Source organism: Pyxicephalus adspersus, chromosome 2, assembly GCF_032062135.1.
Source record: "Pyxicephalus adspersus chromosome 2, UCB_Pads_2.0, whole genome shotgun sequence".
In the NCBI taxonomy this organism is placed as follows: Eukaryota; Metazoa; Chordata; class Amphibia; order Anura; family Pyxicephalidae; genus Pyxicephalus; species Pyxicephalus adspersus.
The window spans coordinates 12,459,363-12,603,541 of record NC_092859.1 but is presented as its reverse complement, the minus strand read 5'-3'; the positions used below and the strand labels follow the sequence as shown (position 1 = coordinate 12,603,541).

Genomic DNA, 144,179 nt, shown 5'->3' with positions numbered 1-144,179 from the left:
ATGCACTAATAAGCACTGTAGATACAACGCCGTTCTGCTCTATAGAGTGATGAGGGGGAAGAACAAGTGAGTGGCACTCCATTGCACTCTCTCCCCTTCATTTGTATTGCAGTCATTCGTAGTTTGTCAATCATGGATCCATGAACGACGTCAGACGAGTGCTGTACAACTCAGATTATCATTGATACCAGTTCCTAAGTGATAATGGAACGAGAATCATCTGACGTGCGTACGTAGCCTTTATCTTTTCATCCAAGCACAATTTTCTTACATATGTGTTTGGATAGGCCAGTATAAGGGGAAAAGCAGTATTGTCTCTTTATCTCAGAAATCTGGGAGGTATGGTTTTAGGAATGCTAACTATCTGACCACAGCGCATTTCATATATTTATTTTTGTGATCTTTTGCTCTGTGATTTACAGGCCGCAAGCTTCTACTGGTTTCTGGCTGGACTCTGAAATTGCTAAGAAATTCCATAATAATATGTATTACAGACCTAAACTGGCTTACTGTGATTACTGGTGAAAAGCCGAGGATTACCTTTAATTATGAAACTGAGATGATTGGCTGTATTCCATGCTACCAACTCTAAATAACATCTGAAGCATACCATAGCATTCTAGGGGTCATCGAAAATATAAAGATGGCTTTGCAGAAAAGGGCAGTCTCATTAAAACACAATTTTAGAGGGGCAGATTCTTAAAGCAGAACTCCAGCCTCACATTGGGTCTTGCACAATTGTACTGGCTCCTCTCCTGTACTGTAGTTGTTTACTCTGATTTCACTGCACACTGTAAGGTTCTCTTCTGGTCCCTTCTAGCAGCCATTATCAGGTTGCAATTGATGACAAAGCACAGTGACCTGGTGGATAAATTAAAATGTGTAAATACATATTGTAATAACAAAAGAGTTTAATTTAATAGTGTTATTAGCATAATATCCCTCTGTGTCCCTGTGGCAGGAGGCAAAGATATGAAGAAAAGTGCTTATCATAGGAAAAGGAAGGCAAGACCGTGTGAAACTTTCTAAGGGTAAATAAAGGCGTAATTAAGGTTAAATAATATTTGTTAATAAAGGGTTGAATAAGAACTATGTTTGTCAGGTTTCTACACATCATCATCAGTCTGAAGCTCATCTCTTAAGCATCTGGAAGTGAATGGAACAAAGTAGATAGAAAAGTAACAATATTGTTACTTTGTATCTCTCAATCTCACCTCTGAATAGTATATCAGATGTTTGTTTTAGAATGGTTACTCGAATATCTGCTGTACTCACACAACAACTCCTACCTATAATTTTAATTAGAAGGAATTGCCAGCACATGTAAGACAAGCAGCAATGGGGCAAAAGGACTGCACATGTTACTAATGTGAACTAAACTTTTTTTTTGGACATCTGAAGTACTTCCAGTGTTTTCAACTGCTTATATACCAATTGTTGGTTTCTAATAGGAATTTATCTCATATTTCTCATATCCTACTAGATTGTAAGCTCTTTGGGGCAGGGTCCTCTCCTCCTGTATCACTGTCTGTATTCGTCTGTCATTTATAACCCCTATTTAATGTACAGCGCTGCGTAATATGTTGGCGCTATATAAATCCTGTTTATTATTATTAATAATAATAATAATAATATAAAATAATAAAAATATGTCAGTAAATTGTCCATGGTTTCTTGGTTAAAAACATGGGGTTGGTAAACTTGGTGTAGCCTATATACAAGTGGAAAAGATAAATTCCCAAGCAGTGCAGCATTTCTACCACCCCATCACAGAAAGCTCCATTAGGTGGATATTACTTACAGACCAAAAGGGTATTTGTTGGAATAGGCAGGGAGGATTGGTTCTGGACAGTCGGGGTTTTGGACAGGGGGTCAGGGTTACACTGAGCCTAAATACACAAATATATATATGTAATCTTCCTAATGGCCTCAGAACTTTAAAAATGAAGCGGACTGCGCAATGTTTATTATGGTATTTGAAATATAAAACATATACAAGGGAATTCTATGAAATAGAATAGGACTGTAATCATGGAATACATGGGAAAGTGTTTGTTTATTCTGTTACCTGCCTGAGGATTTGGAAAGATGTACAGCCATCCTTGTAACATATACTTCTTTGTCAGTCAGAGATAATGCTTTCTGGTTTAGCACTATGGGTCCGCTCACTGAACAGAGGTGATGGGGCTGATTTAATGTCCAGTGAGCAGTGAAATGTTGAACAAGGAAGGTAAGCTCTTCGGGTCAGGTTCATCTCCTCCTGTGTAACTGTCTGTATTCATCTGTCATGTGCAACCCCTATTTAATGTACAGTGCTGCGTAATATGTTGGGCGCTATAAAAATCCTGTTTATTATTACTAATAATAATAATAATTGGGACCCATGCTTCACACTTGTGGCTACACAGAGATATAAATAGTTTGCATGACTTGTCTTAGTTCCACTTTTAGGAATCCACAATTGAGGCACGTTGTTATTACAGGGGATAGGTGATGCTGAAGATCCTCTACAGAAAAAGAAAAAGGAAAAGATGGTGGTGACAAGTAACATGGGTTTAGTTTTAGAAGCGGAGGCTTTCCCAGATTATTTCGGGGGGCATGGTGTAGACACTGGGGCTAGCTGATGGATCACATCAAAACAAAAAAATACAGTAATCCATAGTTGTACCCAAGGTGTATGTTTGACATGAAACAACTGAATAATAACAAATGGACAGGAAGAAAAGGGTTATGGGGAGCACAAAGTGCCATTGGGGGAATCAGTCTGGTTACAATGCACTACATATTGGATGTGATTTGAAGAGGTGTGAATAAAAAGAGTCTGAGCCTGCTCACAGTATACACTAATAGATATACCGCTGTTCTTGTCCCCACAAAATACTCTGTAATTACATACCTATAAATCGGCAATGTGAGAGTTAAGATACCACTACCTCTGCTAGTCTTAGCAGGTTTGCAGTGAGATTTGGTGATGCCAGGACTGTGCTTCTCATTGTTCTATATCACCAAGCCTTGTGAGATGAGAAAGAACAACACCCTTCAGCACAACCTATGCAGGCACAGAACACAAGACTGCCCAGCCCTAAGTAATGGGGCTGGCATGCAAAAACTATTGGTTAGAGGATACCTGGTAAATTTTGGATAAAGGTTCTTGTTCAGGCACTTTCTGATATTCGGTGACAACACCTGGTCATTGTCTCCCATTTGTGCTCCAGCGCTGTCGTTTCCTCGTGGAAGCTGAAAATGGTAATGAGAAGATATTGTCCATCGTTGCCCTGAAAAATTTTATCAAGCCATTAGCCAGAGACAGTTCCTGATAGATTAGTACTGAGATGCAAGAAGGTTAAAATATATGAAAAGTCAGAAGCTTAAACCATGTCAGTTGTATATTGTACACAAAAGTTGGGATCAATACCACTTCTATTGTTGCTCATCACTCCTCAGGTGATCACAGCCTAAAGCTGATCAAATGGTAATTTTATTTTTCGTGGAGATTTTAAAATCCCACTGTAAATAAAAAGTTTTGAAACACAGCATTCAAAATGCAAAATGAATATTTATAGCACAATCAAGAAAGCATTCTCTGATGGGTCACATGGGACAATAACTTTACATTGCTGTGTTATAATGATGTAAGAGTCGGTATCTCAGCCAAACACGGCCAGCGATTACCTAAATGTCATCATATTATTTTCACAGTTGTCTGCATAGTCAGTCAATGACCTTCGGGGCAAGGCTGCAGCATCATTCTAAAGGTTGGTTCACATGTGGAATATGGCCATGCCCTTGGCGGGGAGGCCTCTTTGTTCAGAAAATTAACTGGAATATCACAAGAGAGAAAAAAACAGTACAGCTAGAGTGAATGTGGGCCTATAACTCAGAAGCACAGAACCAGGTAAATAGCTGGACAAATATATAACCATGGCAGGTATGTCACCTGATCTTGCGCTTGTGCAGAAGCAGAAAGAAACAAATGGCAGAGCCTGGTGCTTTCTCTGGGAAGAAGGAGGATTCCAAAACGGAGCAGGACAGCGCTGGAGGGATCAAGGGACCTGTGGAAGTAATGGTAAGTGGGATTTTTTTATTTTAGGTTTAGTTCCACTTTAAGTAACACTTACAAGTCTCCCTCTTCAACCTCAGCACCCGGTAGAAAAAACCTGTATACAGCAAAGACTGATGGAGAGACAGAGGACATTACTGGAAGCACCATGATGTTGGCATCTGCAATAGGCTGCAGGAACAAATACAAGTTTATATTGTTGATTAAAAGTGCAACTATTTTTTTTTAAATTGACTTTTCATTCTGCAAACACTAACTCCTGACATGTCACCCTACACAACAACAGAATATAAAGACAACCTTTAACATTGTACTGCAGCCCAGGGTCTGACAAGGCTGGGATGGCCCTTTCAGTCTGTTGCAGGCAGCATTTCCTCAGTCTTCTCTCCTAGAAATTATGGAATTACACATTATTTAACATACATGCACATAACCGGATACACATAGCTGATCCTAGGTGCACCATAAAGGAACCTCCTACTAAAGCAGAAAGACTGCATACATGGGGCCTTATAGTATGTTTACAATCAAAGCCAAAACGAAAAAGTTGTCCCCATCCTACACCTGCGGCACTTGCAAGGGTAACATCCCTTCTTGGAACATCTATGGAGAATAGGAACAGTCAAAGCTTGCAAGCAGGTGCCCTTGCAATGGAATGGAGCGTCTTGTGAAATTTCCTCTGCTTTGTGTTCACAGGAATCTTCCCAGAAGAGAAGTGATGGAAGGTCAGCTTTAAAGTGGAACTAAAGTCTCACGGGCAATCAGGCAGGTTTTTATAGCAGAAAGGGACAGGTGATGTTCCTTTCTACAACAACTCCTCTTACCTGCCTGATTGCCACCCAGCTGTCACATTTTGTTGAGCTGCACATGCTCAGCTAAGTAATGGTTGCCAGGGAAACCCAGCAATCATGGCTTCCCTTGCGCATGCCGGGAATGTATGGACACCTGTGCAGGAAGTACGTCATCCCAGCTTGACCAATCAATATGGCGGAGATCTTTTTCTGAAAGGCAAGGATGATGAAGATGGTGGTGCCCTGAGATGGAACAGAATAGTATCGCAGGTTTAGTTCTGTCTGTAAAGAGATGTGCAATTATCTTTTAAGTTTTGTTTTGACACCAAATTCTTTCTCTGCTGTCTAAAAGTCTCATAATAAAGGCCCCAAAACTGGGAAAGTGGAATGGAATGTTGGAGGGTGCAGCAGTAAATCTTTGTTGGATAGGCGGAGAGCAGGCATGATAAGGTCGGCTAAGCGTTCCCGAATTTTTTCCTAGAAAACACACGGAGAGATGTATTTAGAATCCCGAGTGCTTGACACCGTGTTGTACATTCTGGGGGAAGCCTGGCTTTTTTGGCTCACAAATGAAATTCCTCCAAACACACTCCTTCCTTTGTCTTTCAAACATGAAGGAGTGTAGAGAATGTGCTGCAATTGGCCAAAAAGTTCTCAAAACATGACCCAACATTTGTTTTCAATAAAATGCTTTTCCCCGTTTGTCCCCTACTGTTCCCCTCCCACACCTTGCCCACTGCCCATACAAAATTGTACAAATATCAGCTGTACAACTGTATTGTTTTCCCCTGTGGTCGGTGAAAAACAACAAACGTGTCACCAATTAGTGGTTTCCTATACTCAAAATCATTAAAGAGAACCTGTCATAACTGGGCTAATCTGAATTTGAATATTTGATTCTAATTGTGCAGCAGATTAAACACTTAAATTAATTATTTTCAGTTTGCTAAAGCACTTTGCTAGTGCAAAACATTTGCAATTGTTTACCACTTGTTTTTTATTTTCTCTCTACAGGATCCTCTTTTAGCCATTTCTTTTCTACACTTGCTTCGGTTTTAGCTGTTCATCACTGTTCTGCACTAGCTTGCTGAAAGTGACAATGGTGGAAATGTGTCTGCACAGATTTAACACTATACTGCAGCCATTCTTAACCAGGGTTTGCTGTGACCCCAAAGTTCCTTCAGAGGTTGCCCGGGGGTTCCTTGACTTGTGGCTGCATGACCTTCCATTGATGATATCTGGGGCCAACGCCACTTGGTAGAGCCAACTGAATGACTCTTATGATGTTTTTAGGTGTCCATAAAGGTGGTAATATAGCCACCACTATAGGAGGGGGCTTTTTTCATTGGCCACTAATTTTAGAGGCTTTTTTTGCCATTGACACCCCAAAAAATTAGTATGGGTTCCTCAAGACCTGAAAGTTATTAAAGGTTGAGAAAGGCTGCTATACCAGAAGCATACAGTATGTAACAATGCAGATTCAAATATGGAGTCACTGCACCAGAGAAATTCAGTCTGGGAAGTGTACACATGTGCATTGTTATCATGGTACTAGGGTCCCGGGATCATGTAGAGCAGCCATGTGACCATTATGTGCCGTCATAGGGCAAGCTGCCCTATCGGACCATTAGGGATGCAGCATTGACGCAAAAGGAGCAATTCAGCAATGTTATCTCCTAGATTGTAAGCTCTTCTGGGCAGGATCCTCTCCTCCTGTGTCATTGTCTGCCATTGGCAACCTCTATTTAATGTAATATGGTTTCCACCAGACCAATGATTCGCAAACTTTTTACCATGGGGGACTCATGTACATGTGCTCACCGTATATTAGTGTGGTGGTAAATGGAAAGAATGCCTCTAATATGGCTGAACATTGGGAAGAATGTCACCCCTATAGATAGCGAAAAAGATGATTGGTGTCAGTTAAACTAATCTGAGAGGAACAAACTGCTCATTGCTCAAAGAACTCCTAGCAACCTCTGGAGGATCCCTAGCTGAAAAACATTGCTGCAGAGGTTGCTAGGGGTTCCTGAAACTATGGCTGACTTACCTCCTATCTGATGATGCCGGCATAGCTCCAGGTCCAACACCATTGCTAGAGCAATCTGCATGACTTTTTAGGTGTCTGTAAAGATGATATTCTAGCACCGTTGTCAGGGGATATTCTCTCCACTGGCCAACAAAGGCAACAACAAGGCTTTTTTTTCCCACTGAATATCAATCAATTGATTTAGCAAGGGTTCTCCGAAGCTTAAATATTATTTGAAGGGTTCTTCAAGGGTAAAAAGGTTAGGAAATGCTGATGTGAACAAAAAAGATTTAATGGTACTTATCTACTCAAAAAAATCATTGCTGATTGGACAATAATTATGTCTGTAGGTGTGTTTATGCTTTTTATGATATTGTAAGCCTAGAGAATATATCTTACAATATATATATATATATATATATATATATACACACACACAATCATATATGTTAACACTTGGCCAATCCCGTGTTTTGTTGACACATGCAAATAGGACTTCTACCAAACAAGTCTAGATGTCAAATTCCTCCAGCTTTCTGTTTGCAAACAGAGCAGCGGCATCAGATAAATACCTATGTGTGTCAAGTTCAAGTTCACATATATAGACTGGCCTTGTAGCTCCGCGTGTTATATTTTGTTTTCCCTTTACTAGTTGCTATCTCCAGCTTTCTTCTTTATCTTATCATTACAGGATACCTGTATTACTTTAACTTTGTTTATCACCTTTGTTTATGTGCCTCTAGTGTTGTTGGAAATACCTTCAAAGTGTGATAAATAGTAATAGTGTTTATTTTGTTTAGGTCCATGTTTCACTGATTGTAAACATTAACCATGGCTGTTGTTAGCATGGGAAAAGTGGATAAAAACCACAGCTACAGCACATACGACTGTCATATTTGTACCATCGGCTATGTATGTACTTGCTGAGCTGCAGTGGATTCATTGCTTTGCAGGCCCTGGGCTGTTTGTAATTCATGGCACCCACCTAATAGGCATTAGGGTCAGTTAATTTCACAGCCTTATTTCTGATGATTCCTGATGAATATTTAGTAATCAGGACAACTGCGCAGACACCAGATTTGGGCATGAGATGATTACCAACATACGTCTAGATCAGTGTTTCTCAGGGTTGAATGGAACCCTAGGGTTCCTCCAAGAGTTGTTAGGGGTTCCTTGAGCAATGAGCAGTTTTTGTGTCTCCGTTCAGATTAGCTGATATAAATGGTCTTTTTGGCTATCTGTAAGGGTGACATTCTTCACATGGGTCAGCAATATAGGAGACATTCCTCTGACCACCACTTGTATTATGAGGTGTGGGCTATGGATATAGTAATTATAGAAGGGGTTCCTTGTATAATTATGTAAGGGTTCCCTAAGATCTAAAAGGGTTTCCCCAAGTTGGTTCTCTCGTCTATGTCCAGGATCTGTGTGTATTAGTGGGCAGCAATAGAGAACAAAAAAAAAGATTTTGTTTCACACCCATAAACTTGTCCCTTAAAATTAACAGCTCAAGCAATTATTTCCTGTAAATGTCGGATTAATTTAAATGAACTGATACCAGGTTACAGGGATATTATCTTACCTGCTTAAAAGCTTAAATTGCATTCTCACTCTCATCAGTTATGTAATAGGTTGTAGAATGTAATAGAAATTCTTTGCGTGGCTGCACCCATAGTTTAGCATGCCTCATCTTAGATTTTCATTTATATTAGATCTAATCAAGCCTCTTACCAAATTAGCACAAAGTTTGCCACTGAAACGGAGGAGTCAGAGAGGGGCAGCAGTGATTATAGCAAATCGTCTCCTATAAAGGAATATCAGTAAAATGTGGGGACCTAAGGGCAGTTTGAAATGTACTACGCTTGACATGGTGCTGAAAAAAATGTATGTGGTTGTTAGAAAGGTGAGTGGTTATGACGTGGTCATGGTTTATCAGTGGGGGATATTTTGGCAACAATAACCCCCTACCATACCCACAAAAAGAATTAGGGCCAGCAATAACCCCCAGCTTTTATCAATAAATCCCAGCCCAGACCATAACCCCGTGATTTGTTTTCTTTAACTAGAATTTATAACTTTACCCTCCATGGTGTCTCTACCAGTCGCAGCATCCTTTCTTTCCAGCAGGTACGTCTCCTTACGTCTGTTGCAGCCTAGCTTCTGCCACACTTGCCCACCCAGCTGACGCCTTGCATAAAATTGTGGATCAGGGGTGAAGCCTAATTCCTGGCAGCTATTGACCCTCTTTCCTACAGTTCCTTCCTTTTATTGGAGCATTTTTGTGGAAGAAGCTCTCACTGCTGGGTTGCTGACCTTGCATGGGCTTAGAAGGGGTCACAGACAGCAGCCTCTGGGAAATGAGAAGTGATTTTGTTCTGTGCCAGTCATAGTAATACCTGGTTCTCGGGTACAAACGTTCACTGTAGGTGAAAAAAAAAAGATGGACCCCAAGCAAACAACTTTTTATCTTTTTAACTTTTTAAAAATCATAGCGTTAAATGGTTTTATCTGTGACAGGATTTGTATTTCTTTCAATGCATTTACTTGGCCCTGCCACACAGCACAGAACATTTTCTCTTACACTGTAGAAGAAATACAGTGACGTTCTCTCTCCATCTGCAGCCTTTCTTAGTCGACATTGAGGAACAACAGGAAGTTAATAAGATCATCTCTCTGCTCATATCTCTTAGATTGTAAGCTGTTTGTGGCAGGGTCCTCTCCTCTTCCCGTGTCACTGTCTGTATCTGTCTGTCATTTGCAACCCCTATTTAATGTACAGCGCTGCATAATATGTTGGCACCATATAAATCCTGTTTATTATTAATGATAATAATAATATTAATAAGTGCAACCATACTTTAAGATAAGTGCACTTTAAGGGGCAGAACATATATGTTGGTTTATGTGAAGCAGAAGGACGGTGTTACTTGTATCATAAGTCAGAGATTCATTATCATTTAAAGTGATGAAATCTGATTGGGTGATGTGGACACCACTTTGCTTTTCATTATTAGTGCCACATTTCCTATACGATTCTTTATTTATAGAATTTCTAATGGCATTTGTGGCTCCTGTGTTGACAAACGATATTAAACCTCTGTATGTATAAAGGTTTCAGATCTCAAAGTCCTATTTTGTGTTTGAAAACAGTCCAGCGATCAGATAAAAGGGGTCATCGCTCAGATACAGCCACTCCGAGTTATGAAATCGCTCAACGTCAGCGTAGAAAACTTTCCATATCGCTATAGATGGCGGGAGGAGGCAGTGTGTGAGGAAGGCCTGGAGCACTATATTGATCACATGGGGTTACTATTCTGTAATATTAATAAAGATGTAGATATGATAAATTAGGTTACTGAGTAAACAGAGTAAAAATAGAGCCATGTGACACCGCTGATACAATGTGCCATGGCTGGAAAGGATGACACAATCATCACAAGAAAAGGCCAAGGTACTGTATGTCTTCTGGTGTCATAGATAAAAAATGGTTATGTATATGGAAACTGCTATTCCTGACTTCTCTTTCTGAAAATGATAGCTGCTTGGTTGTCGGTTTCATTTTTGTGGATGATAATGATGAGATACCGGTACTTACCTTACCTTAAAGAGTTGAAGGGCTGACTTTACTTGACACATGCTTGTTCCAGGTCCGTGACACACAAAGTATGAAAACTACACAGCAATGGAAGGCTCTACACAGCAATGGAAAATACATTTTTACAAGGTCAGCTATGGCAGCCTCCATATTTATTCTAGTACAGGTTTCCAGGCCTGTGCCAGAATGAGCATCCAGCATTCATCATACAGGTGAAAAGGATCTGTTCTAATCTGGCCGTATGTAATACAATCACAATGTAGAACACCCAGGGTGCTGAAGTAGGCAACTCTGGAGTCTGTTCAGTGCCATTACAGTACTGACAGGTTTATGTTAAACTTAACGTTAACACTTAGCATGAGCCATGAAACTTGCCAGTCCATTGCAACTGTAAAATACCAGCCGTCCATTGCTGTTGGAGCCTACAGGAAGCGATGATATTACCTCCTCTATGATGTGACTGTGTTCTGGGCTAGCAATGAACTGGTAGCCTCATACAAACCTTAATGCAATGTTTCTCAACCAGGGTTCCTCCAGAGGTTGCTTGGGGCTCCTTGAGCATTGAGCAGTTTGTGTCTCCCAGGTCAGTTACCACTGACACCAATTAGCTTTTTGGCATTCTGTAAGGGTCCTAATGGCCTGAAATGTAAGAGGCATTCTTCCCAATGATCACCATACTAATATAGTGTGAGTTGTGGATAAAGTAACTATAGCAGGTGTTCCCTGAAGACCTGAAACTTATTGCAAGGGCTCCCATGTTAAAAACTTTGAGAAAGGCTTAGTTAATGGATGGGTGCTCATGAGAAAACACAAAGTATTTACAATAAGGAACACTGAGAAGGTGAGTATAACTGGGTTGGGTTTTAAGGTTAGCGAGGTGACAGGGTCTCTTTATTGTTCGTCACATGAGAATATTATACTTATCTCCCTCGCTGCTCAATTGGGCTGCCAAGAATTAAAATACCTGGTAGTTCTGAGTATGAAGGGGGATGCGTGACTCACCATCACACGCAGGTGGGCAGTTTGCTCCAAATTACCTATACACAGGGATTCCTTTCCATATTCCTGGAGCAGGAACAGATTTACATGGGGGTAGGTAGGTAAGTAGGAAGGAACTATTGTGGCCATCATTTTCATGGGCATAGCACAGACTCACTTTATAGCAAACCTTGCTCTTTATAATGCCCCGTTGCTTCTATACTATAGGTGGTGACAACACCCTCCTTCTAACAACAAAACCCTGGGAAATGTTGATGAGCACCTCATATAATCTTGTGAGATGATTCTACCGCACGGGGCAGTAGTATCATCCTAGAAGATTTGAGCTACTCAGCAATTTTCTAGGGTGGTGACCCCTCAAAGGGGTGGTAACATCACCCATGCCTAGGCACTGAGAGCAAAAGCAGAGGTAATATTATTATTATTATGTATTTATAAAACACCAACATATGCAATGCTGTACATTAAATAGGGGAGAGGGGGACCCTGTCCAAAAGAGCTTACACCCTAAAAGGAATATAATTATCATTTTTCTTTCACAAGTTTTGTTTAGCATTTGGAGAGAACACCATGTGCAAATAAAAGAACCAAGTTTAGTCCACCTTTTTAAATTCTCTGCATAACCCCTGACCTTCTCTACTTACTTGCTGCATGTTGGATATATTGGTCTGTGCTGCTTCAAGTTTTGCTGGGATCTTCTATACTCAGCTACCTGCACCGTCCAGTGCCTTGATAAAAATGAAAAAGACTATTTTATAACATTGTATTAAAATGACAATTGTAACATGAATTTATTTCTATGGCTTGCAGTGCACACATATAAAATATGTATATATATATAGCAGAGGAGAGTTGTTTCCCCATATTCATATCTCATATACATTATTATTCCTATACCCTCACACAGGGTACACAGGCATTTGTGGTATGTATGTAGGAGTTGCCTATAGGAAATGACTCAGCCCTAGGGTGTGTGTCTCTGCTCCATTGCCCAGCATAGGAGTGCACTGACTATGTCATATCATGTGTTGCAGACTCCTCCTTGTTGGGTAGTAACAATACCATCTTTAAAAAATCACACCACTTTCTGGCCCCACCTCCTCCAATAGAGTGCAGAAAAAAAAAATGAATTGAAATTGGTGACTACCCTAAACACAGTGCAATCTGAATCATTTGTGTGTAGACAGCTTGCAGCCCCTTTGCTGCTTTCAAGGGGAAGCTATAAATTGCAATAGGAGAGCTGCCATTTATTTTATAGATAGAGATAAGGGTTACTAATCCCATTTTTATTAATATGGAACTTTACAGGTCCTGTTTGGTACTGATGCTGCTTTTCATACATCTGATATCTGCTAATTCAGGTAAGCATGGGATATCCAGAGATCTGGGTGTGCCTTGGGGGGCATTTAAATGTCTCCTGTCTTCCTATAACAAGCTGTGGTTGTAGATTTGCATTGGCTGACAAGGAATAGCTGCACACCGTTATATGATGACCTGGGGGCAATAGACAGGTGCAGATCTACCTGTGCATTGCATTGCATGGACTCTGACAGTGCTGCCCTATGGGGGGCTAAAGGAACCCCACTAATGACTGGGGACTGTCAGGCCATGCTGGGACTTGTAGTTCTACCTGAGGATAACGCAGCTGCTGCTTGACATTGATTTCTATGTATTATAACTAAATTGTTACAATGTAACTGTTTTATTATCAGTTCTAGAATAATATAGAAGCCCAGTGCTTGATGGGACTTGTAGTCCCACCTGAGGACAGTTTTATATTGTCTTCTCTGTGTTATAGGTTGGGCTCTGGAATGCTAAAGAAGCCCAGAGCATGCTGGGATTTGTAGTCCTACCTGAGGACATCTCAGCTGCTGCTGTACATTGATCTCTATGTAATATAATTGTTACAATGTAACTGTTTTATCTTGAATTCTAAAATGCTATGGTAGCTCAGAGCTTGCTGGGACTTGTAGTTCTACCTGGGGACAGTTTTATATTGTCTTCTCTGTGTTATAGGTTGGGTTGTAGAATGCTATGGAAGCTCAGAGCTTGCTGGGACTTGTAGTTCTACCTGGGGACAGTTTTATATTGTCTTCTCTGTGTTATAGGTTGGGTTGTAGAATGCTATGGAAGCTCAGAGCTTGCTGGGACTTGTAGTTCTACCTGGGGACAGTTTTATATTGTCTTCTCTGTGTTAAAAGTTGGGTTGTAGAATGCTATGGAAGCTCAGAGATTTCTGGGACTTGTAGTTCTACCTGAGGACAGTTTTATATTGTCTTCTCTGTGTTATAGGTTGGGTTGTTGAATACTATGGAAGCTCAGAGCTTGCTGGGACTTGTAGTCCTACCTGGGGATAGTTTATATTGTCTTCTCTGTGTTATAGGTTGGGTTGAGGAATGCTATGGAAGCTTAGAGCTTGCTGGGACTTGTAGTCCTACCTGAGGACATCCCAGCTGCTGCTGTACATTGATCTCTATGTATTATAAATAAATTGTTACTGCTTTATCATGAGTTCTAGAAGGCAATGGAAGCCCAGGGCTTGCTGGGATTTGTAGTTCTACCTGAGGACAGCACAGTTGCCCATTTTTTATATTGTCTTCTATGTGTTGGATTGGGTTCTAGAATTCTATAGGTGCTCAGGGATTGCTGGGACTTGTAGTCCTACCTATTGTTTTCTATGTGTTACAGTTGAACTGCAACAATGTGTTTTATCATGAGGTCTAGAATGTTATAAATGCTCTGGGACTGCTGGGACTTGTAGTCCTACCTGAGGACAGTGTTATATTGTCTCCTATGTGTTCTATTATTATAGGTTGGGTTGTAGAATGCTAAAGAAGCCCAGTGCATGCTGAGACTTGTAGTCCACCTTGAGGACCGTTGCCTTTATATTGTCTTCTCTGGGTTATATTATAGGTAGGGTTGTAGAATGTTATAGAAGCCCAGTGCATGCTGGGACTTATAGTCCTACCTGAGGGCAGGTATTGTTCCCAGAAAGAGCTCTAGAATGCTATAGAAAGCCCAAGGCTGGCTGGGATTTGTAGTTCTGTCTTTTTCTATATGTTCTGTATTAGTATTGGCATTATTACATCCCAGGGGTGGGAGCTGGGAACCAAATCTGTTAGGAAGGCAATGCTGGGACTTGTGGTTCTGCCTGAAGCTGTAGTGCAGTAAGGGTATGTTCTCTGATGAGACTTGTAGTCCTACAAATGTGCTGTTCTTGCAGACATTGGCTTGGCTTCTTGTCAGCCATTATTGGGGGTCCCCTGGTGGGTGTGGGAGGAGCAGCTTATCCTCAGATAACCGCAGATGTGAGGTGGAGGGGAGGAGGAGGGAGTGCACGTTTTATGGCTGTTCTAAAACCTAACTGATTAGCTCCCGGGTGAATGTCATTATCAGGTGAATCGGCCTGAGGTAATTTACAGCGCTCATGTCACTGACAGTTACAACCCGGCTTTCACACATGGGCGTTCCCTTCCCAGCCAAACCCTACGCCACAGGTTGAATGGGCTACCGCTCCCCTCTTCTGATTGGATATCGTAATATCTGCCGATGATGAGGCCCGCCCCTAGCACTAGTAAAGGGCGTGGCTTCCATGGGCGTTTGGAACTCAGCCTTCTATGAGGTGGATTTCCCGCCCTGGGTCTTAAAGGGACCGTGTCAGTAAACATGACATATAGGAGGGAAATGAGGAGAGAGGGTTTTTGCTTTTTTGACAGCTGTATGACCTGCTGGCCTGGGCTGCAGTGGAGCTGCTGCTTTGTGTTCAGCCTTCAGGACAGTTTGTAGTGTGACACATGCGCTAGAGCGAAGCGCCAACAAATGTTCCATTTCTAAAAAAAAAATTACTCTGTTTAGAATGTGCAAAACAAAATTCTCACTCTGCTCATTGCAAGTCTTAGGTCTTAATAATATATAATAATAAGGTGGTGACAGGTCCTCTTTAGGTGCCGCTTTCCTCAGTGTGTCCTTTCAATAAAATTTGTCACTTTCCTCCATTGCAATAAAAAGGAAATGTGCAACAGGGCCTGTTTAATAAATGCGTCATTCTCCTCACGGAATATGTCATCACTTCAGCAAGGGCGTGGTGGGGCCGATAAGAGTTACCAAACGTGCTCCGGCCTGGGCGTGATTGCTCCATAACTTTATAGTTTCTGAGAACATTTGTAGGTCGGTCGCAGATAAGTGGAGAAGCTGGCTGAATTTCACCTCCAAGACTGTTTGTCATCAGCCAAACTACAACTTTCACTGCAGCCTGCCAAGAAAGTGTAAAAAAGACGAGTAAAACCTATTCCTCGACGACGTTCCTTTCTAAAAACTGCTGCAAAATCGGTCCTGATTCCCCATAGCAACCACGAGGAGTTGCGTTGCTATGCAATTGGGCTCCTGTTTTGCTTTGTAAACACTTTGTATGCACCTAAAATGCATAGAAAATACAACGCCGTTTGCTTTTGTGTCAGGCTGGCACATTTTCTCTGTCATTATCTTTAAAATATATGGCAGCTGCATCTATATTTCTCATAGAGAGATGTTAGAAAATGGTGGGTGCGTTATCTCTGCGCTCTTGTATTACAGGGATGTCTTCATGGAACCCCTTGCTGAGTTCAGGCCAGGTTAGCAACATTGCTCGGCTTTTTTGTGGACATTGCCAGCTACCTTCTGACACCCGTTGGTTTCCAGGTGTGGATAGGTGTCATGGTTCAATGACATGAGCAGCGTTAATGAGTACCCGTGGTTGTACTTTCTTTCCTTTAGGAACTTTCTCATACCTCTAAAACCCTTGGGGAACTTTCTTTGCCCCTCTGAAAACCCACTGACCTGACATCTGGCTTTGGACTGCCTCCTCTTAGGTGCCATTTTTTCTTGCACTTATGAAACCCCCCAATGCAAGCACTGAACAGAATTTTCTGGCCGTCCGCTTTGGCCCACCACCTCTTAGGGGCCATCCACTTTGCACCTATGGAACCCTCACTTTATCTCCGGCTTCGACCCATCTTCTCTCAGGCCTTTTTGCACCTCTGAAATCCGCAATTTATTCACTTACCAGAATTCTGGTCGCCTGCCCCAGCCCACCACCTCTTACGGGGAATCCAACAAAGACCTCTGAAACCTTGAGTGCAAGCACTGATCTGACATAAGTGCTCCAATTAGAAGCCATTTTTCTTGCACTTATGAAACCCTAATGCAAGCACTGACCAGATATCTGGCTTTGTCCTGACTCCTCTTAGGCCCATTCAGCTCACATTATCCAAAGCCTCAATGCAAGCACTGACTAGAGTTCTGGTCAACAGCCGTGGTCTCCTTGGGGCTATCCATCTTTCATCTCTGAAACGCTGAATGCAAGCACTTGATCGCTGGCTTCAAATCGTCTCCTCTCAGGGTCCGTTCTTCTTCCATGTTTGAATTTCTCAATGTAAGCGCTGACCTGAATTCAGGTCACCAGCTACCCCCATCCACTTTTAGGGGCTATCCATCTTGCACCTCCAAAACATTCATTGCAAGCCTTTGGTCACTTTCAATGTCTGACTCTTCTCAAAGGACATTTTTATCGCACCTCTGAAACCCTTGACGTCAACAATTACCAGAATTCTGCTTCTTAGGGCGCCATCCCATGCAGCGATAGGCAGCAATAGTTTCTGATTCTTGCAATGATGGACATGATTGAATTTCTGGAGAGCCTCAACTTACTCATAGTAAAAATACGTAGAAAAAGAGGTCCTGAAACTTGCAAATCTAAATAGCAAAAATACTCAAAGAGAACACGTACAATGTAATCTATAAGATTGTAAACACGTTTGCAAAGCAAATGAAAAGTTCAAGGTCGGAGCACAAGTAGAAGGCTTTACATTGAGTGCTAGACTAAATATATAATAAAAGCAATGGCTGGGAATAGAAAGTAGTATACATTGGCACATAGAAAACATTGGCCTGTAGGATGATCCTCTAAGTCCATTGCTTCTTTTCATTTAAAGGATTTGATGTAAAGAAATCAAATCACAATATAAAAACTAAAAGGTTAAGTAAATTTTGCACAGCTGATTGTACTTTCTGTTCATATAGGAAATTCCGTCATTCACAGGATGGCATTAATGCTGCGGCATTGTGCCAAAATCCAATCCTTTTTCCATTGGCCCGGTTTATTCTCAGAGATGGCTCATGTTTAATGCCTTCATCTTTGTCTTTAAATAACTAGACAGCCCCTGTGTATTTTTGCCTTTGTGACTTGAATATGTCATGTTACTAGGCTAGAAATATGTTTAATATTCAGACAGGTCACTCAAACATCACATTGTGGCAGTGAAAGGAACAATTCAGACATGAGGACTTTTAAATTACAGAGCGGGCATTGGCCCTGCAAAGCAAAGCAAATTCCCTGTATTGTAAGCCCGTGTGAACGAGGCCTCGGGGTGGTTATATATACTGGCAAATCAAAGTTTCGAGATTTTGAGTCTTGACTTGCCAGTGTGAAGATTTTGGAAATGCTTGGATTAAGCAATTGGCGAAAAAATGCTTGCAATGCTGAGGTCAGGATCAGTTTCATTGTCTGTGTTCTGTAATTCAGAACAGTTGTGGCATCTGTGATCATTTCTATGAGTGTCACCCAGGACCCTCCTTCCCCATCGCTTCCATGAGGGCCACACCCTGCATTGCTGGAGCTCCCAGATTTACTTATAGATAGATATATATATATATATATATATATATATATATATATAATAAATAAATATATATATATATATATATATATATATAAAAACATTATTGTTGCATCAACACATCAGACTTGCGGTAACCATCTGGTGTAGTTATTTCCTGGAATTTTTTGGCTTCCTACAAAACCCAGAACAGAAACCTTGCTTGCAAAATCTTCTCTGAACTGTACAAGTATTTTTGCTTCTTCGTTAAATGATCAAGAATCCCATACACATGACCAAACAAGGAATTTTTTTTTGTTAGTGGTGTGTTTTTTTGTTTTGAGCTTTTTATTATCACACTGGATTTAATTTTGGAGGCTGATAAAATTGCTAAATTTTGATTGGTCTTTTCAGATGCCAGGGCTGTGTGTGCATAGATGTCTGTATGCCCATATTTATTCTAACTTTTTCTGGCTTTTACCATTTTATAAGGCCACATGTTTTTTTATCGTCCTCAGTTTGACAAAAGAAATAATACATTGAAAGTGTGGATGCATTAAACACATAAATAGCTGCCCATTTGTACGCAAATAAGTTGCCAGTTTTTGGACAATTGTTAAACAACCAAACTCAACATATTGAATTGGTGCTACCATGGAAAGCTTTTTTACCGTTGGGGTTTATACATTTGCCAGCTTTTTACCTGTATACGATATCTCTCTATTAGTGGATATAAAATCAGGGTAAAGTTCAGATGTGGGCGTTTAACGTACCACGCTGTTAATGTGTAAGCCAAATGTTACTTTCCAAGTACACGCTGCCGAGTAGGCAGTGAAATTTTATACCGTGACTTAAAAAAAAATAAAAATGGCTCCATGTGCCATTTATAAGCTGGAACGATCGAGTTATATTTGCTGACAGATCAGAATTATGAAAAAAGAAAAAAGCTGCTGAATTTGTAATTGCCAGCATGGTTAGGTTGGTTCTTGGGTGCTGTGACGTATGTGCCATTTCGTATTTGAAATTTTAAAGCCTTGAGAAGTGTAACCACACCCGTAGGAGCGTGAAGAAAATGCTTGTAGTGAGATAGCAATGCATGGAGAGCACGAACACGGCTGTTCTGTCACTCATCCACAGAAGTCATTGCCAAGTTTCCATTTTCCTGCTCTCCATAAATCGAGGACTATCCTCTTTTCGTGTTTCTTAGCTTTATGTTGTATTTTAGCATGTTTTATGCTTTTGTGTGGGTAGGCTTCAATATTTAATATATAAAAATTTAAAAAGAATACAAGGGCTCAGTATAACATGCAATACACAGTGATATAGTGATGTTATGTTGAAATATCACACCTAAGGGTCCCTCGCCCACGTGTTGCCATCATGTTCATTAAAATGTGCATGTGTTTAGTGTTGCTGTGCTGTAGTTTGTAACATTCTACAATGCACAACTTTGTGTTGCATTTAGATGAAAAAAAAAATTTGCAAGAACATTTTTTAGGGACTATAACGACCTTAATTCAAACCACACCCTCTCCACACCTAATTATTATTATTACACAGTATTTTAATAGTGCTGACATATTATACAACACTTTACAAAGTCCATAGTCATGTCAGTAACTGTCCTCAAAGGAGCTCACAATCTAATGTCCCTACCATAGTCATTTGTCTCTAATAGAGTCTAGGGTCAATTCTGGGGAGAAGCCATATAACCTAACTGCATGTTTTTGGAATGTGGGAGAAAACCGAAGTACCCAGAGGGGTACGCAAACACAGGGAAAAACTGCAAACTCCATTCAGATAGTGTCCTGACCAAGATCCAAACCTGGGACCTTGTGTGCCACAAAGACCAAAGTGCTAACCACTGAGCCACCGTGCTAGCGGCAGAAACTTGCACAGTTTGCGTTAGAGATTGAGTTTCAGTTGTGCAGCATTTCCCATAACTCTACCTATACAGCAGATATAAATGAGATGTCTTTGTATACTGTGGACGTCTTTTGGCCAAATCCAAGCCACTTCGGACTAAGACTTCATCCCAGATGTTGTATTCCCCTTTCAAATTTACTATACTTATATTACTTTACCTCAACAGTGTGAAAAGGCCCTAAAAGATCAATCCATCCAGATTAGACCACCAAAGTGTTTCTGGTACTTCTTGAGAACTTTGCTGGTGGCCAACAAGGTGGACATAGACAAAACCATCCGAATTCCGATAGTTTATCTCTTTTGTTCTGTAGCTCTTGGAACTCTTTTTATTAAACATCTTTTATTTAAAGCACAACAAAACTAAATTGATCCACCCCCAAAATGTCAGAAAAACAACCTAACCATTTAGTGGGAGATGACACTGTAGGGACATTTTATGAGTAAGCCTGTTGTTAGAAGATAAATGCTGTGTGTGAATTTTCAGATACAATTACAAACTTTTCACAGGGCCCGTAAACCCCTGAACGCTAAAAGAAGAGGTGGGTGTAGGAACACTTTCTGTTTTTGCTCGGCTCCAGAAAAGCTGGCATGTTTAAGCATCTCAGATTTCTATCCCCTTACCGCATAAAAAATGCTGCAATGCATGAGTGACTGGAATAGATCAAGATGAATCTAGATATTGGTATGTGATATCTTCCCGCCTTTAAAATACTCACGGTGTTCCCAGCGCACTCCCATAAAAGTATATCATTCTGTATATTCTGTCTGCCTATTTCTGTCGTGGTTGGGGAAGAATCGGTTATTTTTAAGAAAAACTAAATTTGGTAACACTTGACCACCACACCTACTTGAGCTTGTTGGACTTCTCATTGCAAAAGCATGAACATTAATATGAATCCACCTCTCTCCCTGGAGCTTTACAGCTCTGGGATGGATTTCCAGAAGCATTTGAAGTGTACCAACTGGAATTAGTGTCCATTTAGCCAAATTAGCATTTGTGAAGTCAGGTTTTGAAAAAGACCTCGGCTTTGGAGCCCAAGGATTAAGTTCAAGGCTCTTCAGCAGTTGCTTGAGTTCTGCATCATCAAACCCTAAATAGAATGCACATAAATTCTGGAACATGAAAGGCACACATGGAGGCACACACTGAGCCTGATTTATTAAAGCTCTCCAAGACTAGGGAAGACTATCATGGATGAACCTGGGTGATCCAACAAACCTGGAATAAATCAAGCCCAATGGTGATATTAACATTTGCAGGATCATTCACTTATTTTTTTCTTTAGACTGTATAGGGCACTTAAAATTGGGGGGTTGTTCTGTTTGTATTTTTGTTCTCTAAAATATATGTTATTTTGGGTAAAAAGTGCAGCGTATTTCACAAAATAAGTAACACCTGTTCTTCACTGTACGGGAATAAGACCTAACTACACCCTGCAGGCAGTGTCATGTTCAGGAAATATATTCTACAGATAACGCCCTGACATGAAATATAATTCATCGACCTGCTGAGCATCAGATGTGTCTACTCCGTTTATGTATTTAGGTGTCATGTGTTTTATAAATGAGACCAGAAAGACCGAACAGAGACCTGTAGGTGAAACTTTCTTTTCCTCCTGCATTACGAGGAATGGTTGTTTGCTAGGACAGGTCCTTGTTGGACTTTCCCTGGTAATCAGAAACAGTTTGTATCTATGATATTCAGCACCAATGACTTCCTGGTAGTTGTGTTTCTGCTTTTTTAGATAGGTGCTGGTATTTCCCACATTGTTCAGCTTTTTAACTTCCTTGTAGGAAAGATTGCTGTGGATGAAAACTAACACACTACGTACAATAAATGAATGTAAAGATAAAAGATCACCCAATGTAAAACTGATACTAAGTGGACTGATATTTCTGTCTTGGGTAGATGGTGTCATTTTGAATCCCCTGTCATCTAATTTTGTATTACAGGGGTGGAGTAGAATTAGCAGAGCTTTGTAGTTGTGATGACGGATTAGTAATAGCATCTGGTAGATTTGGTTTTTATCCATAAATCAGCCCTGCATTTCTAAACCTTTTCTTTTTTTTATTCCATTTTAGGGGTTTCAAATTGTGACAGAAACGAGTTCCAGTGCGGAGATGGCAAATGCATTCCATACAACTGGGTGTGTGATGGCTATGAGGAGTGCAGGGACGGATCTGATGAGTTCGCTGAGACATGTCGTAAGTTCTGGGGCAATATGGAGGAGGGTGGGTTTAGGCTATAGAGAAAGATATTGGTTATTTTTTCATAATAATTGTGAGACTTATAATACCATGGGTTATTTTTCAGGAATTGTAACTTGTGGCCCTCAACAATTCAGCTGTGGTGGGAGGACGAATCGATGTATCCCTCTGGCATGGAAATGCGATCATCAGGAAGACTGTGAGAATGGCTCAGATGAGAAGGACTGTGGTATGCATCTCTTGTGATCGATTAGTATAGCTAGGCCATAATGCAGAAGATTTTATGTAACCTTTAAAACTGAACTCTAAAAGGACAGTTAAAATACCCAGGGCTGCCATCAGTAGAGGACAAGGGGGAGCATCTGTAGCAGGTCCCTATCAAAAGAACTTGACTTTTGCAATGCTGGAATTTTTAAGAATGAAGGAGGAGGGTCCAGGAAGTTTACCTAGAAATTACTGATAGTGGTCCTGGAAATATCCATATGCACCTTTACAAATGATTTGTGTTTGTGCCTATCTAGTCCTGAGATTTATGCAGCTCTGCCACACAGTAAGAGACCTGATTCTTCTCCTTGAAAGGAGAAGCAGCAAACTGATGAGCTTCTATGATTAGCACTTTCATTGTTCGTATATGAGCACGATTAGATGCTTGCATTACTTCTCCCAATCTGTCACCTTTACTTCTTTCATTACAAAAAAAGTTAATTGATGTATTAATAAATACAAAACTGAATTATTTTTTGCCTTTTATACACTGAATATGTTATTGCAATAAACCTCAGGGGTGCGGATGTATTGATGGTTTAGTATATTTAATCTTAATATATTTAATTAAGATGCAGTATATTTAATCTGGCTTTCTCATTTACTGTAGCTCCCAAGCCCTGTGCCTCAGATGAACAGTTTCAGTGCAAGAGTGGAATGTGCATCTCCCTGGAATATGTTTGTGACAATGACCATGACTGTGATGATGGCAGTGATGAAGAATCTTGCCCAGCCCCAACCTGCAATCCAAACTTCTTCAACTGCAAGAACTCCACAATGTGCATCCCTAAGCTGTGGACTTGTGATGGAGATCCAGACTGTGATGATGGCTCTGATGAAGAAAACTGTGAAGGGAAAGAGCCTATTAAGACCGACAAACCCTGCTCCAACCTGGAGTTCCACTGCGGCAGCGGAGAATGCATACACATGAGGTGGAAGTGCGATGGAGGGTTCGACTGCAAAGACAAGTCAGATGAAAAGGACTGTGGTAAGTGCAGGAGGTCACTAGGAACACTACCACCTTCTTGCTAATATGTAACAAAAAAAGATATAAGGCTTACTACATTCATTTTGTGTTTTTATAGAAAAACCAACCTGCAGCCCAGATCAGTTTCAATGCAATGATGGCAAGTGTATTCATGGCAGCCTGCAGTGCAACCGAGAACATGACTGTGATGATCTTAGCGACGAGATCGGATGCATAAATGGTAAATACTCAATATGTTTTATTTTTTTTACAGTACCAGCATATTCCACGGCTTTATATAGATGTCCTACCATTAGTGTAAATATTAATAAGTCCTAATCCCTGAATATTCTGATGGTATAGTGTTCCTACCACAATAATACAAACACACACTGGTGCCAGTAGTGGTTGTGGGATAATTCAACCAACGGTATGGTTTGGGATTGGGAAGAAACACTGGCATATACATAAGACATAGACAAATGTCATACCAATGGTATCTCTGATTGGACCAGGACCTGAATGCAACCATCATGCTTTCCTGTTTTTGTACCTGCATATGTTATATTGCTATAACCTGGTTTTATTTATCTTTTAAGTGACAAAATGTGAAGGGCCAAACAAATTCAAGTGTAACAGTGGAGAATGTATCAACATTGACCAAGTGTGTAATAATGTTCGAGACTGCAGAGACTGGAGTGATGAGCCTCTAAAGGAATGTGGTAAGTTTCCCATTTGTACACTGCATCAGTGTCATTACATTTTCCTTCTATGAACTCTCTTTATATCAACAAATACAAATATGTCTATTTCTTCTTGAAGGTGAAAACGAGTGTCTGAAAAACAATGGTGGATGTTCTAATACCTGCAAAGACCTTAAGATCGGTTATGAGTGTTTATGTCCGGAGGGCTATCAGCTTGTGGATGGAAGGAAATGTGAAGGTAAATGGGGCTTTATATGACCATTTATTGTTAGTAAACAGTTAGAGATATAACAGAAAAAGCAGCTTTTCTTGCTGAACCTTAAGGACCATAGCTTGTTAAAGTAGAGCTCTGCCTACTGGATTATTTAGATAACTCATTTCCGAATGGGGAACCGATAAATTCAGCTACATTATTATTACTGTATCCTTAAGGGTGTGACAGGGTGCCTTTGAGATAGGAAGGGATGGGTTATGTGGCATTTCAATACCAGACTGAATTTAGACATTAATTGTGTGCATTATTAAAATATTATTCTGCTGTTTTTCATTCAGATATCAATGAATGTACACAACCTGACATTTGCAGTCAGATTTGCACTAACCTTGAAGGAGGTTACAAATGCGAATGCAAGGAAGGCTACCAAATGGATCCAGCAACTGGCTCCTGCAAGGGCATTGGTGAGTACCAGTTATGCCCCCCATTTATTGGTGTCATATTGGTGAATACACATAAATGACCCTGTGAAGACTTCTTTCTGAGGATGTCATATTGTTCTCTTAATAGGGACCATTGCATACCTATTCTTTACCAACCGTCATGAAGTGAGGAAAATGACAATAGACAGGAGCGAATACACCAGTTTCATCCCTCGCTTGAAGAATGTGGTGGCTTTGGATATGGAGATTGCCAACAAGAGAATCTACTGGTCCGACCTATCACAGAGGAAAATTTACAGGTAAGAGGGATTGATATTATATAGAAAAATGTTTAACCAAAAAAGAACTGAGCATCAGAAATGAAAATCTCTATCTGTATCTACGCAGTGCCTTCATGGACAAAGCTCATAACTTTTCTCACCATGAGACTGTGATTGGAAACGAGATCCTAGCACCAGATGGTATTGCTGTGGACTGGATCCATTCCAACATCTACTGGACTGACTCTGCCTATGGCTCCATCTCTGTGGCCAACACACTTGGAACCAAACGTAAAACTCTTCACAATGAAGGCCTGGCTAAGCCACGTGACATTGTGGTGGATCCCACCAAAGGGTGAGGGACATTTACCTACTCTTTTATTCAAAAAATGACTTTCTTTTATTTTTTTAACATCTATTGGTAAAAGTTTGAGTAGTTGCAGTAGTGTACTCTTCTATATAGGGAATAAGGGATGAAAAGAATTTAGTGCTGTCACATGGGAGTAGGGAAGGGTTCCAAAACCCTGCAGGTCTGACTAGTGGGTTTAAAGCTTTTGTACGTCAATTTCTTTACTGATCCTTGGAACAGAATGGGAAAAAGTTAGGAAATGATTAGCTGGGAGGGATTAAGTGACCTTTTTACTTTTGGAAAGTGTCAACTTTCAGTTCTAATACATGTTATGTAGTACTTACACACACCACCACCATGAAATCATTCCTGTATATCTGTATTGCAGCTTCATGTACTGGACTGACTGGGGTTTTCCTGCCAAGATTGAAAAAGGAGGCCTGAATGGTGCTGCTAGACAAACCCTTGTAAGTGACAACATTGAGTGGCCCAATGGAATTACTCTGGGTGAGTGAATTATGAGCCTGTTGTTTAATGTCTTTCTATGTTTATTGGGTGCTTTCTGGCTCCCTGTCTTTTAAACATTTGTTAATATTTTTGCTTACCTTTTTAGATCTGATCAATCAGCGCTTGTACTGGGTGGATTCAAAGCTGCATACTCTTTCTAGCATAGATGCTGCTGGTGGAAACAGGAGGATAGTCATTTCCGATGAAAAACACTTAGCTCACCCTTTCGGCCTTACTGTCTTTGAGGTAAGTTTAAATCCCTGGTAATATGCTTCTGATCAAATCCAGCCATTTTATTTTCTCTCTTTACGATCTGGATAGTTGGGAACAGACAAAAGCCAAAAAGCTATTGCTTCTGTTTGGACACGGTAAAAGGGTTAAAACCTTATGTACTGTCTCACCACCTATCTGGGCCAGTGATGTCTATTTTATTTGTCTATCATCATTGGCGCCATACCAGGAAATTTAGATGGCATGATAACTGTGCAGTTTTAGACGGACAGTTCTACAGGTGTATCAGAAGCATACCCCTATTTACAAAAAGAGACTCGCACATTGAAGTCTTATCTCAGTAGTGACCAGTTGAAAAAAATCCAAAAACAATTCAGCATTTTTCTGTCTCTGTCAATATTTGCATGTTTGTCTGTCTGATATCACCTTGGTCACTGATTACACTGTTCTCGCTAGCTTTGCTAATTTACCTTGGTCCCATTTATAAGTTACTTTATTTTTTTTATTGTTGATAGGATCTTGTGTTCTGGACTGATATTGACAATGAAGCCATATTCAGTGCCAACAGACTGACAGGAAACCAAATCACAAAAGTAGCTGAAGACCTTCAATCTCCAGAAGACATTGTCCTGTACCACAACCGAGGACAGCCTGAAGGTAAAAAGAATTTCTGGGCTGTGACAGTAGGGTAACGTGTCACCAAAACCATTTAATGTTTCAGTACCTAATACTGAAACGCTGGAGGAAAAAAAAAAACTTGCAGTGCAGAGGGGAACTTGCTTGTTTTGCCCAGGGGATGACGATCTTTCCATTGATGCTTGGCAAGTTGCAGCTCTCCAATATCATTCTTTTGTTCTCGAATTTTGGGATTCTCATCCCATTATGAGTCCAGAAAAGGACAAATAGTTGAAGTGAACCTCCTTAGCAGGGACACAGACAGCAGTGATGGCCCAATGGGGGTTTTTACTTTTGATAACCTTTTCTGACACTCCAAAAACAGTAATAATTAAAAAAAAATCTATGCAGCTTTGTTAATTTTGTTTCTATCTTCTGGGATCTTTAGGTGATAATTGGTGTGCTTCTCACCACCTCGGGAATGGAGGCTGTGAATACTTGTGCCTGCCTGCTCCACAAATCGGCACACACCCACCTAAGTACACATGTGCTTGCCCTGATGGAGAACACCTCGGGCCAGATATGAGGAGCTGTGTAAAAGGTAAAATATGAATATGCATTATAATGTGAATGTGTGCCTTAGCAAATGTCCTCTCTGTAACACTCTAACCAATGTATCGCTTGTCTTTTTAGAACCTGTTACACCAGATGCCACTAAGCCTACTTCCTCTCCAGTCACGACAACACCTTCCCCAGTCACCACTCCCAGAAGTACTATCCTTGCCAAGATTACATCCACACCAAGAAGGTCCACTACTGTCAAGCCCCAACAACCAACAACAAAGCCAATACCCACTGCTTCATCCACTACAAGCCGAACAGTCGTTAGAACTGAAAAGCCTCAGACTGAGAAACCCAATCCTGAAATCTCTACCCCAGAACTTGCTACGGTGTCACATCCAGGTACAAAGCTCTTCTTGGATCCCTTGTGGTGGAAACCATAAAATCTTCCTTTAGTATCATTCCAGGTCCATAGGTGCTCATCCATCTAAAATCAAAGACTTTCAATAGTCAGGGTGTAATATCAAATTTCATATAGGTTTTTTTTATGGAACCTCTGACTATAACATAGAATATTGAGCAATATCACATAGATTTGCCAAACTCTTAGTGTGGCAGTCTGTTCCATCTGAGTTGCCTCCAGATTTGTTGGGTGGCGAGAGTTGGATAGCCAAAATACCAACATGGGGATAGGGCATCAACCATGCTTTCTTCTAATAGGAGCTTGAAATAATATTTCATGCATGTGGCTAGCAATTTTATGGGTCACAACAGTTCTGAATGTTTCATAAGGAAACACTTGAATGTCACTTTTTTTTAGGATGGGCTGGAAAGCTCCTGTGTTAAGTGCTGAATAAGTGCCTGTTATTTCAGCTAGGAACCATCCATTGATAGTGAATTTTGAAGACAAATTTTGCAAACAGGATATCTTTTCAAAGTCTCAAGATATGAAGCATTGTAGACAATAGGCAGCACACCTCTACAGACACATTAACAACATTTTATTGACCTCCACCATGTTTTTTACTTGCAGTTGCGAACAACATTGATGTTAGAATGGAGACAACAGATTACCATCCCCATTCCAATGCTATCTACGTCGTCATTCCTGTCGGTAAGTTTACTTTCTCCTTCTGTGCACAATCTACTCTTGTAGCAGCACAAGTCTTATTTGTATTGGTGGAGCTGTTTATTGAACTGACGTGTAACACACGCCATCATTGAAAAGCTAATCAGCCCTGCCTATTGTATGCTCATTATTCATCCATGTACACAAGTAAAAGTCTTTGGTCTTTTCTGTTACTTGTATTGTAGCTTAGCAGTTGTAGTGGTAAAAATAATAAATATATGCTAAGCCAAATTTTGATCATTGTCAGGATTGGGCTGGTTTGCAATGATCTGGCAGTGAGCAATGACAATTATTTTTCAATTTTTGGATATGGAACAATTCAGACTAAAAATTGGGTTCCCTAAACAGTCTGAAAGTTTGTTCTGAGCATCAAACATCCACATATGTCAAATTGTGTATATCTACACTGGAGCTTAGACTAGGTGTTCATTAGCCCCAGTTAATTTAAAACAATCCCAGCATGTCGTTTTATAAATATTCTTACTTATGGTAACACACTTTTTTTTATATTTGTTGATGTGATAATCTAAGGGTGTCACCCCCTTGGAATATTTCCTAGATAGTGCAGTTAATTGATATTTTACACTTCTTGCAGTCTGTAACAAGCTAACTTCTCTTTTTCTTAATTTCCAGTCATACTCTGTCTACTCGCCTTTGGAGGCTTCTTGTTGTGGCGAAACTGGAGGTTAAAGAACACCAACACTATTCACTTTGACAATCCTGTGTATCAGAAAACCACAGAAGACGATGAAATCCACATATGCAGAAGTCAGGATGGATACACCTACCCATCGGTAATATTTTGGGTTATAGTTTCCAATGATTTTAGAATGTTCTGTAGGTAATACACTAAGCCCAAAGCACAACATATCTGTAATGGGGCCACAAGGGAAAACATTATGTTACAGGTGGTTTATAAAGCCTGGCACTGAACTGTATAACATTATATTGTGTAGGTGTAGGTGTAGATGAGCTACATGCAGATCCTGCAGTACTTGATCAGATTATATTAGGGAAGGAAAGATGAGCTAGATACAGATCCTGATTATTGACACAATTGTAGTTCTAATGTATTTTGGAAGTTGGAGTTTACTTCATTTTCTTGTTGCCTGGTAAGGTTTTGGTAGTAACATGTAATTCAACTCTATCTCTTTTGTCTTTTCAGAGGCAGATGCTGAGTTTGGAAGACGACGCTGCTTGAACAACCTTTGACCACTGTGCCTAATGCAAAAACTCTGCTGCTTAACTATATCAGGGGCAATGACTGCTAAGCAACCAAAAGATACCCGTCCAAACCACTGTGCCAGCTGGCACAACCCAGAGATTTTCCAGAATCTTTTTCTTACAAACCAAACGATCCACTATGTACATAGATCTAAGTTACATATTTTTGGGCTATTTATGAAGACATTTTTTGAAAGGCGTGCCAACCTTGTCCCACCCTGGTGCCTCTTTTTGCGATGTGAATTGTTCTTCGCTCTATGAAGGAAAAAACTGACAAGGTGTCCAAGGTGGATGTGAAGAGACTGGAAGTTACAGTTAAGAAATAATAATAAAAGCACTGGAGACTATGAAGGATTGAATGTGATGTACCTGCTGGGGTTTATTTTCTTGTTTGTTTTGTTTTAAAAGCACAAAACCGTTCTAAAAAAAAACACTAAAAATATTCAAACTGGAGGGAAAAGGAGGAATAGTGCACAAAGCTTTGTAGAGAATAGTAGATATTGAGATCTCCTCAGGGCGTCAATGTGTTTACTGCCTTGAGGTTCAACTCTCGGGGTCGGAGTAAAGCCATTTTGATCCGGGCTCAGCATTCCCGCTACAATGTAGCAAGCCGCAACAGGCCGCAAATAACCCAAAAGTGCCTCGTCTACCACCACCCTTTGCTTTTGATCCCATTTCTCTAAAAATCCACGTACCTCCTCTTGCACTTTCTTTGTTCTTCGTCTCAAGTGTTCTGTTTATTATTTTGAAACATTTTTTTATTTTATATTGTGGCTTTTATTTGCACAGTTTTGGATTGTTCAACGTCATGCTTGGCCAACTGCCTGTATCCGACAGGGTATGACGGCAGAGGAAAAAACAAGAAAAAGTTTTGAACTATGGAACCTGGAAAAGTTTGGCTGTTTCTTAAGCTTTATTAATATTTTTTTATCGATTACGTGAAAATAGAACCTTTGGTGCTACCTGTGAACTGTGAATCAAGACGTTCAGCCTTTTCTTTGCCTTAATTTGCAACTGGCTTAGAAAATCTTTTTCTTCTATACTTGAAATCGCTTTCATGGCTGCACACGATCTCCACCACACCAAGGCCTTATCCTAATTGTCACTGACCTCTCTCTATCTTTCTGTATCTGTAGAAATTAGCCAACCTTTTATTACAGTATTGAAATCGAAACAACCTGCCTGAACCTGTAGAGATTTATGTTTTGTTTTGTGAAGGGTGTAAATATTAATTTCTGTACAGTTAATGAATACGGTTTTGCTGTATATACATGTATTTGATGTCACAACTGGGAAAAGAAATGTTTAATATATAATTTATTTATTTGTTCAAATCCTTTTGAGTCTTGTGTTTTTTTATTTTATGAATAGGGGTGTAATCCCTGAAATGCATCAAATGATAAATACACTTCATGGCCAAAAGTTAATGGACACCTGACCATCACTTCCATATGTTGGACATCCCATTCCAAAACTATGAGCTTCAATATGAATTTGTAACAGATATAGCATCCTCTACTCATATTGGAAAGTTTTTATGTCATTTTGGAGTATGCCTGTGTGAATTTACCCTCATCCAGCAAGAAGAGCATTTGTGAGGTCAGGTACTAATGTCTGATGAGCAGACACCACATTCACATTTTCCACACCAAACTCATTACACCATGTCCTTATGGAGCCGATTTGTACACAGAACAGAAAATAGTTTTCCCTAAACTGTTTGCACAAAGTTGGAATCCTACAATTGTCTAACAATATAGCGCTTGCTATATCATTATCAATAACTATCACTTGAATCACCCAAACTGAAAAAAATGTGAGTGGTGTCCACATACTTTTGCATGCATAGTCTAAAATCAGAAAAAAAAAGTTCAGCTATTGCAGTTCAATGCATTTTTTTTTTATATTTCACATTCCTTAAGCTTAGGTGACAGTGGTGGAAATTGGGACAAATTCCAGCAAACCTTGAATGGATTTCTTTAAATTAATTTGCTATCTGCTAATATGTGTTTTGAATCCTGGACCACATCCATTCCAGGTTTGCTGGATCACCCATGTTCACTGATGAAAGTGTATCCTCCCCAGCCTTGGAGCACTTTAATAAATCAGGCCCATTGATTCTGTCATTCAGCACACATTCTTTGGCACAGGATATTCCAGGTCCATGTGTTTTCAATGGCTGTGATTGATCCTCCACTAGAGAATGTTGCTGAATGTCAGATTCACTGCTTTATAAATAGACCTCATGGTTCAGTGATCCAGAGCCCCTGGCTCTAATCAGATTTCTCTCAACCCTTTCTATTGTCACTTTTGCTGAATGCATGCAAATATGAATACATTTGAAAGATGAAGGAGTTTGTAAACTGAATTCCATCACTCCATACAGTTTTAAGAATATTATATTACTTATGATAGTGATCATTTTTTAAAGGACATTTTATGACGTCCTAGCTTGTGTATGACATGCAGCTGATTACTGTATACCAGGTACAGATTTGTAGTGTGTGTGTATCTATTTAATGTCATTGACTTAGCTAAATGGAGGTATAAAATGCAATTTAATTTTTACTTTTGTAGCAGTCAGTGCCGGCCTTAGGTTCTGTGATACCTGTGAAAATTATAAATGTGATCGCTCCCATAAAAGCTAATTTGTCCGCCACCAAAGAACTCACTGGAAAAAGTTTCCTTGCCATGAAAGCATGTTAGGTAGTGGTAGCACAAAGCCCTTCAGCACCCAAAAAGACCACCATGCTTCTTCCATCCAGCTATAAACAGCAGCATAGGTAGCCGTCTCATCCTTTTTTTGCCTTTCTCCTGCCTAAGGCGGAGAGATAAGCTTTAGCAGAGGATTTTCTACAGTCAAATTCCCGACTTGCAGGGTGAAGCAAACATAAAACACAATAGCCTCAATTCGCCAAAGGATAACACATGAGGTATTTAAATTCCATGCTTGATTTGCCTATGATTAATGTTGTTTAAAGCAGAATTGTACCTTTAGTGAATTTGTCCTTTAAATAACTTCTCCACCCACCAAAGTGCACCCCACCTTGTAAAATACTTGTCTTTTAAAAATGTTCACTGTGCAGTCCTGATTTCTGCATAGGAAAGGCCTCATAAGGATGAGCCATACACCAAGTGGCTGGGCCACCATAGGCAGATATCAAGGTAGAGGAGGAAGGTAAGTATTATACAAACAGCACTCCATTCAAAAGAATTGGGGTTACTATTAAGGACAACTTCACTTTTAGTAAAATTGTCTGTTACAAGTTTACCTTGAGCCTAAACTTTGAACCCTGACCAGTTATCAGTTTTCAGTCTCCCCAGAACAAAGAGAGCAACCCTTATTATGCTAATTGTGCCTTTATCCATACATACATAGGTACATCATTTTATCTTTAGTTAAGAACCTTTTTTTCTAGACACTGGTTTTGCTCTTCTGAGGGTACCTATTGAGAAAAACAAAAAAGAAAGCCATTTTTTAATTTAACATAACAAGGCCTGGTGTACACAAGCAGATTCATTGCCAGTGTTGCATTTGACCTTCAGATTCTCCTAATAGTCCAATCGGCCCCAAAACACAGCACAAATGTTTGATATTCTACCCTTCTGATTGTAGCATAGGGATGGGGGAAAATACAGAATATCAATCTCAACTAGATTTGCTTGATTGATAGTACATACGACTTGTGTCATATCAATATTGACCAATTGTGAGACCCAAAAATCCGATGCTTAAGATCAATGAATAATTTTTGATTCTTTTCAGATCCAATCATTTTATCAGATCGATGAACTAACCTGGGGCTCCCCTACTGAACTGACTCCAGGGGCCCCCGTTGGCTGAGGAGATTCTGGGGCGTTCGTGTAGGGGGACACTTTGCACCTCCCTATGTCCACCCAGAGCCCTAGGGCTTTGATTTGTTGGATTTCTATTTCTCGCAGAAAAATATTGATTCTGCAGTGCAATGCTTATTTTTGTGAATTGAATAGTGAGCATCAAATACATCTCTTATGTATACCTGTGGATTGAGGCTAATGTGTGCAGGTTTGTGTTCCTTTCTAATTTACAATTGGCAATAGTACATCAGAAGCTGGCTATGTCCAGAACACATTGCACTTTGCAGTACCTAGCACCTGCAATGTTATATAAAGGTGGAATGTCCAGAGATAGCGGTGCCCTGTTTTATATTTCCCATTGCAATTTCACAGGTTGTTCACAAGGTCAGCAATGGTTGCAAATTAGGACAAAATTGGGTGAAACAATGCACCATTACTATTGTAGCACAGCTAGGAGTTCCCTGGTTTGCAATTGCTTGGCATGAGAACAGACTTTTAGCTGCTGAAGGAGAAGTGTTTGACAAAGGGGTTGGAAGCAGTACAGAATTTACAGTCATCTGAGGACAAGCCACGTTTATAGAGTATCAGTGGGATACCTGAAGTCTGATCCATGCTTTTACACAAATAATCCTCGTCTGATTACAAATTCATTTCGACACTATACTAAATCCTTAGTACATTTGCAAGGATTTGGTCTGATTGCATTCCTTCCCATTATTAAAGAGCAGATCAATGTGTTTTCTATAACCAAATTAAATTCACACAAGTCTTTTATTGTGGTTTAATACAAAAAAAAAGCTTTTTAATTCTCTTAAACTCAATGCAAACATTTGACTTTGTTAATGAGCTGCTAATGTTCATGAAACTACCAGGGATGTTTGGAAAATGACATTTGGACAGTTTTGTATCTTTGCTATATTGTTATTGTGTTAAATGTTATTTTAAGGTAATGGAGGTTGGTAGTTGGAAGTTGTAGTGTTATATGGAAATCATGGAGAGGAATTCAGATGTGTTAGGAAATGTCTATACAACTTTTGTTTAAAGCTGCACTGTAGACAAGCCTGGGATATACAGGTGAAATGATTAAGCTATGTACACACGTTATATAAGGCTATGTACACACGTCAGATGATTCTCACCTGGTAACGGTTGGACTAACGTGTTGGGAGAGAATCTGACGTGTACAGAGCTCGCCCAACACATCAACGACCTCTGTGCTTTCCTATGGGGTACAGCCTAACATCATAGAACAGAACGGCATTGTGTGTACAGCACTCATTGTTCATCTGTCACTGGAAACAATCACAAAAGATTGTTTCCAGCAACAGTCACCTGATGTCTGTACAGGGTTTTACGTTTCAAAGGATCTGTGATTCTGTTTTAGGCATCAGTTTGAAACTTCACAAATCAAGTCCATGACCTCCATAGCAGCAGAAGCACAACTTGGGTACAAACACCCCCCTAGCTTGATGATTGGACAATGAGGAAGAAGTAGCACACTGATGAGGTCATCCGTTTGCTCACTCTGCTCCTGTTGGCGCGTTAACTGTTAGCATAGGTGTGGTGCTACAGACTTAGCTACTAGATCTTCCCTCTGTCTACCTACACTAGTTGCAGTTTTCTCAATATACATCCGCTTTAACTCTTGATGGGAGTTCAGCTTTAAATGTAATGTGATCTGATAAGTTCTGAAAACTTTACTGAATGTAAACGCATATTATTTAAAACTAATTCCTCCAGTAAGTACCCTAATTAACATTTTTTATCTCTTCCTAAGCAAATTTTATATTTTAAATATCTCATTTGGCATTCATAGACAGAATATTTTATGTACCAGAGAATACGTATAGTGTAGTGCAATGACAATAAAATGTCTAGCAACAAATAGAGACCTATAAAATATATCAATGAATCCTAAATGTGAGTTTATGGCTTGACATATATTTGGGTGTCATTTTCACCCACCTCCTAGATTGTAAGCTCTTCGGGGCAGGGTCTTCTCCTCCTGTGTCACTGTCTGTATGTCTGTCATTTGCAACTCCTATTTATTGTACAGCACTGCGTAATATGTTGGCGCTATATAAATCCTGTTTATTAATAATAATATTAATAATAATAATATTATTAATAATTTTAGTTTACTGGGAAACAGAGAACTGGTGAACTTTTTTTAATGGTATCCTCTAAAAAAATGGATATTTTAGGCATCATTAGAAGTGAGAGTGTTAATCGTCTGACTTGTTATATCTCCGAAGACTAAAGTAATGGATTTTTAGGAAACCTCACTACTGTATAGTAGTTCTTGTATGTAGGTGGAGCTGGGAACACGTGCAGATCTCCTAGATTGTAAGCTGTTAGGGACATGGTTTTCTTCCCCTCCTCCAGTGTCACTGTCTGTAATCTGCACCCCCTATTTTATGTACAGTGCTGCGTAATATGTTGGGGCTTTATAAATCTTGTTTATTAATAATAATAATAATAATAATAATATTATTTAACAAATCTCAAGACCTTTATGATTCTGGTTGTAAATCCAATCTAAACTTATTAATAAATAGACATGTATGAAAATTTCTAAAAAGAAGTGCGGTCTATGTTAATTGTAGCATCAGGTTACCAGTGAGGTTTAAAAAGAAATCAAAAACTGAATGGCTGCAAAGGCAAAGCATTACCTATTCCTGGTTACATGAATCATACGGTACATGGAAAATTGACATTGAGTCAATTTGACTTGATGGTGCCATGGAGCTTGGGAAGAGGGCTAGCAGTATTTCTCAAGTGATTTTCTATCACCTCCTGCCCTTACAAGAAGCAAGGGGAAATCTCTGAATGTGGCAAAAAAATCATATTTACCTATTACCTATTGTATCCAAAATAAAATAAAGCCAGGCTGGTGTTGGGCTTTAACATTTGAAAGTTCAAAAATTAGGGTTTACTGCTACCATGAGTTTATGGCAAATCCCCAAGTCTTCACAAAGCTGATAAATTGGCTGAAAGATTTGCTGGCAGAAATAAGAAGCAACCTGTAATGTGGGGCAAAGCCTATGGCCAATAATTGAGAATAGATAACCCATCCTGCTTTGTATAATACAAGGGCCTCCGTATAGCCAGTGTGTGTTGTTAGGGGAAGCTGGGTTTCATGTTATCAGAAATGCCAGATTTTTAAATGTTTTTTGTGGCATTGGTACATGAGCCCACGGCGGTGCCCAGTTTCCAGTTGCTTTTGTTTGACATTAGATTGTTTGTTAGCCTAAAAATACCCAGAACTGAATAACAAGATTCACCTCCCATACCCTTTAACAAGGCAAGGTTCAAACTTTAACCAAAATTTGTGGAAAAGTTTGCAAACCCAACCAAGACCGATTTGCCCATTCCTATGCAGGAAAAGTGAATACTCTGCATATAGCATGTAAACAGTGGGGGGTTTTATCATAAATTTAGCCCAAGATGAAAGTCCTCAGGCAGGTGATCCCCAGATATGAGGATAAAAATGAACCAATATATTGATTTAATAAAGTGAGCTTCTGATTGGTTCAGCCCATATTATGCTTCTGTAGACAGTGTGAACTTTGCATTGCATTGTGCACAGCACGGTGAATTAATAGCCAGCAATCAGTCGTCATCTTTCACTCACATCTGAAATCTGATTGGCTGTTCATTTATTGGAATTTTCCCATTACCATAAGTAAGATGTTGTAACTGTATCAGGATTGTGTTCTGCCTATGGCAATAGTAGCAAGCATTATTGTACTCATTTGTTACTGGTTACATTATATTCCTGCATAAACAAATACCTAGCAATAATAAAGATATCATATTATAAATCTGAATAGTTTCCTGATGCTTTATTGTCACACAAATTAACATACAAGGAGGATATTCCTAAAGTCAATAGGAACAGGTTCACCAGGTACTCTAGACCAGCAGCTGAATACATAAATAAAGTATTGTATATAAGAGCTGATTCTGTCCATCTATTCATGAGATATACACAGGAATGCAACAGCACACTGCACGGCCAGCCTGGTGACCTGAATGTAAAACAACACAGCTAGGTCACCTCTCCGCCCCCCGCCTCTGATTGGGTAATGAAGGAGCAGCAACAGATTGATTTGATCATCTTTCTACTCTATATACCATATACTAGTTGCATTAAAAATACATTTTTTGCAGTTTTTTTGTTGGAGTTTAGCTTCAAGAACTGATATCAATTAAAGTAGTATAAAACAATTCTCACTATACTTAAATACATTCAGATCAATTAGGAATACTGGCTCGGGATTCACTAGTGCCAATTCTGGGTGGGGAGTGAACACTGAAAACTTCCAAAGAGAGTTCATGTGGCCACATTGGGACTAAATGTCTAATCCAAAAATCCAATATACTATAATGCACAAAACATGCATTCCTAATAGCACCCTAAAAACAATGCAGGTTAACACCTGGCTAGGTGCCCTTCATTGAAATACATTGCAATTTTCTCTCCAAAGTTGTTGCATGGACTGCCCATTGTAAATGAATGGGCTGTAAAATGGAATGCATAGGATTGTGTACAGTAACAGGAAAATGCAGCACACAGCTATAGTAGGAAGGGGTTCTAAAGGCATTTTTATACATGAGATTATTTAGAGATTATTTTTCATGCATAGTGGGTGGAACTGAAAGTTTGAAAGAAAGTGAGAAATAAAGAAATGATTGTTTGCTAATCCAGGTTTAAATCTACATGATAAATACAGTTGTCAGTACAAAGTTCCAAAAAAAAACAAGTTTGATAAACTCACAAAATCTGATTATATTACTTTTTTTTTTATGATAGAGCATGGTTTTATGCAGCCTTAGCCAGTGTTGAAATGGTTAACCACGTCTCGGTGCCAGAAGAATACCAGGTAACCAGTTAACTTGATTACATAAGATCTGCAGTGTCATGTGCGGCAAGGTACAACAAAACCTTCACTGGGCTCCCCGGTGATTGGAATGTTTACCAGGGATACAGTGTGGGGGTTTATATAAAGTCTGATGTTTTGACACCCCTTTTCAGCTCATATTATAGGTCTGATATGTTAAAGCTAGGTGATCCAGCAAACCTGGAATGGATTTCTTCAAAGACATTTGCTAGCAAATATTTTGAATCCTGAACCAGATCAATTCCAAGTTTGCTAAATCACCCAGCTTCACTGATGAAAATGTATCCTCTTCAGCCTTGGAGAGCTTTAATAAATCAGGTCCTATATATCAGCCCTTCATGACCTTTTTTTTTTTTAGCATGGGGGAACCCTTGAAATAATTTTCAGGTTTTCAGGGCACCCCTGCTATAAATACTGTATTCAGAGCATACAGAACATTAGTGTGATATTCAATAAGAAGAATGTCGTCCTTACAGATAGTCAAAAAGATAACTGGAGTTAGTTAAACTGACCTGAGAGGCACCAACTCCTCATTGCTCAAGGAGCCCCTAGCAAATTCTGGAGGAACTCGAAGATTTCACAGAATCCTGGTTAGAAAACCATCTTTATGTCTTTATTCCTAATGTCCCAGTTATGAAGCCTTATCTTTATTAAAAAACAAAAAAATCAGTTTGCATGCACCTGTTTGCATGCAATACGTTTAAACATAACAGTACTCTTTGTGCAGGCTCCGTCTGGGGACCTGGGGCCCAACGAGGAAGTGAGAAGGACCAAGCTTTCCTGGCACAGTGGTATTTTTTTATAGGGCAGTGGGGGCCCGTAGTTCAACTAAAGGCACAACAAACCTGGTTCTGGGAGCATATGACTGGGACCCCACTAGTGACTTCTTCTGGTTCTTCTGTGGGCCAGCCCAACCTTGGTAGCCAAAACCAAGCTTTTGGAGTCTAAAGAGAAAAAATGTGGCATGCTTCACATTTCTCCCCACCAAACATAGGGACCATTGCCAAAAAGTTGGGTGTCTGCAAAAGCGCTACTTTACTTTATGACAAATGGCTTGCAATGTTAATTTTTTCAATCTAAGTTTTTTTAATGTGATGGACAAAAGAGGGCCAAGGGGTACATTGGGGAACTAAAGAGCTGTGGGGATGGCAGAAGTCCTTTTACATCATGTAGATTATATTGAACTTTTGCTATTGGTGGCTCAAAATAGTGACAGCCATTTCAGTTCAACCTACAATCCAATTTTCTTGTACCCCTCTTCCCCTCTCCTAATTTCTTGCATTTACTAAAGACTGAACTGTGTATCTATGGATATTACAAAGTAGTATTTACTTTGTCCACCATGCTAAACATTCTTGTCAGTACTCTGGTTACACATCCACACTAAGGGTATGGTAGACATTGGTGATGATTGCCCCATTCAACAATTTTTGATGTGTCTACTAGCATACTACTGTCTACACAAGTGTTTCTCAACCAGGGTTTCTCCCGGGGTGTGATAGGGGTTCCTTGAGCAATGGGAAATGTGTGCCTTTTGGGTCAGTTTAGTGACTCCAATGATCTTCTTGACTATCTGTAATGAAGATATTAGATCTGTAATGGAGATATTCTTCCCACTGGCCAGCAATGTAAGGGACAGTCTGCAGACTGTAATTATAGCAGAGGTTACCTGAGTTATTTCAAGGACTCCCCCGTGTTATAAAGGTCTAGAAATGCTGGTCTACAAGTTGGACTTTATCACAGGCCAGATGGGGTAGTTACACCCCGGTTTTAGCAATAGGAATGAGACTCCTTAGAACGGAAAGAGTCAGCGCCTATAATAGAGTCATTGTGCAGAGGCCACAATTTGTCTCAATCTACTAAAAGCCACCTATAATTAAAGTATGACGTCTGGTGGAATGACTCTTTAATACAATAATGAAAGGTTTACAGTTACCCTCTTACAAATCTTTATGAATAAGAACAATTATTATATATTTAATCTTTTATTCCAGGTTGCTCAGGTTATTGGAGGATCCGGTTAGATTAGGTGTGTATATTTGCTGCTCAGCCTACTCTCACCTATGCAGAGTAAGACAAGCTCAGTCTTGGTGGCCCCCCGAGACTGCACACGCAAGGTTGTAAATTACCATGTACCAGTGCCAGCTGGCACCAACACACATTTTCCACGTCTACCCTATGCTAGGAGTACCTGGGAGAGGTGTAGGCTGGGAGGATGGCTCCATATCACACCACTGAGCAGAGAGGAGGAGACGCAAAACCAGCTACACCTCCCTGTGTGTTTGTGTTACCTGGCAGGGGTGTGTAGTCCTCAGGGTTTCATGACTATACACACTGCACAACCACCATAGGAATGCATTGTCATGTACACAAACTGCAAGCAAACTGTTGCCTATAGCAATCAATTTGATTTTGAAGTCCTGCACATTGATAATAAGTTGTGGGGGGGGGGGGGGTCTTTAAGCTTCTGAGCCGCTATAGATACGATATAGATCATTATACGGTGTGGTGTGATCATTATTGGAGTATAGATACTTGGTATCATTATACGGTGCGGTGTGATCATTATCTGGGTATAGATACTCGATATCATTATACAGTGTGGTGTGATCATTATTGGAGTATAGATACCCGGTAATATTATACGGTGTGATCATTATCGGGGTATAGATACTCGGTATCAGGGTATAGATACTCGGTATCATTATACGGTGCGGTGTGATCATTATCGGGGTAAGCATACTCGGTATCATTATAGGTAAAATACTCTCATTGCAGGTAATTTTATGTATTATCAGTGTATAAATAAATATATTAATAAAGATTTCATTTTAGAACATCATTCAGTGAAGTATACTCATCATACAAGAAGTACAATAAATCCAATTGGATAAAGTAATTTTTTTATTCTTCCTAATGCAGATGCTGCCTCCTTCTGGTGGTCTGAGTAATTGCAGAATTTACAGAAGCTCTAGATCCTTTTCCTCCCAATATTTTAAATAAATATAGAGCTATAAAAACTTTCATAGCAGTAAAAATATAGAAATTCATAAGTTTTGGTTTTGTGGACAAAAGATCCAAGAGGAACCAATCATGCCAAGGAAGGAAAAGTTATCCGAAATGAAAAATGTACATTTGATACTAGTGTAAAGGTCAATGAAAAGAAAAATACAAGAAACAAGCATTTTTGAAAATTGCAGCCTATATGTTATTGAGGTTTGCAACTACAACTGCTTTCCAACTGTTGTAAGCCGTGATTAAAGGGGGTTGCCCTCAAGTCAATAGAAATGGCTGACCACTTAAAGGCTTAACTGTGCTTCCAACTGCTCCTGCTCAATTGAATGGAAGCAACCGCCTGCACAATGTAGTTCTCAGTTCACAATTAAGCTTGCAGCAGACCACTGCTATTCACTGATAGCTCAAAGTGGAGCTTAAAGTGTGTCCTCCTTCACAATGGCAATATATTTGGGTCAGTCCCAATTGGCCATTCAGTTTCTCTTTGTGAAGAATATGCAGACATAAAGAGAGTCATTGAGTTGTTGCAATATCGCCAATACAATTGGGTCATCTGTGTTGACCTTAAAATGGTATGCTTCCTTCTTGGTCAGCAACGCAGATACACCCAGATACCCCAAGTATCCCTGTTATCTGTGCATGTATGGGCATTGGGTGGAAAGAATTTGGCCTCCAAGATCTGCCCTAAAACCAGGTGATCCAAACATTCTACATGAGCCACTTGTTGATAGAAACAATATTATATTCCCGTCTCTGCACATGAAACTGGTTCTGATGAAGCAGTTTGTTAAAGCTTTGCTAACTGAAGGAGAATGTTTCAAGTACTTCATTTTGGCATTTCCTAGCCGGTCATTTGAAAAAATAAAGGCTGGTGTGTTTGATGGTCCACAGATTCGGCAGCTCATCAAAGATGAACATTTCATCAGAACAATGTCAGAAGTCGAAAAGAAAGCTTGGTTATCATTCAAAGACATTGTCAAGGACTTTCTTGGAAACACGAGCAAATAATTACACAGAAATTGTCCAGAAACTCTTGGAGAGCTACAAAATGCTTGGTTGCAATATGAGCATCAAGCTGCATTTTCTGCATAGCCATCTTTCTAACTTCCCGGAAAACCTTGGTGCAGTCAGTGATAAGCAAGGTGAAAGATTCCACCAAGATTTGAAGGTCATGGAAGGACGGTATCAAGGTAGATGGGATGTACATATGATGGCTGACTATTGTTGGAGCATCCGGCGGCATCCTAACACTGAACACTCCAAGAAAAGCTATAAGAGTAAATTTTTACCCTAACTGCTTACCCGATTCATTTTCAAATGTTTTACTGTAAAAAAATGTCATAGAGTAACAATAAATCCTTTGTATGAACAAAAGAAATTTAAATAAACAGTACATTTAAATTATGATTTCATTATTTTTTCATTGTATGTAAAATTTGCATGTGTTTTGACAAAAGTGGAGGGTACCCTGTATCGCAAAAACTAGATGTGATAGCAAAAACTGGGGTCATTTCTGGATTCACCACCCGAAAATTAGTAAATATCAAGTGTAAGATCTAACTCAAGAAAAAATGCATTTCCCAATGTCATCCTTCTATTCTTTTCCCTTCTATTCTTCTCTTAATCTCCTTTTATCTCTTCTCCTATTTTCTTGTCTTTTCTTCTCTTCTCAACAAAATCTGCCTAGGATTATACTTAGAAAGATGGATGCCTTGGCTGCACTGCCAGGTGCCTTGTTTTTATTCATCATCAATAACCACTTTCTTTTGCCTAATAGTCGGTTGTTAAGTATGTTAAGTATGTAATATATCTGCTAAGAGGTTGAGGTTCTCCACCTTTAGGCTATGTTCCTCAAGGGCTTCTTCTAGGAACTTCAAGAGGTACTTGCAATTCTTCAGATATACTTCAACTTTGTGTAAATAATTCATATTATTGATTTAGGCTAAATTCCTTACTTCTACATCTGAAAGATCTGTTTGGACGTCATACACACGTAAGGGTTATCAGAAAAATCTTGTCCAAAGGGCACAAAGTACAATTACCATTGGCAGTAAGTCTTGATAAATGTGAAAGAGCGGGCAGACATTGTTATATAAATATATTATTTCCTTTTTTGGATTGAGGCACAGCCAGCTCTCCATCTCTTATATTTAAAGTAATGTAGTAATTGTACCTTGGTGCTCAGAGGGACTCTTCATAGTCCCACCCTGTGATTGATCCGTCAGCCAAAAGGTGAAACCATTAATCATATTTTTATGTCATTCCATGACTTTCCTGTGTGACAGGTGCACGGGTGGGGAAGTTGCATGGCTGACGAGGGGTGCAGAGTTAGAGATGGGTGCTCAAGTAGTGAGATGAATTGGTTTAAAGGGGTGCAGAATTAAAGATGGGTGCTCAAGTAGTGAGGTTGCATGGCTGGAGAGGATTGCAGAGTTAGAAATGGGTGAACAGGTGAGGTGGAATGGATGAATAAGGTTGCAGATTTAGAGATTGATGCACAGTTTTGTATGGCTGGAAAGAGTGTTAGAGATGGGTGCACAGGTAGTGAGATGGAATGATTGGAAAGGGTGCAGAGTTAGAGATGGGTGCACAGGTAGTGAGATGGAATGGTTGGAAAGGGTGTAGAGTTAGAGATAGGTGCACAGGTAGTGAGATGGAATGGTTGGAAAGGGTGCAGAGAGAGATGGGTGCACAGGTAGTGAGATGGAATGGTTGGAAAGGGTGCAGAGTTAGAGATAGGTGCACAGGTAGCGAGGTTGCATGGATAGAAAGAAGTGCAGAGTTGGAGATGGTTGTGCGGGTGGTGAGGGGTTCACATAGTTAGGAAGCATAGAGCAGTGAGGAGGGTTGCACGATTAAACATGCAGTTAAGTTAATTGACTTCACCCAAAACTTGGCCTTAGACTATTTTAAGAACAAATGAATGACATATACTATGGTAGGGACGTTAGATTGTGGGACAATTAGTGACATGACTATGGACTTTGTATAGAGCTTTGTAACATAAATACAAGCTAATATACATAATATTGTAGAGGGGTGCAGATTTGGAGATAGGTGCACAGCTGGTAAGGGGTTGCATAGTTAATGAGTGGTGCGGAGTTGCCGTGTAAATGTTGAGAGGTGTCAGAAAGGTTGGGGACCACTGCTGTACGGGACCAGGTAAAGGGAGGCAGGTAAGTATTTGGGTGCCTTTTTTTTTCATAACAGTTTGTGACTTTAGGTCCACTTCAATCTTATTTATGTGACCAGAGGGTTCACATTTTGATTACCTCCCCAATCCTTTACTTACCTGCTCACATGCCATAGGGATCAATACTACAATGCCTAAAAGAGCAAAGAGATCCCCAGCCAAACCACAACATATGCAGTAAAATCCCAAACCCCATCTCTCAGCTGGACCTATAGGGAGATCATACAAAGTATGAGAAGGAGGATGGGGGTGGTGGGAAGGAAGATTGGGTATGATTTAAAGAATAAGTGTACTTTCCAGTGACCTTGTTGTAACATTTTGATTTCTCTGATGTATTCCATGTGTCTCCGGCTACCAAGAATTGGCAAGATCCATGGTGTTAGTCTTTGGTAGTCTAAAGGTCAAAGTTTATCTAAACCCAACGCACTTCTTTTTTTGGGTGACAACCATCTTTGTTATACTGTATCTGAGCAGATTCAGCAATGTGACCCTAGAGCAGAACTATAGAACCTTTTCTTCTCTTCTACATAAGTCTAGTTTACATAGAGAACTGGGTACAATGCAAACTGATAACAATTGCAGATGAAATGATTATATTTAAAAATAATTCTTTATGTATGATATATGTATTGCGATAAGTGTAATCAGTGTAAGCAATTGTACTCAGTTCATTCATCAGCACAGTTTATTCAGGATCATAACAGGGAAAGCTCCCATTTTCTGGTTCATACTTATTCAGCCGATCAATGGCCAGACCCAGGAGCTATAAAAACAAACCCCCTCTGTGCAAGTTTTTCCTGGGATTTTGTTAAAAGACACAAGACACACCTACATTTTTTGATTATATACATATATTTATATAGTGATACACTTCATAAAATACAGGTAGTCAAAGAAACCATTTCACATATACGTATGGATAACAAAAATATATATATTGCAGTGCCTCTATTACATCCAATAAACAGAAATATTATTGCTGAATTGTATGGAATGAGCTTAACTGGCTGGTGTACGGAAGCAAACGAGAGAGAGGAGCATTGTGGGAATGGGTCCATTTGGTATATAAATGTATTCATTATTATTGATGGAGCCGCATCTATAGTTCTGCAGTGTGCAGACACAGCTCAGGTATATCTATCATTGCATTATTATTGTTGCAATTATTATTATTTGAAAGTCTTGGATTTATCATCAAGCAGCATCCTCCCAGAACTAAAATGACATTTCATTTCAACATACCTTCTGCCTACTTTAACTTTCTGAAAATGCACATTTCCCTTCGTCCCAATCGTACCATCTGTGTCTTACCCATCTAAAGGACCAATCTCTGCCTTGAAGAGAACCTGTCACTTTACCTATTTAGGTGGGCAAATGAAGAGGGCAAAGTTACAGATTCTGTTTAACTTTCCTTTTTCCTCCACATGCTACTTCTTTTTGTAAGTTTTTAGGGGATAACAATAAAGAGATCCTTTACTTTCTGAAATATGTCTCCTTTAAAAAACAACCTTTTTATATGCAAATATTTGCCAGAAATGGCTTCCTTCTTCATCAAGAAACAGAGTCAGGTCTACAATATCCACATTAGCACATCTTCCATGTACTTTCTATATTAATCTTCTTTTTTAACTTTCCTTGATCCTCCTAGCAATGCAATCTCCTCTCTTTTACATTCTTTAAAGTGAACCTGTTATAATACGATATTGAGCTAACCCCATCCAGGAACCAGATAGAATGTATACCTAAAACAGTAAAAGCCTTCCCATAAGCCAATTACTTTTTGTAACTCTTGGCTTAGCTGCAACATAAGGTTTGGAAGGACCTGGGGTGTTACTAACCAAGATGCAACATTCACAATGCAATGATAGAGCTCTGAGTTAGCACAACAATGGACTGTGAAAATGGCACATCTGGGTTTTGGGGCTTTCTAGGCACCAAGAAGCTGCTTTATCCTATTGGCTCAGCTTGAACACCAGGATAATGCTATTTACTTTTGCAAAAGTAATCTAGACCAAGGAGATTTTGGAAATTACAGCCATATGGCTAACATAACCAGCTTCATCCATGTGGTCAGCTGAGCCTAACATGGCGAAGATTTTGTAGTCACCTGACCATCAAATCTATACGAGCTATCCCATTCCAAAATCACAGTCAGTTATATGGAATTGCCTATCCCCTTTGTGATCTCACCAGCCTTCTTTTTTCTGGGAGGGATATTCATGACATTTTTATGGACTTTGTGCCCAATAAACTAAAAGGAACATTTGTGAAGTCAAGTACTGGTGTTGGAGAAGACTCACAATCACAGGGTTGAAATCCAGACTCTTGAGTAGGTCCTTTAAATTCCTCAACATCATACTCAAAAGATTACATCTCTATGGATTTATTATCCTGAATATAATTCTTTGGAAGATTGTCCACACAATTTTGGCCTTGTAATGTATAGCATTTTAAAACCACAAGCAGTCACTGGCTTCAAATGAGTATGGTAATAAAAGCTCAGCATCTGTCTCCCACTTATTCCATTTAGTGTCACCTCATTATTATTCTTTTGTTCATTATTATACTTGGTAAGCACTTGCTTGAGTTTAGCTGCTTTTTCGAGTGCTCTTATTTATCTAAAAACTGTCTTGGTTGCACACAACAACACAACAATGTGATCAATCCATTGATTCAGGCAGTGCAGTTTGGGTGAATGCTGGTTGGTAAAGGAAACAAGAACTCTTGCGCCCTTAGACGATGGACTCCATTTCTCCAAGTGTTTAGTAAAAAATCAGTGCTAGAGCTTTTAAATCTTAGAAATGTCCCAGAAAAGAACATTCTAAAACCACAGGTCTGGATTGGCTGTTGTCAAGAAATACAAATAGTTCCTATTTCAGACACAAAGGATGTTGTCAAAAAAGAAAACTTGTTCTGATGAATAGATAGGTGTAATGTACCTAAAACATGTGGGCTGCCATTGCTGACTCCCTGAATATTCTAGTTGCCTAGCCAGCTGTGGTCTTAGTACCTTTCGAGTCACTGGCCTTGCACCAACATGTACCAAATCATGTAAGAGCAAAGTCAGAATGTCCGATCTGAATACTTGTTCCAGGTCCAACTTTGGGATTATACTGGACCCAATGACCAGAATTTTGAGACTATGTATTTTTTCCAGAACATGTTTCCTTTTATTAATGAGCATGGAAAATATAAATGGCTTCCTATAGCAGCCAGCAGACTTGTTTTTATTTTCTAGCCTGCAGCAGAAAATGGAATCTGATCGGTCAATGTGTTCTTGCCTTTAGTTCCTGCCTTTTAGATATCTCAATAATAAATATACATCATTCACTTTCCCCAATTCATCTACTCTAACTCTGTCCTTCACTGCTCACATTTGGGAGACAACTAAACCCACCTACCCCACCCTGGCTTCCCTCTCTCCATGGTGCTGAAGCTGGGTGCATAGTGGTTCTTGCAGTGCATTGAGATTCTTGCAGTGTCTCAGGGGAAGTCTGAAGGCTCTGGACGGCAAACAGAGGTACCACCTCAGCCCCCCTGATTGGGTAGGCACAAAGATAGGCACATAGATGAAGGGTGAACTTCCAAACCCAAAATCCTCCTCTTATTGGGATTCATTTGTTGGGTTCATAAGCTGTGTGTTTGCTGGTTCACCATGACCCTGTAATAACGTAACATAACGTGTCATTAGTATTTCATCAAAAATGAAGGAAAGTTTGGTATGTGATCAGTTTCTAAGGGATAGGATTCATGACTTCTTGGGTAGTGTTGCCGAGCCTAAACGTCTGAAGATAAGGAGAGGATGAAGAGAAAAGTTGCTCTTTAAGGCAGTATTATTATAAATTGATTAAAATCTTTTATTTATTTTCAATATTTTATTGAATACATCTAAAAGATTTTAATCAATTTTATAATAATACTGCCTTAAAGAGCAACTTGTCCCTTCATCCTCTCCTTATCATCAAAAATTTATTTAACTATCCTAATACAGTATAGAATCAAACAATAGTATCACATGGGCAACTACTTTTTATAAATGTTTTTAGGTTTCAAGGACTCAAATTTTACCCAACCCAACCTTTACCCGTAATTTCAACAGATTTCATACTAAATTTATTAGTATACTGTGTGGATCAACATGTATTCAAGATTCATGCATGCATCATGCATTAGTACAAAATATGGTTACTTTGGGTAACAGTTGGGTAAATTTTAGAGAAAAAACATTTATAAAGTGACCCATATGAGGTGTTTTAGAGGTATGGTGCAATGGGCAGGCCTGTATTAAATGATATCTTTGTAATTGGGAAAAATCCTCCTATCTTTAAAGGGACAGACTCCATATGACATAGGGGCTTCCGGTATGTGTCACCCCATGGTGGGAGGGACAGACTCCATATGACATAGGGGCTTCCGGTATGTGACACCCCATGGTGAGAGGGACAGACTCCATATGACATAGGGCTTCCTGTATATGTCACCGCATGGTGGGAGAGAAAATCTCCATATGACACAGGGCTTCCTGTATATGTCACCGCATGGTGGGAGAGAAAATCTCCATATGACACAGGGCTTCCTGTATGTGTCACCCCATGGTGAGAGGGACAGACTCCATATGACATAGGGGCTTCCGGTATGTGACACCCCATGGTGAGAGGAACAGACTCCATATGACATAGGGCTTCCTGTATGTATCACCCCATGGTGGGAGGGACAGACTCCATATGATTTAGGGCTTCCGAAATGTGTCACCCCATGGTGGGAGGGACAGACTCCATATGACATAGGGCTTCCTGTATGTATCACCCCATGGTGGGAGGGACAGACTCCATATGATTTAGGGCTTCCGAAATGTGTCACCCCATGGTGGGAGGGACAGACTCCATATGACATAGGGCTTCCTGTATGTATCACCCCATGGTGGGAGGGACAGACTCCATATGATTTAGGGCCTCCTGTATGTGTCACCCCATGGTGAGAGGGACAGATCCCATATGACACAGGGACTCCAGAATTTGTCACCCCATGGTGGGAGGGACAAAATTAATTTAACATAATCCCCCCTTGTCTGTATCACCTTGTGGAGGACATATACTTACTGGACTAGATGTTTTGGAATTATGAGCATACAGTAGCATTGCTATATCATTCTGCCCAGCTTCCAGCGCAATAGACAGAGCACTGCTCCCATCCTATGAAAAAGAAAAACAATTACTTGTAACCAGAGTTTTATCTCTCATAGTCATATGTGTGTATTATGCAGATCATCAATAACGTTTTGCACACAGTAGTCTCTTCTGGTGACAAAATTTACTATAATTACACTATCATAGTTATATTATAACTATTATAAATAACTATATAATAGACTATAATATTATTTTATTATACACAGAGCTTACTTCTCTGGAGAGAGATCTATGCAATACATGTATATAATACATATCATCTAATACAGATTTTCGCAAGCTTTGTATCCCTGAGGAACCTTCGAAAAAATTTTCAGATCTCAAGGAAACCCTTCTTAAATCAGTTGGAAAAAAAAGTTTAGATTGGTGGCCAGTGCAAAGAATACCCACCGACAGTGATGGCTAGAAAAACACCTCCATAGAAAGCTAAAAACATCATTAAAGTCATGCAGATGACTCTACCAAGTGATTTTGGCCTCAAAACTTTGCAGGCATCATCAAAGTTTGTAGAACCCCCTAGCAACCTCTGGAAGAACCATGGGTTTCCACTGAACCCTGGTTGATAGCTGAATTATTACATTGTTCACAGAGCAGATTTCTCTGATGGGAGATGCTCATAATATATATATCATACATATCCTTTATTTCATTATAAAAGGAGCAGATGTATCAGGAATTGGATCCTAGTCATATTGAGTATTACACAGATCCTCTATCACATTATAAAAGCAGAAGATGTCTCCAGAATAGGATCCTAGTCATATTGAGTAATACACAGATCCTCTATTACATTACACACAGAACAGACATCTATAGAGAGAGATCCCAATAATAAATGTTTATTACACAGATCCTTTATTCATACAGACTTTTGTATTGCATATGTGTTAATTTATGACTTACATTATCCGTAAGAGAAACGTCACAAGTTGGCTCTGCCAAAAGCAGGCTGACAATATCGACATGGCCATGTTCACATGCACACATGAGAGCAGTAGATCCATCGTGATCCTGGACATTGACGTCCGCCCCACATTGCAGTAGAGCTCGTACCACGTCTAGACGTCCATGACTGACCGCCAACATAAGAGCTGTTTGCCCGGCCTGAGATAAGAAGGTAAAGAGAGAGAGAAATTATATTTTTCACATTCTGTATGTGTTCATTAGTAGCACGCAGCAGTTAGTGTAATAATTGAGTGTAGAGATGACCTTGATGAACAGATATCTTCTTTGGAACACCTCTGATGACCATTAGATAATGGGAACATTTCCAGCTGTGTACCTTAACAATAGGCAATGTGATGTCAGACCCTTGTATAGGTATGCAGTGGGTAGTGCCCGGCCGGTCATTTTCACAGATTAGAGGTTTAGAGTTTGGCATTTGCTATAATGTAATATTAACCACTTGACAGTGTCCTGATGAGTGTGTTAGTGAGATTTCTGTTTTAAGCTTCTGGGATTATTATGAGGAACTTGGTGGATTAATAATTTTTTGTTACAGAACGATGGGCGGGAATACTCCAGACTCTGAGATGGGAGGTTATGAGCCAATCAAATATGGAGATCTCGCTGATGAAGCATGCAAGAAAAAGAGAGAGCCAGGGGCTAACCCAGACCCCCAAGTTTCACCTATAACTTAAATCATCACCTTAGTTTGGACTGACCCTTTTCAGCTTTTTGTCTTTTTTTAAAATATTTAAATCCATTTTATATATTTTCGGTAGAAGTGTTTAAATTCTGCCTTTATATAATCTTCCTACAATTCTCTACACTGCAGACTGAGAGTCTTCCTATCTTCAGGGTAAAACGTTATTATGTAAGAATGCATCTACTTATCCAATTAGCTTGTGCCTAGAGCTCATATGTAAATGCAAGAGATTAAATGATCATTTTATAGGGAGGGAAACCCCTCATGAGAAATACACAGTGGCAGTTAAGCTCAAACTTTGAAAATAGTTGCCCTGGCTGTCATATTGATCCAGTGGCTTAAATATGATTCTGAATTACGTATCTGCAGCAAGTATGCAAAAACGGCTTTCTGACTTTTCTAGTTGCATGCTCAGTTAAAAAATTAAAAAGCTGAAACCAGAGACAGCCATGGAAATTGTATCAGAAGGGTCAACTTTCATATTTCCATCACACCAGAGTTCTTCATTTTTTGTTTGGCCTGGGAACATATAATCTGGTCATTAAAATATCATATAAGTTATAAAAGCAACCTTGCAGTATGATACAAGGCTTGTAAGGTTTCAGTCTAATATAAAAATCACTGGATATAGTATGCCCAAAAATGTACTTGTAAGGAAAGAATGTTATACTTTCTACCCCCGGCTTCCACACCAATAGGTGGAATATTTCCATTTACTGGGACATTGGAATGTAATGCAGAACGGGTCAGATCTCATAAGAAGACTTCCTAGTCCATTGTAGGAGAATCTTCTCATAAGATTTGTTCTGCTCTGTATTGCCGGGGGTCTCCCTGCAAGAAGTGTGATGGCCTACTAAAAGTATTTAAAGTATTAAATTTTCCTTTTTTTCTTCACATGCACATTTTGAATATACTGCAGCCAGCTATGTTAAGGAAGAGCATTTATTTTCAGAGACTCCGGTTTGGCTGCAGATTCTGCAGGTTAGTTTGACTGCTGATGACATAAAATTAATTCAGGCACTCGGTATAGGTAATGCTCATGTTATTGGGTGTTTTTTAATATGTTCCCCTTGCTATTCCTTTCCATTCTCCTAATTTCTTTCCAGATTCACATATTTACTCCTATTGCACTCCAGCTACCAATTAAAATGAGATTATAGGCAAAATGATCCATCCTGCCGGTTCATATGCTGAATCCTGATTTTTGGAGTGGCAAAGAACTTAATTTTAACACTTTTAGTGTAAACTTTAAAATATCTGCACCTTTCATTTAAAAAAAAAACTGGGTCATCTTTGTGTAGGCACCCTGTGACAACACGTTGCCCCTTTTCCCACAATTGTGCACCTGCATTGTCACCCTGTCACCTGTTCTCCCAAATGGAACAACTAAGGCCATGCTGATGCACATTCCAGTTAGGAAACCATGAGAAATGCTGTACAGCCATTGTTAAAGTGCGAGTAAATAGAAAATGGCTGCAAAGAGACCGCAGAAGGTCACTGGGATCTAACAGAGGAATAAAAAAGTAAAACTTTTATTTTTTGAAACATATTGCATACAGTGCTTTAATAAACTAAATATCGTTCAGTTGACATCTTTGTATAAAATGACAGCAGTTAGCTGGGCACCCACCTGGCTGGCTCTGCAGTTGACATCTCCCAGGCGCAGCATCTGTGTGACGGTTTCGATGTCTTCGTTGGAGCGAAAAGCTGCAAGTGCCGTGAGCATGAGCGGGGTAAATCCGGCCTTATTCTGTCTGTTCACATCACACAGGCCTAAGGGGAGAAGAGGAGCCGGTCAGTCAGGAGGGTGTCAGAGAAACACAGGAAAGGCAGAGGAGGGGGCCCATCTTTAAGATTCATGCAAAGTGAATACAGATGTAGACTGAAAGGAGAATGTAAAATACCAGCATGTTATATATAGAGATGGCACAGCACAAGTCAGGGACAGAAAGTCATGGCACACCGGATTGGGACTACATACAGAAATATAAAGCCTCTAACAAATAATTACCTTTTACCTGTTTGTTGTGATCCCACAATGCTTCCAGTTTCCTGGCCATTGGTGGCCTATAGGGACAAGTCATATCACTATATTTATTTTACTAAGATTTAGGTGAAAATCAGGAAATAAGGTGAGTGTTAAGCGTGCAATGGGCTTTAAATGGCCCTGGAGATTTATTATATTGGTGTGCCCCTGTCTTGGTTATTCCTGCAGAGAGCTCCCTGCAGCATTATGCATGATTGGCCAGTTTGGCAACAAGAAGGTAAGACAGGAAATGATTGGCTGTTACCTTCACCCCGATGGGAATAAGAAAACACAGCAGAGGGAGCAGGGACCTGGAAGCTCAGGATCGGTGGAAGATGGGTGGGAGTGCAAGAGAAGCAAGGAGAAGGACTACAAGGCTGCAGGGGCAAACGTATATGTGTATGGGAGTAAGGTGGTTGACCTGTGTTGCCCTGTGTTAGGTTGGTTGCCCTGTGGGCACAGACACTCCATTGTTTGGGGCTGGGGGGGCACAGAGAGTGAACTTCTATATAAGGTGGCACAATGACCACCAATGTATTGGGTGGCACATCCACTGACCACTAATGTAATGGGGCACAGACAATGACCACCAATCTAAGGAGGACACAGATTCTTCCAAACTTTACACAGGAGCAATGTTGTACTAAATGAGAAGGGGCACCAAAAGCTACACCATTTATGTAAACGTTTTCCAAAAGTTATATATATTTTTAAGGATAAAATATGACAAAATGATCCCGGAATCACTCATCCCTATTGTCTAGAACTGGACAGAAAGTTCTTGTTTTTCTTCTAACTCCTCCAGTAATGCTCTGTTTGGTGTTCTGAGAAGTAAACCAGCAGAGTTCAGGACAAAATCTATTTCAGCCTCCAGGGGGCGCCATGTGACTGTGAATTGTCAATGTGTCTGATGATAGAAATAGTTCTCTTTTTGGTATTAAAAGATATCATTTAAAAAAGACAATCTGGAAATGTTTTGGACAAAATGGGTCCCTGTGCAAATATGAAGTGGGAGCCCCAAATGAACACCATTCCAGCTCCCTGCCATTTTATCATTCAGGGTCTTGGAGAAGTTGTGTGTCCTGGGCTATTCTCCAGTTTGCCAGCAATAAGGATACTGCTATTAATGTGGGCCCCATGCCACTTACATCCTCTTGCAAGGAGAATTTTTATTCCTTGAATTTAGTTAATTTACTAAATTTAATATAAAGTTTAGGTGCAATCCCCATAGAGTACAGTTGTATGATTCCTCTTAAAAGCTAAAACTGCAATTTGAAATCTTTCAGTTCCAGCACATGTACATGAACAAAGCCGAACCCCCCAGAGTGTTGGTTTGGCTGCAGATTCTGCAGGTTAGTTTGAGTGCTGCTGACATAAAATGAATCCAGGCTCTCGGTATAGCTAAGGCTCATGTTGTTGGGCATTCTTTTCATGTGCTGTCTTTGCTTAAAATTTTTCTTGTACTGGTGTCACCAGGATGGAAGACGCAAGACAATAACCCCATTGGGGACATCAGTAAAAACTTGATGGAAATTCTGATTCGTTTCTATTTGATCACAAACTGAAAAAGTTTTGGCAAAAATTTGGCTTAAATCTGTATTCGAGTCGGATTATACAGCAGTGGCTGCTGGTACTACAGCAGTTCCTAATGACTTACAGAGTTGTTTTATCCCAGAATTGTGTTTAAGCGCTGTTTGATTCCACCTACCCTACATGATACAGGTAGTCCCTGAGTTAAGGACATCTGAAATACGCATGACTCCTAGATACGAATTGGGATCCCTGCCCACTCATGTGCAGGACTGAGGCTTGATAGGGGCGGTTTGCATTACTTGCAGAAGAAATAAACACAGCTGAGGTTGTGGGTGATCTTATAGGGTGAGCTCTTTCTGCAGCCTCTTGTAACTCTTTAATGACCAACAGTTTGTTTTTTTTTTTTTGGTTTAACTCACAGTGAGGATTTTATTCGGTAACTGACACTGCGCTGCCTAATAATATGTTGAGACAAACATCTGTCCTAATTGCATTTATTAAAATAATGTACCTGTTCTGACAAATTCAACTTAAGAACAAACCTACAGTCCCTATCTTGTATGTAACCCGGGGACTATCTGTACTCTAAACTAGGGGATTTAACTATAAGGATATGTGTTGGTGGGCTTTTGTTCACTTTAAACAGATTTGCAGTTCCTTACAAGTCTATGAACTGCAAACTTTCACTTGAAGCAGGTCAAATGCAGGTCAAAAGTAGGTCAACTGTAAGTCAAGTGCATCTATCATTAAATTCTGAATGATCTCACAAGCATCTCAGGCTGATGTTAAACTGATCCATCAACCCATCATCTGAAAGCCCACCAACACAAGTTAAGTAACAGATTTTTGTTACACTTTTTAAATAGAGATCTGCAGACTACTGATGAATCTTAATGACAAGAAATGGAGATGACGGAGAAGACTTTACAAATGTTCTTCTGTCTGTCTGGCCCCAATCCGGCTAACATTAAAATGTTATGTAACATTGTATGTAGACGCCGCCAGAGGGCCCTGTTCAATGACTAAACAGATCAAATTTTCCAGGCAGAAAAAAATAAAATAACATCTGTATTTTCCGCTGTTTTGGAAAATAGTTTTTTTGTATTTCCGTCTGAAACTGCTAATAAACCAGAGTGAGATTCTTGTGCGGTGAATCATTTTAAAGACAAATTCTGCAATATTTACAGCTAAACGTGTAACAGCGTCCCAATTTTTATGCAGAAACAAAATGTGTTTTTTCTTTTCATAAGGCAGTAAGGACTCTTTCAGCGCTGCTCCCAGGTATAGAGCAAACCACGGCATCCAAGGACAAACCACACCACAGGTGAATGCATTGCACTTGTTGCCTGTGATGTTTGACTGTCTAAACCATGAGGACCCCTTTACTTTGTTTTTGTACAAAATGATCTATTTCTAAACCAGAGAATTTATTAATATTAATATTATTATTATTAATCGGTATTTATATAGCGCCAACATATTACACAGCGCTGTACATTAAATAGAGGTTGCAAATGACAGATTAATACAGACAGTGACACAAGAGAGAGGAACCTGCCCTGAAGAGCTTACAATCTAGGAGGTGGGGGAATTAACACACAATAGGAGGGGAGATATGCAGTGGTGGGATTAAGTGAGGGTTTAGGGGACAGAAGAAGACGTGTAGGCAGGTTTGAGGGCTCTTTTCATGAGCAGAAAGTAGGAGCTATCTGAAAAGGACGAGGAAGACCATTCCAGAGAGTCAGGCAGCTCTAGAAAAGTCTTGATATTCATCAAACATTCCCAGGTCGATATGTTTTAGACCTAAGATGTGCCATCCAAAACCGCTTGGTGTGCAACGCCTGGGCATATAGTAAACCAATTCTTTGCACTCAGAATTGGCAAATCAATCACAGGTAGCTAGAAACAGGAACATGCACCTGCAATATAAATGCAACCATGTGCACAGAATGGTTCCCAACTGTTTGGTTAAATTGGAGCAGCTGGGAGCTTGCTTGGGGCATTGCGGCTGTGCAGTACACCTCCACGGTTTACCCCACATCTGAATTTAGCTTTAATCTGATATTTGCCACACATTCCCTGGTAGAGAATCAGTCATTGCCATTGAAAACATTTGAAGTTAAGAATCTTTGATGAATATCCTTTTTACTGCTTTGTAAGAGAACCCCTTTATCTTTTCAGAAAAAAATAACAATAATAAAGGTTTCGCCATGGCTCTAACAGTCAAACGCATGAGAATTAATAAAAAAAATGAAAAAAATAATTGGAGTTGTGTGTGGCAATGCTCCACGTATCATGTCCACAATAGGGGAGGACATGGGGGCAGCTTGACTCCAGTTGACTCCTCAAAATCTTAAAGTTGACGGGTGGTGACAACCAGAAGTGGTGTAGTTGTCTGTTAGCAGCTTTTCCAGGGTAGAATGTTAAAAGGTTATAATAAAAGGTTCTTTGGATTGCCTCTGCCATTGGAAACCATAGGCAGACCTTCCATAAAGCATTACTTGACTTTTAATTAAAAAGAATTGTGAACAGGTAGCTCCTAATAACAGAAGAAGCATGTCTGGCCAATGGCGGAATGGCCAAAGATCCCAAAGCTTGAAGAAGACTGGAGAAGAAATTGGGAAGGGAGGTTTGGTTTGCTTATAAATCACAGAGCGCTATATCTGGCAGTATAAATACATACATATATATATTTCCATCTTACCAGTCTCCAGGAGCTGCCTGACCACAGTAAAGTTGGACTGGGACACTGCGTAGTGAACAGCTGTATTTCCCTTAGGATCGGCCATGTTGACGATGACTTCAAGTAGACGCGGTGACATTGCGCGAAACACATTTAGGTGATGGCGAATTATGGCCGGATCCACCTCCTTCTGCCGTAAGATCTTCATCCATTCCTGCATAACTGCTGTGTGTGCTGCTAACTAAAAACAAAGAAAGCCATCCTAGGGTTAGTGGTTTTTCAGCAGTTTCAGAGATGTTTGGCTTTGAGCTGACAAATTCTCCTTACCTTCTCGGCCTCATTGAGAGCTGTAGGGTCATCAAGAGACTTCTGCAGGGCCACGCAGCCAGAAATTAGTAAGTTACTCAGCTCCACTCTGAAAACCAAGAACAGGAAGAGTCGATTTCAGAGTGCAGAACAAATATCTCTCATACATACGTATACAATTGAATCTCATTGCATAAATGCCACACCACTTAGTAGAACAGGTCCTCTTCTTGCATGACACTGCCGTACAGTAAGCACAGAGACAATGGTAATGACAGCAGAAAGGATTAAACAGATTCACACCGCCTGCATGGTATGATAGTGATACAGGTTATTAGGGGAGTTTCACAGTTCACACTGTTCCACAGAATGTTCATTGTGTTCCTCGGGGGTTGAAATGGAAGGTTTTGACCCCTATAAAACACGCTTTACTGCCTGTCTGACCAAATAATGCAATGGATCTATTACACGTGAATCGGATCCTTTCGTCTCGAATAATAACCCAGTGTGTGACGATACAAAAGTACGACATCGCTCCTTATTGTAGCTCCTTTGAAGCCAAATCGCCTGTTCTTCCATTGCCTTTTGTGGTCTGACTAACAGACTATTCTATTTACTATTTTTTAAAGCCAATAGAACAAGATCACAATGAAAAACTTGTAAATTTTACCAATGATTGTTTGCCTAATATTTTTCATGATCTGTGTAATTGGGGGTTATAGGGTCTTTGTTTTTGCCTATATATATTTTCTAGTCATAGTCATTTTCTTCACCTTCCAAGAAAAGTTCAGCTTTCAAGGAAATTTAACAGTAAGTCATTATTTACTTGGAATTGTAGAGAGAACTTTTTGGACAGACCCAATCATTACAGCTTTAGATATGACATGAATATCGGTTCTGGGCCCTCGGTGGGCAATGGGTTTTACCTGGGGGTCGGACTGGTAGGGGAAGAGCTAATTGCAGTGGCCTCTGGAGTTTTCTGCCTTTCTATCTCTCTCGGTTGGCTGCTGGCGCCAGATTGGGGATCAGTCGGGCTCATTGCCAGGCCTTCGCTGGCCTCATGGTATTCACTCTCAGTACTCTCACTATCGGAAGGATTCTCCATAGTCCCGGAATCCTCCGAAGAGCAGGCATCCATTCTACATAATATAGAGAACAGACTTGTTGTATCGGACAAACATCTCATGTGACTGACATTGAAATAGAAACATAAAAAGGATAAGTGAAGAGAAACTTACTCTCCATTTACTCCAGAAAATGGTGGTAGCTTAGCTTCTTGTTCATCCAGTGTCAATCTATTAATGGGTTGTCCTATTATGTCTAAAAAAGGATTACAAACCAAGAAATTACAATACATGTGAAAATCACTACGTACTAGAGATACATAATAACTTCAAAGCCAAGACATTCAAAAGCAGCAAAAAAAAAAAAAAAAAAAGGAAACACTGTAGCATCATTTAGGACCACATGCAGAGAGGGAGATATCTCTGTTTTGTTAAAATTGATGCATTTTTGGAAATGATTAATGTATTGTCCAAACCCATTGCACAGGACTTGTTAATGTAAATCGAAGAACTAGAATGCAAATGGAGTTGGCACCACCGATACACGCAGTCTCATGTCAAATATCATTATTATTTCAAAGAAAGTAACAGTGTACAGCAAAATGGGTTTTAGCACTTTCAACACAGGAGAAGACTATCTACAAGTATTCCAAACGAAAAGTCAAGTTGAAGTTCAGCTTTTAAGATTCAGTAATTTCATTGGTGCTTATTGGGTTGAATTAATATATTGGCAGTGATAACAAAGTGCTGGGACGAAACCAAAACCAGTTTTCAAAAGGCAAAAAAACAAAACAAAAAACCAATGTACTAGTTTAAAAATAGCAACACTTTAATCCAGCTTGCATTCCAATAGATTGGACTAAAAATGTCATGAATCGTTAAATTCAAAAACTAACTATTTTTTACTTATCTATTGTTTCCTGTATTTATATAGCAACAGTGTGTAAGCAGAGGATGGCAGAATATGTAGGTTAGACAAGGTTATCTAGCAGGGTTCTCCAGGGAAAGAACGTACGGTACATTTAAGACTGGTGGATGGTCAGTTGACTCTAGTCTGCTCCTGGGTGAAGGGACAAGGTTATTCCTTTTAGTGGGTCCCTTAGATTACCCCTTCCTGATTCAGGGGACGTCTTTTCCAAGCTTATCCAGGTTTGATAGGCTCCCATTGAAAGTAAAAGGAGAGAATGCAGGAGGTTTTTCTAGGGTTTTACGTTATGTTTTATGTTTTTGCCAAGTTATGAAATGTTCTGGAATGCAAGGTAAAGTGTTTCAGTAAAAGAAATGGCAACTGGTAAAAAAGAGTATCCGGGGAATGGCGTAGAAAGAGTATCAGCTGGGGACACCTTGACATGGGATCTCAGCGAGAATATGTGGAGATAGCTGAACCCTTTGGTTCTTACCAACTGGTAAGATATTTAGCGTAAGGGGAGAATGACCTGTGGTTCATATCCTGAACTCAGAGTGCCTCTGTGATTCTCTCATGGTGACGAGGGTGGCCTAGTTCTTGGAGGTACAAGGGTATCAATGGGCTAGTTGGGAGTATTAGTTAGGGATTTACAGAAATGTACTGGAATGTAAGGTAAAGTGATTTTCTAGCAAAAGAAACCCAAACCTGTGGACATTTGTAATGATTACAATGGGTACAATATGAATATCCTGTAGGAGAACCCAGTGACTGATGTGGAAGGGGTACCAAATTGAGATACTTGGATGTGGGATTTATGTGGAAAATCTGGTAAAGCTTTGTGGAGGAGTTTAGAACCCTTTGATTCTAACCCACTGAAGATGTATGGAATATGGGAGAAGGACGGAGATTCACAGCCTAAAGAAAGAATGCTTATGTGAGCAGTTTCTCCCATGGTGGTGAGACAACGTTCCAGTTCTTGGAGGTATAAAAGTATGAAGAGGCCATTGAAAGCATTAGTTAGGGGTTGGCTTCCAGCATTTTATGGGATACAATTTATATCAGACTCTTCCTTACTATCCATTGTCCCTGCTACAGATAAACCCTATGGCCTATGACCAATGTGAATGGAAGCCAATAAACTACTAGCATGGCAGTATTTAGGATTATGGGTGAAAATCAGGGCACCTATGGAAACTAACAGGATAACATGTAAATTCTATGTAAATATTGTGTCCTTGGAAGGTTCTGAATACTAACCACTGAGCCACCATGTTCCTTACAGTGTAGTCTTACCTGTGTTGTCTTCTCTCCTGACACTGCCATGCCCTATGTTGGTTTCTCCCCTTGGAATGTTTTGAAGGTGCTCATCAGTTTTATCGCTGGCTTCAGGCCCTGTAGATAAAAGAGTTAATTGTTAATAACATCCCACTTAGAGATTATTACAAGCTTCCATTGTTCTTATATAAAAAGATTCCCTTCTCAATTCAACTTTGCGAGAGTTGTAAATGGTAGGTAGTTGTTTCTTAAAGCTTAAAATCACTTGTAGCCCTATTTAATAAAAAATGGTATGGCCATACTGCAGCAATACTGGAAAAAAATACTGGCACAGCAGCAAGCTTTACAAAAGTGCTTCAGGATTCCAATAACAAATGAAGCGTCATTTATTCCAATAATTAGGGAAAAAATGTCAAGGTCACATAACCTGATTCTCCTCCAAACACAAAGTTCTCATTAAAAACATTAACTAAAATGAGTCTAAAAGTCAAAATATGCCCTAAAATTCTAAAAAACTGTGTACCAACATTTTACAACAGTGACTAAAAGTCATCATTCATTTATTAAATGTCTCCTCATATCATTGCACTGCTTACTTGCATTAGCCCATAATGGCAATAAACAAGTGAAAGGGTTCTATTTTCTAAATTAAAATGGATGCAAATTGCTTCATCCCACAAAACAAGGAGGGAAAGAGTAGCTTATGATTTTAAAACACAGAGCAGTACTGGCATGTAGTACAACACAGAAAACAGCAATAGCACTGGGCAGTAGTACCATATACAGTAGTACATGGAAAACAGTAGTAGAACATAGCAGTGGAACAAAATGAATAGAAGTATAAAACCACAGTACAGCACAGACAGTAGTAGCAGTCAGTAGTAGAAAATAGTACTACAGATCGTTGATCAGCAATAGCACACAGTAATACAACACAGAAAATTATGATTATATTATGAAAGCAGCATTAGAACACAGTAGTACAAGAGAGGTCAACTGATGATACATATATATATATATATATATATATATATATGATATTTTATGGGGCATTGGCTGTGTAAAAGAAATTTACTGCAAACCAGAGCAATAGTTGCACACAGCAATACAATACAGAGCAGTAGTGGTGCACATACTGTATGTACCGGTATTACACAGAAAGCAGCAGTAGCACATATTAGTATAAAAAACAAAAACTCAAGGAGACATTGAGAAGTCAATCAGTGATTTATGCCACCATATTGCTTTCTTATTTTACAACAGTGCACATATTAGTATAAAACACAGAAACTCATGGAGAGATTGAGAAGTCAACCAGTGACAGTACAACAAGAAAGCAATATGGTGGCATAAATCACTGGTTGGCTTCTCAATCTCTCCAAATCTCCAGTGAAGAGATTTCCACACTAAACATTGTGTAAAGCCAGGGAATAATAAAGGTGTCAGTCTCTTAAACCTGGATATCCATTTTCTTTCTGGGATGTGGAGAATATATAAAAGGAATAGGGCACCATAATACACAATAACACCGTTATAGTGGTGGTGTTAGGTCTTACATTAGTGGAGGTCTCCAGGAGTAAAAAGACAGCCTGTATTTCAAACTGTCCAGTTAGGGGCATGGATGGCATTTATTAACACATTTATATCACAGGAATGGTAATGCCTCATGTCTTACCTTTGCTTTCTATGTCCTTCCCACTCTGTCCCGTAATGCTGATTTTTTTGACCAAATGTACATGGACAGCAGGTCCAGATGATGTAAGAAGTGGTTTCTCCATCACTTCCCTACTTTTGTAGACTCTATCCGCATCTCCTTCTCTCACTTTAATTAAACCTCCTCCTCTAACTTCCAAGTCTCGTGCCCTCTGTGGCTGAAGTGTAGGCCCTACTTCAGTACTGGAGACGACTTCACTTCCTCTTTCCACCCTTGCAACCTTCACTGCATCTGCCCTCAAGTCCTCCTTCTTTTCCTTCTTTAATGTGTCATCACCTTTTGCTGCTTTCTCTGCGTCCTCTAGTTTCCGGTTAGCATTTTGGACCTCAGTTAAGGCTCGGGCAAGCTGCCTCTCCAATACTGTGATTTTGGCAGAGAGTGCTTGAACCAGAAGTTTTTGTTTATCTGCCTCTGGTTGTTTGCCTGGAGCAGGAAGGAAATCCACTTCCCTCACCCATACACCAACGCTGCAAAACTTTTTAGCAGGTTTTCCAATAGACAGCAAACTTCCCTTACTGGCCTCTTCTTTGGGGTTTTCTTTTTGTTCCGTTTCCTTCCTATCTACTACTTCCATTCCATCGTATGCTTCTTTTCCTCCTTCTCTTCCATCTTTGGTCTCTTCTTCTGGAATCTCTATGTAAAGTTCTCCTCTAGTCTTGCCTTTAGTATTGACCCCTGGATGTCCTAGATATTTCTGGCTCTTGAGCTGGACACTAAGTTGACGTTTTTCTTCTTGGAGCACCGAAATCTTTACCTGAAGAACTGGGATCATTTTCACTTGCTCTTCCAGCTGACGTAACCTCTTGAGTGCTACAGCCATTTGCTCCCTTACATGCTGAAGATGGACTGGGGTTGGAGATACCGGAGTGGACATCCCAGAACTTAGTGGTGTGAAGGAAGAGAGTTGTTGACATGAGGATGAGGATTGAAGACGAGAGAGGGATGGTGTAGAAGCAGAGGAGGTGGATCTGCATCCCAGGCTGAGCGGGCGAGATTGTCCAGCCTCTAACTTCTTGCTAGCATCTAGTAATGTTCTCTCCACCCTGGGATTGAAGCTGCTTGAGGACTGAGAGCTACCCCTGATCTCATATGCTGGGTAAAAGCCTCTTCCACAATAGGAATATGATGAATGGCGGCTGAAATAAAACAAGTAGTATTAGACTTTTTGGACATATCACTTATGGATAAGAGCAAAGGGACGCTGAATAAAAGGGTCATATAGATGAGGGTCATAAGATCTTTTCAGAGTCCCATGTGGATTTACATGAACATTATACTTTGTATTATGTTAACAGGTGTCTAACATACCATGCCTACTTCCAGACTGATATGTAGGATCAAGTATTAAACAGTTTGCTTCTCATAGTAAACTATTACCTACTGGTGGACAGACATGGGAAATCCAACATTTTACAGATATCATATAAATCTGAGGTGAGAGAGATCTTCCTATGGGGACAGTTGGCGTCTCATGGTGAACCATTAACTATTAATGGACATAAATGGGAAATTCAACATTTACAGATGTCATATAAAGGGGAGGTGAGAGTGATCGTGCTATAGGGACAGTTTACTTCTCATGGAAAACCATTGGTGACCACAAATGGGACATTTTACAGATGTCATATAAATGGGAGGTGAGAGAAATCTAACTATCTCTAACTATAGCTTCTCATGGTGAACCATTAACTATTGGTGGACAAAAATGGGAAATCCAACATTTAACAGATATCATTTGAAAGAGAGGTGAGGGAAATCATTCTATGAAGACACCTGACTGCGAAGAGATCTCCTTTCACTTTCTGCTGTCTCCAGAACAAAAAAGTAAAGCAAAATCTCTCCTAGAGAACAGATTTACCTATTCTCAGCTGCATTTAACTGTATTTATCTGGCTAGAGATACACAAACTGGATGTATGATCTTCCATTATATCACAATTTTGATTTGTATCAGTTGTAGGTTCAGAGTTTGGCTTCATTGATTTTTCCATCATACTTTCCTTACCTATCATTACTGGCATTGGAGCAGAGAGATTCCGTAGATGTCCACCAAGATCCAGTGTAGCCTGGGCCTCGTGGTAATGATCCAAATCGAGGTCTACGGTTGACCGGAACTCGTTTAATAGTATGTCCTTTCTCTATATCATCAACGTATTTCAGGAAATCCAAATCCAACCGATAACCATAAGGGGTCTCGACAGAATAGGGTGCTTCTTGTTCTTTCATAGTGGATAAAGAAGGAGGGATGGCTTTACCTGGACAGACAAACACAAAGGACAATATGATGTTAAACATTTTCCTCAACCTTGGATGCAATTTAGAGCACATATTCAAGAAGAACTTGGCCTAATCCCCGTTTCATGGAAATAGTCAATGCCAGAAAAGAAAAAGACAACATAAACTAAGCTGGGAATTAGTCAACAAAAAAAAGCTACAGTTTTATAAAAGCAAAATGACGTTTGGTGGAAAACATGCAAAGGACTATAATTTACATTTATTAGTTCTCTAATGACATTTTTATGTCAGGGTCTATGGAACTAGTTTATTTTAATATTATTACATTTTAATATTATTAGTGATTATACACTAAAGCTGAAGTTTAATCTGCTTAGTTTTAATTTTATATTTTGCCATAATGATCGTACAGCAGGCTTCTATTTCAGCCACCATCCATCCTATATAAACTTTTACTTATTTGTCTTTCTTTCTCATTTTAATCATGACTTATGACAGGACTACACATACAGGATCTGAGCAGAGCTTATTGTACCATGGATGATGGATGATTGCTTCCCCTTCCATGGCTCAATTTTAATCGGCTATGACATTAGATGGCCACAAAAATTTATAATACAGATATTTAAAGAAACATCCACCTATATACATTTCTTTATCTTAAACAGGCCACATCCCTAACATTCATTGGAAAAGATATGCGATGAAAGACATCAATTTTAAGCGGGACTTTTAAAGCCAGTACCATCAGTATCTTACAAAAATAACAAAATGTTATTATTAATAAACATTAAAAACAAACATCATTTCAAATACATAAAACACAATAAAATGGTGAGTGTATACAATGACCTCTCTTTACAGAATACCCCCAAAGGGTTAAATTTCTGAATTACTTCTCAACGCGTTTCGCGGAAATAATCCGCTTCTTCAGGAGGAAGGAGAGGAGAAGTCTAATGTTTGTACTTCCAGCAGCACTCCTATTTAAAATTGTTGCAAGGAGGGATGTGGTTATGTCGGCAATGGTAAATTCTAATCCCGTTTAGCTAATTAGTGAGTAATCTCTTTCAGTTTTCAATATAAATCACATTGATCGTAAGTTTCATGTCCTTCAGTCCTCAAACAGATATACGAACATATAGCCCAACAGCACAACCATGTTCCTATTCCATCCGCTTCCCTTGCAAGTGAGTGGCTAACAATTTTAAATAAGAGGGCTGCTGGAAGTACAAACATCAGACTTCTCCTCTCCTTCCTCCTGAAGAAGCAGATTTTTTTCCACGAAACGCGTTGAGAAATAATTCAGAATTTAAACCTTTTGGGGGTATTCTGTAAGGAGAAGTCATTGTATACACCCACAACTTTATTGCGTTTTATGTATTTGAAATGATGTTTGTTTTTAATGGTTAATAATATTAAAATTTTGTTATTTTTGTAATAAACTGATGGTACTGGCTTTAAAAGTCCCACTTGTAATACAAATATACAATATGATGGCAATGCTAGGCAAAATACTACTTTACAATAAATTTATAGGGTTAGTAAATTTACCACGGACTGCAGCTAAAGTTTCTCCATAATGCAAATAACAGAACTCATACTGTACCTGGAAAATGTGACTCCATGTGAAGGACCTGTGCCATCATGTCTCTAACTGTCTGGGTCAAATACAAACTAAGGAAGAGTTTTCTGTATCACTGTGCTCTGAAATATAGTAAAGAAATTATATTAGAATAAAGGCAGATAATACATGGTGGTTATATATTTATTTAAAAAATACATGTAAAGATACATCAAACAATAAAGTTCAATAATATTACCAATAATAGTATTATTAAAGTAAAATGTAGCTGAAAATTTGTTGACACATCTAAATCCACAAAATATATTTCATAAAACATCCAAATTATACATTAGCATCCCATTCTTACTTTGCTATTCTGGTGCATTGTGTTTAGGAGTGTTGTATCATTTAGTGGGCTGACAATGCACAAGACTGGGCAAAAAAATAACCTGCAGCAATTCTTGTATTGTAATACATTGCAGTTCATAGTAGTGGGTGCTGTGCTTTGTAGTGTAGTGAACATGTGTTGAGGTAACATGCATATTACTACAATAAAACAAAAGTGTTAATGGGCCATCAGTTATGAGAAAAATATCTATTGCAGGCTTATTTTTTAAAATTCTCATCTGGCAGTCAAGTCACAAATTCTTAATGTTGCACACAATGCCCTTTTAATGTGTAAAGAGCCCCACAGCCAAACCAATAAAGGCCATTCTGTTTCTCTAACCTACCAATTACTAAATAGTTTATTAGCAATAGTATAGAGCTGGGGTGTCAAAATCTGGCCCCCAACATCCTTTTTTTGGGCCCCCAAAGGAATCCTAAATATGAACTGCAGCTGGACTGCCGCTGCATTAAAATAGCGCCGCTACTACAATTCCCGACATCATTCACGTCTATAGACCAGCGGGCTCACTGCTTATGCGTGGCCCTATATTGGACTGTTTTATAGACGCAAATAATGCCGGGAATTTTAGTAGTGGCACTATATCAATGAAGCGGGAGTTTCAGAGGCGGGCCACTCATAAGATTTAGCTCCGCATTGGCTGCGTCTGGCATTTCCAGCATTCCCCTCCAGCTGTACTTTTCCTTGCTACTCCAAGGCATGGACTTGAATGGTTGGATTTTGTTATTATTATTATTGTTAGCCTGTGCAAAAAGGTTACCATTGAAATTTAACTCAGAAAGCTACAAATAGAGAAAGAGGCATTAGATTTTTTCTTAAATAAAATTAAAAAATAATTTTCTTGATTTTAAGCTTGCTCTAGATTGAATGTGAAGCAAAACCTCTTTGTTTTCATATGAAAAGGGTTGATATCTAATGAGAAGGAAAAATATCCTCAATTTTTTCAATAAATTTCAAGGTTGGCCCGCGACTTTGTCTAAGTTTTTAATTTTGGCCCTCATTTTGTGTATTTGAGTTTGACACCCCTGATATAGAGCTTTAAACTATATATATTTATTTTATCAATTTAATTCCAGTGTTTACCAAATTATAATGTCTACCTGCATGCATTTCTTGTGTAGCTAGACAACTCCGGGCCCTCTTTTGAACCCTCATAGCAATTGTATGGTCTGCCATGGCTATATAGTCAATAGTGAACGTAGCCAACAGTAGGCCCTGACTTCGCCCCCTTGCTGAACTGACTTGGGGGCATTAATAGGCTGAGTAGGGTCTGGTGGAACTTCCTCCTACTGAGACAACCGGGCAACTATTATTTTCAGAATCAAGGTAGCAACGTCCTTAAAAGATTGAGGGACCTTATAATAAGTCCCAAAGACCATTTTCTTTATTCTGCTTTTGCACATGCATCAAATTGTGATGCTTTCTCAATTCTTTCTTTTCTACCCCTCTCTTTTTGTCCACTACCTCTGCTACTGCCTCTGTCAGCCTTCCTCTACTTCTATCTGTCTACTTCATCCTTCCTCTCCATTTACTGCTGCTTCATCTCTCCTTATATCTGCAACTTCTCTTTTCTTCTGTCTTCTTCTATAGCTGCTTCCTTCTCTCTCTTCTTCTTGCACCCTTCTCTCATATATTTCTCTATCTTCCTGCTAATACCTCCATTGATGTCCACTGGCCACCTGGTTCCACTCTTCCCTCCAATTCTCCATGTTGTGTTCACCCTCTGTTCCTCTGCTCTCCGCACTTACTAATGCTGCGTGGTCCAACGCTCCATAGCTCGTCTGTCCCTCTCCAGACATATATGCTCCCATACTTACTACAGAATGTCCCTAGTTTTCTATTCTTTAGTTTTCTATTAAATCCTGTGTTTTTCTTTTCTTTACCCTGCTCCTTTGTTTCTCTCTCCAATCCCCATTCTCTACTCCTTTTTCGCTCTTCTTTTTCTTCTCTGTTTTATTTCTCCTCTTTCCTCTCCCCCTCATCGCTCATTCACCCCCAGGCGTTCTTCATGCTGTTTTGCTCCCTCAGACACACACTTATTGTGTCTTGCCTGTCCCTGTCACAGAGGTTTTCCAGATCGTAGTGACAGCAGGCTCTTTGTTTACTAGCTCCGAGCCACAACATCCCCCTCCATGTGCAGCTGGAAATAAGGCCCCCAACCGCCACTTTAAAGGGACCCGGGTGAGGTTCACTGTATAGGAACCTTCATGACCCTTTTTTATTAAGCAACACAACATTCGGGGTTATTCTAAACCAGTGGTCGCCAACCTTTTCGAACCAGTGGACCACTGGATTTGCCCACTTCGGATCGTGCATGTGCGGGGAGCCTGTTGTCACTCAAAAGGGGAAGGATCTGAACCTGCAATTGGGTGGGTTGTGTCCCCCCGCTCGGGGATGCACCGACCAAAACCGTGGACCACCAAAATTTTCTCCCAGACCACTCCACCGGTTGGCGACCGCTTCTCTAAACTACTCCAAAGTGAATAAAGATTGATTCTGCCTGCTCTGTGCAATTTGCATTTCATTGTTAGTTTAATAAGGATCAACAAAGTACCATTTATAAATAAAATTACGGAAGACCAATTATATAATTTTTTTTTTTGAAAACCTGCAACTTTTTCTAATGGATTTTGTCTTATTCTGTGTCCACAACAACACAACAACACAACAACAAGCTACAAATGTTGTGCATCCCTCATCTTGCTGATCCATGTTTGTGATATGTTAAATCGTTTGAAGAACAAGTTTTATGGGAATACCTACTTCTATTCTTCAGGCCCGGTATAGATTTGAAATTGCTTGGGCTAAAACATATCCAGATAGCCAAGGTATTGCAAATATTTCCTGCTATTTATGACTATGATTGTACTGTATCCTAGTGATGTCCTATTATATATAAAATATAATATTCGTCCAGTAAAATTCCAACGTTCTATATTTTACACACATTTCCACATATTTCATTAAAATTTATGGAGGAAAGTATTGCACAGAAAGGGAGAGTCTGGTCACATGACTTTCAAAGTTACGCAGAAAACAGTCATATGGACACTAAAAACTCTGCATTGCATGTTTAAGAATGATTTGTAAAAGGTTGGAGCAGCTTCTGCAAATTAATGTGGTGTCCTATTATTATTATTATTATTATTATTAATAATAAGAAACAGGATTACGCTGTACAATAAATAGGGGTTGCAAATGACAGACAGATACAGAAAGTGACACAGGAGGAGGGGAGGACCCTGCCCTGAAGAGCTTACAATCTAGGCGATGGGGGAAGTATCACACAATAGGAGGCCAAGGGGAGACATTTCTTCTCTCCATTTTACATAGGGCCCTTATTTTACACAAACACCTATAGAAATCCTTCTCCAAGTTTCTCTGGCGTTCCCATTGATTAGTAGAAGCAGACATTTTACTTGCTCTAGGCAATGGCTTCTATGAGATTAAATGACTGGAAGATGTGCAAACTTCCACAAGTTTAAATAAAGCCAAGGAGCTGCTAATTTAAATATGATCAGAACCAGAAAACCAAAATATGCAAAAGGTATATATTTGGAGTTTAACAGTTCAATTTCTGTGCACATTATTCAGATCATCATTTTGATTTGAGCATGCTTGAGTTTATTTTCCAATACATCCCTGGACAGCTCTCAGCTTCTAAATATAAATGTGGTGACTATGTTATAGAAGTAGGAACATTACATGCTGTGACATGTAAATTATAGGAATAGCATTCTCATAATAATATGATATTCTCTGCTCCTCCATTCTACCCATCATCCACTACTGATGTCAGGATGGGAAATCTCTGTCACTTTATAGTCAATGTAATCTGTACACCAATATAATGAATACTTAAACACTACTGCTAGGCTGTTCTCCATTTCCTACACTGTGCACCCTCCACTATTCTCATAATACCCCATATATACAAATATATAGCTGTTCTTCATCCTCTACATTCCTCTTCTAGTTCTATAAATAATATCACATACACTACTTATGATTGTCCTCCTCGATCTACACTCTGCACAACTTTACCAATTTTACCTCCACATACACTATTATATAACTGTCCTCCATCTTCCACACTGTGCACCCCTCTACTATCCCCATATACTGTATACTATTATACCTGTCCTCTATCCTGTACACCCACATACATTACTATATGACTGTCCTCCATCTTATACACCATGCACCCCTCTACTATTGCCATACCATCTCCATGGACATTACCAAATTTCTGCCCAACATTGCTAAGATTTGCCTATATAGAGGGAGTTGGGGGCATGCATATCCCTTTCTTTATTATTTTATAGCCATTTTGTAAAACCTACTGATCTCCTACAAGCTGCTGATCTAAAGTTTGTTGGGGTTCCCTGAGCCCTGGAACTTTGTCCAATGTTCCTCCATGGTAAAATGGCTGAGTAAAGCTGCTGTGAACCCTCTTGCTGTGTTGTTACAGAATATGTTGCAGCGCAGCTCATGTGAGGTAGAATGAGAAGTTTATTTATAGAAAGTGCCCTTTTCTCACACACTCTGCCTGGCTGCTCATTCTCATCTCCGGTTATTTCACAAACAAAAAGGACGGAATTTTTCTGCCTCAGCTGTTACAGATTGGAATATCTCCTACACAGACATCTTCTTTTCTCCGGCTTACATCCATCGTTATTTCTTCTGCAGATTTCTGGAGCATTCCAAACTTTCTTCTATAAAAATTTCCATATTTACCGAATGCATATCATTATTTGTATCTTTATGTATTTTTGAATTATAGAACAATCATGGTCATTTGTAGAAAATGATTAGCAATGGTTCTGTGCAGTAGTTTGAATGTTACTCTATGAGCTGGATGTGCTGGTCCTTACAAGGTTCTTTAAGACGCATGGGTACCACCCCACTTCAAAAATGTCAGCTCTACCTAAAACTGGTACCTTACAGCTAAACTGAAGGTAGACGTTAAAATACACCATTGTATGTAGCTAGGTAGTTTTAAAACATCATTACATGTATTTTAATGGAAGCCAGTGTAAGTATCTACCTTTTGGGCTGGGTTCACAAAGTTGCAAAGTGCATGCATTTTGGTGCATTGGGATGCCATGCATTCATGAGTCCATAGACATGCATTGCGATGTGCTGAAGTATATGCACCTATTTTGGTGCATTAGGCAGCCCATTTATCGCCAACAGTGTAAATCCAGGCGTAATCCCCCATACAACTGCATTCAAAATGGGAGAGAAAGAGGCAGCACTATGATCCAATCAGGTGTCCTGATTTGCAGAAAAGGAATTTTCTTATAAAATAAGAGAGCAGAAGGTTGGTAATCTGCTACTGTCCAGTCATAGGGGCACCTTTATGGGCGCAAAGACAGATGTACAAATCTTTCATGGGTTCCCAGCCATCAACGCTCTATCCAGAATTAAAAGAAGTTGGAACCAGATACACTTTAATTCAGAATAAACAATCTGAGTAGCCATGTAAAAATAGTCACAAATTCTTGCCACTGGAAATGCATTATTTATCCCACTTTTACTCCCACACAAAATTTATGTTTGTTATGTTTATGTTTATGTTTGGATATTTTATGTTTGCTCTGTCTAAATCTAGTTTCTCTAGAGCCCTATTTGACCAGCATTGGGTCTATTTCCATCATGACTGCCTGGCACTAACATGCCCCCCCCATATTCCTCTGAGAAGTGGTGAATTTATTCATGGCTTCAAAACCTGGCACATGAACGTTGGCACCAAATACCTGTGCACAAACATGCTGCCAAGTGCCACACTCCTGACAGCCATTTACACTTTATAGGTGAGTATGGTATCTGGAAAATACTTTTATTACCTGTTCATACTGCCAGGTCTATTTTTTTCTATGCTGTGCCAGGGAGACAACTTTATCCTTTCTGGAGTAAAATTGTACAGCGGCAATGTCAAGCTGTGAACAGGGTAATCGGAGATAATCATGCCATGGTAAATATTACATTGAATAGAAGCTGATTATTGTGAGCACCCCCAGCAGTCCCCAAATGATTTTATCTGATCCTTCTAACGGTCACCTTTGCTCGTTACATTGATTTGTTACAAAAAATTAAGGGAATATCAGGATCAAGGAATAAAATGTTAGCAAAAACTGTTACCTGTGTCATATTTGTGATTTAGGAGTTTGACTGTAGTTTCCCAAACAGTACCAGTGCAGTATTACAAACCGGGCCCTCTTATTGGTGTCAGTGTGGACTTATAATTATTATTATATTCAAATTATAAAATACCAAATACCAATGGGGGTTACTGATGACATATTGTCCCTTTTGTTGGTGTCGGTAGTTGAACACCAGAGAGCTACCAACCTCTTCTAGGTGCTAGTATGGGTATGGGGCTGTTGGTATGGGAATCACTTCACTCTAGATTAGTTTTATTGCAAAGTTAAAATAATTGACCTAATATTTAGATTTCTGCATAGCTCCATTATGAAAGAGTCAAGCACCAGCCGGCATGTACCTTCCCTTTCTGGTATTTCCACTCTTAAAACACATACAGATATTGTAGATTCTGTGGCATGCCAATAATTTGAAAATATCCCCTTATTTATAAGAGAGCGCCTTTGGAGCTTAGTTGGCAGCAAATGTTTCTGTGCTCCCAGGAATGGCAAACCACACAAAGGGTAGCAGATCTGCACTTGGCTGAAAATCTTCAACCAACAACCACATGGCCAAAAGCAACATGTTACTGTACGGAACCGTGCCCTGATCTGCTGCAGCCCCATGCAAATGCTTCTCAGCTTCTCTCATTCACTTGAATAGGAGACTGTATTTTAGAGTACAGCAGATCGCCGTGGCTTGCTGTGGGCACTTAGTCTGAATTATTTCTTTCTCTTGTGGAATTATACAACTCCAAACAGACGGCAAACAGTCTCTTCTGTTGTCTGCCCAGTGTTTGGAGCACAATGCTATTATTAGGTAACATATACTCTCCTTATCGCTAAAACCACTGTGTCATATATACAAAAATAGGAGCCCACTGCACCCCCCTGCTTTTGTTTACACATTCCAATCGTGTCACTATCTTTCAGACAAAATGATGTGTAAATCCAGAAAGGTCTATACAGGGGAACAATGCATAGCTGATGGCTTTTAAAAAGAGAAATCCAGGGCTGTTAGTTGCTGCTCCGCCATACCCAATCATGTCTTATAGGACCATTGTAAACTATATTACCCATGAAATCAGCATATGTTGTCACCTCCAGGATAAACCCACTAAACAAGGAATGTATTAACTTCAGAACAATGCAGAGAAATAGGCAAATCTTTATGACTCAGTGGAAGTGTGTGAATGGCTGCTTTATGGAACAACTTTTTTACATAAAGCTGTGCTGGTAAATCTGGATTCCAAGAAAACAGTTTCAGCATTCCATATCCCCCCTCTTATTGTGTGATACTTCCCCACCTCTTAGATTGTAAGCTCTTCTGGACAGAGTCCTCTCCTCCTCCTGTGTCACTGTCTGTCATTTGCAACCCCTATTTAATGTTGGAGCAATATAAACCCTGTTTATTATTTAATAATAATAATAATAATAATAATATTAATAATAATATAATATAATAATAATACCCAGTGTAAATTTTTAAATAATAAGAGTCTTATCTGATAAAAGAAGAGCAATTCCATTGAACTACATTATGTTGTGCATGCTGATCTGCCAGACAACACAGGCAGGAAGGTGATTCCAATTTTGCTGTTGTAGTTAAAAATAATGCGGTGTCACTTCCCCGCCTGCTAATTGGACAATAAAGGAGCAGTAAGACGCACATCCTTCATCAGTTCTGCTTATTCTTACTATTAGTACATTGCAGATAGCCTTATATGACTACCAGTGCTGCATCTTCCCCTCCTAGCCATAGTGATACTATGCATTGAATTACAGGATGGTGATTTATTTTTTAGGCTGGGGGGGGGCTTTTTTATTTTTGCACTGTGCTGCAGTAAATTACTGTAAATCCCATGTTTTACTGCATATTACACCTCAATTCATGGTAACGTGCATAGTGCAGTGCTATTCAATGTGAATGGCACCCCAACGCAATGCATGGAAGTGACCGGCACACAACAATTGCCTAGTTATCTATTATGTTTGGTAGAACGTGCATCAGTATAAATAATACACCAGATGGTGTCTGCAGACTATTTTTACATAATAATGGGGCATTGGTGGCTACCCATTTTCTGCTTACTTCTCCATCTGCCTCTGGGTAGATGACAATTGTCAGGTTGCCATCTTTGGATCAAGAGGAACCGATGCCATAGGACTATAAGGCTGCAATTTTTGTCGCTGGAAATTAAATTTTATGATAATTTCTGGCAACAGAGTGACAGATGAAGAATGGGTTCTGTGCACACAGGACCTTTTCTGTTCTATAGAGAGGGGAGAAGAATGGACGAGCCAACGGCACCCCAATTAGCTCTTCTCTGTTGACTTCTATAGCGCTCATTCCCCAACAGTCAATAATGGATCCTTCAGGCAACAACACCCATTGACCACTGTACACATATGAGATTCTTGCCTGAGACCTGCAATACCTTTTGTCTCGGGTTAATATTCATCTCCTAGATAGTAAGCTCTTCGGGGTCCTCTCCTCCCCCTGTGTCACTGTCTGTATCTGTCTGTCATTTACAACCCCTATTTAATATACAACTCTGCATAATATGTTGGCGCTATATAAATCCTGTTTATTATTAATAATAATAATAATAATAATTATATTTTGATGTGTGAAGCAGTCTATTGAGCAGCAATGGCCGAACAATCGGCTGGTGTCCATTCACCAAGATTCTCTCTTCTAAAGAACCTGTAACCAAGATCATGGCACGAGTCACAGCTTGATGACGGAACAATGCCGGGTTTCCATTCATGCAGAAAAAAAACAATATTTAGGGATGTTTCATTTAAAGAAACTTGTAGTGACGGGCAACACGGTGGCTAAGAAGTAGCACTTTTGAGCGCTAGGTCCCAGGTTCGAATCTCGGCCAGGACACTGTCTGCATGGAGTTTGCGAGTTCCCCCTGTGTCTGTGTGGGTTTCCTCCCACATCCCAAAAACATGCAGTGAGGTTAATTGGCTTCCCTCTAAAATTGGCCTTAGACTGTATTAATCACATATGACCACGGTAGCGACATTAGATTGTGAGCCCCTTTGAGGGACAGTTAGTGACACAACTATAAATACTGTGTAGTAATAATAATAGTGACAGAAATATGAGGAATGCTACTTTCCAAATAGAGGACTATCCTTCTTAAAAAGGGAACTATGGCTATGGTAAAGCAGAATATTATATATTTGTTATGTTAGATGCATGCTAAGTAATGTATAAGTATAACTCTTCCAAGTATGTGTTATCTCTCAGAGACCATCGTACTCCTCAATAATGACTTCATCTGCTTTTTTCCCCCGAAAAAATCTGTTAAGAGATAACACAATCATGTACATCCTGAAATTGTTTGCACATGTCTTCACGCAGTTGTGTTGCAGTGGGATTATGGAGCAGATTCTGGAAGCTGCATATTGGTTTTGGTTGTGTGAAGGGATGTAGTTGTAAAAAAAGGAGGGGGGGGGGGGGGCACAGTACTATCCATGGCCAGCGTGCATGCGCATCAATGTTATGTAAATGTGCCCACCCCACTACACCCCTGCCTATGTGTCACTCAAAGGGGAAGAAACTTCCCCCAGAGTAACGCCATGATACCAGAACCCGCCCACTCTCCTATCGCAGGTCTGAGCCTGTAATGGGAGGGTGGGCAGGTTGTGTTTAGAGAGACAACCTGCCCACCTCCCCTAGCCTGCATATGGGAGACATGGGCCGTGACTCTGGCCGGTGTGCCCCCCCAGTGGGGTTCTTCTCCTGACCAGAGCCGCAGACCACCAAAGAATCCTTTACTTAACAGTGGGCACGTGTGCTCATTCCAGAAAAAAGTGAGGGCACGTTGTTTCCATCCATGCCCGCCCCACTACACCCCTGGTTGTGTGGTTGTGTTTCCTCCTTTAAAAGAAGAACCCCTCCACAAACATAAGGCAATGCATGCAAACACGTTACCTGTGGTGCAGCATGCCGCTCCTGGGGGCATTGCAGCAGCTTCCTATGCTCACTGCTCAGTTTGCAACTGCAAGTGTGAAAGAGGCCTTACAATCAAATTTCTGAGGGAACGTAGAATGAGAGAATAAGAAAATGCTTCCTCCTTCCTGCAGCAGACTGAAATCAGGCAAGGCACAACTAGAGCATTTTAATGGAACGTTTTATTTAATAAAGGCTGTGCAGACTCTACAGAGATGCAATCAAAAAAACATGAAAATATGTTTTGCTACAGAACTCAATGTTTTCCATTGCAGCATGATTACAGTAAACCCAGCCTATACTCATTTATTCCAAAATCCTGCATTTCCTCCTGTACAAGGGAAATCTTACACTTTGCTTCTTGACGCGCTCTTTCCAACACTCACTGTCATCCCTGTACACCCCTCTCCTGCACATCCCTTCCCCATATACGGAATTCATTTTCTCTATAAATAAACATTTGTAACCCATTCTGGTTCATGTTGGGCCTCCTCCCAGCAAAGCAGCTCCATTCCAGCCCCAAGGGACGCACCGGGGTCAGGAGGGACCATGGACATCTCCTGGAGGGCTGGCATTTTCTTCAACAACAAAATATTCAAGGATTTACTTGTAATCACAAGAGAACAATTTGGACTGTAACGAATACGACTTTTCAAGTGAATAGTGTCTTTGTTGTTGTCTTATTAAGGCTGACAAGTTAAGTATTTTTAAGAAGATGTTGCTCGGCAATAAAGCTCATTCGAAATTTGGTTAAGTAGAAACTTGATGTTAGGATATCGTTTTTAATCATTATTCCAACATCAGCAAGTGATAACCGAGGTGTTGTTCTCTGTGTTGTATTATTTAAAGAGAAATGATTATTACAGCACTTCAATGGCTGCAAATGTTGCTTAGGCAGCAAATCAGAATATTTGCCTAAATTATGTGCCCCCCTTTTATAGCAGGCATCTAAGACTATGCTCTGAGCAGAAGGTAGTAAACCGCTGTACCGTGTCAGCTTTGATTGGGGACAGAAAAGATTGGCACTGTGCTTGGCTTTACTTGGAGACCAAAGAGAATGGTGGCCCTGGTGGGAGACCCATGAGATCATGAGCGCCATGGCTGGCTTTGATTGGAGATTATAGACTGTAGACCTGGGAATGGCAAATTCCGTCCCATAGGCCAGATACGGCCGAGCTGGTAGTTCATTCCGGCCCAACGCCCCCTGGCCGATCCGGCCTAAAGAACGGATCCATTAATGAGGTCTTACAAGCGCTGTACACACGCCGTGACGTGTGTACGTAGCCTAAGCATATTGGTGGCATTGTTGTTGGCTGTTATTGGGGACCATGCATATAGAAAATGCTTTGGCTAGCTTGGAGAGCAAAGATACTGGGGGCACGCTGGCTAGGTAGCAGTTAAGTCAAAGCAATTCCACTTCTTTAAACTACTTAGGGAATACCTTTCATACCACAAAAGAAACAATAGCTACCTATGTAAAAATGAAATAAAACACAAACAAAACATATAAAAAAATTTAGAAAAAAAACAAGTATCTAAATAAGCAATAGAAAATGTCTCTTAGTCCATCAAAAAAATCTGAACAACCATCAAAATCCAATTGCTGCTGGTCAAACAATTACCAGTTGCCTGGATGGCTCTGATATCTCCATTGATTGATCACTCCCAAACTTTGGACAAATCTGTCTAAATTTGTATGATCTATAAAGTATCCTGCAGAGAATTGTGACTACACATGCAGTTATCCATAGACGCAAATACACACAACCTCTGCAAATGATCAATGAAATTTACCATGGGAGATTGCAGGCCTCCTTTATACATTATTCTCCATATGTGTAACCTTTGAGTAAACATTAATTAAAAAGTTCTTTTACGAGTTAAAAGCTTTTCCAGGAGATATCCATGGAACGTAGAATGAGTATATAGGAAGTAATGTATACATAAGGATATGATGGGGGTTAATGGGTTAAGAATGTAGCCCCCAGCCCGAGTGACAGACTACAGACTCCCGACGTTCTCCTCCCCCTGGCTAGAGATTAAAGAGAGGAAGCCAGGAGTTGGGGAGGAATGACATAAAATGGGTTATTTCAACAGCAGAGAGCAGGCAGACTTCTCTCCCAGTGCCCCTTACCCTCCGACACATTCCAGGCCTGGTCAGATTCCTTGTAATCCCAATTCACAAAGAGCAGCAGAGGAGGACTCCTTCCACACCCTAAAGTCATAGGAGAGACAGGGCATCATTCCAGGTCACATGCCAAAGGCCAATGCCAGAAAAACTTGGACACATTACAAGCCAAGCGATATAAGTAGTGTGACGACTGGGGATATTACCAAAAATGCCTGAATAAGAATCATCTGGGATACTCATATCAACCAATCGCCTTCTTATTTTCAATGTCATAGACCAGATAGGTTGGGGAAGAGTGTTGCCTTGGGCAAAAGAGACGCTTGGTCATGAAGGTCATCTTAGTGGTAGTGTACACAAATTTTTACATATTGCTCAGGTCCTCATGGCTCAAACAGTTTGGGAGCTGCCCTATTAACCACTACTTTTTAGGTTCATTAGCCAAACATTTTAAGGACAAAGATGGAAAAAAAATGGCTGTGCTCTTAGTATTCCACCTAATGCAACAACTTGTGTGCCATTCTTCTCCACAACCTGGTTAAGCCAAAGATTGCCAGTCCCACCCTGCCTCCCCACATTCTAATTGGTCCATATTAAAATTGTAGGGAACGGCAAACATCAACACTGTTGATCTTGAAGTTTTTGAGATTGGCCAGCCATTTGGGAGTAGCAGTGGGACTGTACACTGCTCATAATGGTGTGGGCACCTCTAGGTGCACTTTATACTATTTACTAATTCTGTATTATTTCTAATGACAATATACCTTTAAAAATACCCCATCATTTCAATAAAGACTGCCTATGAGAGTTTATGTGCCTTTAAAATATTTTAGACATGTTCTATCAGTAAATACCTCCATTGTGCAGACATCTAAAAGCCCCGAGAGTCCATCTTGGAATTGATGTTTGCAGCCCCGGCAGACTTGAAGCTGTCATTTAATGCCACCTAATATTATTACCCTTTGTTCATTCCCCGACAGATACATGAAGGGGACATTCAGAAAACACTAATGAATTAGGCATTTATAATTTGTGATTTGTCTGTGCTTTCGCCTGAAATGTTTTATGTTAGTAACAGGGTCTCTTTAAGCACAAGTAGTAAGATTTTGTTATGTTCCTTATGTAAACTCAGGGCATTTATTTTCAGGCTTGTCTTCTTGTGTAAAAGCAGAATTATCCCTTTATATACACATATTTCTCAGTAAGTGGTGGCTCAGCCTGGGACGCCTCACAAGCCCCTTGCCAACCTTTTAAAATAATTTCCAAGAACACTTTACCGCTGAGCTGGTTTTGCTAGGCTTGGCACAGCAATCTTCTCTTATAAGACCACAAAACCACCTAAATACTTCACTGTAACAGTTTCAGTGAGTTTGGTAAATACATTTTTTGTGTGTTTTTAAGGGCTCAATAACACATATGTGCTATGGGAACTCATTTTTTCTCCTCCTACCGGGGCCATGTGGTACAAAGCTTTGTGTTAGGCAGCCGGTTTAACTGACTACTCCTGCACCAAAACACATAAAAAACATGCATGCACCAATTCTAGTATTGCACATCGTGGCACACACTACACGGCAATGCATGCATGCTTAAATAGTGCATTGGATGCCATTTTTTGGGATATTTTCGCCATACTTGGCAACTACACACAGATTATAGTCTCTGCCTGTTTGCAGTGGTGCCATGTATAGAGCTGAGCCCTACACTGCATGGCACATGGTCCGCTCAGTGTAGGCAAAATACAAAAAGTCAACAAGCTAAAAATGTTTTTATTTAGCAAAAGAGACTTTTTAGGTTTATTCTACCATAAACCTCCACCTCCTGGTGAATTCTTTGTTTGCGTTTAGTTCTGCTTCAAGAATAAATGGCATTGCATGACAGAAATGTATGTTGCGAGTTGTGAGTTTTGGTAACTTGAGCGTTTGCACAGTTCATTTGTGTGAATGTTCCATCAATACCATTGGTCAACACCAAAATGCAAGAAATTGTCCAAATATAAACAATTCCAGGGCAGTTTTTGACAAATCAGACTGCTTTAGGAAATTGTAGGCCAACTTGAACCATCAAATTCAGAGCTTATAAGGCAGAATCAGGCAAAATAACATTGTTCTGGGGAACACGATATTTCAAGAGGTGTTGGAGTTTCATATCCAGGCTTCAATATGGGAAAACATTTTGTAGCAAGACTGAAAGGCCTGTACACTCCTGTGAAGAGTAAAGTGCCCAAATTAGGGAACACACCAAACACACCAAAGTATGGAGTCCAATAAGTATTACTATCAAGGTATTCACAAGCCCCGTAGAAGAGGGATCATCCTGGAGCCCCGAAACGTGTCAGCTATTTTTTTGTTTTTTTTTGTTGTTGTTGGAGAATAAATCGTAGACTTTTCTATCAAATATTTTGGTGCTTTTCTGTACATATTTTATTTAAAATAATATTATGGATAAATGGCCTGTCAGAAACAGGTTGTGTAATGCTTTATAAATCCCAGGGTAAAAGGATTCACATTAAGGTGTACAAATAGCATTTCTACCCAGAAGTAATACCATAAATACTAACCTCACATATGAAGACCGAACCTCCTCTGAATCACTTATAGTGTTTGTGTTGTCATCATTCAGCCTCCTAAGAAAAAAACAAAACAAGATTGGTTTAAACTACTTTATTGTTATATATTAAAATAATATTTATAACTTATTATAACCTTTGTTGATAGTGTTTTTAAAAAACCCTGCAACTTCAAAAAACATTTGGATTCATTAGCTAAAATGCGGCAACAACGCTTTCCCCAATGCTCTGAAATGTGGCAGAGTTGCCACCCTCACATGGAACCACAGCACAATGTACATATGTAGTGGGACGTTGTATATCATACGATTAGGAATAGGAAATCCTTGTAAATATCCGGGGAATTGGGGTATAGAGGGTCCGTGGTTCTATTCCTTAAGTATACATTCGTTCCAAGGCTAGGATCTATCATATGTTACCAAATATATTATTATTATTTTATTATTAAACAGCATTTATATAGCGCTAACATATTACACAGCACTGTAAATTAAATAGGGGTTGCAACATCCTATGAGGTCAGGACCCATTGGCCCCTAAGCAGCCCAAAGCTTTAGGTCTGATTAGATTGGTCTCGTTATGAATGAGCTCCTTGTTTGAGCTTTCACCATTAGCGTAGGGACACCATAATGAGACTGGCCTTGATGTTGGCTCTGGGGATTACCCTCATATCATAATTATGTGAACCTAACAAATCTCTGATATATTGGAGGTGTTAGGCTTATCTGCTGGTTCCATGTAAACTATAACCCGGGGTATTTTGTATCTTTAGCTGTGTATGAATAATTGCCCTGCCCTGCGAGCTCTTAAGCTTGAATGAACTTTTTTTTTTCTTTTTCTGTATTCTATGAAGGATTTAGAATGACAATTTAGGCTTTTTTGGACCTATTGCAGTGTGCACAGAATAGGATTTCACCTTCAAAGCAATAAAATGATTTCTGAATGGATGCTCTAAGCACTTGCACTTTTTATGTTGCACCATCTCTATATGAAATGTCCACATGGAGTATCTGATGTTAAATTTCAGCTCACTGCTGTATACATGATACCAGATATTGTCATCAATGGCTGTATGTAGATGACTTTTGTACTGTGATACAAAGAAGGCAATAAATAACTTTCATGATGGCTTCTGATACAACACACATGACCCCATTCCTCACTCACTGTGTGGTCCTTTATTTTTTTTTTAATCCCAAAGAAGCAAACAAAATGCTTTGCTCCATGCTGGGTCCATTACTGTCCACCAGTAATCCCAGGAAAAAACAAAAATGACTTCTGGGTGACTCTGGTATATTTCCAGTAATCGTCTATTGGAAGACAACTCCTCTGCTTCTAAATACACGGTAATCAGTTCCCGAATTCACAGGGGGGCAATCATATTACAGAGCTGTGAACTATGGGATGAACTCTTACAGAACCCAGTAACAGTAATTTATTACATGTTTTTCATAGTAAAGACGAGTATGCGAGGAATACCCAATCACAGCCAAGGATATGAAAAAAAAATATTTTTGCTTGAATTTAAATAGTATATATATAAAATGAATATAAATAAATAAATGACTGTAAGTGGATGGCATTACTTTATCTCATCCGCTTAGCAAAGTGAATAATCTCGGAGTCTTAATTCATTTTGCTAAAACTCCTTTAGTAAATCAATCCCATTAGGTCTGGTCTAGGCTTGAAGGACACACAGGTGGACACGATTATGGACTTTGTACGCCGCTTCGTAATATGTCAGCACTATATTAATACAAGATAATATTAGTAGTCATAATAATAGAAATTATTGGTATGTTTAAGCAGGAAGAATACAGATGCGGATCAGTTCCAGTTCATGGTGGGACAGATGTGGACGGTCACAGCCGAATTCCAGCATCCCCCTCCCACCCTCCGGCACTATTATTAGACACATATGTAGAGCCATATCCAGGCTGGATGTGTCCCAGAACACAAAGGCCCATTTATATCACAGGGACCCCATGCAGCTGGATGTGGCCGAGAACAGAGGAGGGGGTGATGGAGGACCTAATGATGGAGCAAAAAGATTGGGGCAATCCAAGTGCAAAAAATAAACTTAGCTGGTATAAAGTGCAACTGCAGAAACAAAAATCACCAATTACTATAATTAGTTATTTAGCTCATCTACGATTAATTGGAAGGAAACGTCAAAATGATCACAAATCTATCAAATCGATCATAATTGTGAAAGATTTTTAAACAGAATGTCGAAATTGAATATTCGTTGTATTGGAATTAAAACCATGTGTCTGAGTTTTTTATTAGGTGTAATGGTGAAAATAGTCATATCACTGATTAGATATTGAACTAGCGGATTATTTATTGAATACTCAATTGTAAAGAGCGATATAAATGGGTCAAATTTACAAAAGTGAATGAGAGAAGATTGAATTATGTCTGCTGTGCATAGGAGAGGAAAGTTTGACATTATGAGCTAATTATTCTGCATTCCATTCCACTATGTATCTGGGTTTTCAGGCACTGGGGCCAGGGTGGGGGTGTTTATGTTTCTTAAATTTAGATAGGAGTTTAGAAGTAAGGAGATGTCCTCTTACAGTCAATGTGCAAGCCGCTGACACAAAAAGCTACAATTCTGAGCAGAAGTGCAACCCGCCTGTGGTGTATTGGAAGTCGAGAAGTTGACTTGTTAGTTCCCTAGCACAGTCCCCTCTCTGCACATAATACCCCCTCCTCTTCTAATGACTGTGCTGACCCAGCTTCTCTGCCCCTCCCTGCATTACCTTTTATGTAGCACTTGTGGGAGGAGCTAAGGAGAATGCTAAAAAATGACAAGTGTGAGTATGCTAGGGCTGCTGACATCACATCCAATATGGCGGCACCCAGCAGCAGTCTTGGGGCTTTTGGATTATAAAATATAACAGGAAGGTTTTTGTTAGAATTATTGGTCTGGAGATGGGGTCTTTTAGACCTTATGCTTAGGAAGAATTCTAGAAAAGACAGCTGTGCTGGTAGATGGATGCATAAAAATGGTAGATGGAGCAGTGTTATAGGAGATTGAATGATCCAGCCCAGATGTATACGCAGTCTGCACCGTGCTGAACATATTATACACAATGCTGCTGTGACAACTTCCCCCATCAGTGCCCTATAAATACACAGCACTCAGCGGCTGCATTATCTGCGCTCGCATGAATACACTGCTGTATACAGTGATATTTATGGGTACAATATCTCTATTCATCCATTCACATAACTCAGCAGATCTGCACAAAATTAACGGAAAGACGAACGTCATAATAGAAGAGATACAGAAAATACACACAAACATCCACGGCCATGGCGGATAATATCATTGTATAGTACAGGATGGAGGTGTATGGGGTACACAATCCATAGGACACTAGGATGGTTAGGATTGTGAGTGGCAATGGCAGGATGGTCAAACACAGAAGAGTAAAGTATGGCGGCTATCATTGTTGATTGATGCTTTTGGAAATGTTGCCTGCTGTGCTGATACTCTGGTTTTGGTTAGATGGAGTCTTTGACCCAGTATGCAGGAAAGGACTTACTGTCCCCTATTTTCTATACAAATTTTCTGAATCTGTGACTCAGAAACCATTGAAACCAGAAGGACACCAACAGCCAGGCAAAGAAGGAAGTTATCATCCTCTCTACGATTCTTCAGACAGGTTCACTTTAACAAATCAATATTGTTCACCATGAAGAGTTAGTTGTATAGCATGTGGTCCCCATGTCAAGGTATTAGTGATGAAGCCCCACCATAAACTTCATAAACACACAATTGAAAAATGGCATCATAGTGGGCATCATGGTGGCTTAGTGGTTAGCACATTGGCCTTTGCAGCGCTGGGTCCCAGGTTTGAATCTAGGTCAGGACAACTATCTGAATGGAGTTTGCAGGTTCTGCTCTTGTCTGTGTGGGCTTGCTCCCGGTACTCCGGTTTCCTCCCACATCACAAAAAAAAAAAAGCGTGTAGTTCGGTTAATTTGTTCCCCCCCAAACATTGACCTTAGCCTGTATAAATGACATATGACTATGGTAGGGACATTAGATTGTGAGCTCCTTTGAGGGACAGTAGTGACATGACTATGGACTTTGTACAGATCTGCGTAATATGATGGCGCTATATAATAATAATAATCACGGAAACATATCTGTAATATGGCATGGAAAGCTCGTAGGGTACCACCAGTAACATGGCACCAGTATTGGACTGGTATTCCCACATGTAGGTCACATTTAGCATGGGCTCTTGTGACATGACAACTCATGGCACCATTTCTGTAACAAGGTACCACCATGGAATTACTCCTATGATGTAGCACCACTATGGCACCTTTTCTATAATATAGCAGCAGTGCATAAATAAACTTGAAGCACGGCACCAATGGGGCACTGTTTTGCAACATGATACCATCATGGCACTTCTCCTGTAACATAGCATCACCGTTGCACCATTTTTTTAACATGGCATCAGTGTATGTACCTTGGCACTTTTCCTGTAAAAAGGCACCAATAGTGCACTATTTCTTTAAGATGGTACCACCATGGAATTAGTCCTTTGACATGGCAACACTATGGCACTTTTCCTGTAAGAGAACACCACTATGGCACCGTTTTTATAATGTAACACCACTATGAGACTGCTCCTGTACCATAGCAGGGCAACAATACTGAAACATGACTTTAATAGGGCATCATTTATGTAATATGGTAGCACCATGGAAATACTTCTGTGTCATGGCACCAATGTAGCAACTTTAGTATAATATAGCACAACCATGGCACTGCTCCCGCAATATGGTACCTCTATGGCATTGCTTTTGTAACAAGGCAACAATAAGGCAAAACACCAGCTACACAAAAGGTATTATCACAACCTTTGCAGAGACACTTTAGGCTGCTCATCTGGTCATGTTATATACATTTTCTGCACGTACAGAATATATCAGTTGATTCAGTATCTTCGACACATTCCTTAAAATTGAACTACAATTTTTTTTATATAAAGTTGTCACGAAGAAACTTCAGTCCAAATCAGGAGAATGGTTGAGAACCTCCATTATTATAATGTAGTGAAGGAGGGTGGAAGTGTTGTCACCCTGGGACTTGAAATATTTTACTGGCATGATCATCAGTTGTTAATAAAGGAAAAAAAGCCTGAAAAAAAACTAACTCAGCCACCACATTAAATTTTAATATATTACATTTTTGTCACTGAGCCGGTGAGAACTCCCTGCTGCGGATAATCTAAAAATCTCTATCTGGGATTTAGTGACTACATTTTCAAAAAATGAAAAAAGTTAGCTGTAGCAATGTGTATCACAAAAGTCTAAAAGAAGCGATAATAACTCCAAACATGAACTCACTTTGCACTCCCTTTGATGTTGATTACACAGGACACCAAAGGAAGACAAATCTTCCCAAAAGATGGCAAATCTTGCCCAACCCTATGATGGTGCCATCTTTGAATAAACATACATTCCTTTGATCAGCCCTAGGTGGATGACAGATTTGTATGCTATGTCTATGCCAAGATTTGCAGTTGAGGCCTTCTTGCTGAGCACACTGGGGTTAATACAGTGACGGCACAGATAAGAAGCAGCAGGGTCTCCGAGAAAATGTCAGGGGCCTGACGCTCCTTATTTGGGATCTCTGTGTTGGTATCAACAAGTGCCTGGAATCTGCAGCCCTGGAAACAGCCAGTGTAACGCTAACACACTGTTATCACGGAAAACACTGAACTGACGAGCTGAGATCTCCACCAATGACATGGGTCATCCTTTATATCTCATAACATCGTCCAACGGGGCTCAGTCTTCATTGGTTGGCTGTTACTATTCAGAGTTGCTCATTTTTATAGATAGGAACTAAAGCCAAAGCTATGAAAATGTTCATCTGTGGGTTCATTTCAATGTCTCCGGTTTCTCAAGCCCTAAGCGCAGCTTTTCCCAAGAGAAACATCTGGGACATCACTGTGGTCTTCCTATTCTTCAAATGATAAGTCAGAACAAGTGTGAATATAGGGACTTGGAAAGATCTACTATTGAGCCATCTGGAACGAGATGTTTGGTGGGATTTATCAATCAAAGGTCGGCCTGGGGACCACCAGACAATAGTGAGAAGAAGGACCGACCACAGCACATAGCTTTCCTAGCACTAGTATTTATTTCATAAGGAAGCAGGGGCCCTCCAGAGATCACAAAAAAGCTAAGAGAGCTGGCACACAAGAGAGTTTTTTTCTGGACTTCCAGTTGACCAGTCCAACCTTCCATCTATCTATCTTGGGTAAAGCTCATAATGCTCAACACCAGATTTACCAAACCTATGTAGTAAAAGAGGTTCCACCTAACTATCCCATCAAGCAGGCAGGGGCTTGGCTCCGTCTTTGTTTGTCTCACTGAAACCTGCAGAAGGTAACATACCATGTCTGAAAGTCCTTGTAAGCTCCTTCTGCAGCCCTTTGGTGGTTTGTTTCTTAACCTTCCATCATAAGCGGAAAGCCAACAGGCCACCAGCTAAATCTCCACACTCCAGGAGAACCTTCTCTTTTAGGCAGGAAGTGCTAACTAACCCCAGGGTAATATTGAGGGCCAGAGTTGAAGCAGTTGGTTGCTGGGACCTCTACAACACCCCAGCCCTTTTCCCCAATCAGGGGTTGCAGGGGTAATAGTAATGATTCTGCACCATTATGTACCATTTAGTTCCTAAAGAGAAACTAAACTGGAGTGGCCAAATCGCTTTGCCCCAGTATCCGTTCCCAAGCTGGCACTCCTCTTCTTCCTGGTTCTTCTTCCTACAGCACCTGACCCAGGCGCAAGATCGGGTGATGTAGGTTTGAAAAAAAACTTTCCAATTTCACTGCGCATGCGAGAGATCGTCAAATTTTTCTCTGTGCACAAAAAGACTCCTTTTGAGTTGCTCGGTCATGCGCAGAAGGAACACCCAAGAGCCTTCCGGGATGCATGACGTGGGTATCCCGGGAGGCTTTGTGCTCCCATTTATTAGGGGGGGTGCTGCACCTTTTCAAAAAACAAAAAACTAACAACAGAATTTTTATTTAACATAAAAGGGTTGTCTACCCTTTTATGTAAAATAAAATTTATGAGTTTAGGTACGCTTTAAGTTCCCCATTGATAAAGAAGGTCTGGCTTGACCGGCTTGATCTACAAACTAGTTCAAGGTCAGTGAATCAAAGTATTAACGCCAGGTAGGTCCTTATAACAATCAACCAATTTGCATTTTTAGAAGTCAGAATAGCATTTCTCTGTAGAGGGTTAGGTTAATGGAGAAGCGCAGGAATTATATTTGAGAAGGACAGAAGGAGATAAGTGTTATGTGTTAATTACAGCTGAATACCACCAGTGTTCTCCCCAGCCTCTTTTAGTCGGGTGCGCCACCTGGCACTTTTCATTAACCACCCAGCTGTTTTTGGGTCACAATATAGGGGCTGCCACACACCTACAATTTCTTCCCACCCAGTTTAAAATAATTTCTGGGTTGAGCACTGTTTAATTTTAAAAATGAGAAGCCTGAGCAGAAAGAATTATCTGAAGGTTCTGCTTGCCTGGCTGCCATGCTGATCCAATGGCTTCAACCCTGCCTGAGCCACTAGCTGACAAACAATTCACAATGTACCTTTGGTCCCTTCTATAGCTTGACTTGGTGGGATTGATGGCTGAGCACATTGTAAATGTTTTGCAGGAATAGTTTGCTGAGTTCCAGGCTGAGATGAAGAAGGAGTAAAGGCAGATCAGTAACCTGAGACCTTCAGACAGCTGGAAGGAGTCTGGTACCCAGAGAACAGGGGGTGGAGGAGGCTACAACAACCAGACACAAACAGGAAAAGATTTCTGGGGGCTGAAAGGTTATGTTAGAGAAGGACCAGAGGGAAATAGATACACAAGAAACATAAAAATGAAGGCTTGCACTAGGACTTGCTGAAGAATTCATAAAAATGCAAGCGGTTGCATGTGTGCACTTGCAAACATTTGCAAACTTCGGGTGAATGCAAATCCATGCAGTTTCTTTTTCTATGTCTTATTGAAAATTTAAAAACATGATATACAACAGCAATGCAGCCATCTACGTAGGTGGTTGTCCACCGCTCCCATTGACTTCTATTGTAATCCAAAGTGGCCTATGGATCTCAACATTTTTTAAGCTAGTTTAAACTATTCCATTAACTTGTAATGAGATTTCAGACATTGGTTGGCTGGTGTTCAGCTGCAAAGGAAATGTATCTTTTCATTGCTGGTGTGGACAGGGCCTAAGGCAAGGTCATCACATGGCTGCAAATAGGTCAACTTGCACGGACATTGCTACCAAAGTGTTAAAACATGGCCCATCTCACACAATTCATTCTGGAATGCCATATGATATTGGCTGAGGCAGCACTGAAATCCAGAAGCTATTGTAAAGGTCAGTGGTCGCCAATTGGTGGTCTGTGAAAAATTTTGGTAGTCTGTGGATCTGTGCCCCCGAATCAGGAGAAGGACCTCACTGGGCAGCGCACTGGCCAGAGCCACGGACCATGTCTCCCGTACGGATTGTAAGCAGTGGGTGGGTTCTGGCATTAAAGGTCCAAAAAGGTTGGGGACCACTGGTATAGGTGACATATAAAATACTGATGGGGACATATCTGACTCCTGAAAAGACTACTTACCTGGTCTGCATCCAGAATTCTGTTCTCACTGATTGTATACTTGTTCCAGATCATTGTCCCAAAAATTCAAAATCAGCCAAGCAACTTACATTCTTAGAAGTTGATCAACAATGGTGGCTTACGGGTTCATTTTATGATTTCACATTAGCACATTTTTTTTAGGAGAACCAAGAATTATTGTTCTATACGTTGGAGAAACATTTAAAGACCAACTCTAAAAAAAAAAAAGTTATGTAATACCCTGCAGGAGTAAAAAAAAAACAGCTGTAGCTGTAATACTCATTTCCTCTCTGGGCTGCTCCTCTTGAACTAGTTTTCCAGTGTTACCCCTTCTCATTGTTTAATGGCACCCAACATAATTCAACATGAGCCCAGGGCATCAGAATTCTGCCTCTTATGGGCATGCCATCAAATCACCCAGGGGCTACAGTAAAATTCTGCCCTGAAACCACATATTTAGGGCCCTTTTAATGCCAGAAAAGAAAAAGGACATGTGATATTAAGGGCCTGGTTTAATAAAGCTCTCCAACACTGGAGAAGATAGACTATCAAGGAGGAACCTGGGTGATCTAGTAAACTAGGAATAAATCCGGTCAAGGATTAAAAATATTTATCAACTAATACCAATGATTTTTTTTTGCTAGAAGTTTGCTGGATCACCCAGGTTCATCCATGATAGTCTATCTTCATTGTATTGCACCAATGTCTGACTTAATTCATTAAAAAAATGAATTGATTTAGTAAGTTTTTATTTTATACTTGTCATAGCACAAATTATAGTTTAATGGAATAACTGCAAAAGCTGAAATAGCCAAATATTTGGTTCTGTCTGTCGGTTAAGACTTGTTAAAAAAGGAATGCCTCCACCTAATATGTATGACCGGCACCCTTTGAAAATGAAGAAACTGGCTGGAAACTGCCAAATCTGAGCTCTCTGGATTCATTCCTCAAGGCTGAGCCTACTATGAGACATCCCCAGGCAAATGGCCCAGTTATTATGGGCAGGGAAAAAAACAAAGAAAAGAACTTTAACTTATGCCAGACTAAAGAAAAGTTTAATAAAAAAGAAAAATCCCCCTCGTTCGTGGTCTCTTTTTTGTTTTACAAGCATATAGTGTCCATTCCACAAATGGCTGGTTTGGAATGATGAAACTATTGAAAGTATCCTAAGCCAAACTTTAGTTTTGGATAAAGTGGTGAAAAGTTAAAATCTGCATTAGGCTTTTAGTTCTAATCCTTCCTTATTCTACTAGTTCTAAAAACTAAAAGTTCTGCTTTTGGCCATGTCTGGCTGGATTTTATTGAAAAAGACAAAGACAGAGCAGAAGGCAAACACCTTCCAAAAACAAAAGAGCAATCAATCAGTTAGGTATATTGCTGAAATCTAGACAGGAGACATATGCAAGCTAGAATGACAGATGAAATGTAACTCCATAATGCACCATATGAAGCATTGTCCATGTCACAGCCTGAACGACCTGTAAGGTTGAACATGGGACCCTTAAATTAGCTGATAGAGGGGACCAAAATAAACTTGCCTTCACTGCTAAGATTTCAAGTATGTCACCAAGGAAGGGTTGGTAGGCATTGGCAGATAAGTAGAACAAAGCACCGTTAGTGTTGAGAATCTCCAGAAAGAGATAGGCTGGCATGGGCAGCTACTGGGTGATGCGGCACAGCATTATTGTTGAAGCTTACCAATGAGAGATGGGTGGGCATGGCCAGGTAGTTGGTGGAGCAATGCAGCATTACTAATGAATTGCTTCGCACTTTAACAGAAGTAGGTAAAATAAGTTATCAATTCACTGATATTCTTTGTGAAGAAGCTATGCAACTTTTTTTACCTGTTTTCCACCTTCTACACAAGGCCTTTAGTTAATAAAACAAAGTGTGAAGCAGAATGGTTGGAACCTGGGCAAGGTGGCATCAAAATCTAATTTTGTGTTTTGAATCCCAAAGCTGGCCTGCTTCATGTTTGTGGAGCAGAATTAACATTTGGTAACTGGTAACATTTATCCTTGTGGTGTATTTTCTATCAATGATTGTATTTTTATAGCGCCAATATATTATACTGAGCTATACAAAGTCCATAGTCATGTCACTAGCTGTCCCTCAAAGGATCTCACAATCTAATGTCCCTACCTAATCATTAGCAAAGTCTACGGACAATTTTGAAGAGAAGCCAAATAACCTAACTGCATTTTTTGAGATGTTGGAGGAAACCTGAGTAAAACCCACACAAATATAAGGAGAAGATACAAACTCCTAGCAGATAGCATATTGGCTGAGATTCAAAGCTGGGACCCCGTGCTACAAAGGCCAGAGTGCTAACCACTGATCAAACCATACTGCCCAATGGTCCTGGCATTTACCTGGTCACCATAGGAAGACAAAGTCATTGGAGCTGGAAAAAGATGACTTGGAAAGAATAAAGCATTATTAGATGTATCCTTGTATTTTTCCCTGAAGGGAAAAATGATGGAACCCCATGTATGTCTCTAGAACCTGAGCTGCAGATGTTGTAAGTCAATGAGACCTTTTGGATCATCATGCCATGACGTCATTGCTTGGTCCAGCCTCCTGCGCCCATCGCACCACGTTCCTCAGAGCCCAGACATTGAATATTTTAGGCTCTACCTTATGTTCCCTCTGTGTTTGTGACAACGTTGCTGCATTGCCAGGAAAAGCCCTGAAACACTTGTCATTAGATCTTTATTTGGCACAGAATAACCATTGCATTACTACCCTGACTTCATCTAAGAAGATGTAGCACCATAATTATATACTAAAAGTAGCCTGTAATTATCTTGTTCTTAACTCTACCAATTATGACCAACATACTTTGCAGTTGTGACCTGCATATAATACCAACATGATCTCAGGATCCCCCATCCTGGATATCCCTGAGCTGGAAATACTGAGAAAACAAAGGGAAATCCCCCAACTGTGTGGCAGCATCAACACGAGCCGTCCCCGCTGTTTTACTCAACACAAAAACAAAGTATGACGTCAGATGTCCTCAGAATAACCCAAACTTACATCATTAATCTGGAATGTGGTGTTTATGGAACTTGTATGACAAATGGTGCACAAGCCATCAGTAATGCTTTTGAAGGGGCAGCCCATTTTTGGGACAAAGTTTTGCCTATAGATAGACCGGAAGTGCCTTCTTATCATAGCTATGCTTCTGCTTTTCACCAGCAAGACAAATGGACTTATCTTGGAGTCAATTACCCCATTGACACTTCTTTGATCTTTATCTAAAGCCTTGCCCTTTAGGATAGACTTAAGTGTGCCAAGAAAAAATAGCTGTTTTTGGAATTATGTAAAACCTGAAGAAGGGATCTAAGCCATCCTGAAAGGTCAAGTGTAACAACTGAAGTCTTGACAACTTAAGGGTATCAACTACAAACATTCTGCCCCCAGCAAGACAATATAAGGCCATTAGTATAGACTGGGTTCTTGATCATGAAATTTGAATCATAAAGCGTACCTAAACTCAGAACTTTCACTTTACTTAAAAGGTAGACAACATTTTTATGTAAAGTAAAAATTCTAAATTAAAAAAAAATGGTGCAGCAACGCACCCCAACGCAAAAATGAAAGGGAGTGCAAAACCTCCCAGGATACCTACGTCACGCATCCAGGGAGGAGCTTGGGTTCTCCTTCTATGCATGCCCGAGCAGATGGGGTGGCTGCTTTTGTTTTCTATATATCCATTTTCAACCAGTAATCCTGCAAATAACACAGAAAAATGGCAAAAAAACTTTGGTCCATTGTGTTAAAAAAAAGTGGTCCATTGAGTCCTCGGTTGACTGATTTTGTTGTTCTTTGTTTTTGTTGTTTTAACCTTTTGCCTGAGAGTAGATCTTTGTTTGTCCCAATCTAAGCATGTTTAAATTAGACTTAAATAGTTAAATAGACTTTCGGATTATTTTTGAACTTTTATGTCACATCATGACCTTATGTTCTTGATCCCAGCTTCATATTTAATATTCTGACCCATTGAGTCATATTCGTCCCCTAATGGATTTAAAGGTATCAGTCAGTAACCCCGCTCATCCTTCACCATTGTTCCACAAGACTATACCTAAAAGGTATACCTACAAGTAGATGTAATCTCAATCTGTATAATCCTCTACATATGTACACAAATTGATTTGGGGTAATAATCTATAGAGTAACAATGCTCTACAAACTGTGGCCCTTCATTATTACCACATCACATGGGTTGTTGGGTCATATAGGCCAACGGTCCCCAACCTTTTGCAGCTCGCGGACCACTGAATCTACGGGCTCTGGACCACGCATGCGTGTAACTCTCCATGAGTGATGTCATAATGCCAAAAACCACCCACTCTCCCATCGCAGGTCTGAGCCCGTGATGGGAGAGTGGGCAGGATGTGTCCAGAGACACAACCTGCTCACCGCCCTGAGCCTACAATCTGTATGGGAGACATGGTTCATGGCTCTGGCAGGGGTGCACCAACCAGAGCCGCGGAGCACCACTGGTCTTCATTCTCTCACAGCCCACCTGTCAGATGCTGTGGCCTACAGACCGGGGGTTGGGGTCCCCTGATATAAGCTATGGAGGCCTGCAGCACCATGGTGAAACAGAGGAGTAAAATGAAAATAAGTACCATGGGCCTGAATTATTAAAGCTTTCCAAGACTGGCGAAGATAGACTATCATAGGAGGACCTGGAAAATCCAGCTGGAATGGATCTGGTCTACAATTGAAAAACATTTGCCAAATAATAGCAAGTAAATAAATAAGACCCAATGTTCTACCATTTATGCTCCTGCATTGTCCCCTTTTCTTATGGTCACATGGCAATGCAGACTATACATGTCTATTGTGGGCCTGGCCCACAACAGGGTCTGGCCTCCTGTTGTCACCATCAGGAGAACCACCCAAAGAAATGGCATGCATATGTAGTAGGGAAAAGTTCTACAAAATTAGTGCAAGAAACCTGGAAAAAGAACAGCGAACTTGGGCACCACAAACAGTTATGATCCCTTTGGGTCTCTTTAGGTTTACATGGAAGCAGTTTGATTAAGCTTTTTGGCCACAAATGTTGACTTTATTTAAAGCCCCATATTGGATTTCCATATAGTGAAAGTCTACGGCGTTCAGTCCTCACTATGAAGTCCCAACTCATAAATGTCCTGAGTCAAGTTACTAAAAATAATTAAAATCCAATAACTTCTTTCTATAAACACAATCCCAAATATTTATCCTATACAAATGGCTAATGGGAAAACATGAGCTTATAAACCCCATTAAATTGTTGATGACTGAAGTCTGCCATTCCACAAACAACGGGGCCACCAGCCGGTTTGGAAGTAATGATGATTGTTTATTGACCTAATAACATTTGGAGGCTCTTTGATGAGGCTTTTTGGCTCAAAATGTTGTCTTTATATGGAGCCCAGCACTGGATTTGTGTTAAAACATTCTAAGAATGTGCTGTTTTGGCAACATTTTCCTATTGTTAGACTCATCTTTATTGAATGCAGTCACAGATCAGCTTGCTACACTTAATATTGTTATTTACATTTTTGTTTATTTTATCATGCTGGTGAACAATAAAAGTCCAATTAAGTCTATTACTTTTCTTGTATCTCATTATAGTCATTTACTTTTAGTGTAAATGTCCATCATTTCCAGTGCCCTCAAGTGTGGCATTCACAACCCTATAGACAAGGATCATCACATAGACTTGTAATGTAGAGAAGAGGTTTGGAGCAAGTCTGATCAATACTGAGTGCACTGGGTGCCTATTAGACTGCACAATCATATTGTAAACAACCTGTACCACTGCCAAAAAAAGCAAAAAAGAGAGGTAAGACTGTAAGAATTAAATTTTTTAGTACTGACGTCATATCAAATTATACAGCTTTATTTAGAATACTACCTAGGTATGTATTCTACCCTGCTCCCATTTAGCCAAATGGAAGTGGTTGGGGACCATTTAGTACATGCTCTGCATGCGGTTGGGTTTGCATAGTGGGGCTTTGACCCTCTATTCCTGGATAAGGTATGTAGTTTCACCCTTGAGGAGCCAGTGCCTTGAATGGTGATGCATTCCAACACCAGCGAACTTCTGATGAGCACAGTTGTGTGCATTTGCATTGTAGTTGGTGCTAGAAATGGGAGATGGCTCATAATCCATGAACCACGCTACAACCACACGGCACAAGGTTCATCAAATGCAGCAGTTGACTCTAAAATCTGTTCCTGGGCACCAAAAAGGAGAACCTAGGAGTGGCTATCCACTCAATTTTAGACCAAATGTCCAAAACAGGCCTTAAAGATACTGCCAGGGAAGTCAAACTGTTTTGGGGCTACACATGGCCTTTCTATTACATTTATATGGTTTACTTTATTTATCTTAAAGTGTAAATAATGATTTTGGAATACACTTAGGATGTTTTCTGGTATTATTATGATAAGCAGTGTAAGAATATTTTAGGATCAGTAGATGTAATGTAGCCCTCCGCAGAGTTATTATACTCTGATTAATTTCTGTTTGAATTTTTTCTCTGGGCGGAATGTATGTTACATCGCTCTCACTACTCATCAGATCCTCCGGCTTCTTATTTTTTCCCATCTCCCTCCCAATTCCTTCAGCTCTGTGCACTCTCCCCATCCTGAAAATCTCTCCTGTGATGACTCATGTTTTCCCCATATCATACCCCTCATGGGAAACTTAGTGAAAACATTTGACCACATGTAACCTTATCTAATTCAACTTACTTCCCGTAACCCGTGATCACCATTTACTGTCTCCTCCGCTCCAAAAATTGGAGCTTTTCCCCAAAACAAACTGAAGAGAACCCCACCAAGCCCAATATTCTTATTATCGGTGCAGCCAGGGTGGAACGATTCTATGAATGCAGCACTCAGGAATGATTCCAGATACTGGAGTAAAAGCCAAGTCTACTTATTGGGCCCTATTGGGTGTCATGATGGCTCAGAGGTTAGCACTCCGGTTTTGCACGCTAGACACTATCTGTATGGAGTTTGCAGGTTCTCCCTGTGTTTGTGTGGGTTTCCTCCCATGTGGCAAAATCATGCAGTTAGGTTGGATGGCTTTCCCCAAAAATTGACCTTAGACTGTGGTATTGACAAATGACTTTGGTAGGGACAGTTAATGACATGACTATGGACTCTGTGAAGCGATGTGTAATATGTTGGTGCTATATGAATAGATTATGAGAATGTGTTCCACTTTTAGAAACCTCATTACCACTTTCATAATATCATACCTAATAAAATTGGGAACATTTTTTTCCCAATCAAGTTTCTAAAATAGAGGTGGTGTTATTACACCACCTCTATTTTAGAAACTTGATTGGGAAAAAAATGTTCCCAATTTTATTAGGTATGATATTATGAAAGTCAATGAGATGGTCAATGAGATGCAAAAAATAAACCTTTATTGCAAATCACAATAAAATTTCATGCAAATTTCAAGCTGAGCAAATGTTGAGTTTTGGCTCTTGCTAATTGGCCAAGCACAGTCACATGAGGAGACCTGGTGCGGCAATCTATTGGACCTATTGCATTTCTCTGTGTGAGCACAGATTCATTTTAATCCAAATATAGCAAAAACTGATATTACTAAGCTCTATTTTAATAAGATACCTGCTAACCTAATAAAAGTTATGGCCCCTTTACAAGATCAGCTACCTAGCTATTTTCTTCTCCTTCGTACAGTCTGAATGCTCCGTGCACAAACTTCCCAAAGTGAATAAATGAAGTGAAGAATGGCCTTTACTGGAGGTGAAATGAAGTGTAAATTGAGATATAACAATTTTCATTACTGGAGTCCCCAAGGAACATAAATATGATTTAACTTGTCTCCATCCACCTCATACTGCAATATTAGATTTGGGAATAGTGCTATTTTCAGTCAGACCTATTGGTATAATATATTATATATTACCAATATATATTCACACTTCACTGGAGTCATTGGGCTCTGTATTACTAAAAGACATTTATTACTGTAGGTGGCTTCTTAATATAAGAAAATGGAATTCACACAATAAGCAATATGGGGAAAAATTGTCTATAGAATTTATCGATATCCCCATCCCTATATATTAATATCGCAAGAAAGGGTCTTTGGGACCTTAATGGGCACCCTCAAAGTACGTCCCCCTAAAGAAAAAAGAGAAAACCTAATTCTGCAAAGGTAAGAAATAATCTAATAGATTACCCTTAAAAAAGTGCTCATCAAGAAATCTTCTGTAATGCTAAAACCGCATATCCCAGTTGTATTACCATTTAGTTTGTGGGAAAATGGTGACACCTTGAGCAGGATGAGGTCAAACCATGGTGATCCCACTGGGTGTCATTCAACCCAAAATACTAGGAGGATCCAGTGATGGAGAAAAGATAAAAAGCCGTCACATTTTCTTTTCTTCACCACTGGATCCTCTTAGTATTCCAGAAATGTTTATTCTTGTTTTTAATACCTAATTAATTTATATTGGGCCATAATTAAAAATCCCCCCGTGTTTGGGCATTAGTTCCTTTTAAGCATATTATAATATACAGAGGCTGTGTGTTTTATAATGCATTGACTAGGATATTCAGTTTTCTTGTGACAGTCCTCTGCATGCATTGCCGCATGTTTATTTGTCTCCTGACATACAGCAGAGCACCGTAGTGAGAACAACTTGGGTAGAAAACAATAGATTTTTGTTTCTCTGTTCATTTTGCTTTCGGTGCAAAAAGTTCCAAAACACATGTAAATGGGCTCAGAGTAAACAAGTCCTTAAAGAGAACCTGTAACAAGGAAATACATAGACTGACTTACAAAAATACTAAGTGATTGTTGACTTTATAAAGTTTCCCTTACTTCAAGGGTATATATAATTTTTTTTTTAAAGCCAACACAAAGATTCCACTTTCCATGTTGGAGCTTTACCTTGATTTATATTATAGAGAAAGCAGTAAAGGGATCTGGGTTACCCAACCGTGGGTGAGAATGAAATCAAGAAAGATTGCAAGGATACCAACCAATAGATTATAGAGGTAAGTAAATTTTTGATCCATCACACAACACATACAACCCAGACTTTAGGATACTATAATGGATGAATGCCTAATATGACAAAAAAGGAAACAAAAAATGTGATTTGATTCATTGCCTATATGTGTGCCAAACATCCCAGACAGAGTCCAGTGAATCCCATGGCTTCCTTTTAATATATAAATCATGCAGACAAAGTCAAGAGGTTCAGCTGTTACTCAACCAACCGCATAACGGGAAGGATGAATGGTGCAAGTGGAATAATTGGCGGTGTCAGGTGCGGCAACTCAATAACTGACAATCTCTTAGGAAGTTCTAACACTGCAATAGCCAAAACAGAACACCTTTCTTATTGTTAATTGCTCATTTAAAAGTTTTGTTTTTTTTTAATTTATCAAAGGCCTTATTGTGAGCATCTCATGAATTTAAAACACACGCATGGCAGTCATTGCAAGTTTCATTGAGGGCTCTATTTGGGATGGCGGCATAAGGATCAGTCCAAGGTGGTCATGAAATAACACAAAAAGAACTTTCAACAATTGCAGGTTCTAAAAAATAAATCCTGACCCCCTTGATATCTATTTTTGTAGTATTTTTAGTGGACATCCATTATAGGATAACACAACGAGCACAAGCAAATAAACCTCACATGTACATAGATGGAGGCAAATCTCTGGAGCAGAGTGGTGGGACAATCAATGGATATTTATTGAGAGATGTTCTTACATGGCACCTTGTAATGATCGAAGACCATGCCAGGTCAGAGGAGACAGCCAGATCTCATATTTGTAGGACCTATGCTAAATCTCAGGCCTGGATATGCAAGAATACAAATTATTTGGCAGCTTCCATGTTTTATAGCTTTCAAATACACCTCCAATGTTTTCCAAAAACTTTCTACATTTTGTATTGATTGTAGAAGAATTCGTTTTTTGATCAAGTTTTATCGGAGGCATCCTGTGGGCACTTTTACATGACCTGAATGTTACATTATGTTGCCCCAACATGAATATCTCCAATGGGATCAAAACAGCTAACATCTCCAAGCTTTCCCTGTTCTATCCAACAGTAAAAAAACAAAAAACAAAAAAAGTTGTTTCTAGAGTTGGAAATCACTTGGCAGACGGAGCCGTTCACATATGTATGTTTCAGCTGTGTATTTAGCTGTTTGCTTGGAGTTCGGCCTAAATAAAATAGCAGAATGATCCAGCAGATTCCCTTTACGTCTATGTGCAGGCGTGTGTGTTCTCTCCTGTCTGAGAGGTATTTGGAGCTGTTACAAGTGATGAGGATGTGACAGGGAGGTCTCATCACCTCGGCACAGGAAGTGTCACATTTCTGCCTAATACTAATTATCTTGCAGAGTGTGATAATGAGAGTAAATAGCGTGCTGTACACCTGTCTCTGCAGACTGTCATCCTGGACCTGGCCTGCATAGTGTTATCCTGAACCATTCACTGCTGCCTGTATTGTATCATCTTCACTCGCCGGTCTGTATTCTGTCATTCCGAACTGTGTTTCCGGGTGTGCATCCTAAAATGTGGTCCTGGGTTACTATTGGATCATCCCGAACAACGCTCCTTGACCTTTATTGTATCATCCTGAACCACGCTCCCTGGGGTGCATGGTGTCACCCCAAACTGTGCTCCGGGACCACTATTTTATCATTCTGAACTGTGCTCCCTGATGTGCATGGTGTTGCCCCAAACTGTGCTCCTGGGTTACTATTGTGTCGTCTTGAACCACGCTTCCTAAACATTCTTGTGTCATCCTGAGCCTGGCTCCCTGGGGTGCATGGTGTCACCCCAAACTGTGCTCCGGCACCACTTTTTATCATTCTGATTTGTGATCCCTGGTGTGCATGGTGCCACCTTGGAATGTAGTCCTGGGCCACTTTTGGGTCATCCTGAACAATGCTCCCTGATGTGCATAGTGTCACCCCAAACTGTGCTCCAGGACCACTATTGTGTCATCCTAAACTGTAATCCTTGGCCTTTTATTTATAGCCTTTATGGCCTTATATTTTATCATCCTGAACTATGCCCTCAAATGCATGGTGTCACCCTAACCTGTGCCCCTGGGTAACTATTGTGTCTTCCTGAACCACGCTACCTGGTGCACATGGTCTTACCCTAAACTTTGCTCCAGTAGTGTATCATCCCAATCCATTCCCCTAATTTGTAGGGTTTTATCCTGAACCATGCATCCATGTATCGTTCGGTCCAGGACTGTGCTCCCTGGCCTGAATTACGCCCTCCTTACTACTCTCCCCGGCCCGATGTCTTGTGCCATCCTGAATCACGTTCATTATATTGCTGATATTATATCATCCTGAACTGTGCTCCCGGGCCTATACTGTGCCATCCTGAACTGTGATCCTTGTCCACTATCGTATCATGCAAAGCAATGTTCCCTGGCCTACATGGTGTTTTCTAGAACTATGCTTACCAGTCTATACCATACCATCCTGGACTGTGCACCCTGGCCTCTATTATACCCTCTTTACTGCTCTCACTGCCATGTCCTGGTGCCATCCTGAAATCTGAACCAATTTTTTGGCCATAAGATTGAGCAAAATTACCAATCGGGGTTGGGTTTTTTGTTCACTGGTTAACCATGGAACCAACCATTGATCCATTTCTATAGTCAACCATTGAAACTCAAACAAATTTTTGTGGCACGATCATTTCAGTTAGATATAATGGTCCAAATTGACAAATTATTAAAATGGAATCATAACAATAGCAGATTCTGTCACTAATATAAAGAAGAGAACTTTATCCCTGCAAATAAAACTAAAGGTGGTCACACATGACAAGTATTTTGATTAAATTCAATGAAAAATGAGGCCATCATGATTGAGTACTGATTGATATATTGATCGGACATTCGAGAATTTTTGGGTATTTATTTGGCGACTTGATTACATAATTAAATAATTTTACATGAACACCAAACAAGATTTAATTATTTTATTTAAATTTGAAGTTCCATGTTAAACACAGAACCCTTCACTTATGTCCCCCGCTGTGTCTGGATTCATTCCTTCCTTCTTTTCATTCATTCTCCTGAATTATTCCCTTCTTCTTCTCTCTCTCTGAATTCCTTCTCACTTTCTATCTTATTTCCTCTTCCTCTCTCTGTTTTCTTTTCTGATTGCAGTCGGTTTCTTCTAATCTGTCTTTCCTCCATTCCCAGACTTCCCTCAGATCTCACAGCAGGACAGGGAGGGGACCAACAAAGAGTTCTGAGTGCATTGGAGAACCCAACATCTGTTTTCCAGATGTAACAACACCCAGCTGTGCCCTCCTACCTGCCAGACCCCACCACCACGAATGCCATTGTATCCGTCCAAAGTGTCCAATTACCTCTACATTATTACTAAGAGAAGAATTACCCCAACACCCCTCTGCTGGGCAACTTCTCATCCCAGAACCCAGATCATCGGCATCCTATAACTTCTATCATTATATTACTGGAACCCAGATCCTGAGTGTCCCCTGTAACATCATATTACAGTAACATATCTCTCCATAACTTATACAGAATACCGTTCACATCCAAACTGTTTTGTACATTTTTAATTGTACCCCATTTTAGGAAACAGCTGTACATCTTTACATTCTCTCAGTCACATATTAAGGCACAATATAAAGGGAAACACCGCTATAAATGCTCTTCTATATTATACACTGCCAAAAACACTTTACACATGGAAATGACTCACAGCTGTCCACAGACTGAGATGAACAAACAATCATTCTATATTTACATTGCTCGGGATTGTAGAAAATAAATGATCAGTTTGCTTCACCCCAATAAGACTTTGTAGTCTGGGCCAACAATATTGTGGTGTGTTAAATCAGTGAAAGGCTGAAGGTTTTGGTCTGAACTGATCTTACAAAGTTCTTAGCTCTTAAACCTTAGTTATGGAACACCTTTTCTGTATGTAATGAGGGGGGGAAGCGTTTGTAGTCAGGAGATCGGATTGGGGTAACATTGCTACAGAGTGCACAGAGCACATTGCCGCCCTAGTGGAAGAAGTGAAAATACGACATAACTCTATCCATGGCACCACACAGAAAGCACCATCAGATGCCTACACAGGGGGGAGTTGTTGTCTTGAAAACCCAAGCTGCTCCTAATTCTGGGGTGATGTGCTATGCAAACCTTTAAAAACATTCTCTGGACAAGAGACCAGCCATGTCCCTACCTCAATCTCCCCATGCTTTTTAAAATGTTGACTCAATGGCCAACGGCAAGGCTTTGGAGGGGTGCTGTGATGGCAAACTCAAGCCAAAGTAGACACATTTTTTTGGACTCTTTCAATGAAAAATGAGGAAAGCACAATTCAGCAGAATATGTTAAATAATACAAGCAATATAAAAGACATGGAGGTAATTGATGGGACCTGGAACTGTCATTTGCAATCCCTATTTAATGTACAGCGCTGCGTAATATGTTGGCGCTATATAAATCCTGTTTATTAATAATAATAATAATAATAATAACTGTATATTTTGTTGTGGCACCCGCACAGAAAATCACTGCAAGACTTCTGCAATGGGTCCACATCTCCAAAATAAATTATTTCAGCCGTGTCAAGTTTAAAGGATTCCTTCCCAAATATCCATGTTTCAGGTTTTTTTTCCATATATGTTCCATTGGATGAAAGTCAGGGCTTATAGGAGACCACTTCAGAATAATCCAATGTTTTGTTCTTAGTGATTCATAGGTTCTATTATCTGTGTGTTCTAGGTCCTTATCCTGTTGGAGACCTTGAATGAACCAGAGCTTTATGACAATGGGCATTACAATTTGCTCCAGAATGATATTTTAGATTTTCACTATGCACAAAATAAAGGAAACCCATGGTAGATGACCAAAGCAGCCCCAAAACGTAACCAACCCTCCTCTATATTTTACAATAGTCTTACAATCTTTATTTTTTTTTTCAACTGAGAACTTACCATATTTGCTACATTTTATATGTGACTTGACATAATGCTCCGTATTTGTCTTCTCTGCCCTCAGGACATTCCCATAGAATCATTGTAGCTTGCCTATATGCATTTCATCAATTTTCAATCTGGATTTTTTGTTTTTTCTTTCAACAGTGGAGTCCTCCTGGTCTTCTTTTTCCATTGAGTCCACTGTCACTCAAAAAGCAACATATGATGTGATGAGAAACTAATGGACCTTGACCTTGGAGTTCAATGAGTATTTCTTAAAATGTCCCTGGTTTTTGTCTTCCATTCTCACTATCCTACAGCCCATTCTGGGGTGGTTTTACCTCCAACAGTCCTTTGATCTCAAACCTTATTGTAACTGTTGTCCTATGAACTTCCAGCTGCTTGGCGATGGCCTGATAACCTTTTCTTTCAACATTCCCATCTATAATCGTCTTTCTGATCTTTTCAGACAACTCTCTCTCGTTTCCTATCTCCGGGTCAAGAAGGAGACATAATGATAGCAAACAGCAGAATGACAACTATCTCCTATTTGTATAGGCTTAATGGCTGATGGTTGGATTGGAGATGTGTGTGATATTAGTTAAAAAAAATCTAAAAATTACTGTAATTCAATTTTTTATTCTGAAAGTACTAACAAATGTGCCCAGGCCATGTTGGGATATTTGCAGAATAAGCAATACTCTATCTTCACACTTGCTTTCAGTTATTTGATGACCTATGCAAGTATACATGGGGCAATTGCTTTTCACTTTTCGGGAGGCACTCAAAGGTACCAACAGATTAGTCCATGTCTGTATGTGCAGCACGCTGCCGGTCCATCCATCCACAATATGCCTGCATTATATTGGGTAGCAAGGAGACCCCATGGTGATACCACCAAGCTGAATATTAGATATGTAATAAAAACAAAAATGATTTATTTAAAATTGTCATTAGCATTTAGATGAGGGGGTAAGAAACCAGAAAAGAGAAAATATAAGCACATTAAACTTATATATAAACTTAACAAGTGCTTTGGGTGTTTTTCATTCAGTTCACCTTCCCTCTTAAAAAAACATTTCCTACACCCTGTAATGTTTATCCTTGCAATTATCTCCTGCAGCTGGCTGCATAATTAATCTGTACATTATGTTTCCTTAGTGACTGGTCCCGAATCCAAATGTGTTCCAGGTGTTCCCTGGTTCCCATCACCTCTAGTAAAGGAGGCTGCAAAAAATTACAAGCACAAAAACGTACATGTTTGTAAAAATCCAATAATTCTGGGTTCACCATCTTTATCCTTGCTTCATTAGCTAGTGAGTAGCTGACCAGGGATAAATATTCAGCCAGACGGAACTCCGGACCTGAACATCTGTTCCAGGGTAGAAGTTCAATAAAGCTGCCTGTTGACATGACAGCTTTCCAATCTGCTTCCTCCATTCACCTAGGTGCAAAAGTTTCACTAAACTTTTACATCTGTGACTGGGCCAACTGAACCTGGTATCTACGAGAGGTTCCAGTAGGCTATCAAATGGTAACTTTGGAATGGCCATTAAAAGGTAGCCAGAGGCTATACCGACTCTGAGACTGATGGAAATTTTAGATTACTAGGGATCTCTCCTTTACAAATCAGTGGTTGCCGTCCCCGTTCTGATGTTGCTGTTGAATGGTGATTAATAGGAACCAAATAGTTGCATGGATGGAGCGTCACGTTGGACACCAGTCCTTTACATACACTTTAGCATGCTGAATTGTGCCAATATATATCTAAAAGTATAAAATATTAGACGTATGTGTCCAGATAGGAGTCAACAGGGTTAAGCTTGGACATTCTAGGCCCTTCTCCGCACAGAAGAATAACTGGAACCTCTGGTGGATCTGCTATACACAGCCAGCCCACACCTCCATGTGTGCACAAAGGCCACACTGAGCAGCGTCTGCCGGGACTCCGCACTACCTACGTATTCTAGAAATATGTACAGTACTATGGCATGTGTTGTAAAGTGACAAACCCAAAGGAATTTTTGTTCTTGCTCCAGCTACAAATCCTTTCTCTAAAAAAGTCCTTATATAGCACCCAGAAGTCACATAAAGGAGGACAACAATATATTATTAGTATATTAACCCAGACAGCAACATAATCCAGATATGGGGGATTCTAAACAACATAACTGCATGCCAGATCTTATCCATACTGGTATATAGAGCGTCAGGATAGAAAAACATGTCAGCATGGAAACATTGAGACCAGCAAATGGAAATCACAAGCTTCACAAATCATGAAATTCAATGTCTGCTGAAATCACCCCACTGGGACTGTCACTGATGGTCACGTACAGCTGACTTGGAGAACACGGCAGAAAGTTTTGATTTATTTGTCTTGTCCCACCCTTCTGAAAACCAAAGCAAAGAAATGTGTAAGGATCAGTGCCGGTTAAAGCAACAGGCCCACTTAACGGCTATCAGCTGCTTTGGAAGACTCCTCCATATTTTTACAGCTAATAGAAGTCCTTTCTATAGGTGGGTCCTCTCCTTCTCCTGTGTCACTGTTTGTATCTGTCTGTCATTTTAATGTACAGCGCTGCGTTATATGTTGGCGCTATATAAATCCTGTTTAATAAATAATAGGAGAAAGTTGTGAAAAGAGAGCACAATTGTCTTTTGTAAAGACATTAAAGCTGAGCTCCAGTCTAGACCTCATAATGCACCTGAAAGTGTAACAAAACTCACCATACTCACCTGTCCCTGATCCCTCGCAGGGCTCTGTCTTCTTCTGTAGGCAAGCTCGGGCCATCTTGATCGGCCGGGTCGGGATGACGTTTCTCTCCAGAAGGCGCACGGAGTTCGGTCATTCCTGGCAAAGGGGAAGCCGGGATTGCCATGTACAGCTCAGCTCTTTGCCAGATACCCGGAGCCATCAAGCAAGTAGGGATTATTGGAGAAGGGACATCACCTGTCCTGCCTGATCGCGGATTCTTAAAGCGTACCTAAAGTCAGAAATTACACCTTACATAAAAGGTTGTTGTTTGTTTTTTTTAGGTTTTTTAAAAAAAAGGGTGCAGCACCGCCCCCTAATTCTCGATCTAGGCCATTGAGAATAAATGGGAGCACAGAGCCTCTCGGGATACCTACCTCATGCATCCCAGCCCGCATGACTGAGCACCTTTGTCAAAAGGAAAAATAAATTGCGGATCTCATGCATGCGCAATTTTTTTCCCACCTACGTCACCTGATCTCTCGCCTTGCTCAGGTGACGTAGGAAGAAGAACCCGGAAGATGAGGAGAAGATGGCGACGTCCGGAGACTCGGCCTGAAGACTGATGCTGGGACGACGCGGGACCCAATAGAAGAGACCTCCGGATTAAACAAACTGCCCTGCGGGATTGAAGGTAAGTGTACTTATGTTGTTATGGGGACTTTTGAGTTTAGTTCCTCTATAGTTCCGCTTTAATAGCTCCATTTACCCCCTTTTACAGATCATTGCAATACATTGGTAAAAGGTTTCTTACTTTTTGTGTATTTTTGTATAATTCCCTTGTGACGAGGCAGCACATGTTACAGCGCCTTTGGCTGCCAGCTTATAGGCCTCAGGTAAGAATGGGCAAGACCCAAGGAGACCACCCTGGGTGATGCCCACCTATGATGCTGCCTTGTTCTGAATGGTGTGTAAGGCCGCACATGGATTAAACAGGCAGGCAGGAGATGGCTTGATGATGCAATGATGAATCAGGTTTGTTACCGGAAACCTCCAAGGTTTTTATTTCAGCGGATACAAGACTTTTCTAGAACTGCTCGCTGGAATGGTCTTCCCCGTCCTATTCGGCTTGCTCCTACTTTCTGCTCATTTAAAAGAGCACTCAAAGCCAATTTTTTCAAACTTGTCTACCCATCTTCTTCTGTCTTTTGAAACCGTCACTACTTCCCACCATTACATATCTCCCATCCTATTGTGTAATACTTCCACCACCTACTAGATTGTAAGCTCTTCAGGGCAGGGTTCTCCCCTCCTCTATCACTGTCTGTATTAGTCTGTCATTTGCAATCCCTATTTAATGTACAGCGCTGCGTAATATGTTGGCACTATATAAATCCTGTATAATAATGATATTAATAATGATAATAATAATAATCAATATAGCGGTCTACAAAGATCCAAGAAAAGGACAATTGTGTATCAGCAAGGTCCAGAGATCCCTCCACTGAATGTCCTCCAAGACTTCCCACAATCTGCAGAGAATCTTTTCATACAGAACTACATTTTTCAATCTGCAATAACAAGCAATGGTTATAAATATCCACGAGAGTGAATAAAAGGCCTTCTGCAAGCCTTGCGGAAAATGAGAGATTTCAGCTTTCTCCCTCCTGTGGCGGAAGTGGCCGTGGACCCGGAGGCAGCCGTTGTGTGTTTATTGTTATAAGGAGGACCGGCCCAGTCTAAATAACTTTCATGTAGAGCCAGATCTCAGCTCTGTGAAGTTTTTAGGGGCCACCGAGAGCCTCGTTTAGGTGGCCGCAAACAGCTTGCGGAATGCCAGGCGGCGAGTTCAGAAAGGAACTGAGAGTTCTAAACATTCCGTTTCCATTTTTGTTTTACAGCTTGCGACAATGTGGTTCCTACACAACACAAAACAGGCACTGAGCAATATTTTACCGACTCGGTGAAGGATAACGACTGAGATTGGGAGTGTTGTATCTGAATGGGACGATAAAAGGATTTATAATCTCAGAGATATTGGCCTGATTTATTAAATCCCTCCAAGGCTGAAGAGAATAGACTTTTATCAGTGAAGCTGGGTGATCCAGCAAACATGAAATGGATTTCTTAAAAATCATTTGCTATTTGTTAGCAAATGGACCAGATCCATTTCAGGTTTGCTGGATCACCCAGCTTCACTGATGAAAGTCTATCCTCTTCAGCCTTGGAGGGAATTTATAAATAAGACCCAATGCTTAGATCAGCCATGGTTGGGGTGTACAGCTGTGCGTCAAATTGGGGGACTATACACATTTAATTTTTCTCAATCAATTGTTGTCTTAAGCACACACTAATTGTCCTGTATTTGATTTGATAGAGATGTCCAATGGATGCCAGAGAATTGTCAATGGGAACTATTTTTCATAATCGTTTCCAGTGACAGATGAATGAATGAGTTCTGTACACATGGCACCATTCTGCTCTATGAAGAGGGAACAGGTGGCATACTCTTGTCCAAGAGAGCAAACAACCGTCGTTCATCAGTCTGCCATAATAAATTGATAAACAACATTAACAGACCACTGTACACATGTCAGATTTTAGCATGACAGTTCGTTCTGAGCGATAGTTATTTGGCATGTGTACATATCTTAAACCTAAGGCCACATTTACCATGTATGAGCACAATGTAAAGATGTGAAATGACAAGTAGATGGAGGGGAGCGTCTTCAGTCGAGCACCTTTTACTTAAAAATGTCCAAACATGGCACCTGAAAATTATAGGCTATTTGTGGTACTACTCACTCCTAATCCAGAGCTGTCCCTTGCAGAATTTCCTTTCTGCCACTAGATGTCAGCAGAATCATATCACCCACTTCCTCATAGCCCAGGCTGTCATGAACCCGTCCCCTGGAGGATTGTCATCACACTGGCCTGGGCTCAATGTACTACAGCACTGAACTGTTCTTGCTGGTCATTATGTATTATTATTATTATTAAACAGGATTTATATAGCGCCAACATATTACGCAGCGCTGTACATTAAATAGGGATTGTAATATTCAATTTCTTTTTTGCCAATATGTATCCATGTAATCTAATAGATAAAATGTTGCAATCAATACAATGTCAACCTGCTGCAATTATATACAAAAATTATAAAAAAAAACAGTTTTTGGAATTTGGCATTAAATCTCTCCAGCCGCCAGGGAATGATAATTCCCATTGGTTCTTATTTTATTTTTCTTCCTCACACCTCATCCTACACCAGCCACGCTGGGACTTGTAGTCCCCGGTCAGCTGTAGGGTGTGACGTTGGCCGATCTCCCTTCATCTGATATCACTTTATAATTACTTTACATCTGTACACACACCCAAATCAATTTTTTTTGGACCTGGACCTTTCCCAAATTCCCTCCCAGCCCTCTCCATCGCAGGAGACGCAGCAGCAGCCATTGGCAGCGCAGCACATCGCAGAATACACAAGATGTCCATGTAACCCCAGGCTGGGTGGGTCTGTCTGAGCCCAGTACAAAAATCTGGAATTCATAATCCCCAATGCTGCTTTCACCTAAATGAGAATTCCAGCTACACTCCTCTAACAGCCCCCTTCTGCCTGGACGCCAATCAATTGTCAGCTCCTAGGCTACACCATGCTGGAGGGAGGCAAAAATAAGCCAAATACCAGACAATTCATAATATACATCACCAAGAATTGTATACAAGAAATATCAACTGTTTCATCTCAGTGAAAACATTCACCACCATTGAAAGGAAATTCTTCCATTACCCAAAAACAAAAGCCACCAAAAATAATAATAAAAATAATAATGATGATAATATTAATGATAATAACATGAACAATTCATTGTAAGAGATTTTCCTGATTGATATAAATCTTTACAGAAGGATTCATCACCCACAAGCAGACCTCCTGATCAATTACAAGTTGCAAAATAATTCACAACTTGCAATCAATTCATTAAAATTTGTTTAATGTTACCCAATGCAAGATATAAATATATATATATATATATAAATATATTTATAATAAACATAAAGAGAACATATATATATATATATATATATATATATATATATATAACTACATAAACATCTACATAAACGTATACATAAACAATAAATATAAAGTTATACACATATACAAGCACATCAGCATTATATAAACATATATATAAATATAGATATAGATGCATAGATACACAGCCACATAAAATCTAAATTCTGCTTTCTACATTCTCACACTTTCACGCTCTATATTTTCACACGTTCGCACTTTTTTCCTATAAATATACATACATTGGAAATGAAATATTAATCCCCATTCAATATAATATAATATATATAAGATGCGCACACAGATGAGAAGTATTGGGGTAAACTTGTCACAAAACAAACTTTTCCCCATTCTTCTCTATGAATACTATGTATAAGTTGTATCAGTTTGGTTTGGGTATCAGAGCATCCTGGTAATATAAATTTGGGGAATGGATCTGGGGATGTTTGGCACAGTATGGGGGATTTATAGAAAATGTGATATATTATAGAAGGGTTTTATATGTATATGCACACATTGCCCCAGCTGCACAGTAATGTCCTGGCAGTGCACACAGGGATCTTATTGCACATCTGGATCTGGTTAGTGGAATATTCAGTCCTGGGGTGTGGGGAGCAAAAAAAGAAAAAAAGCCACGCTGGCAAATATCACCAACCCCAGCACCCCCATAGGTGCCAATGCCACCTCTCACCCCAATATTACACAAACCCCCCTACTTTGTTAGAGACTTACCCCCAAAGTGTCAGCTCTGCATTCCAGCACAGTGCTCTGTGTCTCCTCTGTCTCTTCTAATTCCCCAGCTCCTAAAATTCAGCCTCTAAGACCCCCCCTCTACCAAACCCACCCCTTCCCCCTCTTAAAGTCACAGTCCTGCCTTCTAGAAGAAGGAATATTCCTGCCTAGGAGATCCATAAGCTGGGGATGAGTTAGCACTGTGTATATAAATTGTATAAATGTATAAATATAAATTCTGCATTTGTGATCTGAGCTGCTTATCAGTCATATGATGAATGGATGACATGGTGACTAAACCATTGCAAACAACAACTGCAGATCTGGCTGCCGAGAGCCCTCATCGCACAGATAACGCGGCGTGACTCGGACAGGAGAACGCAGATTGTTCCGCTAACGCTGCACAATTTGTGAGCCACAATAAAAGTTGTTAAAGAAGACCGGTCATTAAAAAATATACTAAAGTCCCCACCTTTTAGATTGTAAGCTCTTCAGGGCAGGTCCTCTCCTCCGGTGTCATTGTCTGTCTGTCATTTGCAATCCCTATTTAATGTACAGCGCTGCGTAATAGGTTAGTGCTATATTCATATTGTTACTTAATATTAAAACAATCTTTCATGATCATTTCCAGCCACAGGTGAATGAATGAGTGCTGTGCCTTTTAGTTCTATGGGAAGGGAAGGAGGATGAATAAGCGGCACTCCACTGTGCTTTACTCCAAAGAAAATGTCAGTGGTTGTTCTCAGTCGGTCGTCAATCCGCCTGGTCGGGGACCGCTGTACATATCTTATGTTCACCACCGTTTGGCTTGGGTAACAATTATCTGACGTGTGTGAATCATAAGGACTCACAACACAATCACCCGTGTGCTGCAAAATTAAACTAATTATTATGAAAAATTCTTATCATTTGTATGTAGATTGATATATCAATACTGGAGAATAGGAATGTGATCGATTTAACTCAGATTTATCTTCAAGAATTAAAAATAAAAATTCAAAAATGATCAAACTACATATTTAGTGAGGGGGATAGTGCTCTGATGTCTACTTTCAGCATTGATCATCATGGACTGGACACACAGACACTATCCATCCATCCACCTGTCTGTCCTTCCATCCGTCTGTCCATTTATCTGACCGTCCATCTGTCCGTCCGTCCATCCATCCGTGCATCCATCCATCCGTCCATCCATCCATCCGTCCGCCCGTCCGTCAGTTCGTCCATCTCTCCATCTATCTGTTCGTCCATCCTTCTATCCCTCCATCCATCCGTCAGTTCCCCCATCTCTCAATCCATCCATCCGTCCATCCATCCATCCGTCCGTCCATCTCTCCATCCATCCGTCCGTCCATCCTTCCATCTGTCTGTCCATCCATCTGTCCGTCTATCCCTCCATCCATTTATCCGTCCGTCCATCCATCTGTCAGTTCGACCATCTCTCCATCCATCCGTCCGTCTGTCCATGCATCCGTCCATTCATCCGTCCATCCATTCGTCCATTCGCCCATCCATCCATTTGTCTGTCCATCCATCTGTCCATCCATCCATCCGTCCGTCCATCCGCCAATCCATCCATCCATTCATCTGTCCATCCATTAATCCGTCCATCCATCCGTTCATCCATCCATCCATTCATTTGTCTGTCCATCCATCCATTCGTCTGTCCATCCATCCTTCCGTCCATCCATCCATCCATCCGTCCATTTGTCCGTGCATTCGTCCGTCCATCCATCCCTCTCCATGCACAGCTGCCCTTCTTTTAGATTTGATATATGGAGCTAATATAGAAGATCGTATAGAAGAAGAATGTGACCAAAGTAAGTGGAATAATATTTATTATTATTAAACAGTATTTATATAGCACCAACATATTACGCAGCGCTGTACAATAAATAGGGGTTGCAAATGACAGATATATACAGTGACACAGGAGGAGGAGAGGACCCTGCCACAAAGAGCTTACAATCTAGGTGGCGATCTGATAGACTGCTATGAAGAGGGGAGCAGTAATCAGCAAAAACGTTAAAATCACTGACATGGAAGGTAAGTAACATCTCGGTATAATGGCACCCGTCACAGGGGTGGCATTTACTGTATCAGGGAGCAAGTCACTGGTCAGTTCTTGAAGGTGTTGGAAGCGGGAAACAAGAATAAGTGTAAGAATCTGAAAGACTCCGACAAAGGTCACATTGGCTAGATAATGGAGCTTAGAGCATTTCTACAATGGTTCCTGATATAAAGTAGTTATTTCCCACCAGGAATAGACCAAGAACTGACCACCGATGAACTGGGGCACCAAAAGCTCATTATTGCATTTGGTGCTGTGTGTGTGTGTGGGGGGGGGGGTCCATCTGGTCCAATCCCATAGAAGTTCATGTGCCACAAATTGCTGAAAACCATAACGCTGGCCATTAAACAAATGTATCGGAACACTCAATGCATTGCAGATTGCCATGTATAGAGCTGAATAGCTGCAGACCATTCACAGAGCCCATGCTGACCCCCTAGGCATGCAAGCATTGGAAGGGGACCAAGGAGCAATGGAAGAAGGTGACCTGGTTTGATGAATGAGGTTTTTCCAAACAGCCAGATGCATTATTATATTTTACCTGGGCGAGCAGGATGCACTATAGGATAAAGGCTGGCAGAGGCAGCGTGGCTTCACGTCTTGTAGCGTTACCAGTAGCGTGGCTACTGGTAATGTTTTGGTACCTGGTGTCTTGGTGAGAGAAGCTCGGAAGGCGACTTATTCTGTGCACAATATGGGACAGCTTCCTGCTGAATGGAGAATGCCAAATCAGAGCAAAGCAACAGGTCCTCTTTATTGCCTCTGTCACCGGTCACATATACGTCTTTTCTTTTACTCTCCCACCACTCTATTACGCCACCATGACTATTAGGAAAGTCTTGTGTAAACTACAAGTCACTGAAGTCATACACAGGGCACCGATAACCCAGCTTATATAGAGAGTCACATGCTCATTCATACCCGGCAGTACTGGGTATTTATTCAGCTTTCAGGTCCAAATGGTGTTGCAAGAAAGGTAAGTACATAAACTTCTAGGATGCCCGGGCTGCCCATGTACATTTATAAGATTACTGCACAAACCCCGCTGTGATTGGTTCTCCTTTACATTCAGGGTTGGTAGTTTAGGACCAGGATTGGATTTTTGGTGTGGGTCGATTTTTTTCCATGTCAACCAATTATTTTAATTCTAGGTGTCAGAGACAAATATTGGTTAGTTTTTCTTATGTATTGGTGCCAAATTTCAGAAAGCCAAAAATCTAGATGATGGAGCTGGGATGAATCCAGGGGCCACAATGTCAAAGTGATTATGTGCGTGTTGATAAAGTGTCCAGCAGCCACTCCATCAGTGACCTAGAGTTAAATATTATCTCTGCAAATCAAGTAGCCATTCCTGCTGAGTATGAATGACAGGGACACTTGAATGTGTCAGCCAGGGAAGAATGTGCTGACAGAATTCACACCATGGAAGGTGTTAGGTATCTCCAGCCATTATCAGACTTTCTGTGCTAAGACCCCCATCAGAGATAACACGAGACCTCCAATGCATGGACACTCCAGGTGAACTGTTTGTGTTAGCCACAACAGCCAATCAGAGGATCTTCCTTCATAGGGGTAGACAAATGAAAGCCGGGTTCTGATGGGATGGCAGCCATGAAAGATTTATACGATCTTTTAGATATTGATAGATTTATATGATATATTTAAATATGAATGCATCCTTTCCTGCTGTCTGCATCCCTTCGTCCTGGTGACCACCGTATGGGAAAACCCAAAATATTTCACTTACAATAAAGAAGGCAATGGGCAGACTTGTTCTTGTGCCAGATGTCTAAGGGGCAAATTAAAAAAAAGACAAGTACCAATATTTTACCAAATTTCCACACTTTTTTATTTGCTCCTTTCATGAAAGCGCCAATCAGCTGACAAGATCGTCATATTTATGAATGAACGTCTGGACCAAAATAATAAGGGACTATGGGGACTGCCACTATGGTGATAGGTAATACTGGTGAAAACTTTTCCACCACCAATCGACACACTATGCAATATGGCTGCTATCGGTACTTTGCAAAAAAGCATACGCAAGGAAAAGTTGGCAGGACACACTAATTCCGAATGTAGCAACTAGGGATGAGCAAAGATCTGGAAGTTCGGGGTCCGGGTACCCAAAATCATTTCGGTACGGTTCAAGTTCGGTACGGACCCTTCGGTCCAATTCACCAGGTCAAACAAGTTCCTGTGTTATGGTGTTTCTAAAAATGGACCAGAAGTTCATTGTGCAAGGTTCATAATAGACAATACACGAAATTTGATAGGATACAAATATTCTGGGTAGCATGGTGTCTCGGAGGTAGCACTCTGGCCAGGACTCAGCAATCTCAGCCAGGACACTATCTGCATGGAGTTTGCAGGTTCTCCCCGTGTCTGCGTGGGTTTCCTCCAGGTACTCCAGTTTCCTCCCACATTCCAAAAACATGCCATTACGATTAATTGCCTTCCCTAAAATTGACTTTAGACTGTATTAAAGACGTATGACTATGGTAGGGTCATTAGATTGTGAGTTCCTTTGAGGGACAGCTAGTGACATGACTATGGACTTTGTACAGCGCTGCGTAATATGTCAGTGCTTTATAAATACTGTGTATTAGCAATGCAGATAATTGAGGTGCAATTTAAACTAAATAGCATTGCAAAGCACCACAGAACATGACTTACTCTACATTGAAATATGTATTGACCTGATTCATAGCTGGGTAGATTACTGTAGTGTTTCATTTTAAAAAAACCCTATAAATGTTTTTGCAGTGCCACCTTTTATAGGTTTTGGTGTTAGTTCGTATAGAATTTGTTTGTCTCGACATGTATAGCTGATCCCAGTATGTTTATATTGCTTGTGTATTCAGATTCTAAACAGCAGTGCAAGCTTAATAAAACCTTATCAGTGACAGGTACTCTTAATGTGCTTTGCAGATCCTGTAAATAGATGGAGCAGGTTTCATGTAAATGGGACAAGTCAGCCTTTGTGATCCCCGATGAAGGCCAGTAACGGTTTTTACAATCTCTTATGAATAAACAAGGTCAGCTGAGAGTTGTGAGGATTAAATAACAAACTTCCAAGAATCCCCTCTGATCCATATAGTGAAAGAGCCGTGATTCACATATTACTCACATTACTCTGCACAGACAGCGGAAACAGACCCCACCGTCACACATCGACAAACCCGAGGATGTAATTATCATGTTAAACAAGGAATATTGTCACGGGGTGACGGGCACAGCAATTATTGCTATAAAAAGGCCACACGAACCATCATCTGTATCAGATCTACAATGGAAGAGGAACATCTCCAACAAGAACTTTCTCCTAATACAATGCAGAATAGTATTGTGCTCAAATTATAGGCCTGCACCCCTGAGCTCCATTGTTCAGGACTCCAGGCAAACTAAAGACAAGATGGTTACTCTTCCTATACATTGTACAGCTGATACAGATGATGGCCAAGGGCCACTCAGACCTAGGGGGTAGGTGAGGGCCCCTGACTTGTGATGACAGTAGCTACAATGATCTACTCCCTCGGTAATGGCTCACCAAACGCCAGGGTTCAGGTTTTTATACCTAAAGCAGAACTAAAAGCTCCAGTTTATTGGTTTTCCAAACGAAAGCTTAAACTGAAGAAAGTACAATAAATAATATAATTCTTATTCAAATATACAAATGTTGTTTTATTTACATTATGATTACTGGTACATGAGCAGTGTATGCTACATTCATGTCCTACCTCGGGTGATGACCAGTGGTCTTTGTTTGCCTTTAACTGACCTTTAGGGACCTCAAATGGTTGGTGTCCATCACCATGGAAGATCTAAATAGAAACTTGTATGGTGGCATCCTAGGGTATCTACATCTAGACCAGGAGTCGGCAAACTTTTATGGCCACTAGGCCATTTCAGGGGTGGGCGGGAGCACAGTAGGCCGGACTCCCGCCCTAATGGCTCTGCCCCCCACCAGGGAACGCCCCTGAAGTGAAATCCCTCTCCTCCGTATGCATTGCGGAGGAGAGGGATTTCCCTTCAGGGAGCGTTCCCTATTTACCGTGGCGGAAGTATCAACGTCAGCGGCGGTAAATAGGGGAGCAACAGCAAGGGGATAGCACCAGACCTCCGACCCCAGTAGTTCCTAATGCCCCCTGGCAGATCCGGCCGGCAACCCGTGGCTCCAGAGCTGCAGGTTGCCAGCTGGCATTAGGCCGGATCGGCCAGGATGCGACTACCAGCTAGGCCGTATCTGGCCTAAAGGCGGGAGTTTGCCGACCCCTGTTCTAGACCATCTTATCCCGATGAAAGACCAAAAATGGGTTTCATGCAGGATAAACTTTTAGGTCCTCTAGTGAAGGGGATAACAGTAAGGAAAACTACCGTGTCAGAGCAGAGAGGGCTTCAGAAAAATCCAAATTCAAATCCCATTGAGGTAGGAGATTTATTGAGGAGAATCATAAGGTAGACTCCATCAAAGAATGGGAATTATGGTCTCTAGAAAAGAAGGGCCAATAGTGGTTCAGACTCAACTACAGGAAAGAAAGATCTAGTAAAATAAAAAAAAAAACTATAAACTCACAGTGTGCAATGTTTGCCTTCTAGATAGACCTTGTGATAGCAGACTTTCTAGCCTTAAGCATTGTAGGGATAACACTCTCAGGGATGTCCATGTTCCTTAGAACCTGCGCTTTAACAGCCATGTTGTCAATGCCATCAACCAAAAAGAAAGGTGGTAAAAACTGGTCCTTAGTTAACAAACCTGTACAGTATATTGTTGGATCTGAAGACCAGGGTGGCCATATCCAGCTCCCCTCACCTGTTCCAGATCCTGCCAGCTGAAATAATATGTCTACCAATTGTTGACATTGGGAATGAACAGAGCAGAGAGAGCTGAAACATGGCGTTCTACCCAGCAAATGTGATTGTTTTCAACTGATGATTGAGGACACTACTGTGGTGTCTGGATGAACCGAGTACTAGCTTGATCAAATGCTGGCGAGGCAGGCAAAATGCAAAGGAAATTTATTGTAGGGTCAAGTTACATCCAATGACCATGTCTCTGCACCGATATCAAGTCATGGACCCCCCAATGGTGCATAGATTGGAGTAAAGTCCTACAAAGTGTTTTGCAGCAGAGCCTGGAGCAATGATCACATTTTATGGCTATATGCTGAGGAGACGCTGCAAGATTAGACAAAGCACAAAAGAGGTAGGGCTTCCAAGAATTCACAAAGGCTAGTTGGTGCTCCCTATTCTGTAAGCGCTGTCATGCTGAGGAGGGATTGTTTGTAGATTTAGCAATATTGGAATACCAGGTTTTACAGGTCGTAGAACAGTCAAGCTTGGTGGAGGGGGTGTTCTTGATGTGGACACCCAGGGCTTAGTGAAACCATACTTCTAAACATTGGTAGATGACCAGGGAGTCTGCTCCTTCTGCTACAGACATTGGTTACTTATACCCTCTAAAGGTTTTAATGATATCATCAAAAAAAGACTCAAAAAATGTCCAGATCACAGCCTGGACAGTAAGAAAAATGAGGCAACCTCCTCATGAAAAGGTACAGTGCTAGGAAGCATGTCAGAGGTACTTCCAATTGTCCTACTAAAGAATTAGGAACTTCCAAGACTTTTCTGGAGCTGCCCCGACCCTCTGGAATGGTCTTCCTCTTCCTATCCGGCTTGCTTCAACTTTCTGCTCCTTTAAAAAAGCCCTTAAAACCCATCTTTTCAAACTTGCCTACCTGTCTCCTTCTGCTAAAGCCTCACTACTTACCAACCATTGCATATCCCCCTCCTATTGTATGCTGCTTCCCTATATCTTAGATTGTAAGCTCTTCGGGGCAGGGTTCTCTCCTCTTCCTGTGTCACTGTCTGTCATTTGCAACCCCTATTTAATGTACAGCGCTGCGTAGTATGTTGGCGCTATATAAATACTGTTTATTAACAACAATTGCCTGTGGGTCACCTCACAAAGTCCAATTCAGCAAGGACTGGTCATGATAAGAGCTTGCAGTAAAAAGGAGAGTCATCCCTGGGCCGGCTTAGAGTTTGCATATATCCAATCTTCCTGTAGGCAGAAAGATAACTTTTATAACTATATTTCAGACTTTCAGACATAAGAATTCAGGCTTTGTGTCTCAATGGGTGATGAATGAGAAATATCATTTTCAAGAACACAGGCCACCAATGGCAGCCTCTACATTTCTCTCAGTACGGTTACAGGGGGATCTGCAATGGTTTGGGTTATGGGTTTATTTTCATCCCGTTTGGTTAAAACTTTGTACAACTTTGTTGAAATTCAGCAGTCAGGAAAGTAGAGGAATCACCCAGCCAATTTATTCATGTGTGTATTATTTGTACACGATACATGCAACTCAGACCAATAAATGTTCATATGTAACACTTTACCTGACAAAAGTATTCCTAAAACATAATTTTATTTTTTATAGTCTTTTAATCTTTCCTAGAGGAATACATTTGATCTTTGATGGATCTTTGATTTCATGGACATTCAATATATTTTAATATTAGGCTATGATCACCAGTGGCAGGTTTATATTCTGATACAATCCGTCTATTCAGAATTTAAATGAGAAATAAGTGATTTGTAAGTGAAAGGTATGTTTTAATGAGCTGGAGCCACGCAATATCCAGATATAGGTAATGTGTGGCGAGTCTGTCTATGAGATATCTTTAGTATTGTTACCCCAAAGAAGTTCCTCCTGTTCAGGCCTCATACAGATGGGTAAGCCAACCGGAAGGGAACAGTTTATTATACCATTATGTGAATTGTATATGCTATTTCCTTGTATGTTTAATTCATTTATTCTAGCACAGTGCAGTTCATCTCTGTAGAGCAGTCAGAAGTGTAAGAAAATGTGAAAGCCATAGGGATGAACTACACGGGACTGAATAAACAAATATAAAGTCAGTAAAAAGTATAAAATATAATAGAAATAATGTAATATATAAAATGCAAAAACATTTTATAATTGTCAGTTAGGGAATGATTTCTGATTTGCACGTTTTACAACCTCATTCAAGAAACCAAGTGAACGCCCAAATTTACAATAAATTTTATTATAAAAAAAATAGTGCATACACACAGGCATAGACAATATATACAGCGAAACAAAGGATATGACACACGGCGTGACTGTAATACCACAGTCCATTATGTGACAGCAGTACAGACTTATCGGCAGTGAAAACTATACAACAGCAGGACAGGCCAGCGGGAATCTTAGGTGGTACATTTGGTGTGTGAACAAAGCTTAAATATCAGGACAACAGCAACAGGCCAAGTACAGGAAACCATAACAAACAAATCTGCACTTAGCGTATTAACTTTTCACCATTTCATTAGATGATCCTGGAGCCATGGAAAATGGTGTTTTCACCCACAGTAACAGATGCCTGGATTGCAAAGTGGACCATACATGCTGCAACCTGACTCTGCAATCTCCTTTAGATTCACCAGCAAATATGTAGTGCAAAAGTGTGACTCGATACAGACTGAATTATTTATTTTATTTTTACATTTGGTAAGTCTAAGGGAGATTGCATCTAGACTGTACAACTGGATTGAACAGCTTTAGAAAAAAGTGAATCCTAGATGTCCCCCGTCTGTTTGCAGAACGGCCCAAATGAGAGCCAAAGAGCCCTTTTCAGAATTTTGGGTTTAATGAAGCAGGGTCTTCCAGGGTGGTACATATCAGAATGCACAGTTTTGCAGTGGAAACCGTCAAAGTATATGCTTCTGAGATTAGGAAAATACGTGTACACTAGTGGAGCTCTGCTTTTGGGGTTCAGTTTGTCCTAGGTGCAGCTGATTGGAATATTTTCTCAACCAGTGGTGAGTTGGGGTCTCTCTAACCACATTACAAAAGACTGATTACTAGGACATTGCATCAGGGATGCCCAACAACAAGGTTCAGGGATAAAAGACTTTAGGTATTGGAAAAGTGACTTTGTCTGTAGCAACCCGATCAGTACTTCGTTATTGCAGGGTAGAGAATAAAAAAAGCATGAGTGGTCATGGACAACACAAACACATTACTTTCAGGCACTTGGACTGTAACCATCGTTTTAGAAATCAACATTTTGTGGTCTATGAAAATGTCTGGACGTTGTGTGAAGAATTGATGAATTCTGTGCCAATCTTGTATTGCATCGGACTACGGACATGCAATTATTTACATATTCCAAACAAGTAGTAAAACAGCTTTCAAAAGAGCCATCACTAAGCTTTCTAGGTGCTTGTAATATGAAGTCATTGCTTCTAAAAATCACAACAAGCACTGATTCACATAAAATGTCCTCATATTCATTTATAACATTTTGGAGTAAGGAATGAGAATCATTCATCAGATATGATATGATGACACTAAGAAGGATTTTAATCAGTGGACGGAGAGACTTACTATCACATTCTGTCCTGGTGACACCCTATGATGGGATCAAAGACAGCAACAAAAGTATATTTATATTAAGGAGAGTGAAGGGGGGACATCTTTTTATTCCTTTTTGTGTCTGCTTCTCCCAATATATTTCATATCACTGGGACAATGAGTAGAACATGCTCATTTTGGACACAGAAAGCAATAAACTCGACAGAAGTTCCTGGTACTGCAAACTTAAAAAAAAAAAAAAAAAGCGACACAACAAAAACTGGGCTGGCGTTTGACTTTCAACTTATTATTTTTAGTCAGCCAACAGTTTAATGTTTTTGGTTCCACTCAGTGCATTCAATGTCCTATAAAAAAAATACAATCATGTCCTGGTCCAGCGTCAGAGACTTGTAAAATATGAGAACGGCCTTCAAAATGCCCATAAATAAATATACAGCATTGTGGAGCAGGGCTTTGCCATTATCGGTGCCTTTCCATAGGCCGGCAGTATTTCCCTGAGACGTATAAAAAAACCATGTTAAGGCCATAATATAATTATCTATAAAATTCAAAAGCAAATTGTTTTTTTTTCTACAAACTCTGCTCTTCTGATAAGAAGCACATCCAGTATCATGAAACATAGGCAGCCATCTTGTATGCTGGGTTTGGAAAAAATCTGTTAAAAAGAAACCAGGACAGCTCACCCCATGCCACTGGCAGTTCTGGAGTTCATGGACTGAATATTGGCTAAACCTGCAAAATTGTTGCATCCATTGCTAATGGGATTCCAATGCCTTTTATACAAGACACAGCTATTTCAAACTTAAAAGGATTTGACCTGTCCGTTCACCATGGTTGTCTCTATGTGAATGCAGCTGATGGCTCCACTTTAAATGTGAAAGTGAAGATACACCAGTTAAACATCTAAAGTCTAGTTCTTGACCAGGGCGATATTAGTGCTTAAGAAAATGAGTTTCCCAATCCAGTGAACTGTCCCATTCTTACTTCTCTGCCTATCGAGGCTTCTGAGAACAAAGTATGGAACCTGTGAAGTTCTCGAAACCTACATATTAGTTTTTGGACCGTAAGTCGCGCAAAGTACAAGAACAAGAGCTGTTCTTTTGGACCAGGCACCTAATATAATTTAGAGTAAAGGTCCATATTTTTTCCCTGCTGGCATGACTGAATGGTGAAGTTTGGTGAACTGGAGCAGAAGTATACCCAACCTGACTGGTGGGAAGCACCATTTTTTTTTTACAATTTTGCAGGGCATTTAAGGTGTCATTCATCAGCATGAAAGAACAATCCTTGTTGTGTCCAATCACTAACTCCCAATTGAGCTTCTATTAGATAATAGAAAATTGTGGAAAAGACAGCTTGTAATGAGCAACAAGAGGCCTTATGTCTTTACAGTAGTAAACCCCTGGCCGTTATTTTCCTGGATGTGCTTCTTACCTTTCTTTTACTACAGACCAATCACATAAATTATTAAAAAAAAGTTTTGGAATGACAATCCTTCATTTGTGCAATCAACACAAGACGAGCCTTAAATTTTTGGGGGGAGACCTGGAAGGTTTTTTCATCCTAGTGTGGTCCATATATAACCCATTACCTCCCTCCTCCTTTATTCACTTTTTTGTCCCTGACTCTTCTATACGTCTTCTCCAGCTCCTGGCTTCACAGACAGACGTAAAGGTGACAGCAGAAACAAACATTTTAAAATGTACATAAAGGTGGCTTGCAGTCACTGGAACGCTGAGCTGTATAGGCAGTGACAATGTCAGAGCCCTTCATGTCTGGAAGGTGGCCGATGAACGATATCTCCAGGCGCTCAAGCTTCAACTCTCCGTAGGCTTGTACGGGTAAACGAGTCCCTAAAATAAGGAATGCATGTAAATACTTTATACCACTTGTCATCCTATTTCATACAGAAAGGAGATAGAACACACAGAATTTACCTTGCACTGGTGTGTGGGAGCAGATCTGTGTATAGCTGAGGGATCCGGCGAGATGTTAAAGGGCTGAGAGCTTCTTTGAGACGATGGTAATTTCTCTCCAGTTCCCGGTGATACTCTCTCTGGTCTGGGCCAATTAGAGTTTTGTTTTTCCGCAAAGCATCCTCACACCTATATCAAAAAAAAAAAAAAAAAAAAAGACAACAAATTTGTTTTATATATTCGCATTACCTTCTTGTTTTATTCTTACTAAACTGTCATTGTGCTGACCTGCTTTACTCCTCTCCCTTCACTATCAATTGTTTGTGCTCCTCTGTTCTCTTTTTAATATCACCGCTCTCTGCTTGCACTCATTTCAATATTTCACTTGTGATCTTTTTTTCCCTCTATTCCTTCCAATGATAAAATATTGGGATAGAAAAGGAAGCAGCACATGGACAGGGTACTGTAAGTAGCAGAGCACACACAGAGAAAAGTTAGAGCGAGATTGAGCAGGAGGTAAACCATGAAAGCTGTGGTATAGATAACACACCTGGAAATATGGGGTATATCTGAGAGCTTTGACAGACGAATGGATCGAGGGCACAGTGCAACGGAGAGCATAGAGGGGGAAGGGGGGGACCTTAAGAAGTGAATCGTCACCTATGTACAGTTTTCCTAAACCACCTCTATTTTCTCCATTCTCTCTTGTAATAATCTCAATATTCACTCCTTGAGCTCTCTATGTCACCGTCTTCTTCTGTGACCTCCATCTTTTCTCACTGTCTGTGCTTCTCATATTATCCTGCCTATGTACTTCTCTCCATTCCCTCTCCCTATTGGATTTTTCAACATATCTAGCTGCCTTTTTTTTTTCTAGGTGCCTTTAAACTGCCCCCCCTACATGCGCTGTGCCCTAATGGTACCCACCTCTTGGTGAAGTCTCTGAAGCAGAGTCTCAGTTTGTTGTGCAGTCTGTAAAGCCGGGGGTCTTCAGGAATCTCCAAAAGAAACACTTGGGCCACCTCCAGGGGTCCCTAACAGAAACACACGTTATTCACAAAATAACACAGGCCCTTCTTTTTACTTCTTTACTTAGATAAATAGAAAACCCAGCACCAGCAACTATACCCTGATGTGCCTCAATTAACTTTTTCACACACACCATTGAGTACAGATACCAAACTTCAGAGATTATTAACTGCAGAGAAAATGCGCAACATGGATTTTGTTTATATCACCTGCCATTCCTACAGTTTTTTGGGTGTATACGTGTGTGTTTTATTTCACTCCTCCAAACACATACCAAGAGCCTTAAGAGTGTTTAGAACATGTTGTGTGGTGCACTTCTATTAATTTGCTTTTCAAGTTGCCAATGCCTGCCAAATGTTGCAAGCAAGATCAAAGTAAACAAATATGCTGTAAATGTTAAATGTGTACTAGACCATTCATTATCGATGTAATAAAACAGGCAATGATTTTGCTGAGCATTATGGGAATGTATAAATATATGGCAGATGTTTTTATGCCTGTGTGACAAAGCCTTATGATCTAGACACCCCTAAATAGAAGACTCTTGTGTCTATAATATGCAATAAACTTTAGTCAGCAGTCTGTGGATTGGACAATGAGGAGCAGCAGCACACAGATGGGATCATCCATCTGATAACTCCTGTAGAACATGTTAAGGCAGGGAGAAAGCCCTGTGCAATGCAAGAAGCTAGACCATGGTCATCACTGGCTCTTTGGTTGCTGCTTTTTATCTATCTGAAGTTTCTCCATCCCCTTCCACTCTAATCACCTGGTTAACGGTTGTCCCCACACAACCCTGGAGAACCATCTGCAGCATTTTGGCATCCGCTGGTTCCTGATGGGTAGCAAATGCCAGCTCCTGTGTTTTCTTCTGCATGTCTTCAATAGCAACCTCAACTGGTATTAATACCACCTGGCAAAGACAAAAAGTCCAGCGTCTTTAAATATATCTACAAAAATGTGATATTAATACCAGTAACACTCCATGTGTCCATCTACCTTACTCACCTCATCTCGATGAACTACATTCACCCGGGTCTTGATGTATGGGAAAGCATGTGAAGTGGTCAGCACAGTCTTGCGCTTGTACTGCTCGTGGAGATCACCATGTGCCCGGCCATCCAGGGTGAACGGAGTACAGAACAGGAATGTCCTCAGGTTATAGTTTTTATCAAAGTAGGTGACGCGATCCTTCAGCTCATAAGTATCGAAATACGGCTCCACGTAGGTTATCTGGATGTAGGCCTATGAGAAATAAGGCATGAAATGGAAAGTGAGTGATCAATGGGAACATCTACTACTCTGACGGGTAACACAATACCAAAGGGGCTGGTCAGGCCGAAAAAGAAGGAAAAAGCAACCAACATTGGTGCAATTGTCTCCTTCGGGACCAAAAGTTGTTATGTAGTATCTCCAGATAAACACAATTATTAGACCGGTGCAACACAAATTCTATAGCAGTTCACGTATGTATTTCAGAGGTTTATATAGCCATTTCCTTGAGTTCTGCTGTAAAGTTTTTTATACTGTAAATTAGTTAAGAGATTTACCATGACATTTCTTCAGAGGAAGGAGGTCATATTGTTACCCATAAATTACAATAATATGATATTATGGATAGACCCTGGATTGTAATTCCCTGATTAGACTTGGTAGTTGAGCTCTAGATAGCGGAACAGCATGACAGAAGGCTCTAGCTGCAAAGGTTTGCATTCTGTACAAAGATCTTTTCCTGAGAGATCTATGCTGAGCTTTGTGTCTATGACAAAATACATCAGAGTTTGGAGGTCTTCTGTGAGATAATTATGTAATTCCTGCAACTTCCTAGCAAAGAATTTTGATGAACTGATAATAATAACTATCTGATTCCGCAGGGTAAACATCCAAAATGCAGTCGCAATCTGAACCAGGCCTGAATTTGTGCCTAACAGATATACTACTTCTTTAATTCACACTCCATACCTTACATTACTAAAGAATATGGAAAACAACTCATAATACGAATGGTTGTGGTAAATACACAATTAATTTACCCACCTTGTTTGGATCCAGTTTGCTCTTGTCTACAGGGTTGGAATCTTTTACAACCTGAACCGTTCCTTCACCAAACCGCTCAGTGTAAAACTCCTGTTAGGGGATGGAAAAGGCAAACAACAATCATAAGACTGTTTACAGTCTCCTACAAAGGATAGATAAGGCTTAATAAAATGTATGGAATATTTAGCTTATCTGGAGTAAATGCTGCCTTATGCGCTCCCAAATAGCTAAAGATAGGTATTTGGTTATGTGATCTCTTCTTAAGGTGAGGATCAAATCGGATGATTATCCTTAGAGATGATGTGACCAGGTGAGCCCCAGACCTATGGTTAGTACTTAAAGAAAACCGGAACAACTCCTGAGGAATACTTTTCAGGGATTGGGGAACACTTGTTATAATCAGTAAATTAGTGGACAGTGCCATTATCCCAGATAGCTAAAAAGGTCCCTGGTTTTATGCAGTTGGCTCAGCCATGTGTTGTTGGCCCTGGACCACTATGGGAGGTCAGTCAGATATAGTTAGAGGAACCCCTGGCAAATTCTAGATGAGCCCTGATTGAGAATGTCTGGAGTATAAAATGCATGTGGTGGATCACCTTACATAATACTAGCAGCACAAAACATGTCCTCTTACCTCTAAGCGATGTGAGATCTCAGCCAGTTTGGTAATAGATGGCTCTTTGTAAACAAATTCTTGCTCGTCTAAGTCTCCAAATTTAGAACCGTAAAAGCCAACGCGGAAATACGTCCCAAACATTCTCTGCGGGTCTGTATGGAAATAATATTAGAGAAGATGAAAAGGTGGATGAACATGTGAAGTTGTAGGTAGTCAGTGGAAGGCAAATGAAGTAGAGAAAACATTTTCAGAAGGCAACACCTGTTCCAGTGACAGCTGTCCAAGGTTGTCTTGATTTATCTTCACTTCCTGCTGTGTTTCATTAACAAGAAGTGAGGATAAACCACAATCAACAATAGGTAAATTACAAACATTTCACTGTAGAAGAATGTAATAGAAGGAATATGATGTTTAAGTTTCATTCCTGTAACAATTATACCCATGCTTGTATTAGACAGGACAATCACCCACATGACACCTTCTAGGATTGTTGACTGGACCACAAAACTTTTACATGGGTGGGGGTCACCTGTTACCCTGTACATGGCTCACTGAATATGAGAGGAGTGTAGGAGAAGAAGTGGTGGGCAATATATAAATAAGCAAAATTAAAGAATTACTAAAATAGTATGAACTATAAAAAACAAATTTATTAAAAGCAGCCTAGGACCAAATTAGCATTAGCAGTAATGAAAGATTGGTGCAGGCATGCAAGACAATGGTCCAAAACACAAGTTATGAAAAGTTTGCGAACTGAAAATAAAACGTTTTTTTTTTAACTCACCATCACATCCAGGTCAGAGCATCCCATCAAATAAGAAGAGAAGTAAATGAATGTAAAAAAGAAAAGAAAATCCATTAAACAATGCTAGGGTATTTCAGATCAGTGATGTACACATACTGGAAACAGCCATTTTTTCATCTGCACTAAAATACACAGCATATCAATCCACTGTGAGCTGGTGATGTCAGACAGGATGGAGGCCTCACCGATATCACCAATTTGTATAAAAGGGCTGTATGTACCCTGCTCTGCAAGATGGCCATCTCCACAATGTGCAATTACAAAAAGGCTTTAAAGCAAGTGAAAATGGCTTCATGTGGGTGCAGTTAAGGTGTTTGTGGGGTTGTGAAAGGTTTACATCTGTGAAAATAAAAGTGTTCACATGCACAGAAGGCAAACATGATAAAAACACTTGAATAACCATGCTGAAACAAACATATATGGATTTATTCGCATATATGTAAACACAAGGGTCAGCACTGTGCAAATATCATACACATGTGTGCACATTCTAATTATGCAATAGGATCAGATATATTTTATTCCCATTCCACTGACTGTCAGCAGATTGAGTCTCCTAACATAAAATATTTAGAGTGCAGTTTTTAGTACTTATGGTATAGATCTATTATTTGACAATTGTCTGGAAGCTTCCGGTCATTTTTCCTACTGCATAAGTAGAGAATGTCCCTGGTTAGGGTAAGTGTTAGCTGTTGTTTAGCACAATATTGTGAGCAAGAGAAGCAAGGTGAACACAAGACTGGAAACCAAAGGAATCAGTTAATTTACACACTGCCTACCTCCCAGCCTGTGATCTGCTCGGGAGCAAAAAAGGGAACCGGGAGGGAAAGAAAAATGGGATAAGGGAGAAATAACAGGGAAAAGGTGAAAAATAGGAAAATCAATGGGAGAAGATATAAGGAGAGGTTAAGGAGAGAAGAATAGAGAGGGAGGGCATTAAATATAGGTCAGGAAATACAGTGGAAAGAGAGAAAAAAAAGGACAGAGATGACACAGGGAGGGAATGGCACAGAGGATCGGGAAGACAAGCAATATTGGTAGGAGAGAAAAGAGATACGAAAATGAAAGAGTAAAAGATATTGTTAATGCAAAAGATAGAGAGTCAGGAAAAGAAGTATGCAGAAAATAAAACACAAGATGCCAATGAAAGTTGATGGCATGACAATGTATGATGGGGATTTAGAGGTGTATGCGCATGGTACACACATCAGATCAGTATGATGGAAATAATAAGAACAGACAACACAGAAGGTAGAAGGAGAAGAAAAAAACATACATTAATACACAGTAACAGTCTCTATTTAAACCCTACACTAATCCTTAGTACATAAACATGGAATGTCAGACTGCTTATGGGTAAGCAAGCTCAGAGAAAGGTCACCTAATTCCTCTGTGTATTTGTGTTTAAGATAAATAAATGTATATAAAAATCATCTGTAAAAACGGAAAACTGCTAAGTGTCATATAAAAAGTTTCCAGACTGCTGTCATATTAGGGGAATGAAAAACTACTAATGCAGGGGCCACCCATCACTGTATATTCCACACCCTTAAGTGCCACTTTAGATCATATTTTGCTTACATTTAGAGGGTAGAGAATAGCCTACTGAATATTTATTGGCGTCTTTGTCCCCATAGTGGGATTCCTCTTACTTCCTTTCCAAGTAATGGTGGCAACAATGATAGCAACTCCTCTCCACATTGACACAGATAGAGTAAAAACATTGATAGCTAGAGGGGTTGTAGATAGGAATAAAACTCTTACAAATGTTCTACCCCCCACATATTCTTTCCAAAAAAAAAAATAACTTTAATCTGGTGGAGAAAAAATTCCCAGCTGGTAAAGCTCTAGGTACAGCTGAAACAATATGGATCAGAACAGTTATGTTGGGCTATCTGCTGCTGCTCCATAGACATTAGGAGGTACATTACACCTAAAGGGCTCTTATATTGGGTATTTGGTTTTTTTTGTATTCTTGCAAAGTACACTTAGAAAAGAGGAGAACAGAGACACACCTGATTGGTAATCTTGTTGAATGCTTCCTGTAACTTCCCATGGACCACTGCCAGCTTCTTGTAATCACGATTTGCTTCATAAATTGGAATGAGAACTTTATAGACTTCATTGACTGCCTCAAACAGCCCGCCCTGCAGAAAGATGCACAAATAATTATAGCACTTCATATATCGCCATCAGGAACATGAAACTTTCATAACTAATTAAAGGTAATAAGTAAATGCATTCCTTGAACTAACACCATTCAATTAAACACAACAACTGTGCCAAACCACAATGTTTACTCAATCCGGAATCCATACAGGATCTGTGGCAGAAGGAGTGTACTTCTGTATGTAACTTCTCATATACCTCACTCTTCTTCCAGCATTACACATTTTTAATTCAGGGCCATAAAGAAGGTTGGTCCGGCAGAAGTGCCCAGGATCACTAGAATATAGGCCAAAGGGACAAAGGTGGAATTGGGAGAAAAGTAATATACTAAATATACTGAAAACTGAGCTACTCTCCATCTCAATGTTTGATGGACTATGGAGAACTGATCCCTGCTGCCACTGTTGCTACCTTTATAACAGTCATTAATAAATTGATGTAGACCCCTTCCTCCTGTCCTTTGAGTACATTGCCCTCCTCTACAGATAATATACTAGAGCACATAAACTTACCGGATAGCATTACCTGATACAAATCACATTTTATTTGGCACACTTGTACAACTTTATAACTATAATTTTGCTAGACATATTAAAAGAAATTCTGTTGCCAATTAAACTAGTTTTGCCTGGTACCAAGGTATAATAGATACTTGTTAATTAGTGGAGGAAAGAGCCTGGAAATGGTCATGGATAGGGGCTTTCTGATGACCCATTCTGCAGGTGAATTTTTTATAGAATAAATCATTCTCTGTACCCACTTACCATGGAGAGGCTTGCACATGCTTGCTCGAGCAGACCCACAAGCCCGGCCTCTGTGAAATACTTCCCAGCACAAATTCCTTCTTCATCTGGGGAAACGACATCGTCAGACACAGCAGACTCTTCCAGAATGTTGGAGGAGATGCTCTATGGAAATAAGAGAGCATTTTGTAGCCAGCATATGTTGGATGAAGATAATTACACGGTCAGGTATAATCCTATATAATTACCTGGAAGCTGACGCATCCCACTGGCAGGTGCCTGGCATCCTCCAACATGCTGAGATACTCCGATACCAGAGCAGCTCCATGTACCAGGCAATGCGCTGCCTCTGCGTGGTTCCCTCGCTCGCTGTGTTTGGCAGCCATGTTTTGTAGCCATGTTAGGCGCAGATCTGGAGAGTTTTGATAACCCTTGGCAATTCTGGAATAGATAAATGAAGGGTCAAGGATTCAAACCATTAGGAAATGAACACAAGATCTGTCAGCGCTCAAATTCTATAATATTAGGGAGAAAGTGACCTCCAAAGGCACAGAGCCTCAATAGTTCTCATTTGCTGTACTGAAAATACAACTAAATACAACTCTTATCACACATGTGTAATAAGTAAGACCAAAAACTGAATTTATTAAAAGGGAGTGGAAGATTATTGCGAGATGTATCTGCCTTTGTATCTGCTCAGGTTTGGTAAGATTAGTAACTCAGGGAAAGATAGAAGTGTTTCAACAATTTTTTTAAACAAGTTTAAAAAATGGTTTACAGTGCAATGTTTTTGGTGTACTTTTCCTATGAGTACTAATATTAGCATTTCAGCAGCTCCCTTAATATGTACAAGAATTTTATTGCAAAATATTTGGTGTGCTTGCCAGCTTAAACTGTACGATTGTTTTTGACACACCACATGGTACTGGGGAAGGGAGCTAGAACATGACCCTCCTATAAATATTGACCAATTATCTATGCAAGCACTCAAATTTTCTGATGTTAAGATGTGAGTTACATGTTAACTTATATATTTTGGTAAATTGCACATTGTTTGTACATTGTATTCTCTGTATGACACTTAATACTTTATTTTGTCTGCATTATTGTTTATGAAAATGTGCCTATTTGTGGATTGTGATTATTACACTGTCCTTTGTATCTTGAACGTTTTATATAATATGTTGTACTTGATTCCATGTGTATTATTGTTTACCACTGTTAAACTTTAATAAAAATATAAAAAAAAGGGAGTGGAGGATCAGAGAACTTGATGCTGGAAATGTAATGATATAGGGACATAAGTCAGTAACAAGACTCTGTTTCTCCAGGAAAATTCTGCAGCTTCCTCCTCTGCATGGCCCTGACTGGTAAACTGAAGTTTATTTTCCTGCATAGAAACCAAGCAGCACATGTTGGCTTTTATGTTTACAATAGTCAATTAATATTGCAAAAAAGGCACTATCACAAAAATGTTTCATTAGCATGGTAAAATGCAATGCAGAGAGCAACCAAGCAGTTTCCATCTTTTACTGGTCTGGCTTTATTAAAGTAGAATTTGATTGGCTACCCAAATGTTCCACTTTGATTACTTGCACTGCCTAATAAATAAGTTTGTAAAATCCTCTTTCTGATAACATTTAATGTCTTCAATATCCGTAGTATTAAATCATGACTTCTATATGGAGTAAGCCTTCAGTCCAATATCAGAACTTGTGTAATAGGAAAATATAAACTGTAGGAGGAAGGGATGATCTCAAAGTATGTGAGATAAACAAAAATGTAGGCACGCTTTTAGAAGCATAACCATCTAAAAGATGTCCTGAGATGTTCTATTCAATGAAACTTTATGCACACTTTTACAAGCTGGTAAAGTATAGAAAATAAAATTAGAACTGGTTAGGGACCATGGCCTGATACATATAAAATGAGAAGGTAAACTTTGTATTTGGTTTTACTCTCAATCATTAGGACAGACATGTTGTAAACACCAATGCAAGTTTTGAAATAACAGCATATCCCCCTACCGATACATTAAATCCATCAGCATCTCAGGGTCCTCCTGATGCTCCTTCATTTTCACTGTGTCTGTTAGGATCATGTGCAGATTGAATACCAGATCCTGAACCTGCAAAAAAAAAAAAAACAGCCATAGACGTAACCGACTGTCCATAATAAAATGTGAATTGTAGCCATGCTTTGAATATGGAGCAATGAGTGAAGGTGTGATGCATTACTTGCTCTGGGAATGTGGAGTCCCTTAATTCCAGGTCCTCCTCAGAATAAGTTAGTATGGTCTTCAAAGATCGCCGTAGGTATTCCTCGCTGAACTTCTGAGAAGTCCCCACCAATGAAGACAAGGACATGGTGACTTGCATCTTCACACGGGCAAAGTTCTGGACCAAGCAAAGAACAGGTCAGCCTGTAAAATCATAAATCCAAACTTTTCCTCCTGACTATGGTGACCTCTAGTGGGGGGAAAATGATCACTCTCAAGACTGTTCACGTTTTAAAGAGGTACTAAGTGCAAGTAGTTATACGATGCTCCCTTGGGATAATAGAGAATGCTATCGGGTACATTTTACTTTACTTTTCCAAGTCTTTCAGTCACTGTTTCTTTCTATGTTTTTTGAAAGGTCACACAAAACCAAAACTAGACTATAGATTACTATTTCAGCTGGAGACATCTTGTATACACTGAACAAGTACTGTCCAGAGTCTGATGTTATGGTTTCACTAAGGACGTGATCAATTTAAAACTATTGGAAGGTATCATGCTTGTGTACAAGTAACCCATATCTGTGTCAAAGCCATTAGGACATCTACAGAGCCCACAGCCAAAGCCCACATATTTAAATATTTAATCTAAAAAATAAGAAGACATTTATAGGGATTATCTCTATAGATGGTACATTTTACTCCCCATTTCATACTGAACTTGTGACTTGTATTATAAAAATAGGGAGGGCCTCTTTTCCAAATTTAAAGGCTTAACCTTTAAATAAAAAAAGATAAATCGGTGTTCTCGGTAATTACTAAAACATGATCAAGGTGCATTCTCATGTTGGCACAACTTGTTTTATGTTTTAGGAAACTAAAACATAAGGTTATGAGAGCATATACAAATAGGTTGGTATTTGTCACTTACATTACCAATCTCAAAGTTTTGTCTCATAAGGAGGTAGAGGGAAGCGCTGGCATGTGTCCGCACACTGCTGATACAACTGCTGCAATGTCGCAGGAGGCGGAGGCAGAGATCGGAGCATAGTTCAGTATCATCTTCAAACAGCATCTCTGGAAACTGAGGTTGACATAATAAGAGAAAGGATCAGGAGAGAGGCATTGGCAGGAAGAATACAGACTTTTGGCTATACAGGTATTCTCCATACACACCTTGCACACCAGCGCCCTCTGGCTGGTGAAGCAGTGCTGCAGGTATAGGGCACTCTGGTTGCAGCTCATGCTGTGTAACAGAACCTTCAAGACACCTCCAAGAACGCTCTCCTTCATCTCTGACAGCATGACTGTCTGCAAGACAAAGACACAAGTTCATAGTTTCAGTGCTGCAGCATGTTGGAAGCATCAACATCTTATGTATGCATGCAGCTTATGTATGACTTCCCATGTATAGGAGGTCATACATAAGCTGTGCCACCTATGTCTGAGCTGTATTGGCATCCTACCTGAACAATGATCTCCAGCGTGTCCAGTACTACCAAATTAGCTTCAGTCGCCATGTTTCCATCGACCGTGATCTCAAGTTCTCGCTCTGCCTGTGTCCTAAAATAAGAGGAAATCCAGTACATGGTAATCACTGGCAAAGTAAAACTACAGGAAAGGGGCAGCACACAATTCATGGGCATCAAATCTGAAAATCATCATTCAGCTTAAAAGCTTTAAAAATTCCTCACTTTTCCGTCTTTTCACTGCTTGGCCGCCACTGTGTTACGTTCTTCCTCCACCGCACATTCTCCTGATTTACAAATGGACTGCGTTCTGAAAAGTAACATGAGGGCAGGTGAGTTCTGACTCATTCATAGATAGACGATACTATGCATACATAACGGTTTAGATTTTAAATGCAACAGCTGTATGATTTTTATATAACAAATGTCAAAAAAAATGTTTTCTATAGGGCTTATTTATATAAAAAATGAACAGAAAATGAACACTGTAAGACACCTGTTTATAGGAATAGATGGTAAGACAAAGTTACCAGCACTCCTTAATACAGGATTCTTAATGAATTGTAACACTGTAGCTGTGCAGGCAACATGAGAAAGGAACCTTGTGCTCCCCAAATGTGCTGGTGACTTTATACTCTGTTTCTATCATAAAGGGTGCCATTCTTGTCGTTTAATGCACCCTTCCTCCATTACAAGGTCTGTGTGCGGAGTTCATTTCTATTAGGGGCAGCACGGTGGCTCAGGGGTTAGCACTCCGACCTTTGCAGCAGCACGTCCAAGGTTTGAATCTCAGCCAGGACACTATCTACATGGAGTTTGCAGGCTCTACCCGTGTCTGCGTGGGTTTCCTCCGGGTACTCCAGTTTCCTATCACATCCCAAAAACATGCAGTAAGGTTAATTGGCTTTCCCCTAAATTGGCCTTGGGACTACATTGATGACATATGACTATTGTAGGGACATTAGATTGTGAGCTCCTTTGAGGGACAGCTAGTGACACGACTATGGACTTTGTACAGCGCTGCGTAATATGATGGCGCTAAATAAATACTCAGTAATAATAATAATAATAATAATTAGGAATAGGTTTTGTTTCTTGGCAATCAAGCTTCCAAAACTAGAGAAGTAGAAGTACCGTAATACTTCTAAAGTGGCAATAAGAAGCTCTATCTGCTTGAAAAGAGTAACTGATCTCCATTTTTCTCCAAGTGATAAACAGCAGCAAAAGTGGAGACCTGGGAGTTTGAAAAAACACCTTATTTACCCTTTGTGGCAGACTGATGATATATGACTTTATAACAATGGTGATGATGAGTGAGAAATTTCTTCTTACCTCTGCTACGTTTCACCATATCCTGACGAGCACCGATAGTGCCAAGAATGGCCTCCTCCAACCGAGCCTTCATGTCAAGGGATTTCTTAAACGTCAAGCTGTTGATCCGCTCAAATGCCTTTTTACCCTATAGAATGAGATATAGAGTATAGAGGAGGTGGAAAAAGGGATGCTGAACACATTCCTAGATATAAAGTTTAATGATGAAGAATAGGAAGCTTACCTTGTACTGGAAGCAGGACACACATACACTCAGCAGTTCCAGAAGACGAGTCAGTTGTGCTACAGACAGACTGGAAAACCAACGCTGCAGACAATCTTGCTCGGCATTCTTCAGCACCCAGAGCGCGCATACCAAGAGATTGCGGCTGGACTCTGCAGACAGAACACCACAGGTGCGCATAGACTAAGGAAAGACAAAGGACAAGATATTCTGAATGTAAGATTTAGTTCTCTTTTTGATTTTCTTTAAGTCATTTTAAAGAAACCAGCAACCGTATTAAAAAATAATTGTGAAAATAAAATAATTGGCAAATGAATTAATTATGTAAAGTGAATATTTATATCTGGCTGTTTAAGTTTGATACATTTCATTATACCTTTACATTATAAGGATTTTGAGCTTTATTCATTTTTTTTAACTCGCTGCTATTATTCTTTACACAACTGTACATAACATAGTTTCTAACTCATTGGCTCATAGCAAAGCAAAGCAAGTTTGCTTGTAATTCACAATACTTTAAAAGCAAATGTTTTTCCCACGTTCACATTTGTGTAAAAGCCTGATATGAAGTCATTTTGAGACTGAAGTTTTGTAATGCATTACCTACTAGCTTCTCATATCACTAAATTTAAAGCAGACCTAAACTCAAAAATTAAAAAAATCAAGCTTACTGACAAAAGACTTGCACTGTCTTTTGTAAGAAAAAAAAATCCCTGGCTTAAGATGGCTTTTTAGCTCCACACTGTACGGTGCATATGGCGTGTAGTGTGGAGCTCAGCTGTGTGTGCACCAGGGACAATTTAACTGCTGCACAGGTGCAGGAATTAAATCGTCAGTGGCTATCCAATGGCCGGAGAAGGTCTGTCCTCTTAAAAGTTTGCAATGGAGCTGGCAGCGAAGATGGTGCCTTCTGAACTCACTTTATTCTTCATTAAATAAAATACTATACAATCCTAATAAGGGAAGTGGGACTCCTGCAGTGCAAACACATGGACCCAAGAAGAAGGATTCCACCATAGACAAAGAGAGAATAAATACTAAAGTAAGGCCAAATTTTTTATATAAAGTTCTAGAACAGAGGTAGGCAAACTCCAGCCTTTAGGCCAGATATGGCCTAGTCAGTATTCCAGTCCGGCCTAACGCCCCCCCTAGTTATTCATTGTAGGATCTGGCCTAATTGAACTGTCGCGTTATCGCAAGTTTCCGCAATATTATAGAGTTCCCGCACAATAACCCCATTTACTAAGCCTAAAGAGCAGAAGCAACGCGCAGCTACCAGTCTCTGGAAGGTTGGCCTCGAACGTCATGTCTTTAACCCCAAATGGACTGACGAAACATTCTTTGTCCAACACGGCAACAAAGCCCTGTGTTTAGTGTGCAATGACACCAACAGCACTTTCAAGCGGTAGAATCTCAAGGGACATTTCGATGCCAAGCACGCGCAACGTGCACGCGCACAGAGACTACACCCCGGGTGAGCGGAAAACTGAAGCTGCTCGCTTGCAGTCACGGTTGGAAAAAACCTTTCCTTGGACACCTAGTTTCTTCTGGCCTAGTGTGCCTTCTTGACCTCCTGAAATGGCCTAGTAGTCCAAAAAGTCTTAGAACGAGTAAGGAGTTGAACATCCCAAGACTTTACTGTTGTTGTGTCCCACTTTGGGAAGACATCTCATTGTGTCCCAATTACAGGTCAATCAGATCAAACCTTTACCTTCTCTGCCCAAGGCTAAAAAAACAGATGTTCCAGGATCTACCCAAATCTCTAACAAATGTTACAGACGGTCCAATGCACATGTGATAACAAAACACCAATAAAATGAATATTATGGAGACTGATATGGTCAGGGACAGGTTTATCACTTACAGTTGGCGGGAGAGGGAAGCTCGTCATCTTCTGCGGAGTTGGTAATGGAGACCCGGCTATTGCCATGGCTACAGTCTGACTGATGGTGCCGCTGTCTGAGTCCACTTCGTCTGCCATAGCAGAGGCATGACGCACCCTCTGGGCATGTGGCTCCGCTAATAAAGGATGGGAGTATTAGTCTATGTACTCATAACAACCCCATTGGGCTCTAATATTACCGTATAACAAATGTACCCATCTGTCCAGGTACCTGAAAAGATTTATTATTAAAATTGAGCTGTAGTTGAAAAAATACTTCAGGCAATACACTGAACAAGTTTCTTCAACGGCCACGTTGCTTTATGGCCTGGATGAAGTGCTGACATTTGGCAGAATCAGGCTATCAAGGTAAGAATGTCCCCTTCCAGCCAAAAGTGCATCTGTGAGGTCAGGTACTGAATGGGCGGACTTGGCTTAAAATAAGAGTTTTGTTCAAGCTGTTCGACAGGCCGAGGTCATAGTTGTGCACTAGCTCCATCCAATAAATTATTTTCGGTTTCCCTTAAATATACTTATTCATTTCTATAAAGTTCACCCTCAGGAGCAAATATTCACACGTCCCCCTTAAATATAAACATTTCAATTTGTCTGTGAAATTAGGCCTGTGAGGATTGCTGGAAGGAGCTGAAATTTTCAGTTCCAGGAATCCATCTGTCACAGATTTTGGCAGCCCCCGGAGGTGACACATGTTTCTGGATTGCAGCCTCCCGGCTTATCAGTAAAGTGTGTTAAATAGATATTCACCCGTGAAGTCGTAGAGATGGGGGAGAGTTTCCATGACGATGCCAATCAGAGGGAGATAAAGACCGGAAATTCTCTGCTTGACCGCCGGCTCCGAGTAACGCGGGTCCATGTCGTGGCTGCAGAGGAGGTTGTGCAGAGTGCTGATAGATTTCTTTTGAAGGAAAAACACCCTGTGTGTGGAGAAAAGAGTTGCTGGCTGACAAAAATGAACTAGGTACACATCAGAGTAACCAACTACAAATACATGTTAGAGACATTACAGTCAATGGAGGAAGCATAGCTGTAACTAATGAGAGATAAGGTGTCCACCAATGTTAGATGGCAGTCAGAGGACTGTTTTGGGTTCCGTACAGTACACAAAGTTAAAGTGGAATTACAGTTTTAAGTGAAAGATAAGATGAAGAATTAGTATCTATCTGTATTGAATTACGGACTGTGTCCCCACTGGAAAAATTGTCTGATGCTTCCTTATTTAAGGACCCCACTTCATCATGGACATCATGTAAATTCCCCCGAATAATAACAAACATAACCACTAAGAGCCCTGTGAAGTCTAAAAAAGTAAGCCATGTCTTCAGGTGACACTTATTGACACTGTATATGACTACCACTCCTAATTTACCGCTTTTATATGTTCCACCTTGGTAAAGGGATTTCTGAGCTCATCTGAACTACCATTTCAAAGTTTATGGCTGACAACAGTCTACCGTTCCTTGGGATAAATCTGGCCTGCAGACTTTATTTTTCTTGTATCAGCTTTCCTTTAATCTAGCAGGATGACTAGATATCTGTAGTCCTACTATTCAGGTAGTGAAGTGGGTAAAAGATGCCATAATAATGTAGTGGGCAGAAGAAACTAATGCATGCATGTCATCCTAGGATAAGAGCAGACAATGCCACCCACCCTTCCACATCAGGCTCCAGTATCAGGGCGAGCTCCGTCAGTATCAAGCCAGACAAGAAGTGCTGCTGTCTAAATGGCACTGACAACTCAAACATATTGGTGATGGTCTTGTCCTGGGCTGGGCTGGAAAGCATGGAACTCTGAAAAATAGAGGAAGAGAGAAACAGTTACAGAAATGTTCTAATACAACTCACTCCAGCTAAAACTTTAGTACCTAAATTATAATGTACAATCAATGCTATTGTTTTTTTGTTGTTCTGGTGACATCATCCTTCTATATGCTTCTCTTGGGCCGTGTAAAGTCACTGATAGGTCTTCCTTAAGTGGTATTAGGGCACTGCAAAGGGCATTTTTATTAAGTGTCAGAAGGTTCAATAGCAAGAGCCCAATTGCTACTGTGACCCTGTTTTTGATTCTCTGTTGTTCGGGACCCTAAAGTGGAAACTTCTCTCATATCGTTAAGGTACTGCCATGGGTCTTTATATATTCCTAAAAAGAAAAGCACTAGAACACAGAAACTAGGGGAACAAAATATGAAAACATATTATGCATACTGAGACAACTAACAATAACTGCTCACATTTTAGCAATGTTCTTAGCTAATTGCAGCTGGACTGTTGATGGGAAAAGACCTCTCTAGAGGCTAAGATACCTGTAAACCCTCCTAACCCAAACAAAAAAGAAAACTCTATTCTGTTTTGTTTGCTCTGTTTACGTTAGCACCGTTGTACCTGAGAAGTGGTAGAGGAGATGGAAGGCGTGGGAGAATTGGGTGGTGATAGACGGCTGCAAGGCAGGTTTAATGGGACATAGTGTTCATGCGAGCACACGATGCGGATAAAATCCATACGCAGGGAGATCAGCACATTAGGGTTCTGAGCCTTTGACAATTTATTGTTAATCTGTAAAGCAAAAGACATAAGCAGTGTCAAAAATAATGCATAAGAGTTCTGTTATTTTAAAAATTATCCTTGTAAGTAGAGGTAAACTTTTAGCTTAAGTTAACAAAATACATCTCTGGTGCATCAATAAAAAGGGTGAGCAAAATATTGCAGTTTTCTTTATAAAGCAGTCACTGTCTGAAAGAAAAGTTTGTCCCGTCAGCTTGCTGCAAAGAAGGATGCTTTCTGTGCTAAAAATAAAAAAAAAAAAGGTCCAACATGCCACCAGCTAAGTCAGACATATTACTCCGCAATCAGCAAAGCTGATGCATTTTTTTTTACCTGCAACCTGGAGGTGGAAATCTTTCAAAAACTATAAAGATCAATGATGGCTAGCTACAGTGATTTGTTGCTAACGTATAGAAGAAAAACATCAGCATGGACCCTTCTGCTTTTTACCAGTGTTCTACCATCCTAATAATGATCACATAGTTTATGCTGCCTGCCTATCAACATCCAGAATAGTGAGTGGCAACATCCAAAGGTGTGTGCTGACCCCTAAAAAGAAAAATAATAAAACCAGAGTATAAGACATGCCAATGATTCTATGCTTTTACCTGTTTATAATAGGAGCGTATGAGGCCAAAGACAAAACCACGATCCATCAGGGACAGAAGATCATTCAGGAAGAATGCCAGACTACTGTTAAGGCGTTCAGCCAGCTCAGCATCCTGTTGAGGGAAAAAGACATTTCCATTTAGTTGCAAATAATTAATATAGGTGAAAATTCACCGGCGTCCAAGTCCAGCTTTACATAATTTCTACAGTTTTGGTTGAGAGGAAGACCAAAATAAACCTCTCGGGCAAAATATGAAAAATGTTCCATGCAGAAAAAAGGACTTCAATCAGGAGCACCACTCAGGTGGCTCTCTAACCCTTTGATGAATATAACTCTGATTATTAGTTGCATGAAAATCATCCAACCAATTTTAAATGTCAGTGTCATATAATCAAATGTAAAGGTTTTTTGAAAAAGGTAGGGTGTGCACAAAAATGCCAGCACGGACATATAAAAGCGATTCTGCAAGGCATTTTTCTAATGTCCAAGCCTAATGTTACCCACAGAGTTATTATCTGTGGGTAACATTAGGCTTCTACAAGACATTAGAATAGGAGTGAGAAACTATAAAGTCTGGGCAGTATGTGACCACTTGGGAAAACTAATGACCACAAAATTTATTCAGGAATGTCTTTTAGTAAGCATAAGCAAGTTCATTTCCCAATTCTTTCTAGCAAAAGTGTTAGATTCAGCAGCTCTAAAGTTAGACAATGCTCCTTTAAGGAAAGAACCAAATATGTAGACATTAAAAAGTTGCATGCAAATGAAATGCAATTTGACAGATGGAGGGTGTAGAACCTTGAGATAACGGCTGGCAATCTCCGTACAGACGTTGCACACCAGGGCATATATGTCATCCACAAATCTCTCTGGAAAACGTTGTTTTCTAGGTGCGTCCAGGCGCTCGGAGTTGTGAAGGTGCAGAGACATGCTCTTCGTCTATGGATGGGGAAAACAGATACGTTCTATGAACCTTATATGTATACAGGGAAAACAAACACAACCAAATTTGAAGAACTGATCCACAAAAATGTTTTATGTGAAAAAATGTGATTTTTTTTTCTAAAAGTAGAGGTTAAAGCAAAGTCTTCTCCCCTATGGAATATAGGGAGAGTGGCACATCTTTCTACTGAGAGAAAAATTTAGGGGGTCTGTATATATAGCATATAAAATATACTCTGCTTCTATGAAGAATAGTTACTGCTTTGTTTGATTGTTTTCAGAGACCAGCACCTGCAACAGAAACAATCAGGGGGTTGACTCTGAAAGCTGAGCACAGAATGGCCTTGAAGTTTAATAAGAGATCCTTGCGGTTAATACCAGTTTGAATAAGAATCCAAGATGGTGGACAGTCATTTCTGCGCCAAAAGTGCAAGACATGTGGTTTACCCACCCCATCAACTGTTTGTGAACTTTTGTGCTTATATCGACTTCTGAGTATTGGACAATCTGCTTAATGACAATTAGATAACGGCTTAAGCCCTCCTTTACAGGAGTAATTCTGTATGCCTATAAGGATTGATGTATTTCCTGGTTTTAGTTAGAATCTTTTTGCTTTAACTGCAAAGCATTTGATTTTCTTTGTTGCAACAATAATTCCTTCTTAATTAGGATCTACCGTCTCATCTCTGATGGTCGGTTTGGAGACTCCCTAAAAGAACCGGACACTACCATGCAGCACAGAGCTACTCACAGCCAAACTGGAGCACAGCTGAATGGAACTGGAAGGGAGAACTTGTGATCAGGTATTTGTAAATATAGTGTAAGTCTACATATCGCATTCAGAGGCTCCATTGTGCTGGGGTTTGCAGTAAAGCTGCAGATGCACCCTTGCATCTTATTGTGCTTTTTTTCAGAGATTCTTTTAATCATCATATTTCTTTTATACAGGAATACTCAAGGTCT

At 40.1% G+C, this 144,179-nt stretch overlaps 3 protein-coding genes and 1 long non-coding RNA gene across 10 annotated transcripts in view; 1 reads left to right on the top strand and 3 right to left on the bottom strand.

The window, feature by feature from the left end:
• The window catches only part of LOC140322922 (uncharacterized), a 35,292-nt gene extending 22,812 nt beyond the window's left edge, over positions 1 to 12,480 (bottom strand). The window contains exon 1 of the long non-coding RNA XR_011919273.1: positions 12,119 to 12,480. This is a non-coding gene — a long non-coding RNA (uncharacterized lncRNA). The remainder of the gene's footprint in view (positions 1 to 12,118) is intronic.
• A 143-nt stretch (positions 12,481 to 12,623) lies between these two features.
• On the top strand, positions 12,624 to 31,042 carry LDLR (low density lipoprotein receptor). Its single transcript, XM_072399572.1, has 18 exons — positions 12,624 to 12,835; positions 22,115 to 22,237; positions 22,347 to 22,469; positions 23,115 to 23,492; positions 23,590 to 23,712; positions 24,071 to 24,193; positions 24,294 to 24,413; positions 24,728 to 24,853; positions 24,960 to 25,131; positions 25,220 to 25,447; positions 25,830 to 25,948; positions 26,055 to 26,194; positions 26,695 to 26,836; positions 27,243 to 27,395; positions 27,488 to 27,757; positions 28,389 to 28,469; positions 29,118 to 29,278; positions 29,650 to 31,042. Exons 1-18 carry the CDS (start codon positions 12,769 to 12,771, stop codon positions 29,683 to 29,685), a joined length of 2,685 nt encoding a protein of 894 aa, XP_072255673.1. The 5' UTR covers positions 12,624 to 12,768; the 3' UTR covers positions 29,686 to 31,042.
• A 14,446-nt stretch (positions 31,043 to 45,488) lies between these two features.
• On the bottom strand, positions 45,489 to 112,271 carry KANK2 (KN motif and ankyrin repeat domains 2). Of its 3 annotated transcripts, XM_072399567.1 has the most exons (15): positions 112,189 to 112,271; positions 82,005 to 82,070; positions 79,451 to 79,531; positions 66,843 to 66,940; positions 65,007 to 65,256; positions 62,964 to 64,138; positions 61,307 to 61,405; positions 59,281 to 59,362; positions 58,969 to 59,181; positions 58,064 to 58,151; positions 57,758 to 57,977; positions 53,125 to 53,267; positions 50,750 to 50,950; positions 49,757 to 49,849; positions 45,489 to 48,318 (listed from the first exon to the last, which is right to left on the bottom strand). In XM_072399567.1, exons 4-15 carry the CDS (start codon positions 66,880 to 66,882, stop codon positions 48,262 to 48,264), a joined length of 2,661 nt encoding a protein of 886 aa, XP_072255668.1. In that variant the 5' UTR covers positions 66,883 to 66,940; positions 79,451 to 79,531; positions 82,005 to 82,070; positions 112,189 to 112,271; the 3' UTR covers positions 45,489 to 48,261. The 3 variants fall into 3 exon arrangements, with proteins under 3 accessions (XP_072255668.1, XP_072255667.1, XP_072255669.1); XM_072399566.1 differs by lacking the exon at positions 79,451 to 79,531; XM_072399568.1 differs by lacking the exon at positions 79,451 to 79,531 and having other exon boundaries at positions 59,281 to 59,353.
• A 9,037-nt stretch (positions 112,272 to 121,308) lies between these two features.
• Positions 121,309 to 144,179, bottom strand: part of DOCK6 (dedicator of cytokinesis 6) — a 99,610-nt gene continuing 76,739 nt past the window's right edge. For 4 of the 5 annotated variants that reach the window (XM_072399561.1, XM_072399564.1, XM_072399565.1 and 1 more), the window contains 25 exons: positions 143,073 to 143,213; positions 142,273 to 142,386; positions 141,506 to 141,676; positions 140,775 to 140,914; positions 139,871 to 140,040; positions 139,088 to 139,242; positions 137,224 to 137,406; positions 137,001 to 137,127; positions 135,894 to 135,978; positions 135,666 to 135,762; positions 135,376 to 135,510; positions 135,131 to 135,283; positions 134,220 to 134,378; positions 134,010 to 134,110; positions 132,231 to 132,423; positions 132,004 to 132,147; positions 131,086 to 131,217; positions 129,850 to 129,864; positions 128,284 to 128,409; positions 127,650 to 127,739; positions 126,621 to 126,857; positions 126,382 to 126,525; positions 125,511 to 125,617; positions 124,605 to 124,772; positions 121,309 to 124,520 (listed from right to left, as the gene is read on the bottom strand). In XM_072399561.1, the coding sequence (XP_072255662.1) occupies positions 124,478 to 124,520; positions 124,605 to 124,772; positions 125,511 to 125,617; positions 126,382 to 126,525; positions 126,621 to 126,857; positions 127,650 to 127,739; positions 128,284 to 128,409; positions 129,850 to 129,864; positions 131,086 to 131,217; positions 132,004 to 132,147; positions 132,231 to 132,423; positions 134,010 to 134,110; positions 134,220 to 134,378; positions 135,131 to 135,283; positions 135,376 to 135,510; positions 135,666 to 135,762; positions 135,894 to 135,978; positions 137,001 to 137,127; positions 137,224 to 137,406; positions 139,088 to 139,242; positions 139,871 to 140,040; positions 140,775 to 140,914; positions 141,506 to 141,676; positions 142,273 to 142,386; positions 143,073 to 143,213 (3,330 nt within the window). In that variant the 3' untranslated portion in view covers positions 121,309 to 124,477. The remainder of the gene's footprint in view (positions 124,521 to 124,604; positions 124,773 to 125,510; positions 125,618 to 126,381; positions 126,526 to 126,620; positions 126,858 to 127,649; positions 127,740 to 128,283; positions 128,410 to 129,849; positions 129,865 to 131,085; positions 131,218 to 132,003; positions 132,148 to 132,230; positions 132,424 to 134,009; positions 134,111 to 134,219; positions 134,379 to 135,130; positions 135,284 to 135,375; positions 135,511 to 135,665; positions 135,763 to 135,893; positions 135,979 to 137,000; positions 137,128 to 137,223; positions 137,407 to 139,087; positions 139,243 to 139,870; positions 140,041 to 140,774; positions 140,915 to 141,505; positions 141,677 to 142,272; positions 142,387 to 143,072; positions 143,214 to 144,179) is intronic. The other variant, XM_072399563.1, reaches the window with a different exon arrangement.

What these genes read in the sequence shown, in the direction of transcription:
- KANK2 (XM_072399567.1), bottom strand. Translation starts at nt 66,882, where the DNA reads ATGATGGCACAGGTCCTTCACATGGAGTCACATTTTCCAG. An exon ending in CAGGAGAGAAGACAACACAG is followed by an intron (nt 59,363 to 61,306) that starts GTAAGACTACAC and finishes ATCCTTTTTTAG; the next exon opens with ACATAATAGGACAACCCATT. An exon ending in CCTACCAGTCCGACCCCCAG is followed by an intron (nt 58,152 to 58,968) that starts GTAAAACCCATT and finishes CTTGGTTTTCAG; the next exon opens with AGTGGAGCTGAGTAACTTAC.
- LDLR (XM_072399572.1), top strand. Translation starts at nt 12,769, where the DNA reads ATGGAACTTTACAGGTCCTGTTTGGTACTGATGCTGCTTTTCATACAT. An exon ending in TGGCTCCTGCAAGGGCATTG is followed by an intron (nt 24,854 to 24,959) that starts GTGAGTACCAGT and finishes TTCTCTTAATAG; the next exon opens with GGACCATTGCATACCTATTC. An exon ending in ATGGATACACCTACCCATCG is followed by an intron (nt 29,279 to 29,649) that starts GTAATATTTTGG and finishes TTGTCTTTTCAG; the next exon opens with AGGCAGATGCTGAGTTTGGA.